General features: G+C 37.3%; 10 protein-coding genes and 1 long non-coding RNA gene across 15 annotated transcripts in view; 4 read left to right on the plus strand and 7 right to left on the minus strand.

Moving 5' to 3' along the window:
- The window catches only part of grk3 (G protein-coupled receptor kinase 3), a 57,485-nt gene extending 48,899 nt beyond the window's left edge, over positions 1-8,586 (minus strand). Inside the window, exon 1 of the mRNA XM_060896332.1 lies at positions 6,415-8,586. Coding sequence (XP_060752315.1) covers positions 6,415-6,527 — 113 coding nt within the window. The 5' untranslated portion in view covers positions 6,528-8,586. The remainder of the gene's footprint in view (positions 1-6,414) is intronic.
- Positions 8,587-12,387: 3,801 nt separating this feature from the next.
- Positions 12,388-14,020, minus strand: cryba4 (crystallin, beta A4). Its single transcript, XM_060896029.1, has 5 exons — positions 13,982-14,020; positions 13,745-13,863; positions 13,060-13,201; positions 12,720-12,862; positions 12,388-12,535 (listed from the first exon to the last, which is right to left on the minus strand). Exons 1-5 carry the CDS (start codon positions 14,018-14,020, stop codon positions 12,388-12,390), a joined length of 591 nt encoding a protein of 196 aa, XP_060752012.1.
- Positions 14,021-17,487: 3,467 nt separating this feature from the next.
- Positions 17,488-20,339, plus strand: crybb1 (crystallin, beta B1). Its single transcript, XM_060896028.1, has 5 exons — positions 17,488-17,586; positions 17,776-17,894; positions 18,043-18,175; positions 18,752-18,894; positions 20,115-20,339. Exons 1-5 carry the CDS (start codon positions 17,488-17,490, stop codon positions 20,290-20,292), a joined length of 672 nt encoding a protein of 223 aa, XP_060752011.1. The 3' UTR covers positions 20,293-20,339.
- LOC132863298 (uncharacterized) lies at positions 18,793-21,378 on the minus strand. The gene is made up of 3 exons (XR_009650106.1): positions 21,350-21,378; positions 20,491-20,795; positions 18,793-19,160 (listed from the first exon to the last, which is right to left on the minus strand). It is a non-coding gene; the product is annotated as an uncharacterized LOC132863298 (long non-coding RNA).
- acads (acyl-CoA dehydrogenase short chain) lies at positions 20,877-35,405 on the plus strand. The gene is made up of 10 exons (XM_060896030.1): positions 20,877-20,945; positions 25,692-25,855; positions 28,134-28,283; positions 29,241-29,352; positions 31,228-31,379; positions 31,808-31,978; positions 32,553-32,690; positions 34,071-34,166; positions 34,259-34,315; positions 34,396-35,405. The coding sequence occupies exons 1-10, from the start codon at positions 20,918-20,920 to the stop codon at positions 34,546-34,548; spliced, it is 1,221 nt and encodes a 406-aa protein (XP_060752013.1). The 5' UTR covers positions 20,877-20,917; the 3' UTR covers positions 34,549-35,405.
- A 5,462-nt stretch (positions 35,406-40,867) lies between these two features.
- cetn3 (centrin 3) lies at positions 40,868-45,230 on the plus strand. The gene is made up of 5 exons (XM_060896540.1): positions 40,868-41,037; positions 41,335-41,467; positions 41,878-41,992; positions 43,049-43,240; positions 44,783-45,230. The coding sequence occupies exons 1-5, from the start codon at positions 41,012-41,014 to the stop codon at positions 44,824-44,826; spliced, it is 510 nt and encodes a 169-aa protein (XP_060752523.1). The 5' UTR covers positions 40,868-41,011; the 3' UTR covers positions 44,827-45,230.
- Positions 45,231-47,635: 2,405 nt separating this feature from the next.
- On the minus strand, positions 47,636-61,663 carry hapln1b (hyaluronan and proteoglycan link protein 1b). 2 transcript variants are annotated; one of them, XM_060896292.1, is made up of 5 exons: positions 61,528-61,663; positions 55,417-55,541; positions 49,561-49,923; positions 48,933-49,235; positions 47,636-48,570 (listed from the first exon to the last, which is right to left on the minus strand). In XM_060896292.1, exons 2-5 carry the CDS (start codon positions 55,523-55,525, stop codon positions 48,281-48,283), a joined length of 1,065 nt encoding a protein of 354 aa, XP_060752275.1. In that variant the 5' UTR covers positions 55,526-55,541; positions 61,528-61,663; the 3' UTR covers positions 47,636-48,280. The 2 variants fall into 2 exon arrangements, with proteins under 2 accessions (XP_060752275.1, XP_060752274.1); XM_060896291.1 differs by lacking the exon at positions 61,528-61,663 and adding an exon at positions 56,038-56,206.
- Positions 61,664-74,751: 13,088 nt separating this feature from the next.
- xrcc4 (X-ray repair complementing defective repair in Chinese hamster cells 4) lies at positions 74,752-100,105 on the minus strand. Its single transcript, XM_060896294.1, has 8 exons — positions 99,949-100,105; positions 93,061-93,220; positions 92,777-92,967; positions 90,306-90,472; positions 88,119-88,268; positions 81,098-81,234; positions 77,940-78,078; positions 74,752-77,039 (listed from the first exon to the last, which is right to left on the minus strand). The coding sequence occupies exons 2-8, from the start codon at positions 93,197-93,199 to the stop codon at positions 76,937-76,939; spliced, it is 1,026 nt and encodes a 341-aa protein (XP_060752277.1). The 5' UTR covers positions 93,200-93,220; positions 99,949-100,105; the 3' UTR covers positions 74,752-76,936.
- On the plus strand, positions 100,031-109,165 carry tmem167a (transmembrane protein 167A). Its single transcript, XM_060896305.1, has 4 exons — positions 100,031-100,155; positions 108,287-108,396; positions 108,580-108,614; positions 108,710-109,165. Exons 1-4 carry the CDS (start codon positions 100,153-100,155, stop codon positions 108,778-108,780), a joined length of 219 nt encoding a protein of 72 aa, XP_060752288.1. The 5' UTR covers positions 100,031-100,152; the 3' UTR covers positions 108,781-109,165.
- A 7,676-nt stretch (positions 109,166-116,841) lies between these two features.
- Positions 116,842-131,172, minus strand: atg10 (ATG10 autophagy related 10 homolog (S. cerevisiae)). 4 transcript variants are annotated; one of them, XM_060896300.1, is made up of 7 exons: positions 131,033-131,172; positions 126,993-127,121; positions 126,774-126,884; positions 122,592-122,625; positions 122,378-122,475; positions 120,333-120,430; positions 116,856-117,159 (listed from the first exon to the last, which is right to left on the minus strand). In XM_060896300.1, the coding sequence occupies exons 1-7, from the start codon at positions 131,033-131,035 to the stop codon at positions 117,060-117,062; spliced, it is 573 nt and encodes a 190-aa protein (XP_060752283.1). In that variant the 5' UTR covers positions 131,036-131,172; the 3' UTR covers positions 116,856-117,059. The 4 variants fall into 4 exon arrangements, with proteins under 4 accessions (XP_060752284.1, XP_060752283.1, XP_060752282.1 ...); XM_060896298.1 differs by having other exon boundaries at positions 116,862-117,159; positions 122,592-122,718; XM_060896301.1 differs by lacking the exon at positions 120,333-120,430 and having other exon boundaries at positions 116,842-117,159; positions 122,592-122,718.
- Positions 131,173-137,150: 5,978 nt separating this feature from the next.
- zcchc9 (zinc finger, CCHC domain containing 9) overlaps positions 137,151-144,179 on the minus strand; it is a 7,394-nt gene continuing 365 nt past the window's right edge. The window contains exons 2-6 of the mRNA XM_060896296.1: positions 142,828-143,187; positions 142,453-142,597; positions 141,039-141,131; positions 138,337-138,405; positions 137,151-137,921 (exon numbers count right to left, since the gene is read on the minus strand). Of these exons, the coding sequence (XP_060752279.1) occupies positions 137,809-137,921; positions 138,337-138,405; positions 141,039-141,131; positions 142,453-142,597; positions 142,828-143,172 (765 nt within the window). The 5' untranslated portion in view covers positions 143,173-143,187 and the 3' untranslated portion in view covers positions 137,151-137,808. The remainder of the gene's footprint in view (positions 137,922-138,336; positions 138,406-141,038; positions 141,132-142,452; positions 142,598-142,827; positions 143,188-144,179) is intronic.

Genomic DNA, 144,179 nt, shown 5'->3' on the forward strand with positions numbered 1-144,179 from the left:
TAGCAAATATAGGATATATCCTTTTAAAAGCTTTCTGCATAACAAATCATTATACAGAAAAGTCAGAACTCAGTCTCTGTTAAATGCTCTGCCTATGTCTGGAAGCTCATCAGTGGCTGTTGAATAACATCCTCCTATTTTATTACAACGAGACAGAAATCTACTAGGGCAACAGGCAATAATAAGCCTTCTAATTCTGCAAACTTTTGGTCTATTAGAGGAAAAAATGTCTTTTCTGGATGGTACCACACAAACACCTGAAAGGTTGCTGAGGATGGTTTCACTACTGCACTATCCCACCCATGTGTCATACTATAGGTTTAAAGCAAAAAAAAAATATATATATATATATATATATTATATATATATATATATATAAATATAAACACTAAAATTAATCACAGCCCTGATGTACTGAAGATACATTAACTTTATATCAAACAGTTGTGTAGAGCTGAGTAATGATTCATAATACTAATATCTGGTATCACACAGAGTTTGGCTACCCTTCTAAATCTGATTTCTTTCTACTTTGTGACAACATCCATTGTGACAGGTGTTACAAATATAAATAAAACTGAACTGTCGGAAATGTGTTTTGCCATGTTCTTTATTTTGCAGTGGAGAGAACTGTGGGACATTTTACCAGACCAGTTTATTGAGTATATTGAGAATAACATTTTGGATTACCCTGGTCATGTGCAACGTATGTAAAATGCACCAACACATCATTCCAACATAAATGAAAACAAATATATAGCCAAGTTTACTCCTGGTTATAGTATTTGTTTCAAGGTCTGAAATCAAAGAGTTTTCATCATGTAACCCTAATTTATTGGGACCATCTTCAAGGTAAAATCAGACCCCTAATTCAGAATTATGAACATACTGGCTACAGATAGGAAATAGTTCTTCGAACAATCAATTCGCCACATCACTGTGAGGCATGCCCCTTTGCATTATTCTATTACACCAGTTTGCACAGGCTGGCACACGTGGCGTGTACTTCTCAGGGGCATGACTTCCTTCTGTGTTTTAATCCTCTGTGCATCATCATCTGGTCAGTCGAAAACCCATTTGTCACCATCAGAAGCAACTCTCATTCAATAGATCACAGCTGGTGGGTTACCTAACTGTTCACAGAGTGTTACCACCACAGCTCATAAAAGAACACTCATCTGCTCACAGCTACCCACTCCTCCCAGAATGCCTACTGGAAGTCATTCACTCATGGAGTATTTCCAGTAGAGAATCCCATTTCAGCTTCTTTGGACCTACAGTGGCCACAATGAAAAAGGAGTGTGAGAAGAGGAGAGATTTCCTGTGCCTACCTGGGAATCAGCCCCATACCAGATCTTGGCAGCAGTCTCTCAGGCTGTATCCTGTCAACCTCATGCCTACGTACATGGCCCAAATAAACCTTCACATTCTATGGGCATGTGAAGTCAGTCAATCCCAGTGCAACACAGCCATCCTCTCCAGCATATATTACTCGCTGGGAAAAAAGGAAGCTCCACATTTTGAGGCTCGACCTACAAATATGTTCTAGGGAAATATATGGAAGTTCTGAGAATGAATGCATAAATTATGTGCTTAGAGTCAACTGATTGTGCTGGCCTTTATGATGAACTCCAAAAAGCAGTTGGTGAACCCTACTTGACACGGGATGCCTCTGAACTCAGTCACATTCTGAGTATGCCTACCCTGCATACAGAATGCTTATATACAGTATAGCTTGTGCCAATCTCCCTTTTATGGGGTAGAGATGGTAAGATACAGCATTTGACGAAGAGATTTGTGTCTGATGGTAGCCACCCTATCAGGCAGTCTGTATATGAAGGTTGCTTTCACCAGAATGGATACAACATGCTCATCACCATGTCATTTTTTCAGACACCTACATGGCAGCCATGAGTCCATGGAGACATGCCTCTTTTCTGACAACAGGTGCACCAATGGGGTCAATAAATGAGGGGGACTATGCTCCTGCTATCTGCACACAAACTGACTTTGCAGAGCAGCTCACAGTTCCATTCATTAAGAAACACTCATATCCACAGCCCAGACTTACTGTAAAGAAGAAATCCAGATTACAGAGACTGGATTTTCCACACCAAAGAAAAGGCTTGCCTATTGGCAGTTTATAGACTATATGGAAATAGATCTCTTCAAAAGAGAACATGTGACCTCTGGTCTATTCCTTGAACAATTTAGAATGTATTAACAATCTATTAACATCTAAAAACAATTTAGATGGCGGTGGTAGTACATGTCTTCGTAAACCCTCTTGTAAGAGTCTCTATCAGTGGATCTGATAATCTGATACATTCTGCTATCCTGCCCCAAAGAGTGTAAGATGAGGGGCATACAATAATTCTGACAGCCCCTAAATGATCAAGAAAAAAGCCCTGTCTGACTGACAGAAATCTTCCAAATACTTTTCAGCCGCCCATGGCTCCTGCTGGTACGTAGATTCCGATCACAGACTCCTAGAGAAATATTTAACCCTGAGCCAGAAGGACTCAGGGCCTGGCCCATATGAGGTTTAATCAAATAGTTAGAATGCAAGAGCATCAATGAGTGTTAAGTTAGCAAACAACACATTCGTAGAATTCGGCACGGCTTTGGGCTCAGTTGCCTCCCACTCTCATGACCATTCCTATAGGGCAAACACCCTCTGATTTTTCGAATCTTGTTTCTTGACTCTGCCCCATATCTAGATCTTTGTTCACTGCATGGGATTTAACAATGATTCTGGAGGTATAATTACAACTTCCATTTGACCCACTGGATGAGTTATTAAAAGCATATACACCGAAAATGACATTACTGCTAGCACTGGCTACAGCAGTGATTTTGGGATATCCAATGACTGTCAGTAAACCTAAAGGACAAGAGTAGGTTTTATCTGAATCCTATGCTCCTCCGCAAAGTTATCAATACAGTACTGTTGTGGCAGCCAATTGCATCATGAGCCCAGGAACGGAAGGTTCTCTGCCCACTACACATGATGTGAATGTGTTGACAGGACAGCAGGGTTTAGAAAATCTGACCAACAGTTTGTCACAGGTTTACCCAAGTTGGGTGTAGCCTATTACTTCGTACTGAATTTTAGAAGTTATCACCTTAACTTATTCCCAAAATTGACTACAGCCTCCCATTGCCTAGTGCACTCATTCCACATGTGCAATGGCTATATCCCAGGATTGGTTTCAGTGAACATCAATTGAGAATATTTGCACTGCAATGATCATTGCTACATACCTTTGTGAGTTTTTTTTTTGAGAGTCTGATGCGAGAAAACCCACATTGCTGTATACAGTGTACATGCAAGCAGATCAGTCGGATTAGCTATGGTGCATCAGGGTTATGGCCGTAAATTAAACTGTTTCTACCCTATTTCAACTTATAGTGTCTGGTAGGGTTAAAAATGCAACTGAGGCATACTATGGTGTAAACATTACAGCATGCCCTGTAATGTTTACACCATAGTATGCCTCAGTTGCAGGATGCATCATGATTGAACAATTGCAGGACATCAACAAAAATACTAAACACCATACTTATTTACAGATATTTAGCTGTTCTTTGGTTCCTTTTTGCATTTCACCTTTTAAATGCTCTGTGTGTGTAATATATATACACACACACACACAGGGAAGAGGTAAAGGAGAGGGGCTGATGGCAGATGCAGAGCAAGGGGAGTGCAGCATAGAACGAACGAAAAAAAATTAAAAGCAACAAGGCAGATGACAATCGCCCACACTTTTCATTACACCATGTGCAGCTTGATCGTGCAAAGTATGCGAAGTAGACGTCATGTCCATGTCTCCTTGCACTTGTTTCGTAAATATCATACAAATATCTGCTTTGACCATCAGATCACAATAAACATGCATCATCACCGACTATAATCACAATGTTCATTATTTCAGCATAAATTATTTTAAGATTCACTCCTAAACAGAGACATCAGAAATGTTCAGGAGGTTTTAATAGTCAGTTCAAATCAATGCATGCACTGCTACAAGACAGCTCTCCATTACCACCCAAAATAGAATAAACTGCTTTAAATGTAATCATATGACAGCAATTAGCAAATTGCCATGCAACCAATCAGAAGATGAAAGAATCTAAAAGGTCTTATCAGTTTTGTTGGTCAGTTTTAGCATGCAATTTAATATTGCTGAATACATCGTTGATATTTAGTATTTCACCAAGACTAAAACATGTTTGGGATATCTGCCTGATTCCACCAATATAGTGCAAGCTTTTTTTTCATTTGGGACTGTTTAGATTAAGACTTTAAACAAACCAGGAATCTACCAGTGTTTAGAAAAAGGCATGGTGCCAAATATCGCAATCACATGGTACCTCAGCAGCACCATCAAAGAGATTGGTCAAATTATTACATCACCTATGTTTATACTGTATGTACACTCTAATGCCATCAAAAACAATACATGATCAGGAAGAGGATGTGTTAAGTGATGGTCATAACTTGTATTTTTTATTTCTGATAAAAATATTTTTAGACCCCTTGCTTTAGGCAGGCTCGAGGCTCAATTGAATGAAGCATAAATGCAAATACTTATGCTCCATTCAGAACAAGTTCAATTTAATAAACAGCATTTTTTAGCATTGTTTTATTCAAAAGCTGGTATGAAGACACATTCCATTAATCAACTTCAATGGCCACACTGCATGCATCTTTCACCAGAACAGGCAATCACAAGTCTCTTTATATGCACACATACACCCATTTATATATACCCATACCAAATATTAGGGTCAAAACTATACTATATGTTGAACTGTTCATTTAATGCAATCCTCTCAATTAGTTCAGTATCAAAAAAATATATTTGGCAAACTGCATTATATTCATTATTAAGATACTGCTATTATTACATAATGTAAAAAAAACAAACAAACAAACAAAAAAAAAAATTGACTTACCTCAGAATTGGAAAGTAAGAGCTCAAAATTAAGTTGCCTATGGCAATTTGAGCCATGTCTCCATGTTTGTCTTTTGTTAGCAACAAGCTAGTTGTGATTAGTGAAATAGTTTCCTCCTCAAATCAATTACCTCTATATTCAGTGGTATGGAATAAACAATGTATGTCTGTTTACTGAATTAAAGCAAATACGTGTATACAGACAGCATAAATGAATGCCACAACTATTTGAACACACTACAGAAAAAAGGTTTAAAATTTAATGTTTGAGCCATATATTCTATCAAAATATTTGCTCTGATTGTCGAGAGATCAGTCAGTGTAGAGTCTATACAGAATCTGTATAGAATTTCAATTTTTTACTAAAAGACCCCTGCACATTTTTTAATTAGTAAACGTAAAAAATAATAATTCAAGTTCACCATCCAAGTTAAATCTGCTTGTACTTGTGTTCACAAACACAATTCCACCCTTCATATAAAATATTTTATAACTAGCAAAATGAATGACCAGTCAATAAAACATTTGTAAAAAGCCTGCCTTGCTTCAAATACAAACTATAATTTTCAAATTGGGGTTGTTCACAACTTTGTCTACTGTAATGAACTGCAAGCCTTGTATGCATATGGTGGTTGAATTGAATGATTCTCCACTATAGTATTCAGTTGAAGTGACATTTTAACCACTTCCTTTTTAAAAGCACATCAGTTCTAAAAAAGAATGCTGTTCTCATGTTCGCTTCAATACACCTTGAAGCAACAGTAATTTTAATGCAGTATTGATGCAAGGATATTGGTGGCTCAGTGATAGAGGACATGGGCTACAGTTAAAGCCTGAAAACCTTCTCCTATCAAGTATTATGGCTGCATTCTGATAAACATTTCTAAACTGAGATGCACACATTTTAAAGGCTGACCAAGCTATACACATGCATAACAACGGTTTTCTGGGACGTTTTTAAACTTTTTAAAAGGAGTATAAAAAGGGGTAGCTACATACATACACATACTAATAGATAGATAGATAGATAGATAGATAGATAGATAGATAGATCTAAATGATCAAGTTATATGAATAACTACTGGAAAAAAAGGCCACCACTGTTCATTTCCACCATTTCCCTGTTGGCCAATAAAGAGGAACCTTACACACATGTGCTTAAGTGTGCACAAAAACTAACGGACTTAGCAAATATGAATGATGGTTTATGATGATACTCTGGTGACCTGTTTCAGGCTTTGACTCCTTATCCATTGCATGGATTAGACCGTCGGCCTGGCAACCAATTGCCTAATGTAAGCTAACAGGTTGAATGAGCTGCTTATTGTGCTGTGATCCTGAGATTAACGATGCCACCTGACAAGTCAGAAACCACGCTGACACAAACAGCTAAAAAGTAAGAAAAAAGAAGTAGATGTGAGCCACTGCACGTAAATGTCTATCTGATTTCCGTTACCTGGGTTCAGGGAGAATGATCTTCTTGCTTGCTCGGGCCGCTGGAGTCGACTTGCTCTTCTCCATCGCCATCAAATAGCTGACATCGGCGAGAACTGCCTCTAGATCCGCCATCTTCAACCGTGGCTCAATCGAATCGATGTAGAAACAGCCGCGGGAATGACACAGGGACAAAGAGATCACGAAAGACAGCAGGGTAATCAACACAAAGCCAACAGCACGGTGACAGTGCGGGAGTCCCGGGCGACCATCGATCAAGCCCTTCCGTTTTTTTCGTTTCGATTTGCCGAGGTTCAAAATACAGGCATTGTAACAAATAACACAAGATTCATGCAAAAAGGGGTTTCTACTGCGGGCGGCAATGTTGATTAGCGCTGGGTTTCTAAGGATAAAAACTGCAGCGTGAACGCAAGTGCAAATAACCCTCAACCTTACAGTAATATTTTTATGAAATTTTCCCCCTCGGCCTCCCACCACTTGCAGTGAGCGTATTACGAGAACCCACCTGCTGGTTAAGACTGTCAAAATCGAGCCAAGTAGGCAAACGTAAATTCACACATAAATCCTGTTAGCTGGCTAATCCAGCTAGCTCGGGGTAAGAAGCCGTAAACCACGCTGCTGTGATCTAGAACGTGCGACTGGCTTTACATTAAATTAAACAGAATGCGTAAAATAACGCACAATTTAAAACAGCAACTATAAGACCCGTATCTGTATATTTAAATCCCGTGTTTATCGTTCAACTAACATAACTAACCAGCATTTAAAAAGGAGTTACAAAAAAAACATGAAAATGGGCGACGGCTGTTAGCTAGCTAACGTTATTCTGTTAGAATTCCGAATGAATCGAAATAGATATTTGTCCAGCTAAACGACGCATTTATTAAACACACTTCTCTTCCTCCCACAGCACCTTTCGGGCGAAGAAGGAACAAATGGTCGATTTCTACGGGTTTTACCGACCAGACCTTGTTGACAAGATAAAAATAATGGCTATCGACGAGGTGGTTAACACGTTAGCTCACTACATCCGGCTCAGTTGGCTAGTTGTTTATCTTGTTATCTTTCACGGCTGAGGCTTTAACTATATATATTTATATAATTTAACTAAAGCACTTGATAGCAGTTCCACTATCAAAGCGGCTATCGCTCCTCCATTTTTACTTGACCACAGAGAAAGGTGCCGTCAGATGTAACAACTGAATTTATTCCGTTCTACAAAACAACGTAATCTTACAGGATGTCGAGCGAATAGTTCTGAATATGCAGCGTCAAATTGTAGATAGAAGTTTTACGGCCCCAACATTTTCGCCATTATTCAAGTCTACCACATAGGAATCAGGAGCAACAGACTAACGAATCTATTTCGGGCTTAAAGCTACACAGTGGGAAACTAATTAAGTTTTATATGATTACTTTTCGACTGACTACCTGGCGGAGTGAGGGGGCGCTCGAAAAATGGTTAGCTCGACGTTAGCTTGATGTGACTGTCACGGACTATTAATACTACAAAGTAAAACTTCTATACGCTACAGTTGGCTTCCAAACTGTTAGGTGTCATTAATGTAAAACAGACCTACAGCGGTTAAAATGAAAGACAGAATGGGTCTGGCTTTGGCGAACAAACCTTACAAACCACAAAGCTAACTCTTGCGGAACTTCATTTTCATGGCTAACTCACTTAGCTGGTTATCCAGAAACCGATAACAGCCACTTAGCTCGCTAGACAGTTAGCTACACTAAATATTCATGTCGTCGCTGTTTCAAGAGCAAAACCTCAGTGCTTAAAAAAAACCCTGAAACTGAAAAACATCCAGCTTTCTGTAAGTTCGTTACAAAGTAAAGAGACTCTTGGTGTTCTTGCTTCTCATCTTTAAGTCCCGACTCAGCTGTTAGCGCAACGCATCCGCATTGAGCTGCTGAAAAAGGCTTCAAACTCGCGGCCGTCCGGCATAGTTCACAATGTCTCAAACCACCCAAAGCTTTTCAAAAGGTCTGAATATACTCTTGTTTTGTTTTTGTTTTTTTTTAAATGCCCCCGATATCTTCGTTCCGAGGAAACTATATAAATACTTTGCTGAATATTTATTTGCTAGGTTATCCGACCAACCGCAGCTCGCCGTCAAGTAGATTTTCTCCTGTTGCAGCAGAAGCTGTTCAGGAGCTGCACTTCCTCTAAGTGTCAAAGCGCCACAAAAAACACGGACTGGATCACAGCGCAAGTGGAGTGTGAATTAGTCTAATGCACATGAGTGAACCTACTGTATAAGTAATAAGTCGTGCCTCAGAACGAAATCTCCCACAGCTACCCAAGTTATATATTAAACTACACAATGTACTATTTAGATCTACAGTGATTCAAAAATCGACTCAAATATATCAAGTAAAAATATACTTGTACTGTTTACAACTTTTTGCATAGTTGTTAAGAATTCTGTTTTACGTCAATTTATTTAGTTTTTATTTTATTACTTTTGAACGAACTAAAGCGTCTAACTTTGTTCATGGTCGGTATTTTGGTGCCCTCTGATGGTCCATTTGCACCAATGCACGGTGTTAACAAACCATCTATCTATCTATCTATCTGTCTGTCTGTCTGTCTGTCTATCCATCTATCCATCTATCCATCCATCCATCCATGCATGCATCCATGCATCCATGCATCCATGTATGTACTAGGACCACACAACATAGTAACTTTGGATGGCTTTTCTGTATCTTCATGTGCAGCAGTCTTTCATTTGAGGCTCATGTAGATATTATCACTAGTGTAGCCTTCTTTCATCTCATAAATATTGCTAAGAAAATATTTGTTATCTCTAGGCTTGGATTACTGTCTGGGTGTTCCAGTAGGTGCAAAAGAAAGTTCTAGTTAGGCCAGAATCAAGCAGCTGTCATAACTAGAACCAGTAGATATGGACAGAACCAGTAGATACCAGTAGTGACTGGATGCTTTTCAGGAAGCCCTAATGTTTATGAAAATTTCTGGCTTTCCCTTTTGTTATTCTGTGATAGCCTGTATTGCCCTGCACTTTGTCTTTAACCATTACATGAGCACAAGCATACCTAATATTCTCTCTCTCTCTCTCTCTCTCTCTCTCTCTCTCTCTCTCTCTCTCTCTCTCTCTCTCTCTCTCTCTCCTCTCTCTGTTTCTGTTGAGCTACACATGCTGCTCCTACAGCTGAGGATGGCCCACAGTATCAGCAGGTATAGGTCTGTTGTGGAAAGACCCTCTTAGGGACTATTAACAGTATGTTAATCTGTTTTGCAGAAATTTTGCCATTGCATCTGGTAGCAAGCAGCATGCTGTCCTGTGCATTCAAGCAATCTTTGTACATTTAAGCCTTGGAGAAGATCTGTCTTTTTACAAAACAAATAAATAACAGCTTCAAGAGCCTCAGTGAAGATCCAATAAAGATCCACCTTTTACATTGCTCAGCTAAGCAATATGAGGGCATCATCATGAAAAGACAGTAACAAAACGTGTTTAAGTACGAGAAATTCTGCACAGCAAACAGGAGCCTATGCTCAAGAAGAAAATATCAGTTTAAAGACAGTCAACCCAAAATCTGCTTCAGATTTAACAGCTGAACTCTAACAGCTCTAACTCTAGAAAGTCATGCAAAAGCAGCAAACTTTCATCAGCAAGTATAGCAGTATATATAGCAGTTGTCATAGCAAAGGCAAAATCTGAAGCAGATCATGCAAAACTAGCTTTTGCTAAAAAGAAACTGATGAATTAAGAAACAGTCTGAGTTAGAGGCAAGTTTGCATATTCTGCAAAGCAAGAAAGCTGCTGCAGCTACAGTAGTACAAGAGGCAATATATGAAGTAGCAGATAAGCTGGAAAATGCTGAGCATCTGGTAGAGCTTCAAGTCTTTGGGCAGCAACTTAGATCACTCACTCACTCTACCGCTTATCTGAACTACCTCGGGTCACGGGGAGCCTGTGCCTATCTCAGGCGTCATCGGGCATCAAGGCAGGATACACCCTGGACGGAGTCAACTTAGATCAATCGACAAAAAAGTGACTACATCTAAAAAACACTCACAAGTGTACTCTGTACAAACCTAAAAATACCACCTCATTAAATAATTCAGATCAGATAACAGAATTCCTTGAAATCCCAAGAGCTGAAGCACCAAATCTAAATGTACAGACTTGTATTCAAAGAACTTGTAAAGAAAGGTGACACAAAAAGTCATGAGAAAAGAAGCCAAGCAATTCTACCCAACATGAACATACCTCATATTAAGTCTGAGAAACAGTATTCAGCTGAGCTTCAAGCAGTACATGACATCACAAGGTATCTCATTCAAACGGAAATGGTCAGTTCAGGTCTCTAAACATTTCATGATTGACCTGAAAACTATTGGTCATGTAAGGGCTCTTTTCTGAGCACTACGAGAGACTTAAGCTTGTAATGAAGAGCTGGATTTAATAATTGAATGACTTGAACATTTAATGTCTACACATTTAATGAGAATGTGTGCAGATATGCAGTCAGTCCCCTAGCTGGACTGCAGATATCATGGCTAAGGCACAATAAATGTTACAGGGCTCCTGAAGTTATTGAACATGCCTTGTTGAAAAAGCTGGAAGAATTCCCCAGCTAAACAATAAGTACAATGCTTAACTTTGGGAGTTGAATATAGTGAATATAGTATAATGTTATTTATGTTTGTACTTTTGAGAGTCACAAATAGCTGGAACCAAATTCCTTGTGTGTGTCAACAACATTTGGCCAATAAATCTGATTCTGATTCTGATTCTGATTCAGGACTAAACCAATAGGGGAGCGCATCACATTTCACAGAGAAAATAAGATATGGTGCTATGGCTCCATTCAACATGTAGCCAGAGATGGCAAAGCACAGATAAAGTTTCTTTGTAAGAGAATGTAAGAGTGAGAGACACATTGCCTCTTTTCATCCAGACCCACCTCATATCTTCAAGTGTTAAAATGTGTGTCTAAAATGTGTGTTAATTGCAATGTAATTGTGTGCTATAATGAGCCCTTCTCATGACTGCCTCACCCGCCGCCCCCCCCCCCCCCACACACACACACACACACCCAACAAGAACCCGACTTTTTTCTAAAACAGATTCTTCCCATCAAATTAGTCATACAGAATCTTCCCTTTAAAATAAAAGGCCTTAATGAATACAAAATATATCATTAATATAAACATATCAAAAACATAGAATGTTCTTACATTTCACTCTTACAATTTGGGAATGGCTTAACATAAAGAAGATAAAGAAGTTGTATATATCAGAAACTATTGCATAGTAAAAAAATTCTAATGTTAATTGATTACAGTGAAATGTAGGTCGGCTTAATTCTACCTAATCTACCTAATACTGTTTGAAATCTAGTGTTTAAATCTCTATTTAGATTAAATAGAATAAATGTGATTCTAAACATGTTTTACAATTAATTAATGTTTTTTTTAATCTTTGGATAGTCCCAATATAAATACACACACATGGTAAAAGCTTTATACATGTCTTCATTAATAAAATAAGCTTTTTGAATTAAAAAGAATTTGGATAGTCATTCTTAACCTTGATTTAACCAACAAGGTTCTGTGCAAATAGATTTGGTTTGGTTTTAGTTTTCAAGATTCCAGATTTTATTTGTCACATACACAGTTATACACAGTATACAAGTTCTAACTTAATTAGTTATATATATATATATATATAGATAATGTAGCTTGGCAATGCTTTTTTCTTCATTGTATTAGTACATTATTTAGGTTATAAGTAACTAATACCATGAAATCCAAGATTAAAACATTTCATAACGTGGCTGAGTGTTATATGTTGAGTTGTGTTTGAGCACTTGACAGAAAACAACAGTCTGAGGTCTGAAGTCTGAGCTCTAAGAAAGACATTTTATTTCAGCACAGATTAATAGGGAGTAAAGTTTTTTTTTTTGTGGGGTTGGCTGGCAGAGAATGATCAGGTTACTGCTGGATGCGGCGGATGGACTGGATCTGAGGAGTCTGACAATGGGACCCAAACTCCCTGAAATGTTTGTACTCGCCTGCATGGCGGTCACATTCCATGATGTACTGATATCCACGGTAGCCAGGGTACTGGTAACACACAAACCTATCACATGAAAATAAAAATATAAGTCAAAACAAAATGCTAATCAAATTAAATATATATAGCACCACCAAAAATAAAATAAAAGAATATTACTACAAATGCATCATTTGTAGAAAAAAAGCATTATTTGTGGGCAAATAATGGAAACACAAAGTCATATTTTAGAAGATGGTATGATGCTTACGCTCCAGAGTGGATGCGCATGGAGGCTACTTCATTGTGGCACCAGCCCATTGCCTGCAATGAGGGGTAGTCATCATTCAGCTCCCCCTTGCGTCCCAGGTAGTTCTCCCTCTCATAGATTGTCATCCTGCTCTCCCTGTGGTTCTGTAAAAATTCATTGGAAGAAATAAATATTTATGATGAGATTTCTTACCCTTTCTGAGCTCAGATTTGATTTTAAAGGTTAATTGCATCCTTGGGATAGCTACATTTTCAAAAAATAAAATCACATTTTTTTATTGTGTGAGATTGAATCTGTACATATTTTAGATTGCAATGCAATGAAAACTTCAAAAACTTACAATGCAAGAGATTGGCCTGAAGGAGGTCATCCTCTCAATATGGTAAGCGTTGCTTCCTCCAAAAGCATCACATTGAGGGTACTCACCACGCTCAAGCACAAACTGCTGGCCTTGAAAAGAGGGGTGCTCATATCCCACCCACCTATGGAGGGTTATGCAAAATAAGCACTGGATCAATAATGGAGGACAGTGGATAAATTGCAAAATAATTTGAAGTTGGTTGAAGGGCTTAAACAGTAGGTGACCCACCAGTTTTACCCAGTCTTACACAAAATCTAGCTACATAAATCAGATAACCAGGAATCTAGCCAGCCCATGCAATAGCTTAAATAATTATAAACTAAAATTTTCTAACTGAATAACTTTATGACTTTCCTAAAGTGGAATATTAAGGTCATTTGTCAAACTTTGCAAACATCATCTTCATATGAGCCATATAATCCATATAATCTCCATATAATCAAATTATTATTATAAACCTTTCAAATGCAATACAATACAGATAAAATAAAACATCTAATTTGTGTATCTGATTTGAGTACATATTGTCATAATTCATGGTCATAATTCATGGCTTATATATATATATATATATATATATATATATATATATATATATATATATATATATATATATATATATATACACAATAACTAAGTGACCATGTATAACTCGTGCACTTACGCTCCACTTTCTACCCTTAGAGAGCGGACACTCTCAAAGCCAAAATCCATAACATTCCAACATTCAGCGGTAAACTCATGATGGCGACCCTGGAAACACTCCTCATCATATACAATAATCTAAAAGACAGAGGTTAGGCACTTCATCAGGCATGAACAAAAAAATTCCTACAACTAAAGAATTTGTTTATTTTACACAAAAAAAACCTTAAAATATCTATGAAATCAGTAAGCATACCTTCCAGTGGCCAGAAAACTTGGTACAATGATGATTCATCTTGTCTATAAAAAAAAAAAAAGACATGCAATTTAAGGGAACTATTGTTTTTTTGTTTTTTTTAAATTGATCGTTCTAAAGAAAAACATAGATATTAATGGCTCAATAGCATACAAAAACATGTTTACAACAATGTCACTCCCTCATCTATAATTATTTTTCCACTGCTCCCTGTTTGGGGTCACCACAGCAGATAACGTGGTCCCCATATTAGATTTGCCAGAGGTTTTACTCCAGTTGCCCTTCCTGATGCAATCATCCCATTTTATCCGGGCTTGGAACGGGCATTGGGAGTTAACTCTTCAGTGGCTGGGTTAGTGCCCTGCCTGGGAATCAAACCCAGGCCTCTGGACCTCCAGGAGACCCTCCCTCATCTATAATAAATGCTTTCAATATAAACTTTCAACTGTGTAACCAAATAAATTAGGCCTCAAGACACCAAATTCATATGCCAGTCATATTATTCAATAAAAGAAATTTATAAACACATAAATTTTGCTTATAAAATCTAGCAGAATTGTTCAAAAGCAAATATATGAACAAGAATTACATGTAAGTCTGAAAGCACTATGATGATACATTTGGTGTTGGAGTCTATAGACACGACATGCTTACTGCTTAAGCCTTCCCTATCCTTTAGCACTTGGCATGGACGATGGTGAGGACAGAAATTTACACGAGCAACAGGGAGAAGATTTGAAGGGAGAGCAGAAAGGAACTCACCTCGTTTCAATTAAGCTCAGGAAGTCCTGATGAGAGAGTGAAACCTGGCACAGACCGGCATCCTTTTAAAGCCTCCCCTGGCAAAGGGCCGAGCCAGAAGCCCCAACTCAGCACCCGTGGGCTGGGCTGCCATTGTGCTGCTAACAAAGGCGAGGATAAATCTAGAGTGGCAGAACTGCAAATGTTACATTACTTCTGGTTGCTCCACAGATAGGGAGTTGAAGGTATAGTTCTCTCACATGTGATCTTTAATCTGCAGCCAGCACTACAAGTTACTCTTGTATTGTAGACATACTTTAGAAATAAAAACATTTGGATCATGGAGCTCACTGAACGACTTTCATAAAACCTTGTTCACTGTGAAAATAACATTCTGTAAAATATTGTCATTTTCAGAGCAATCAATACTAGCACACAATGAATGACTGTTTGGGATTATTTTGGTGCCAAAACAAAGACAATACCACAAAGTGCTTGAAAATGTATTTTAATCACGTTTAAACTCAGTACTATCAGTTTTACAGGCTAGGCTTGACACATGTTTATCAGAACAGACAAGAAAGAATGTCCAAGCCAAATCGAAGGATATCACAGTCATAGACAAGGTCATAGATGGGATAATAAACAAATAGTATAACACAGTCAGCACAGGGTTGAGCATGCCTCGATATATTCAGAATATATCAATAATCTTCTAGAAGTAATCTTTAGAGTCATGTACAGATACAGTTAGAGAGGACTTTTATTGGTACCATGTAAGCAGTTGTACAAGTATCAGTGTAAAAATAGCTGATAAATATTAGCTAGCTAAAAAAAAAATGACATGAAAAACAATTGTTATGAGCAACTGAGCCTTACAGTTTGTATGTGTTTGTATCACAGTTTTTGATGACCACAGACACCACAAAAATAAAATCAACATGCATACCTTCCAGTGGCCAAAATAACTTGGTATAATGGTGATTCATTTTGTCTTTAGCAAAAGGAGATGCAATTTTAAATTTTATTTGTTGCATACGCAATCGTGTACAGTACGACATGTAGTGCAATGCATTTTATGACTGTCCTTGTTATATAATTAGTCAGTTATATATTAGTCAGAATGTTATAAAAATGCAAAAAAAAGAAATAGAAATAGAAAGAAATAGAAATTTTCTATCATCCTATTAAAAATGTATCTCCTCATATAGCCTCAGGGTGCACATAAATGGGAAAGAGCACTAGAATGCACTATGAGGAGTGGGGTTCTGTTCAGGTTCTGTTTCCCTGGATCCTATTTAGTGTTTCTGTATTTTTTGTTGCTAGTTTAATTCCTAGAATTGTTCCATATCTGTTTTGCAATTTTATTTATTGCATAATTGGGTCTATTCTGTTCCCATGGAGGCAATATCCCCTGACATTGTTATTATTTTGTTTAAATGTCTTATGTTCTTATTTAATACTGCTCTTCAGAAGATACATAAGTTAATTATTTTCCAGAACATAGAACAATAACATTTTACACAGAACATTCTGTTAAAAAGTTTATACCCCCTAGCTCTTCATTTATCATGTTGCAGTTTTGAGCATCGGTGAATGTTTGCAGCTTTTGTAATAGTTGTGTCCAAGTCCCTCAGTTGTCTTTAGTATGGAACAGATGGATCTCAAAACCATATAGCCTCTGAATGTTCAGATTTTCCTTAAGAACTGTGGCCTGCTGAGGACAAACAAGGGACTCATAAAGAACGATCCCAAAACAATCACTGATTATCCATGTAATATCACACAATATTATTGAGGGGATGTAACCTTCTGAACTGGTTCATTTGTGTAAACTCAGTTATTATTTTGTCTTGTGAATTATGTAGTGTTTTCATCATTTTTCATTGTCATTGTTATATTTGATACATGTGTTAAATAACATTTTTCTTCAATCAACAACAAAAAGAGCTCACGTGTAATTAATGTCTAAAAAATAGAATTGACTTCTCTAAACTGTATTAAGGTGTAAAGCTAAACAAAATAGTAATTACAATGTGATTAAAAATTCCTATACCGTAAAATACTGAAACCTAGTGTGTGTGTGTGTGTGTGTGTGTGTGTGTGTGTGTGTGTGTGTGTGTGTAACACGAACATTACGTTCACTGCTGAGTAAATGACAGTAATAAGTTGATTTGGTCTGTATAGGATAATATCTCAATGAAATTAAAATATGTCAACACATCACAGGCTCTGAGTAAAATTCAAGAGAACACGTGGAGGATTATCATTACCAGTTATCCTATACATGAGATTTGACCTATACATTCTTCACATTCAAATGCAGTCTGTGCCATGCAGCACCATTATAAAGAGCAAAGTGACACTGTCAGGGTTTTCCATTGACACTACAGACAATTGGAAGCTTTCTGTGCAATAGGATAATCTCATAGCTTTAGAACTAAGAAACTCTGATGACAGGGATATTTCTATTATTAGCCAAACCCCTCCATGCTCCACTTGCCAGGGTATAAAAGGTGGGGTACTAGATGGAGTGAACAGCACGGGCCAGCCTTCCCTACACGGTACAGCTGTACTCAAGCAGGTAAGAAGCCAATAATTGCAGATATATACAAAATGGATGTAGTGAATGGGGATTTCATGTGGATCATGTGGATTTCACATCCTTCACTGTCAACCTACTATGGATATTTGGAATATATCCACAAAGTACTGTGAAATTTCCCTTCCGCTCTTTCCCACAGTCTCTCTCGAACCCCATCAGCATGTCTCAGACTAAGTCTGCCCCCAGCCAGGGAACCCCTTCCACTCCTGCATCTAGCAAGGCCACAAAGACTGGAGACACTGGAATGGGCAACTACAGAGTGAGTTTTCTTCTTCCAAACAAAATTTTACAGCGAATTATTTAAAGAAGCATATAAAATCACAAAATTACTCAAAGCAATAATCAAAATGTTTTAAAATGTTTCATATGTTTTAAACATTTACATATGGTAAAACATGCATATGAAATACATGCATTTTAAACTAACACTTTACACTTTTTCCTCCAGATGATGCTGTTTGACCAGGAGAATTTCCAGGGCAGAATGATGGAGATCCACAATGAGTGCATGAACATCTGTGACCAAGGATTTAATAGAGTACGCAGTATCATTGTCGAGTGTGGCCCGTAAGTGTCTCAATAAAAGTCTGAGTATAAAAAATATATTATATTATAAATACTACAATATTGTATAAAAATGTGATAAATGGTTAGAACAACCTCTTCACCAAACCTGTGCCTGGCTCATCATCTGCTTTTCTATCTGTCTGTTTAGCTTTGTTGGCTTTGAGCAGACTAACTTCCGTGGGGAAATGTTTATCCTGGAGAAGGGTGAGTATCCTCGCTGGGATACCTGGTCCAACAGCTACCGTAGTGACTGTATCATGTCCTTCAGGCCCATACGCATGGTGAGTACAGCAACTTTCTCATCAAGACAGATCAGAAAATGTGTCCAAAAGTATGTTAAAAAAGTAAAAGTATGTTATGTGCATGCCTAACCACCACATTTATATGACTTATATGGTCGAAACCTTGGTCAGCAATGTGTTCCAATTCATGCCAAATGTCAAATGTCCCAAATGTTCACTGAGGTTGATTTAAGGGCTCTGTGCATGTCACTCCACTTCCTCCATACCAAACTCATCAAACCAGGTCCTTACTGACCTTGATTTGTGCAGAGTAACACAGTAACATAGGAATGGGCCTTCCCTTTCAAAATTTAAAAACAAAACAAAAAAAAAATTACGAAGTGACTTGTGGCAAAAGCAGCATTCTATGACAGTGTCATGTTTTTCAGTATGGCTCACTCCTTTGCTTTCCTTTGCAAAGGTTGTGTATTGAGAATGTATGGTTATGTACTTGATTTTATTTAACTGTTAGAAATGGGTCTAACTCAAACACCTGAACTCAAGAATTGGGAGACCACATATTGTATGATTCATTAATTTATTTATTTTTTTAACTATTTTAATACTACTACACAGGACCCCATGGAGCACAAGATCTGTCTGTATGAGATGACCGATTTCCAGGGCAACAAGATGGAGATCCATGAGGATGATGTCCCCACTCTGTGGGCACATGGTTTCTGTGACAGAGTGGGCAGTGTGAGAGTTCCTGGTGGGGCGTAAGTATTAAATCATTACCTATTCATTATTTATCTTTAGTAACCACTTTATCATGGGTAGTGGGGTATGCAGGACCTAGCTTGGAAAGCCTGGGTGCAAAGAGGGAGACTTCACCCCAAATGGCATAATACACACACATGACACCTAGGAGTAATTTAGCATTGCCAGTATAACCAAATGGTGTATGGAAACCAGAGAATCTTAAGAAAAACCACACAAACATGGGGAAAACAATGGAAACTCAGGATCCAACCAGATCCAGAACCTGAAAGACAGAAATGTACCCAGTAAGCCATCTTTCCACCTCGGTAGTTATTAGTCATTAATTCCAACTAATAATGCAATGTGGAATACAATTCAGCGATTTGGATTGTCTTCTCAACTCTGAGTTCCTCTATGTGGAGCAAGTGATATCAAATCAATATGGCTGCACACAGCACTGGCAACAAACAAAGCTGCACGTCTCACCTTTATTTCATTGACTCTGTATAAACAAGCAAATGAATATAGATAAATTTTAGATCAATTAACATATAGACATATAGATATAACTTGTTAAACCTATAACATTGCCTATACTGATCATGGTTTTGAGGAGTTAAATACATATGAGTCACCATTAGCTGGATTGTTGCTATTAAAGCATGAATAGGAAGGCATTCATGTTTTTCTCACTTTGCAGCTCACAGAGATTGAAAATTACTTCATTAATAAGCACCAATTTCAAGTAACACAAATCAAATCAACACAGCTCTGCATAGTACTGGCAGTAAAGTAATACTTCTTACATTTAAATGAGTTATAATTTACATACATATATTTGCTTTAGGTCACATATGACTCGTACAATAGTTCTGGCTGCATCATATGTTACTGCATTGGTTCTAATATGTTATTTTATCTAAACTAACAGCTCATTTACAATTATGTGTATGGGGGATATAATAAACAGATTAAGAAAATCACTTATCACCCCCATCCAGGCATGGTTTGATTTTGTATAACAATATGACCTACAATACATTATTCCTCACATAGAGAATTATTACTATTTCTACATTTTTTAACCAGACCATTGATGTAACATTAAGTAACTGTTGCAATAAGATTTGTTACATCTTATTGTGTAAAAACACATTATTGAATTTTTTTTTCTAAAATAATGATGTAAAGTCTGTGATTATGACTTCTTTAACTTTAACTCTTTCCTTAATTCTAGTTGGGTGGGATACCAGTACCCAGGCTACAGAGGCTACCAGTATCTATTTGAGTGTGGAGACTACAGACACTATAATGAGTTTTGTGCCTTCCAACCTCAGATTCAGTCCATTCGGCGTGTGAGGGACATGAAGTATCACCAGCGTGGTAGCTTCATCATGACTGCTGCTAAACAATGAACCAGGGCTTCTGTGAAGTAAAGCCCTCCTATGGTGCTTTTTATCCCCTATTCCTGTCCTTGCTCTGATTCTCACTTGAGATTGATATAAATTGTACCAGATAACTGAATGACTTCTTATGATGCAAATAATAAACATTTAAGAAAATTACCTTTCTAATCAGAGTTGTTGTTTCTTTCTTGTGAAGTTTTACTGTACCTTGTAGTAGTTTATCATTAGTTAGTTTCATTATGGGGGGCACGGTGGCTTAGTGGTTAGCCCGTTCGCCTCACACCTCCAGGGTTGGGGGTTCGATTCCCGCCTCCGCCTTGTGTGTGTGGAGTTTGCATGTTCTCCCCGTGCCTCGGGGGTTTCCTCCGGGTACTCCGGTTTCCTCCCCTAGTCCAAAGACATGCATGGTAGGTTGATTGGCATCTCTGGAAAATTGTCCGTAGTGTGTGACTGCGTGAGTGAATGAGAGTGTGTGTGCCCTGTGATGGGTTGGCACTCCGTCCCGATGACGCCTGAGAGAGGTCAGTGAGTTATTTATTAGTTTAGTAAGATGGACACGCAGTAAACAATATGTCCACTAGGTGGCAGGGAAACTTGTTGTAACAGTGTTGAATCAGCGACGAAGAACAAAAAGATGGCAGCACTTTTTAAAGCTCGGAAAGGTCAGTAAATAAACATGTTTGTTTTGCGTTATATGTATATTTGATATATGTGAGCTCTTTTACAGTTAGTCCGTGATTAGATTTATCTGTCTGCACGACATGTCATCTATAGTTTACACAGTGGTGCTGCAAAATGATCCCTATTTGTAATTATTTATTTAGTTTTATCTGGTTATTTTTTTAAAGAAACTCCTTTGTCAGCTAGTTAAGGTGGCTGTTGTTGATCCTTGACGTGTTGTAAACATGCTTTAGTTTTTCTTTAACACATTTTGCAATATGTATTAATTGCAATATGCCAGCAGTAATGTTATGAAATACCAAGTCAGATTTGTAATAAAGCGAATTCTATTTGGTGAATGTAATTATTCAGTATATTAAGAATCTCTACTCAGTACGTAACAGACCTGGGATTCCTGGACGTTGTCCTGCTAAATCACGCGCTAACAATAAACACACTTTTATAACCTTTCACCTACTTTTTTTTTTTAGTGGCTGACGTTTATTTTACTTTTACACATTAACCAAAAAAAATCTAATTAAAAAAATCTGTTTCAAATGACACTCCACGAGCACCATGTGTCACCAGGGGTAGTGTTTAGATTGTGAGTCTATTTTAGGTAAAGAGTTGTGTGTTAAATTACATGTGGATGTGCTGGACTATCTGAGATGATATGAAAGAGAAACCTGGAGAGGAACCAGACTCAAAAGGGAACCCATCTACTACATCACAGAGATTATAGTAATGTCCTTTCTGCAACCGTATATAGTCTTATAGCTTCGAGCTTTTGTGCAGCTTATAAATATAAGCATAAGCACGATTTCTGATTTTACCAAAACAGTCTATGCCTATGAACCTTCCAGATCTGCTTCTTTACTGAAGAAAATCTATTCACATAAAGCTTGCCTCTGCCCCCTGATGTAGCCTTTATTACTTTAGGTACTAAAAAACGCACCTAGATTGAACAGATTATAAAAATAAAAATAAAAAGGTACAGGTACTGTGTCATGAGACCAATTAGTGCTTTATGTCAGTAGTAATATTTTCAAAATTTAAAATTTTGTAAGATCAAAATTTTATATTGGTTTCAATAGCTTTTCTAAGATAAAAAAACATCAGCAGGGAGACACAACCCTGATAAGAGACCAGTAGCAGGTCATCTGCCACTTTAACCAATGCTGTATCTGTGCTATGATCAGGTTAAATTCTTGATAAATCCTGACTGATAAACTGAATCCTGAATGTTATTCATATGTAGGTATGAGGTAGCTGTGTAGGTAGGTTAAGGTAATTTTTTAATCAGGGGTTTGATAACTGTTTAAAATGTATGATGTACTATAGTTTTAAATATTTAGGGACATAGTCAGTACTAAGGGAAGAACTGATTACATTTAGAAGCAGTTTGGTTCGGTTGCTACTGGTATTATATGTATAAAGAAGTATGTAGGTAAGGGATCTAGTTTGAAGACCATTAAATCTGTCTCTTGAAGGGGTGGGATCAATCAAGTGATGATCAGATATAATAATATTGTCAATTACAGGATTAGTGATTCATGTTCTCAATTTTGATATTGAAATAATTCATGAAGTCCTTGCTGCTGTATATCAATGGTGTGCGTTTTTTTCTGTGTGGTTTAATTTTGTTACAGTATTAAATAAAAATATTGGATTATTTATCTTCAGCTAGGGTGGAGAGATGCTGATCTTGCAGCACTAAGAGATTTTCTGTAGCCCATGAGGCTGTCCGTCTATGCTACTTATAATAGTACCTATTTAGTTAAGGTGGGTGTGTGATCATTATACCAGGGTGCTAGTATTTTTTTTTTAATGACTATGGTGTTTTGACTCAAAGAAATCAGATCAAGTGAGAGATAAAATCGGATCGAACTCACAACCTTCCGATTGGTAGCCCAACACCTTAACCACTAGGCTACCACATGTCTATTTACGCCACTTTGAGGGCACTAATGCCAGAGTTGTGGGTTACTAAATTTGCCTAAGACATCCAGACTTTCCCTTACAGACACTACACTGCTCTCACTATCGCTGACCCTCTCTAGCATCGGGATGCCTTCTCCATCGGCGAGCTAACTAAAATACACTTATTACATTTAAAATTACTGCTAAAGATGGAGGAGGAATTACTGAACATCCTGCAGCTAATACACTAATGCACTGAATATGTGCTGTATATTAAAAGATCTGAAGCAGAGGAAATCTGCTTAAAATATTGATTTCCAAAAAGATTATACATGACAGGAAAGTGAAACAAAAATGTGCAAAATAATTACTGAAAATTATAGAAAATTAAATGGTACAATTTAAACACAGATTAGAAAACATGAACTATATAAAATCTTTTAAGCTACATTTAAAAATTGAAAATATAACTGCAAGTGGCCCATGCACCTTTAGCAAAACTCGCTTCCACTGGCTAGTTGATGTCGTCACATATTAAAAAAAAAAGATGCAGGCAGCCATGTTTTTGAAGTAACCCAGTAGAAATTAATATTCATTTCCAAAATATGTGTGTTGTAGCCAAGTGGTTAGGGTGTTGGGCTACCAATCAGAAGGTTGTGAGTTTGATCCCAGATCCACCAAGCTGCAACTGTTGGGCCCCTGAGCAAGGCCCTTAAACCTCAATTGCTCAGTTGTATAAAAAAATGAGATAATGTAAGTCGCTCTGCATAAGGGTGTCTGCCAAATGCTGTAAATGTACAAAATACCTAAGAGCTTATTGCTATCCCCTTGTTGATGTCCTTAACCCATAACATCCACTTGTCGATGATCTCTTCATAACACTGGCCTGAAAATGCCTTTGAGGTTTACTGTGGCTCGAGTTAGCTCTGTTGCACTTGAATTGATTATGTGTAGGTTTTTGCAGATTCTGACCATGTTTTTAAAAAACTTGAATAATACCCTCTGCTGAGTAATTCAACAAATATTTCTGTGAACAGGGGTCAATGTTTTTTAAATTTTGGGCATATACAAAAGTGCAATTGTATCGTTTACTATAGGGTCACTTCCTGAAAATACCTTTCAAGATTCATAACTATAAGTCAGTGGTATCCCTGTCAGATCCCTGTTTAAATCTCAGATTAGCACATAGATACACTATACTGAATTTCAACTCAATAGAATTTGTGTTTCCTGCAAAATAATTCTCTGACTTTAGCTCTATCCCTACACATGACTATGCCCCAAACTTTGCACATAATCTTTGAATGTAACTGTATTAATCCCTGTATGGGAAATTCAAATTGACAAGGCGGCACAAGTAAAAGGTGCAGTATCAATGAAAATCAAGAAAGTACTATAAAGTTGTTTTTTTTAATTATGCGATAAATAAAAATAATAGAAATAATAGAAACAATACAATAATTCTCTAAAAATAGGTTCTTATCATAACCTCACAAAATCACAAAGCAAAATAAATATGAAGATCTGAGTCATAGACTTGCCTTGTTTGAACAGCAGAGGTCCCAATCTACACAACAGAGTTAATATAGAGCTCATGCTGAGCCTGATATCTCCATAACACAATGACCAACACACAGTTTAAATTATATGTTTAAACAACCAAGTTATAATAGTTAAAAAGAGCTTTCAGCCGAGACCAGATCTAAGAGAGTAGTTTCAGAACCAGGGAATTTTAGCTGAATTGAAAGCATTTGGTTAAAAACATGCCTCAAGTGCTGCTACTGAGCTTATGCGTCTGAGCTTATGGTTTTCCCTGGGTCAGATTGGAAATTTGCTAATTGTTTTGGGGAAATGTATACATTTATTTATTTATTTTTATTGTAAAAATATGGTAACTCACCAATTTTTTATTTATTTAGGTTTGTACTGACATTACATAGGTTAGGAGTTCAATTAGGTCAGGCTCCTGCATCATTGGATTAAAAACCTGCACCCACATTTCCACCTTTGTGGAAAACCAAGGTCCCAAGGAAGACATTTAGGTAGATATGGGACATAAGTCTTAACTTGTAGCTTAATAAGTACTGACTTGGTCAGATCAATTTTGTTCATGCATGCATTGTATGTTCTTGCTTTTAAGGTGTCAATCATGTGTCAAAAGTATGTTTTAAACACTGTGTGTGTGTGTGTCTGTGTGTGTGTGTGTGTGACTCTCTCTGCTGATAGACTAGAGAAGTAAGTCATAGACATTTATCGGTCCTTAGTGACTGTTGGTACTGTTTTAATTCATTATAACACAACAGTGGATAGTAGCACACGATGTTAGGAACAAGATAGCCGACTACTGTTAGCCATAACTCTAATGTTGATGGTTTCTGCCTCAAAATCAGTATAATCAGATTTAAGTCAATGTCTGTATATTAACTGATCATAAGCCAATATTTCTGTAAATGTTGATTTGACATCACTCCTTAAATTGGGAACAGGTGATAATTAGAAGGGATGATTCATCAATGTTTTACTACACATAATCTCATCTGTAGTATATCATACCAACATCATACCATTTTGGTTTCTAGCAATTGAACATTTTATTAATGGAAGATGAAAATGGAGGAGTGCTGTATTAGGTACAGTAGCTGCTGCCAATATGATATTTAATTTTTATGTGTATCTAAATGTATTATAACTTATTTTTTCTTTCTTTTTTTACTTTAACTTTTTATTTGTTTTTATTACTTTTTATGTTTACACTGTTATTTTTTCCTCACAAAATGTCAAGTTTCCTCTGTAATTAATGCAGAAATCGTGTCTTATGTATGTTTCAGCCCTGTGCAGGGCTGTGAGATGTAGCACTCGTTGCTTTACTCAGCTTGCAGAATTACCTGAACTCCATCAAATTCTGAGACAGACATGTCAGGAATATGCAACAAAAGAACTTGCACCGATTGCTGCACAGCTTGACAAAAATCATTCTTTTCCAACTAAGCAGGTAAGTAACATGCAGCTGCAGACTTTTTTCTTCTTGTTGTTAAAAAAATGCAAAACATCATGTCAGGAAAGAAAGCAATTTCTATAACCATAGTCATCATGGAAAGTAAAAGCTTTATCTGTGTAAATAATGGGGTGGAGGGTATAATTGGACAAGAACAGTTGATACAGTATATACAGTTGTGCCACATAATTTATGCAATTTGCATATTGCCCGATAATCTATATACAGTAAATATAAAAAGTCTAAACAACCCTGTTAATATGCTAGGTTTTTATGTCAATCATATCAGAACTTTTCCACCATTATTGTGAAACTATATACAGCCTATATATTGAAATAAAAAAAACACTAAGAATCATTTTAGGGAGGGAAAAAATTAAAATTACAAAATTTTCAGAATAAAGCAATCAAAATTAAAAGTATATTAAATACTAATTAGTATATACCTGCCATCAATTAAGGTAACTAACCCCAAGTAAAGTACAGCTTTTTGGTAACATCCATTTGGAAAAGCCATGTCAACAAAGAGCTTTCATTTTTCATAGTTCAGGGTTCCTTGTTGAAAAATATCAATCATGAGAAGGTTATAAAAAATGTTGTACCTGAACCGGAACACTGTAAAGGTAATAATCAGCAATGGGGAAAATATGGCACAACAGTGATATTACTAAGAACAGGACGACCCCTGAAATTGATTTGAAGACCAGGAGAAAACTGGTCAGGGAGGCAGCCAAAAGGCCAACAGCAACGTTAAAAGAAGTGCAGCATTTGGGAAGTACCGGTTGCTCTCTGCATGTGACAACAATCCCCACTTTTTTAACCAACTGGGCCTTTAATTTTTAGACACCAAAACCCTTCCATTTTAGGTGTGTAGACTTTTTATATCTACTGCATATATATACTTCTCAAAATAATTAAGCGAACACTTAATTATCACAGTATAAACCTAGTCAGGTTAACTTCAGAGATATTGATCTGTCCAGTTAGGAAACTTAAATCCTTGTGAATTAGTTTCACTCGACAATGACAACAGGTGCACTGGAAAGGCAAAAGCAAGACAGCCCCAAAAAGGTAATAGTTTTGCAGATGGGGCCTCAGACACTTTATTTTTTATTTGTTTTTCTATGGTCCTTGTTATTACTTGTATCTGTTCCTTAGTACGTGGAACACTGCCAGAGCCCTACAAAATAGCCACAAGTAGGCTAACTATGTGCATGTTTCTAACCAAACTGTCAGAAGCAGACTCCATGAGACTAATATGAGGGCCCGGTATCCTTTAGTGGGACCTGTTCTCACATCCCAGCCCCATGCAGCTTAATTGCCATTTCCAGAGAACACCAGAATTGGCAGGGCTGCTTTTGGCACACTGTTCTCTAAACTGATAATAACAGGTTCACACTGAGCACGTGTGACTGAGGTAAAAGAGTCTGGAGATGACATGGGATATGTTATGCTGCCTGCAACATCATTCAGTATGACTGGTTTGATGGTAGGTCAGTTATAGTCTGGAGAGGAATATCTTTGGAGGGTTACACAGAACTCCACATGAAAATCAACGGTACCCTTACTGCTGTTTGTTAACGGAATGAAATCCTCAGAGACATTGTTAGATGTTACGCTAATGCAATGGATCCTGTGTTCCTCCTGGTCTATGACAATGCTCGGCCTCATGTGCCCAGAGTTTGTAGGCTGTTTCTGGATGATGAAGGCATTAATGCCATTGACTAGCCCTCATTATCCCCAGACCTGAATCCAATTAAGATTCTTTGTGGCATTATGTATTGAAGCAACCCGAAGCTGCCAGCCGATGCCCTGATCCAGGTCTGAGAGGATGATCAAACAGGACGCAATTCACAATCTCCTCAGTAGTATGCCCAAACATTGTCAGGAGTGCATACATGTAAAGGGGGCCATGTGAACTACTGACTAACATTTTGAGTTGTCCTGATGAAATTTATGCAAGTTGAACCAGACTGTAATTAAAATTTTCTATTTAGATTTTTGGTGTGATTTTGATTCGGGTCCTCAGTGGGTTGATGATTTTGGTTTCCACTGACCATTGTCATATCATTCTGAATGAATTATACAATGTGAATAAGATTTAATATTTCATTCATCGAGATCCATTGTATGATTTAAAAGTTCCCTTCTTTTTGAGCAAGTTTTCCTCTTCTTGCTTACAAATAGTGATATTATTGGCAAAGCAAATCTGTCTGTATTTCTGCATGTTATCCTGTCTACTTAAATTGTTAAATAGTTATTGCTTGGTTTACAGATTCAGGAACTTGGAGCAATGGGTGTAATGGCCATGGAGGTACCAGAGAACCTTGGGGGAGCTGGAATGGATTATTTGGCCTATAGCCTGGCTGTTGAAGAGATAAGCAGAGGTTGTGCATCTACTGGGGTTATCATCAGTGTCAATAATGTGAGTCAGTCTTAAGTTTGGAAACCATTCGCTTCATGTCAGGGTGTTAAAATATGTTTTGTAAATTAGGTTATACATACAGTCATGTAAAATAATTCGGACACCCTATTAAATATAAGTTCCTTATTAGGAAATGTCAATGCATCAATTTCTGATCTTGTTTTAATTTGTACCTTAATTTGTTTAATTTGTAAAAAAAAAAAAAAAAAAAATCACCTTTGACTTAAACAAAGGAAATCAATAACTGAATGAAATGTTAGTACATCCGATGCCATAATAGCTAGAATTTCCCACTTTGGCCGAAATAACTTCAATGAGCTGTTTTCTTGTTTCTTGAAATAAATTTTATAAATTTTAACTTCTATTTGAAGTTATTATACCCAATTTAACACCATAGAGGTGTTGAGTTTGAGATGAAGCTGCAATTTGTAATTCTGTGGTTAAAATTGTTTATTGTTTTTCCCACTCTGCACATTGAACATACAGAGGTGGGAAATGACATTTTTTTACAACTTGCAAATTACCACTTATAAGACACCATGAAAGAAATGCCTGGCTTCTTGTCCGAGGGGTTTGTACACTGCTTATAATTAAGCAAAGAATAAATAAATAAAACATTGGCTGAGGGATGTGTAGGGTTACAAATGCATATATAATCTTAATATTAATCTCTATTATTTTAAATAATATACTGTGATGTTTAAATGAGCACTGGAAACATCTGCAATTAGTAAAAATTGAGTTTGGGCTTGCTTTCACCATTTTTACATGCCGTCCTCTCTTGTCCTTGTCTCTTATGTATTATGATATACAATATGAAATATGCATGGTAATATTTTCTGAAATGTGTCAAATACATTTGAATACATGCTTGTGCTCCAAATGTGTTACATTACATATAAGAACCATAAATGACATAATAGAACCAGCTTTAATTGAATTTTAATTGCATTTCAGTCATTATATTTGGGCCCTATTCTGAAGTTTGGCACAGAAGAGCAAAAGAAGCAGTGGATATCTCCCTTTACCACTGGGGAAAAAGTAGGCTGCTTTGCTTTGAGTGAGCCAGGTACACATTTTTGTCTTTCCATGTGTTACGAAAACATCCATTAACAGATAACCTCTTTTACATATCTTTTTGTGCTCATTTTCTGCATTGATGTTCATGACAAGTACTCTTGCCTTGATGGTCTTGATATCATAAATGAGTAGGTGACTTTGTGTGGCACTCATTCCCATCCTTTTGCCATGTGCTTCTTTGCAGTAGGTGAACTGGTTACTTCTAGCTAGGTGTGAATGATTGTGAGATTTTCTGCAATTCAACTTTCATAAGGATTGCCTATGTTAGCATTTTGGAATGTAACTATTTCATTACCTTGACTAGGTACTGATTGATGAAACATTTGCATCAGTGAGGGGGAAAAAAACAAATCTGCAATTCAACACACATTGCAGACAGCTTTATCATCTTTTTTGGCCCTTTTATGTTCGTCAATTAGTTGACCACACACAAATTAGTTTCTAATTTCTGCTAATTTTTCAGTGTCACATATATCCCCCTCGCTATGGCACGCCTCCATAATGTTCAATCTTGTTCACCACCTGATGCTACAGACCTTTTTTTTGTTGCTCTCTCTTGCTTTTGCTTTTCTGTGTTTTGGATCATGCCTGCCATTGTTGTTTGCTTATCACCCAATCTCTGCCTGCTTCTTGTACTGATTTTTCTATCTGACTATTATTATTATTTCTGGCTGTGCCATATAGCTGGTCCTAAACGTCCTGATCATAACTTAAAAAAATAAAGCAGTCTCATTTTATGTCCAATTGCGTCAAATGCTTTGTAAGACTATCCCAACCACTTCACCGTGGACACCATTGCGTACCTTCACCACACCACACTGAACCACCTGGACAGCAGAAATGTGTCTCTGTGTCACTGGATCTCCAACTCCGTCAGACAGACCACAAGCAGTTCGAGTGGGCAAACATGTCTCAGCCCCACTCATACTGATCACTGGAGCCCCGAAGGTTGTGTATTGAGCACCCTGCTGTACCCTCATGACTTCAGCTCCACCAACATCAAGTTTATTGACGACAGAAAAAAAAGGCTTTTAGCGCCATTGTTCCTATGTGCCTCAAGACAACCAAAATCATACCAATACCAAACAATTCAACAGTGTCTTGCCTCAGTGACTATTGTCCCTGATTGAGAAGCTGAGACTGTTGGGCCTGAACACCTCTCTCTGCGGTTGGATCCCGGACTTCATGAGTCAGCATACAGAGAGGAGGTGCAACAGCTAACTGCCTGGTGTAAAGCGAACAACCTGTTTCTGAATGTTGATAAAACTAGAGAGATGCTTGTTGACTTCAGAAGAGCACAGAGTGACCACTCTCCCTTATTTGCCCTGCTCAAAAAATATTAATCAAGAATTTGGAGATATTAACAGTCACAGGCTAGATGCAGTTAGTGCAAGCAATGATATGAGGCCAAATATAAAGTGTTATATACTTAAAACTGTTCCTATACTTTTGCTTTCCTAAAATTTGGGTGGTCTGACCAACACTAAATTGAAATTCATCCAGTACTAATAGGTAATGCGCTTGTATATTATTCTCTCCCTTTTACACAAGTTGAACAATAACAAACAGACATATACAGACAATATATGTATATACATATATATACATATATACAATATACAGACAAGTATATTATGTGCATTGTGGAAAAGAAGACTTTATTTCAGTGTATGTGGGATATTCCTAAGATCCCAAATTTTTGAGAAATGTCATTTTATTCATTGTTAAACTTTGCCAACACAGTACATTTTTGTATATGTTTACTTTATGCTATACATAGCATCCTTCACTGAAAAAAGGTAGAACCCCAGACTATACCATATCCCTAATTACATCATTAGATGTATTTTATTTGTTTTGAAAGGCAATGGGAGTGATGCAGGTGCAGCCTCCACACAGGCACATCAGGATGGAAATGAATGGGTACTGAATGGCACCAAAGCCTGGATCACCAATTGCTGGGACGCATCTGCTGCAATTGTCTTTGCCACAACAAATAAAAGCTTAAAACATAAGGTACTGTACATCATGTCTCACTGTGCTCAGATCACCTAAATTTTTTTACTCAAACAATTATTTAATCTTAAGTCTTTTCAAAGGTAGGTCATTTTGAATTGAACTATACAGCCAAGAGGATTGTTTCAAAGTTGTTAAATAGTAAAATGCAAAATAAATAACACCCTATAATTCAGTAACATTTACCACTTTTAGCAGTAATAACTTGAGGCAAACATTTGAATCTTCTTTTACAAAATTGATTAATTTCACTGTGATGTACATTCTTTTTCCCATGACTGTATACTGGATGAACAGCAGTTAGATACTGCTAGATATGGAGTGATTAGTGTTAATTCTTTAAATTCTTTTCATTTCAAATACAAATTTAATTTATGTAGTTTACATTTATATGTCAAAGTAGATATTCTTTTTCTCTATATTCTCAGGGAATCAGTGCCTTCCTGGTACCTATGCCTCATCCAGGCCTATTTCTTGGTAAGAAAGAGGATAAACTTGGAATCAGAGCATCATCTACAGCAAACCTGATACTGGAGGACTGCCGTGTCCCACTGACAAACTTATTGGGTCAACCTGGCATGGGCTTCAAGATTGCCATGGTGAGACTTAGCTTACTAGCACAGTTTGTAATATTTATCCCATGGGTGTTTAAATTACTGTGGTAATTTAGAGTTAGTGGCTTAAGAAGAAAATACAAGCCTAATCAAAACATTCCAGAGTCAATATGTGCAGAATGAAAAAGGATTAATTCATCCATATATGAATGAGAAGATGAGCATCTAATTGGAGTCCATGTTGCCATTATACAGTATTGCTGAGTGTATAATTAATTGATAATTACAAGTTCAATCACTGAAAATGTGGTTTAAATTTAGTTTACAATCTTGATTCAACCTTTTGAATTTTTGTAATGCTCTGAATAGACCGTTAGTAATGCTTTATGTTAACTGCGCACATAATTTTGCAACAAGATACTAAACCGAGGTTATGAAATTGTAGTGTGTGCAGGATATACTCTGTTTCATCACACTTTTAATTCTTTCGTTTTGGATTGTTGATTTATTAAAATAATGCCAATGTTTTGGTTTATTTGATGTGTGGCCTATAAAGAAAAAATATTGTTTAAAACTTTAATCTATAAAAAATTTAATCTATAATCTGTTTGTTTAACAGCAAACGCTGGACAGCGGGCGAATTGGTATTGCATCTCAGGCTCTTGGTATTGCACAAGCAGCGATCGACTGTGCAGCTGGTTATGCTCAGAAGCGGATAGCCTTTGGAGCACCAATTGCAAAGTTGCAGGCAATACAGGTTCAGTACACAAATGCCAAGTTTATTTATGAATATGTCAGAAGATGGCTTATGGGGCTTAATCCAATACTAACCAACTTAGAAGCATGATACTGCTGCATCACCCTTAATGGATTGAAAAGGAACCTGTTCCTACATGTGCTGTGCAGAGTGATTACTTTTGCTACATGAAATTTATGTACTGAAAAGTAAACTAGTTTAAGAAAGGTATTAAACTGCAAAGATTACCACCACTAAATTACATTTTTTATTGATGTCATACCAGCATTCATATTGTTCATTTTTCTGTAAGCATTGTATTGTTTATTTCATTTTTAGATAATAATTTCTTCCTAAAACCCCAATAAAATCCTATTGGATTTTATTTTTAGTGGATAAATTGCATATCTTTTTTCTCTTTATAGATATTTTATATAGATTAAAAAAATCTAATTAGCCAATAATGTGGCAAAATTACTGTGCAAATCATGCATATATAGAGGTCAAGATCATTAGTTAATGTTCCCATCAGACATCAGAATGAAAAAAGTGTATTACTTGGATCATGGCATAGATTTTGGTCCCAGAAGGGCTTGTTTAAATATTTCAAAAACTGCTGATCTCCTGGATATTAAACACACAATAGTCTCTAGAGTTTATACAGAATGGTGTTGATAAGGCCAGAGTAAAATAGCTCAATCGGTCATCCAGGATGTTGCGTATTCAATGTTTATAACGGTTGTGAGCAGAAAAGAAGTCAGCATACACAAAACTTGGAGGATTGGTTTTAAGAGCAGAAGACCATATCAGGTTTCACACCTGTCAGCCAAGAGCAAGAATCTAAGGCTATCATGGTCAGATGCTCACGTATTTTTTTTATCTTCAAAATTCAGTAAGCCTTTTCTTATGATAGCGATATATAGACATCTCTTGGATGACTGGAATGGAACTCAGTGTGGTGCTGTTGTAGCTTTTGTGTGTAAAATTCCCAAGACACCAGTGGTTTACGAAATACCTTTCCAGCCTTTCTGATACCAACATTAATGGTCACTGATACCAACAATCAAAGTCACATTTGATGTTTGTTGTGAACATTACCTGAAAATCTTAACTTGTATCTGCAGTTTGTACATTGCACTACTGCCATGTGATTGGCTGATAGGATAACTGCATGAATGTGTGGGTGTAGAGGTGTTCCTAATGTAATGGACAGTGAGTGTATATTAATGTACACAGAGTATGCACATGGAGTATATATGGACTTACTGATATAATATGACTGTTACTAAGTGTTACAAAAGGTGAATTTTCATTTTGAGAGCTCAGAGATGTTTTTGAAATTTATAGTTAGGACATGCAACACTATACTGTACTTGATTTTGACAGTAATCTCTCCTTCAGTTTAAGTTGGCAGACATGTCTGTAGCTATAGAAAGTGCTCGTCTTCTCACCTGGAAAGCTGCACTTTTACGAGATGGAAAGAAACTGTATTCTAAGGCTAGTCTTTTTTCCTTTTACTTATATTTCATGGTCAACAGTATATAGAGAGTGATCTGAGAGACTCACTTCCGTCTGCCCTTTCATTACAGGAAGCTGCTATGGCCAAGCTGGCTGCATCTGAAGCAGCAACATTTGTTTCTCATCAGGTAAGATACTGAACAACTCCACATTTCAAATAGTTAATAGAAAATGAAGTGTCTAACCTTTTTGTGTTTTCCATATGAAGGCCATTCAGGTGCTGGGAGGAATGGGTTATGTAACAGACATGCCTGCTGAGAGACACTACAGAGATGCCCGCATCACTGAAATCTATGAGGGGACCAGTGAAATTCAGAGACTTGTCATTGCAAACCAGATTTTAAAGGAATATCAACAGTAGAGCTGTATGACATGCAGCAAATGCATGTCAGCACACCAAATCATCAACATTCTGAATGACTTTTATCATGGCAGTGAGTGCCTGGAGATGATACCATTGTCAAAAACATTCTAATTTCTGATATTTTAAAATGTTTGCCAATGCTGTAATTCTTGGCTATTTAAAGTTGACTTTTCAATGTCAGAAGAGCACTGTAAAGATACATTTTTAATTCTGCAAGAGAGTAGCACGTGTCTTTGCTGCTAGTTTTTGCTCATTTCACTGCATTTTTTTGAGAAATATCTAACGATTGAGGAACGATTGATGATTCTTATAAATCAAAGAATTACTTACATACTTAGCTTAAAATATTTGTATGTATTTTGTCTGCAGGTTTTGTTATTGCATCAGTAAATTATTAGGTTTAATAAATTAAACAATTAGAAGTTTCAATAAAAGAAGAGTATATTCTTTAGATTTATTTTAAATTGGATGTGTTCACATTTAAGAGATATATAATATTTTTTCATCTCTTAAACCAACAGCTGAGGTCTGATTGAGTACCACTGCTCAGAGTTAAAACAGCCTCACAATATGAAAAGTCTAGGCATGTTTGAACTACTTTTGCTTTTTATACACATCACCTAAATTCACTGAAATTAACATGTTGATGCATAGCTCGAATAACATCTGACAGCCTTAACATACAGAAATATTCAAGCCTTCTTAAAGCTATAAACATATAGAAAACATTGTCTAGTTTTTAGACAATAGGAAGTAGGCTGAGTAGAACACTGTTCTGTACAATAGTTTACACTTTCCAGGGATAAACCTTTTTGGTGCAGACTTTTTTGGTGTGAAATTTCTTGGGCTCAAGACACATTGAAGATTAAAAACTTTCCCAGTTCTTAAAAAGCCTGCCATCCAAATTATTTTATTTTTATTTTTTACAAATATTAATGACTATAAGGAAATACTGGATTGAACAGTGTGACCCATTTAGGAGATTTTGCCATTTTGCTGGGTTATTTAATCATCATCTTCTACTTTCAGCTTTTCCTGTTAGGGGTCGCCACAGCGAATCATCTGTTTCCACTCTATCCTCAGCATCGTCTACACTTGCACCATACCTTCATGTCCTCTTTTGACACATCCATATATCTCTTCTTTGTCTCTTGACCTCTTACCTGGCAGCTCCATCTCCAGCATCCTTCTACCAATATAACACTCCTCCTTATTTCCCTCTTCTGTACATGTCCAAATCATCTCAATCTAGTCTCTCTGACCTTGTCCCCAAAACGGCCAACCTAAGCTGTCCCTCTAATGTGCTCGTTCCTAATCCTGTCCATCCTTGTCATTCCTAAAGAGAACCTCACCATCTTCATCTCTGCTACCTCCATTTCTGCCTCATGTCTTTTCCTCACTGCTACAGTCTCCTGACACTTTTCTCCACCAACTCCAACCTGCCTGCACTCACCTCTTCACTTCTTTTCCACACTGGAAAAGAAGTGCAACATTGCACTGGACAGTTGACACCAAAAAATTGGTGCACCATACTCCTGCACCTTGACCTCAGCCCCCTGTAACCTCACTCTTCTACTTCCATTCCTCTCATTCATACACATGTATTCTGCCTTACTACAACTGACTTTCATTCCTATTCTTTCTGGAGCAGACCTCCACCTTTCCAGGTGTTTCTCCAACTGCTCTCTACTCTCACAACACATCACAATGTTATCCGCAAACATCATTGTCAATGGAGATTCCTGTCTGACTTCATCTGTCAACCTGTCCATCACCATAGCAAAAAAGAAAGGACTCAAAGTCGATTCTTGATGCAGCCCCACCTCCACCTTGAACTCCTCTGTCTGACCTACAGCACATCCCACTGCTGTCATACTCTTGCATACTTCTCTGCCACTCCTGACACCCTCATACAAATCTGTCATACGCTTTCTCTAAAACCACAAAGACACAGTGCAGCTCCTTCTGACCATTTCTGTACTTCTCCATTAACATTCCCAGAGCAAAAATTGTATCAGTAATGCTCTTTATGGGCAGGAAGCCATACTGCTGCTCAAAAATATCCACTTCCTTTCTTAACCTTTCTTCCACTACTCTTTCCCATAGCTTGATTGTGTGACTCATCTACGGTTATACCTCTGTAGTTGCTAGAACTCGAGTGAAGTATCAAGTCAAGAGTCAAGTCAAGAAGCTTTTATTGTCATTTCAACCATATATAGCTGTTGCAGCACAGTGAAATGAGACAACGTTTCTCGAGGACCAGGGTGCTACATAAAACAAAGACAGGGCTAAGGACTTAGACAGGACAAGACAGACAAGACATTGCAGGACAAAAGACAGTGCAAACAAAAAATTACAAGACAAAACAAAAAAGACAATACACAAAAGACAATAAACAGAAACAGCGCTGACCAGTGTAAATACTGTATGTTCAACAATATTGCGTGCAGTAATACTATAATGAACACAGTTTCACAAAAGTATTCAGGATGGGGGAGGGAGATGTGCCTTTCTCAGCCTTCGTAAGAAGTAGAGACGCTGCTGGGTTTTCTTGGTGATGGAGCTGGTGTTGAGTGACCAGGTGAAGTTCTCCGCTAGATGAACACAAGGTGCTCTTAACGATCTCTACAGATTATCCGTCGATGTTCAGTGGAGAGTGGTCGCTCTGTGCTCTTCTAAAGTCAACAACCATCTCTTTAGTTTTATCAACATTCAGAGACAGGTTGTTGGCTCTACACCAGGTAGTTAGCTGTTGCACCTCCTCCCTGTATGCTGACTCGTCGTTCTTGCTGAGGAGACCCACCACGGTCGTGTCATCGGCGAACTTGATATTGTTTGATCTGTGCATTGATACAGTCACAGTTGTTACACAGTCGCATTGCTACACAGTCGTGAGTCAGCAAGGTGAACAGCAGTGGACTTAGCATGCAGCCCTGAGGGGCTCCAGTGCTCAGTGTGGTGGTGCTGTTCCCGATTTGGACTGACTGAGGTCTCCCAGTCAGGAAGTCCAGGATCCAGTTGCAGAGGGAGGTTGGCAGACATGGACCCCCTACGCGAACTGTAGGGGGTTCAGAGAGGGTGGTAACTGGGTCTTGATGTGCCTCATGACGAGCCTCTCGAAGTAGACTTCATTGGGATGGGGACAATGGTGGTTGTCTTTAGGCACGTAGAAACAACGGCGCTGATCAGGGAAATGTTGAAGATGTCAGTAAATACATACGCTAGCTGTTCTGCACATTCCCTGAGCACCCTGACAGGAATGTTGTCTGGACCAGCAGCCTTCCGTGGATTAACTCTGCGTAGAGTTCTCCTCATGTCGGCCGTGGATAGACAGAGTACCTGGTCGTTGGGGGGAGGGATGGTCTTTGCCGCTACGTCATTTTGCACCTCAAACCGACCATAGAAGTCGTTCAGCGCATCTGGGAGAGAGGCATCGATAGCAGGTGAAGCTGTCTTGTAGTTTGTGATCGCCTGTATGCCCTGCCACATGCACCGGGTGTCTCCGCTGTCTTGGAAGTGGCTGTGGATTGTCTGGGCGTGTGCGCGCTTTGCCTCTCTGATGACTGTTCTAAAGGCTAGGTCTCTAGTCTTCTGCAGCACACGCACGTTAGCAGTCACCCACGGTTTCTGATTGGAGCGTGTAGTGATGGTCTTCGAGAACATCACGCCATCAATGCACTTGCCGATGTAGCTGGTCACTGATGCCGTGTACTCCTCCTAGTTAATGGTGTTGCCGTTGATTGCAGCCTCCCTGAAGATGTCCTGAAGAGCAGAGGTGGCTCCTGCTGGTCATGATTTTACCTGCTTCAGAACCGGTTTAGAGCGTCTGAAGAGTGGTCTGTATGCTGGAATTAGCACAATAGAGATGTGGTCTGAATAGCCGAGGTGGGGTGGTGCTCTGCACGATACTCGCTGGAAATGTTTGTGTAAACAAGATCCACCGTGTTTTCCCGTCTTGTCGCAAAGTCCACATGCTGATGGAATTTACGGAGCACTGACTTGAGATTTGCATGATTGAAATCTCCGGGCGATGATAAACAGTCCGTCAGGGTGAACATCTTTGCAATTTCCTGCTATACAATATTCACCTCTTCCCTCATTCATCAGCTCCTCAAAATACTCCTTCTATCTCCTCTGCACACTCTCCTCACCTGTTAGCACCTTTCCATCTCCACCTTTAATCACCCTTATGTGTTTTGCATCCTACACCTCTTTATCTCTCTGTCTCGCTAACCTGTAATAAGTCCTTCTCACCTTCCCTCTTATCTAACCTGGCATCAGTGTTGTATAAAGTACTAGAAAGCAATAATTGAGTAAAAGTATCGTACTAGAAAAAGACTTTGGTAGAAGTGAAAGTTACCTTTTAGAATATTACTCAAGTAAAAGTCAAAGTATCCGATATATACTGTACTTAAGTATCAAAAGTAATTTTCTGATATTTAATGTACTTAAGTATTTGAAGAAAAAGTCAAATTTCAGTGATTTTCGGTAGGCATAAGAGACACTTCATCCGGTAGGAAGAATCTTTCATTCCAATGTACAGAAACATTTCTTGCAAATACGGCCACAGGTGTATATCATTGGGGTGGTCGTTTACGATAACGGGAGATCCTCCAGTAGGTGCTTCCATGGCGGATTCAGTTGTGCTTCCTCCTCCTTTGCAGTGGCGGAACTTGAGTTTTATACATGGGGTGGCCAAGGCAACTTTAGGGGGTCCACAGACTATGACACAAATTACCCTAACAAGGAGCATGGATGAATCCCATAATTGCTCATTAGAGGTAGAATATATCTCTCATAATCTATTTTATAATTTATAATATATGATGTTATAATTTTATCTTGTGTATGTCACACATAAATCAACACCTAATTACATTTTTATGTAAAGCCTAAACTGATGAAACCATCTATAACAAGCTAAACTTAAATTCTGAACTGGACATGTGACTGACTAACTGACTGCCTGGTGGGCTCTCAAACCTGTTGGTGGTTCTTGTGAGTTCTGACCTCACAAGAACCATCAGGCAGGAAGCATCAGGCAGGAAGCTGCTCTGGGGTACTGTAGTGATGCAGGGGCTGGGGGCTGGGCTGGGGTCTGCTTGCACCTGATCTGTATGTGTTTGCTTCTTTAAAAAGAAGTCTGATATCTCTGCCTTTCTTTTAATTTTTTTATTGACCCTATGTAAAAATATGACACACGGATATAATACATTTAAGCATCAAATACAGATTTATTTTTTAATTCAAACTCAACTTTAACTACAAATCCCACTATAATAATTGCTCTTTAAAATCAACTGTCAGCATAAATGACTACTTTAATCATCTTTATTATCGCTAACAGGCTGTCTGCAGTAATCTTTTGAGTAACATTACCAGATACATAGTTTAATAACAACATTAAACACCGACAGCTGTAAAACGAGTTACCTCATATTAGCTAAACAGTTAAAGACTTACATACAGACACTGCACTGTATACGTGTATAACTAGCACAAATGTTAACGTAATGTATATTATGGCTAAACTGGGGAACAAACCGATCTCTCTTGTCTGATTAATCTGTTAATAGCGTCTAACGTCAATTTATATAGCGACGTAACTTTCGAAATATTTTTCTGGAAAACTAAATCCTGTTGTTTAATCTCAAAACTTACATGATGTGGTATCATGTGATATCTAGTGTAAAGCACAGGCCCCGACTGCTGAAGGACTTTGAGGTTTCTCTGTAACATTATCTACACAGATGATCTGCAAGGTTAAACTGATAAGGAGTGTGATGATCTTTCATTTATATGAAATGTATTTGTTAGCAAATTACAGTGGTGCAAGAACAACAAATGCTTCTGGACATGACATTCAAACGTGTGTCTTCTAGCCTCCAGAATGTTTACTTTTGGAAGCAGGAAAACTGATTTGGACTGTTAGTTGCGCCACGCGCTAATAAACGTTATTGCTATGGCAACTAGTAGTAGTAGTTGAAGAAGAAGAAGGGACGCCTAAGACTGAAATATAAAAAACGTCACAGTTGTTTCCATTTCCGACCATCGAACGTGCCGAGGTGGCAAACTACGTCAATACAACTTGCAAATCAGTACTGCTTGCTATGGTGTAGTTAGTCATTTTAAACAAATTGTAGTAACGTCATTTACCAGCTCTGCACGATCGCAAAGTGGATAAAGACATGTTTATTTGTTCCGTTGAGCACAGTTGAAAAGACCAGCCCGCGTTGCGGTGCCTCTTGGTGGCTTTTACCAGATGTAGTCGGGAAATTACAAGTTGCAACTTCATCTCGAACGCAGCACTGCAAGTTGCACCTTCGCCTCGAAAACAGAAAGATATATAGGCTAAGATACGTTTCACTGTAAATACACAGGCAGGACATAAGATTATCTGTGTTTTGATTTTTTTTATTATTATTGTTATTTATTTGTTTATTTTTTGGATTCGCTGCAAATGGTCAAAATGAGCCTGTCGTTAAGGTAAATCTAGTTTCCTAGCTAGCTAAAGCAGCAGCGCTGTAGCTCGTCACTCATTCATTTAGCCAGATAGCATACTTATAGATAAAAGTGTTCAACTGTCTTATAGAGATCTGTTGTAAGCTTAAAGGCTATTTTCTGTGCTCTTAATGATATTATAATAAACTAAAAAGGAAGGCTAAATACACACAGATGCTAATAAGACCCAAAAAAACGTCAAAACGTATCTAGCTTCAACTTTAACATCAAACAAATTTCTTGGTGGAAAAATGAATATTAAGTTTTTTTCGCTGACTTTAGGGCGGATGTGTCTGCTGACAAGAATAAAAAAAAGAGGAGAGAACTAACCGATGAACAGAAAGATGAGATTAAAGAAGCATTTGAACTCTTTGACACCGACAAGGATAAAGAACTAGACTATCATGAACTAAAGGTAATAATTTCAAGCTTTTATTACAAACTAATCGAACAGATTAATGTTCACTAGTAATTACGTGTGAATGCTTGGGGGGGGGGGGGGGGGTATTGTTTGTACGTTCTGTGTTTTGCTTCCTCAGACCTGGATCTTTTGGAACTTGCTTGTCAGCTCTTATTATGTGCTTGTTTCATTCATTGTATTTACTACAAGATTATTGTATCATCTACACCACTTTCCATTATTTTCTAAAACAGTCATTTCAGAGCTATATAATAAAGTAAGCAAATATAGAAATATTATGGTAATTTAGTCTCTCACTCACACACACACACACACACACACACACACACACACACACACACTCGCTGTCTCTCGCTCTAATTCACACACGTACTGGCTGACTTGCTGTGTTTGACATTGTGTAGGTGGCCATGAGAGCGCTTGGTTTTGAGGTGAAGAAAGTTGATGTTATGTCTATCTTAAAAGACTTCGACCGAGGAGGCAGTGGAAAAATAACTTATGACATTTTCAAAGAAGTTGGTAGGTGACTCTAAAACTTCATCTGGGCTTATAATGATTTCCTCTTTAAATATATTTGTGTTTTTTGATGGAAATTTGAAAATGATTATAGATACGGCTGCAACTGCTTAAAAAAATATGGAATTTCAGTCAAACAATTTACATTGCTTAAAAAACAATAGACATGTAGTGCCATGGCATGTAAAACTTAACTTTCTTTCTTTCTTTTTTCTTTCGTTATTTCATTCTTTGATGAAAGTGTTTGGAGCTGCTTCATCTCATTTCACTGCACCTTTATTTCACATAAATCTCTTTATGGCAAGAACCTAAAAACCTAATTAATTAAGACTTACAGCAGACTTACAGACTTACTGCTCTATTAAGACTTAGACATGGCATTTATACTTGCCATAAAGAGATTTATGATTCAGAGGTTTAAACATATCAGAATGCACAAAACATCAAACCAGCAGGTAGATGAGCTACAACTGCAAAAGACCACATCAGGGTCCACTCCTGTTAACAAAGCATGAATGGTTGCTTAAATTAAGAAAGTTGAAACAGGCAAAGGTTGCATTAATTCTGATGAACGCAAAAATAATTGACTGATAGAAATAATTACAAACTGAATAAGAGAACTTGTACATCTCTCTACTGCTATTCAACACAGAAAACATGCATGTGTAGTTTATAGAAATTTCTAAGTAATATTTTATTAGGCTAAAAGTTAATCCTAACTTCACTTTTGCAGACATCTTTAACCTGACAGTCTAAAAGCTAATGCTTTTTAACACTTTCAGCATTTTTCATGTGTATAAAATGCATTACATGTTTGTCACAAGCATAGAGGGATACAGTAAGAAATAAGTAAAGCCTTCAGGACAGAGGATTTTCTTGGTAAAAGATGACAAGCTGAATTGTTTTTGTCTTATTAAAATTTACAAATAATCCTTTACAATCAAACTAAGGTTGACAGCAGAGTGATATAAATATTTTACTTATTACTTAGACTGTCAGATTATTTGGATGTGTGTATTTTGTCTTGTGAGAAGTGTAGTGACTCTTTCACTTCTCTAGTGACTGACAGGATTTTGGATCGGGACCCAAAAGAAGAAGTTCTGAAGGCATTTAAACTGTTTGATGATGATGACTCTGGAAAGATCAGCCTGAAAAACCTGCGGCGTGTGGCCAGAGAGCTAGGAGAAGACATGAGTGATGAAGAGCTGAGGGCTATGATTGATGAGTTTGACACTGATGGAGATGGAGAGAGTAAGTACATGAGATGGACGACCATTATACAATTTTATATTTCTTAGGGGAAAACAAATCCTGTTCGTGGCTTTCCATGCATTTTTACCAAGAATGTTGAGCTGTAGTTCCTCTTTAAGCGGTATTCTGACAGTCTAGCTGTATATGTGTTCACTATCACTCACTGTCCAAAATTTTATGATTAATAAGAAATAATTATGTTGCAACAAAATGTACCTATCTCTTCTTGAGGGTTCTTTTGGACCCCTGCCTTGTTTGGTATAGACCTATTGAGCATTAAACTTTAACTGTTAACATCTAGATTTTAGTTAGTTACACCTTTAGTTAGATATGTTTGGACATATGAACGTCTCACCCATACTCAAATTGATGGCAGCTAACAAAACCCTTGTCTGAGGTGTGAGACCAGGGTTCAGTTTGTTACTTGTCAAAACACAGTTTTATGATGGTCTGCCATAAAATGACGTGTTTTTCACTGTTAAAGTTTTTTCAAGTCAAGAAGCTTTAATTATCATTTCAACTATATACTGTATAGTTGACGCAGTACACAGTTCAAAAGGACCATGGTGCAACAAAAAAATACATAAAGCTACATAAAACAAGACAAACAACAACATACAGCTAAGGACTTACGCCCTAGCCACATAAAGTGCAACATGTACAACCTAGTGCAACAGTGCATGACAAGAACAGTACAAACAGACAATACAAGACAAATACAAAGAATAGCACTCACCGGTGTGTATAATGTATTATAAAACTTATGTAGTAGCAGCAGTTAAATCAGGTATTGAATTGTGTTGTACAAAACAGCAATGTAGTGTGAAAAACAGCAATTGAGTGATTGAGTGAATTGTACAGTCCAGAGTAGTTCACACAGTTGGGTGTGAGTGTGTGTTTGGTATATTTTGATATTTGGCTTTTTAGCTAATAACTTGGGAACATTTTGTGGTAGCCAGTACTACAGATTTAGTCCACAGAGCTACAGATTTACAACAGCTCACCACAGAGAACAATGTATACAAAATACTATTCAGCACACTGTACAACTCTGTGCAGAACAAAATGAATGTGGATTAATGTGCATTAGACATGTTTATTTTTCTGTAAATAGAATAAATAAAGAATAAAGAACATTAATCTATATTCTATATATTTTTTAAGCTCTAACTCTTGCTTGAGCAACATACCTCTATGAGAACCAATATGAAATGACTATCAGTACACAAACCATCAAATTCTTGACCTAGTAATTTGTTGTGTTTTAAAGAATTTGCAATGAAGTCTAAATAAAGTAACTAAACTTAAAAAAATAAAATCCTGTTGCAAACCTGAAGCCAGTAGTCTAGGTGTAAAAACAGTCGCAATTATTTTACTCTGAAGTATTTTCAGCTGATGTAATAGTGATACAAGAATTCATTATTATTAATTATCAAGCATTATTACTCCTAGCCACTATCTTCCCCATTTACCAAATTATTTGTTTATTGTTCTTGTACTTTGTATCTAATTTTTCTTTCTAATGTTTTTTTTTTCTTTCAGTTAGTCAAGAGGAGTTTGTCTCAATTATGACCGGAGACTCCTGAGTTTACAGCATGGTCAAGTCTTACCAAATATCCTGTAGCATATGGACAACAGCCATGATATGGCTTGATGTTTAGAAAAGACAATTCCAAATATAATCACTAGTGTGTACAACCATATAAAGCTTTATTTGACTGCTTCAGTGAGGTACTAGATTACTCTTTCACAAGGTATTAATATTGTAATACTCAATGTTCTAAATGTTAAATATAGTTAAGCATTGTATTGTGATATGACTACTACTACTGACCGTCCATTAATCAATCAGTTACCGTGAACAATAACTTGATTTATTCTGTATAAAATGATAATTTCTGTAGTTTGGTGCATTACTGTTAAAGTTAAATAACTCTCATGCATGTACATATTTTACATACTTATAAACCAGATGTTGTATGCAGTTCTACAGAGTTTTGTTCTTTATGTTCAAACTTTACATCACTCCAACACACTTATAAATGTTGTATGTTCAATAGGTGTAAAAGTAGAAGATGTAAAACTGTGTGGCAGCAATGCGATCCACACTATTCCTCTTAGTAAGTTGTGATCAAAAGATAAATATTGATAAATTTCAGTTTTCATTTCCTTTCCGTTTCAATGCTAAACAAATTGGAATGTGCCACCTTTTTAATCATACATTTTTGTGATATATGAAAAATGTGAAAAAAATATGGATTGGATATTATTGGCAGGTGTTACATATTTTTTCATATTGTTCACAATGTTTTATACTGGCCAAGTAAATAAACAAACAACGCAAATGAGAAAGCATTTCACCTGAAGAAGAGAAAAAGGGAGAAACCTTTGATTACAAAGAAGTTGTAATACAATCCTGGAAAAATACTACTTAATCAGCAAATATTAATATTATTATTATTATTATTGAGCTTGACGTTTGTAGTGTGAATGTGTCTGTGTATCCTAGCCGGCAACAAAGGACCTTTTTATTGACTGTACTTGTTCTAAAGTTGCTGCCTTGGTTGCATAGTTTTATTTGTGTCACGTTTATTTAATTGATTGATAGTTTATTTATTTATCATTAGAATGTGTCTATTAGAAAAAGAATAAATAATAATAAGTAAAGTACATCAGTATTTGAGAAAAGAATGTTCTTGTACATGTAACACTTAGTGGATGAGTATGTAGTGTTTGATAGCAATGGGTATGAAAGATCTCCTGTATCAATCTTGGTTACACCATGTCTGGATCACTCTGGAGTTGAAAGCTCTGCCGCATAATTAAGATATTCATACTTATCCAGATTGTTTTCCAGCTTTCTTTATCGTTTGTTTAGTCTGCCAGCATCTTCTGCTTTGATGCAACTGCCACAAACGATACGTAAACGATGGCACAAACTGACTAGCAGAACATGCATAGCATCCTGATACTTCAGGACACAGAAGGAGCTAAGATTCCTTAAAAAAAACAGTGCTCTGCATCAGCAAGAATAAATATATATAATTTTTTTTTTTTTTTGAACATTGAGGTGGAGTAGACAGCATTGACAGCTGGAGACCCTGTGTTCAACTGCTCATTAATTAATTCAATTCAATTCAATTTATTTTTATAGTGATTTTAACAATTCACATTATCTCAAAGCAGCATTACATAAGCATAGAAACAGAGGAAAAAATAAAAGTTTAAAAATAAGTATTAATATGTATGGATTGTATGGATTAATATGTATCTAACAATTATCCCTAATGAGCAAGGCAGAGGCGACGGTGGCAAGGAAAATCTCCTTGAGATGATATGAGGAAGAAACCTTGACAGGAACCTACATATAGATCTCCATCTTTTTCATGTTTTTTCTTTCTTTGTTTACTCAGATCAAGCCTAATGCCTAATGCAATATAAATGCAGATAAAAGCCTAAATGAAATATCTTATGTTTTAAAAATACAGGACAGGAAAATATGCCTGAGACACACTACAGTTGCCTAAAACTTCAGTATCTCATTTTATATTTGAAATGTTTCAATATTCTCAAGAACAAATATTTAATTCCCCTCAAATATCAAAGGGTTTCACTTCCTCAATCTTTTATCAATACTATTGTCTCCGGTTTAAATACATAACAGCAAACTAAAAATTTATAGTTACTGTAAATATTTAAAATCAGCATGCTGAGAATGCCCTAATATCTTTTGTGCCATTGGATTTCAAATGTCATGTGAGTAACTTTAACATCTACATTTTGTCTGCTCTGCTGGAGATATGAACTTGTGCTCTTTTTTCTCCATATATTATAGTTCTTTTATTTTTATTTTTAATTGTGCAACTCAGTGAAAGTGTTGTTCCACTGACACAAACAGTGAAGTTGTTTTTAAGTTGAACCAACAATATTAACTGTTATATGAACCAACAGTGCATTTTTTGCACATTCCTTTGATCACACAGATAAAGCAAGTTCTTAAAAACTGTGTAAAATACACATGTAAATACTATATAAAAACATGCTACATAAATAAAATAAAATCCATGTCTAAATGACAGACTCTTTAATATCTTGAGGTAAAATTCTGCTTGCTGGTCACATAGAATGAGCCAATAAATAAATAGATCAGTGTAGTTTTTTTAATCCTAGTCTATGGACCACAATACTACAGTACTTGATGACAACAGTAAACATGTAATGGTCAATTTTATAAACATAGCATTTCAAAAAGATACACAACAATGAAACCATTATAGATTAGTATAATATTTCTGTCAAAACAATTACAAAACACTGCGAGTGTTTGGTTCTTCAGTATGACAGTATGCAGACTTTTATTTAGAATAAAGACTTTGAGTTTGACCACACATTAAATATATATATATATAAAAAAACAGCAACAAAACAAAAAAACATAAAACCTTTTAGCACCGTGTAAGGATGGTGAAAAAAATGTGTGAGAGAGAGAGAGAGATTAGATGAGATCAGTCAAAATAATGGCTAAATATTAGACTGATTTCATGTTTTATCATTCAATAAAAAATTATTTTACCCACCATTTCAATTATCTTTGAGTACAATACTACTGAATGACAATGTTCTTAAACGTATTTTTAAGCTTTCTGTCATATCACTACTGAGAGGCTATAGAGTAAATTGAGAGACTGAGAGGTTTAGTAAATTTTGTGTATCTGTATTTCATTATCCACTTACACTTTCTCATATATTGCTGCAGAATTCTTGTCTCTCCTAAAATGTAAATATCTACATAATATATGAGTAAATAACCTTTTCGTTTTACAAAAATATTTTTTGTATCCTTTTTAGAACATTTTTTATATTGGTGCTTTATGGAACAAACATGCTTCTGAGTTTTTATTATCATGTCTATCAACACCAAATACACAATGTCTTCTTAATCACCTTTATTATACAGTATGTGAAAAAGGTCACAGTTTTACTTATACTGAATCCTCTACACTTCCTTTGTGTATTAATTTTTTTTTTTTTTTGCTTGTCTCAGTTGTATCCTTTGAAACAGTAGACACCATAGAGTTTGTGTTTCTTGTCCGGGAAACCAGAGAAGCGCACTGCAGCTTCAGTGGGGCTACAGCGGCGACGTGGACGTGAGATGGGGTAGCGCACACTTCCGTCAGCTAGCCAGCCAACATCACAGCGATCGTAGCCCAGCAGCTTCCATGCTGCATACATTTGGCCTACCTTAGCAATCTGAGCTCCATCCTTTTGACATGCCAGAACTGCTTCATCATATGTCATCTTCAAAGAGGGCTTAAGATAGTAGAAACGACCTATAGATTTCAAGATAATGTACAAATATTCAGTGTTAAGATTTTAAGTTTTTGGTTCTTTACTTAAAAGCTTTGTTTTATGTCAAAATTACTTGGGATAGATAATGTGTATCTAAAGAAAAGTCTAATGTCTAGCTTCTTTTCGAAGCTAGACTTTGCAATGCAGGTTTGGTTTGGCATGACAATTATTAGGCTACTCCAGTTGAAAAGGCTAATAGTGTAAAACTGGCATAAATTTTAGCATAGGTAACATTTATCTCCAACTGAGAAAAACTGTATTATAATTTAATCAAGCAATGCATGTTTTTATCTTTCTTTTTAAGAAGTTAAAAAGTTAAAAACATACCATCATATATACAAACCTTTGTACATTGATGTGAAACAGAAGACATCATATCTGCTTTTTTCCTTGTCTTGCATTCCATAATTCCTTATGCCAGGGACAGTGTTCTTCCCTCCACATGGATCTCGAGGTTTGGTGATTGGGTATTGCACTGATCCATCACTAAGCCAGCCAGCATTGCACCAGTCTAGCCCTTCTCTCCAAGCATCATACAGCTGGTCAAAAGAGGCCACAATGGCATCCTGGTCTTGACAGGTTTTCTCAGCATCATGGAAGTTCATTTTATATCTGCCATTAGGTGAAAAATACGGGAAAACTACACCTGTGGAAAAATTTCCCAGTCAGTTCCTTTGCAAGACAGCCTTTCCAGTCACATATTATTAAGCAAATAATACCTGTTTACCACAATCTTAGGATTAGCCTGAACAATCTTAAATAATATCTGAATTTACCTAAACAGTTGCAGTGTACACAGATTAGAAATATCTTTGCAACAAAAAATATTTACACCTCCAAACTAATTACAGTAGCTTGATTCCCAACTACTAAGTGTACTGTAGTACTAACTGATTGTGAAATTAATTGTTAATATTTTTGCTAAAATATTGTTAAATGATTTTTTTAAATTAAATTTGGGACAATGTTACCTTGCAGATTGAGGGATACCACTACTGTGCCATCCTCCAGACCATCAATCACCTCACATTTGTATCTCCCATAGTCCTCCAGTGTTAATTCATTAATGACCAGTGATGCATCATTCTTACTGGCATCTTGTAGATGCACACGGCCATGAAATCTACCATAGCTCTTCTTATGGAAACCCATAGCTACAAAAACATCAATCTCTTTCAGATAATCTGATGTTAACTTAGTCCACTTTATCCTCATTTTGGGATTGGGGACACGTCCGGGGTTCCTTTGAAACATGCATGTTAGTGTTACATTGCCCCCCCGATGAGACACCACTTTGGCTTGTTCTGTTGTAACAGACAGTCCAGGCCCATTTTCTGAAAAACAGGGAGCATAAAAATCTTTAAGTTTTGAAAACAATGTAAAGCATTTACCATGTGTGGAAAGAGCATTTTTAGTTTTAGAGAACAGAGTACAAATGACCACATAACCAACATAGACATATAAAGGGACCCATCCTCCCAGTAATAAGATATGGTCAAATTACAACCCCCACACAAAATATCTGATATATTTTTGCTGCTGTTGTTGCACCCCATGTGACACTGAACAAAAAAGTTCCTAGGGTGGTCTGCCTCAACAGTCTACGAGCGCAATGTCAAAATGTTTGAGATGGAAAGAAGGTGGGCCTTACTATATGGTTGGAAGTGTGTTTTGGATTATTGTCTTGCTGCATGATAAAGATCCTCCCAATTAATTTGAATGTATTTCTTGATACCTCCATTTGTGGCTCATCTCTATATGTCGATAAAGGACAATCTGGCCTTCTGATTCTTACTGCTCAAGAGTGGTTTGCATCTCGTAATATGACCTCTATAAATCCTTTTTTGAAGTCTTAATCGAATGATGTATTGTGATACCTTTACCACTCTGGATTAGTGTTAATTTCGTCACCTATTTTTAATTTAGTCTTAGTCTTGTGCCAAATGTCCTTGTTAGTTTTAGTCATATTTAGTCATTCACATATCTTTTTTGTTAGTCAAGTTTTAGTCGACTAAAAGTCTCGTCATTTTAGTCTAGTTTTAGTCAAAAGAAAACTCAAGGTATCTTAGTCAAGTTTTAGTCGACTAAAAGTCTTTTAATTTTAGTCTAGTTTTAGTCAAAAAATTGTAGCTTGACCACATCTGTAATCTAAAGTAAATTATCAACTTAATGCAAGTTATACATGGTATTGCACACACCATTATTGATGATATTTGGAGCAATATTACATGTAATTGTTAAACTTGATTCCCTTACATATACATTTGCTTTTAAGCCTAATTATTAATTTTGATTATGATGTGATTGTGACAGAGGGAGTGGGAAGAGGTTTCAGGTTGGGGGTGCTGAGTTTTTTCTGTCACCACTTTTGAATAAGAAACAATATCAAGGCTATAAAACTTGTCAAAACTCCGCGAATCACAAAAGTATCAGTGAGAAGTTGAGAACACTCGTTTAAACAGTGCATACACTCGGACTTGACTGCACATCACATTTTTACTTTATTGATGCTGCTTTTAATCGTAATGCAAAGACCGGTCATCGGGACATAAGCTGTCATGTACAATAAAAGAGCCTGTACAGCGACAGGAAATATAATTTAACACAAAAAGCCTGCCTAGACCAGGGGTGGACTTGCGCTCGGACGAAATCTTTCTACGCACACACTAAACAGCGCGAAGCCGCGAACTCGTTCTGAATATTTTAAAGGCGTAACAGCTGATGAAAAAGCAGAGACAATTGTAGACGAAAATGAAGAGAGATTTTATCTTAGTTTTTATTTTATACAAAACATTTTCATCTCGTCTTTTTTCGTCAACAATAATGCATGTTAATTTAGTCTTAGTCAGCGTTTTTGGACAGTGGTGCAGTCTTGTCATCGTCTCGTCTTAGTCATGAAAAAAAGGTTGTTGACGAACATATTTCGTCTCGTCTCGTCTGACGAAATTAACACTACTCTGGATGTTGTTGGTGATGACACTGGCTATAGTTTTGGGGATTTTCTTCCTGTTCAGTGTCTAATTTTCAGTTTAATTTTCACTGGCTTTTTTTTTTTTCAGAAAAATTCTGAAAATAAATTTCAGAAAAGTTTTCACGTGAAACTGAAAGCTAAAACCAAGAGTAGAGTTTCAGTGCTCTCTTCTCATATTTATTTAGATCTTTAATCCAAATGTCTCCAGCCTACAGCATTAACAAATTTCTAATAGTTTCACATTTGCCCAACTGCTCAAAGTGGCTGCTGCCTGTGATGCTGGAGCAGTTTGTTTCCTGACTACCGCAGGCAGCTCTAAAGAACCACTTGGCAGCCCTCTCTTCTCCTGCTCTCTTGTTCTTCCTTCTCGTCTTCGATCTCTGCCTGTCCCTGTACGATGGTACTGGAATCTCAGATGGTATTAAGCAGTATGTGTGTGGATGGGTCCTGTAGCACTGTAACATGGTGTGAGTGGTGTGCAGCATTGGCTGTGGAGGTGCTGCTCAGGAAGTCATGGAAGATTGAGAGGGCCCTTCCCTTTGGATTTCCCTTTGGAGCAGATGTGGAATGAAACTCTTAGGTGAAAGTAACTGGTGGTCAGGGGTGTATATATATGCCACTCCTGAGTTTCCTGAGTTTCCTGAGTTACTTTATCAATCCTGATGTTCTACACCTGGTTAGAGTCTCATCACCCGGTGTTCACCCTGCCAGGGATTGATCTGCATGGTCAGGATGGAGCTGCCCGGAGACTGTCATGCCTTTTTTGAACCAACGTTGTCAGTCAGCGGTATGGTCTGGTCTTTATCAGCAATCAGGTCTGTGCTGAGTTTGTGATGAACCATTAGTTCCTCAGGAGCTCTCGGTTTCACTATTATAAGCTGTTGTAGAAAGAATATTATTTACATTATTTCCTGTCTAGTGTCACCCAAATGAGGATGGGTTCCCTTCTGAGCCTGGTTCCTCTAAAATGTTTCTTCCTCATATCATCTCAGGGCCATCACCTTCGGCTTGTTCGTTAGGGATAGGGATGTAATGAGATACCTAGAAGCAAATTATTGGGGATTAAACTATCCACTACTTTCTTTAATCAAATGCTTAATATTTAAGTTTGTAAGTTTGTTGTAAGTTTGTTATTATTTGCATAAAAATATGTGCCAATAAGTAGTAAGTATTTGTTGAGTTGGTCCAAGTCTGCCACCTTCCATCATCCCTGATCCAATCCAGAAAAGTGTCACAAAGACATAGAATACAACAGCGTTGATGGCAGAAACATTGTGAGAGCTGTGAAAACACCCTACACAACAGTCAGTGACATCACAAACTCCATAAGATATGTATATATAACAATCCACTATTCAAAGAAGACTTCGAGAGCAGAAATCTGGAGGCCATATCACAAGAAGTATCCACTCATTAAAAGTAAGAATTTGTACTGATAACTCATGGTAACTCATGGTGGTTGCAGCAGAATAAATTCAGAGGTCCACAATGACATTCTGTCTGCAACTTTACAGAAAGCTAGATCCAATATAATTGGAAGGAACTTCATCCTGCAACATACTACGAACATAACACAGGATTTCATCAGGGGAAAAAAGTGGAATACGTTAACCAACTTGAGAACGCGCTTCACCTTCTGAAGAGCAAAACAAAACAAAACAAAACAAAAAAGAGCAACTGAAAGCAGCTATGGCACACGCATAGAAAACCATTAAAAATAGAATTCAACAGTTTGGTGATGTCAGTGGATTGTTAACATGATGGGATAAAGAGTGTACTTTACTTTGACTATCTGTTCTTATACTTCTGCTCAGCTAACAATTTTGGGTGTAACCAAAGGTACAATGTTTTAAGTTTGCCTATTGAGCCACAAGAGCATTCCTAAGGTCAGCCAGTAGTGTCGGATGAGATGGCCTGGCATGCAGTCCAAAGTTACAATTCATCTCAGAGGTGTTCGGTGCGGTCGAGGTCAGGTATCTCTCCTGGCCACTGGAGTTTTTCCACACCAACTTTGGCAAAACATGTCTTCATGGACCTCACTATGAACAGGGAACCTCTTATGCTGAGACATGTTTGGGCCCCTTGTTAAGAAACAGTATCTAAAGCCACACTATGTGCGCTTCCAAATTGTGTCAACAGTTTGGGGTTTATCTTATGGCCCTTGAAAGGCTCACATATATACTGATGTGGCCTGAATAAACCCTTACTTTGACAACCCTGGTTTATATACTTTGGTACTTTCTAAAAAACTTCATGAAGAACATCTGCCTGTGGTCTGTTTTCATTTACTTCTATAAAATATATTTGTTGATTCTACCCACCACAATTATTTATCTGGTATTATTGAGGTTATTACGGTTATGAAAGTTATGGTGTTTCCACCATGTCAGCCAAGCAATGTAGCAGGTAAATGACTGATTTTAACTAAGGTTCTTTGTTAACTAGTAGGTATGTTCTATAATTCGTAATGATTCTATGGGCATTTTAAGCTGTCAAAACTGACGTGTGCTAAGAAAATATTGGAAAAAATGCATTGCAAAGTTTTAAAACCAGGCTGTGGCAGTACTCAATCTCAAGAGAGGCAATGTGGCCCTTTTGCTTAGCAATTATTTAACACTAAATAAACTTAAGAAATGGCAACTGCGAAAACATATTCTGACACCAGTCAATCAAACAAGGTAACTATTAATATTACATAAATTAATTAGTAATGGATTAAAGTTGTCGTGCAGAGCACATTTTCCTCTAATAACTGCAACACATTCATTCATTCATACATCTTCTACCGCTTATCCGAACTACCTCGGGTCATCTCAGGCGTCATTGGGAATCAAGGCAGGATACACCTTGGACGGAGTGCCAACCCATCGCAGGGCACACACACACACACACACTCATTCATTCACTCACGCAATCACACACTAGGGACAATTTTGCCAATCAACCTGCCATGCATGTCTTTGGACCAGGGGAGGAAACCGGAGTACCCGGAGGAAACCCCCGAGGCACGGGGAGAACATGCAAACTCCACACACACAAGGTGGAGGCGGGAATCTAACCCCGACCCTGGAGGTGTGAGGCGAACGTGCTAACCACTAAGCCACCGTGCCCCCCAACTGCAACACATTTCATGAAAAATAGGATGGTGGCAGATATAAAGAACTAAATATTTAATCTCATATAATCTTATGTCTTCTGAACGCAAAATCCAGATGACATTGTCTTTATTTAAAGTCTTCACCCAAATGCTTCAACCATGCAGAACACAATGTGTATGAAAATGAAACAAACTTTACATATAAACATAGTGCAGAACTTTCTGAGACATGTCTTGAGCACAGTAGCATTATTGAAGCACTGTCATTCCTCAACACAACAAAGCCTAAAGAGTATAGCAGACTTACCATCTTACACAATATACAGTCCTAGCTAATAGCAAGCTGCATGTACAGATATTGTCACATATACATCTATACATAGATAACAGATATGAATCTAATATGAATAAGAATTCAGATTATTTATAAATATGATGATTAAAAATATTTAATGTTTAATAAAACTTTTGCTTCCCTATGTCAGTTCATTTTATTCATCTTTGAGAAACGCTCTTTGTATCTTTTTAACATTCCAAACTCATTTAAGTCAAAGGTACATAGTCATTAAGTATGGCAAACATTGACCTTGTCCAGTGTGTGAGCTGCAGGATGTTTAGCAATTCTTCCTCTGTCATTAGACAGAGACTAATTTTACTTGTGATAAGTGTATGTTAGCTGTCTGACCAGTCTCTCAAGTGGGAATGTCCGCATCCATGTGCACTTCAAAATATATGGGAAATATTGATCATATGACCTACCTGGGATGTAAGTGGTCCTATAAGACTCGTAAACCTTGTCAAAGATCTCTGCATAGCACATGGAGAGGAAGGTGAGGAGAAATAGAGTGTTCATCTTGATAGATTGCATTAGTGCCGTTTCTTCACTACAAATAGACAGAACAGCATAGAGTTATTCCAGCAATTCCCGTTTTAACATAATATGAACACTGCAAGTCCAATAATTGACATTTTGGTTCTATGATTATTAAAGAAATTATTTTTTTCTGATCCTCCAGTATATTTCTATCTGCATTACTTCAAGGTAAACCACCAATTATTCTTGCAGTGCAGAGCATGTTTTCTCCTGCAACACTCATTTCATGCAAATCATAAATAGGATGGTGGCAGATATAAAGAACCAAATATATAATCTCATATAATCTTGTGTCTTCTGAATGCAAATTCCAGATGACATTGTCTTTAGTTAAAGTCTTCACCCAAATGCTTCAACCATGCAGAACACAGTGTGTATAAAAATGAAACAAACTTTACATATCAACACAGTGCAGAACTTTCCGAGACATGTCCTGAGCACAATAGCATTATTAGAGCACTGTCATTCGCCAGCACAACAAAGCCTAAAGAGGGTAGCAGACTTACCATCTTACATAATATACAGTCCTAGCTACAGTAATAGCAAGCTGCATGTACAGATATTGTCACATATACATCTGAGCTAGAAAGGTACAGACTCTGTACACGCTCTCTCTCTCTCTCGCTCTCTCTCTCTGTCTCTCTCTCTCTGCAGTAATTCTGCTTGATCCTTTTTTCCTCTTCATTCATTTCAGAGTGCTGACGCACTTGCAGAGTGTGCCAGGTAGTAGTTCTGCAGTCAGCAGAACAAAATTGTCCTCTCTCTGCAGAGCAGCCCCCACCAATTCACCCCAGACCAGGCTGCAAATAGTCATTAGGCATACCAGGAATCCACCAATGATAAGATTAGGGAGAACGAACACATGTCCTTTTCTACAGCAGAGATATTTCAGCATATACTGTCTAGATTATATAAATAAAACCATACAAAACCTCCAAAAAAGAATAAAATAAAAACAATTGAATAGAACAAATCTGAAATTCAATACAGAAATCATATCATAAAAACTTCATATCAAAACTTCAAGATGCTTTTTTTATAATCATATGAGCTTTATAATAATTAAATGAGAAGTAGGGTCACCTGCCTATATTATAAATAATATAAATTATTATATAAATAAACATTTTTACTTTATATAAAAATACTTTAATTTACTTTTATATTAAGAAATTATTAAGTCATTAGGAAATACATACAATTCTAATATTTAAGGTCCATTACCATTTGCAATTAAAACAATTCCTATGTACTAGATGAAAAATCTTAGACATTTATAGATCTAAATAAGATAACAGATATGAATAAAAAATCAGATTATTTATAAATATAATGATTATAAATATTTTTGGTTAATATTTTACGCTGTCGCTTTTTTTTTAACTTCCCTATCTCATTTTATTCATCTTTGAGAAACGCTCTTTGTATCTTTTTAATATTCCAAACTCATTTAAGTCAAAGGTTCATAGTCATTAGGTATGGCAAACATTGACCTTGTCCAGTGTGTGAGCTGCAGGATGTTTAGCAATTCTTCCTAAATCATTAGCATTCATTTTACTTGTGATAAGTGTATGTTAGTAAGCTGTCTGACCAGTCTCTCATTTGAAGATCACATAAATAATATCACAAACAATATAACTTTCCTCTCAGAAATATTGCTAAAATATAAGATGTCACTACATGATGCAGAAACACTAGTTCATGCATTTGTTACCTCTAGGTTGGATTACTGTAATGCTTTACTGACTGGATGTTCCAGTAGGAGCATAAACAAGCTCCAGTGAGTCCAGAACACAGCAGCTAGAGTCCTAACTCGAACCAAAAGATACAAACGTATTACTCCTATCTTATCCACACTACATTGGCCTTTCTTAGGTAAAGGAACAGATGTGGAGGGTTCAAGGCCACAGAGTGTTTGGTTAACTAGGATGTCTGAATGCTGTCGCCTTACCTCCTTTGCAAGTCGCTCAGGTTTGCAGACTGTGGACTGGTAGGATGCTTTACATCCCAGGAAGTCCTCAGGACTGTGTCAACTTCTGGCTCTCACTTTTAGTTATGCTGTTATAGCTAGTCTTGCCAGAGTCCCTGTCTGCACTTTGCGCATAATTTACATTGTACATCACATGATTACAATCATACCTAATATTTTTCTCTTTTTCTCACCTCTCTCTCTCACAGAGAACACATTAACTTAAGCTCTTGAGTAGAAGCTCTTTGTGAATTGTGCTGCTACCACATAATTGGCTGCATATTTGGATATATGGATAAGTGCATAAATAAGCAGGTGTACAGCAGTGGTCTCTTGGCCTGCCATTCTACAACTAGAAAGCTGACTTCATCTCAGGTATATCTTCCTATTATTCTCTCCACTTTTTGGCACTAACTGAGACCGGGATCACTCTACAAAATGTTTCCATCAGCTGCTCTTTTTTCTGCTTATGTGTTTACTCATGCTAAAGTAGTATCTGGAAGGGCTGGTTGTACAGTTGCTGTTGTCCAAGAGATTTTGTTTCAGACCTCTTTACCTCACATCTCATCTTTTGAATATCATCCACCTATACTGACCTCTCCATTCAACCTTTTCATCATTGTCATCTACCACTCTCCTGGTCCCCTATAAGACTTTCCACACTGTCCTTGGAGACTTCAACCTCCCCTTTGACAAGTTCAAGAATTCTTGCCTTCTCCCCTTTCTGCATTATTTCTCCCTGACATTCAACAACTGTGCTTACAAAAGGGGGAAAATGTCTTGAAACTGGTCTTCAGAAATCCCTCTCCAGCTACAGAATTCAATGGTACCCCACTCCACATCTGCAGATCACCACTTGGTATACTTCACCATCACCCACCATATCTGCCTATGTCAGCTATTAGTACCGCTCTTCCACTTACCAAAACATCCACTCTATCTCCCCTTTCTCTGTAGCTTCCTGGACCATATCATCCCTTCCTGACCCTGATTCCTTTTTCCTCCCTACTGCTGGAGTTATCCACAAACACTTTCCTTAGCCTTGGAACTCGTCTGCCCTCAGTTTTTTAAAATCAGAGAAATTTAGTACCCAAATCCTAGATACTAGCTGTGTTGCAGAACAACTGAGGAGAAGCAACAACAGCAAGGACGTCTGCTAAGACTATATTTTATAGGGAAAACAAGCAAGATCCTCACAAGCTCCACAGCAGGTGAAGGTGAAGGTTCAGGAGTGGCCATCACAGTCTCCTGACCTCAATGTCATTGAGCCACTTTGGGGAGATCTCAAATGTGCAGTTTGTGCAAGAAAATAAAAGATTTACAGGAACTTGAGGCATTTTGCCAAGAAAAATGGGCATGTGGTTTTGGATTTTGTTTTCCCTTAATAATAAAATCCTTAATATGAAAACTGCATGTTGTGTTTACTTGGACACCCTATGAAGGCCTGTATGGTTTTTTTCCCCCATATTTGGACATATCAATTTTAGCAATACTTAGAGATTCATGTATTATAAATGAACAATTACAATTTTAAAACAACAATTTTAAAACTTTCTGTTAAATGTAATTTAAAAAAATGCAATTTATGATTTATGGTGAGTTATAAATTAGGACATCCCCACATTTTTTTCATCATATTTGGTACAAATGATTATAACATTCTTACTCAGCATTTTGAAGGAAGCTTTCCCTATATAAAGCTCAGGCATTTACTTTGGTGTGCTCCTGACTGTTAAAGTAAGAATGAACGCCATGGTGAGATTGAAAGAGCCGTCTGAGACCTTAAGAAAAAAGATTGTAGCAGCTTATGAGTCTGGTAAGGGATTTATAAAGATCTCCAAAGAATTCAGCCATTCCACTATCTGGAAAATAGTCTACAAGTGGAGGACATTCAAAACAACTGCTAACATGCCCAGGTCTGGCAGTCCAAGCAAGTTCACCCTGAGAGCAGACTGCAAGATGCTATTAGAAGTCAGCAAAAACCCTAAAATGTCATCACAGGACCTACAGCAGGATCTTGCTACTGTTGATGTTAATGTGCATGCCTCTACAATCAAAAAGAGACTACACAAGTTTAACTTTCATGGAGGTGTTCAAGGAGGAAATCTTTGCTGTCTAAGAAAAACATGTAGGCCATGTAAGACCAGGACTTCTGGAATAATGTTCTTTGAACAGATGGGTCTAAAATGTAATTATTTGGACACCTGAATAGAGTACATGTTTGGCATAAACCAAATACAGCATTCCAGGAAAAGAACCTCATACCAACTGTGAAACATGGAGAGGTGGAAGTGTCCTGGTTTTGGAATGCTTTGCTGCAGCAGGACCTGGCCAGCTCACCATCATAGAATCCACCATGAATTCTACTGCGTATCAAAGGGTATTTGAGGAACATGCAAAACCAACTGTGAAAAAATTAAAGCTGAAGTGGAACTGGACCCTGCAACATGACAATGACCCAAAACATACCAGTAAATACACCAAGGACTGGCTGAAAACTAAGAAATGCTGTGGGGTAACTTGAAATGGTCTTTACATGCAAGAAACTTCTCAAACATCTCACAGCTGAAAGAAATCTATGGTGAGTAGTGGGGCAAATTTTCATGTCAGAGACTGGCTACAAGAAGCGTTTCACTGAAGTTATTTCAGACTTTCTCATTTAAAATGTGCACACGTTCACACACACTACATATATAACATCTATATAAAAATATGCAGAATAAGGTGATTGCAAATTTAAGCAGACATGAAAAGCAGATGAATGCAAATAAATTAAAATAAATTTAAAAAAAGGAGAATTAAAGAATATCTAAATATTGGTAAGAAGAGAAGAGCTTCTAGTAGTTTGTATGGTGTGAGTGTTGTGAGTATAGGCAAAGTATTTCAAAGCTGTGAAGCTTATAATCGTACTGAGTGATTATTATCTCCATCAGCTGGAATTCTATGATGGCACATGGGTAGAAACTGTATATAATATTGAAAAGGTTACGTTTTCCTGTTATGTACTTTGTTATTTTCCTGATATCTAAGCAAACTAAGGGAAGCATAAGGCTCAATGTTTCTTCAATGAAAAATCCATTCATAGATTTTTTTTCTTTACAAAGATCTTTACAAATGACAAAGAAAGTTCTGTTGGAAAAAGGACCTCCACCCTGTTCCTGTGTAAATGGGTTAGGTTCACACCAGAGTCCACCCATCCTGGATGTCAGTTAGAAGTCTGTAACGTCATCCTCGTACCACCTTAGCGCACACAAAGACCTCTCAGTATCACTGAATACTGCACAGCAAGAAATTACTTGCTTCAATGCTGTGTACATCCAGACTTCTAGTCAATGCTTCTTTCAGTGACTGTATGTAAATCACTTAAAAAATAAGTATTACTCCATAATAATAATAATAATAATAATAATAATAATAATAATAATAATAATAACAATAATAATAATAATAATAATAATAATAATATATAATAATTTTTTTTTTGCATGGCACAAGTCGCACTGCAATGTGACAGTCAACAGTTCTTCCGTCTTTTCTAGCCTTTCTAGTGTGTCTAAATTAAATATCACAATCTCTCACAAAGAAGAGGACATTAACCTCACTATATATCATTATTATTATTATTAGTAGTAGTAGTAGTAGTAGTAGTAGTAGTAGTAGTAGTAGTAGTAGTAGTGGTAGTAATAACACTATTATTATTAGTGTTTTATTTATTTTATTGACATTTTTCTCACTAGCACAGACCTGTTCTGCAGTTCTTACTTTCTCTCAGTTTTTAGCTCATGAGCCCTTGGGGTCCACAAACATGTTAGCTCTCCTAATTTAATTGCTGTTCTCTTTCAATTAAATTCTACTGATTAAACGACAGAACGACATTTTCCTCAGGCGATGTAAATAGTGAATTTAGCTTTTCTAAGCCTGTTGAAAAGTTGACAAACCGCGCTAGCTTTAAAAATGGCCTATATGCAAATCCGAGCAAATAAACAAAGAGGATGAAAGTGAGAAGCCGTATATATATATGTCTTACCTCGACAAACAGGGAACTTGCGTCTGCTGCTGTACAATTTCTGAAGCGTTTTGTTTTTTACTCTCGCCTACGTCACAAGGTAATGACTGAAAAAAGCACACATCGCATTGCGTAGACTACTTATAATAGACTTACCATTCATCCTTTTTTACATTTGCCTCCACCGGAGTTGAACAGACTCGTGACGGCTGATGACAAGTCGTATTCATGACGTCCAATCAGACCCTTGCCTGTCTGCACGAGGGGGCTCGAGGCTGTTGCATGGAAGCACGTTACATGGGCACCAGGTTGCAGTATGTAACCTTTTAAAATCTGGCCAGTTGTTTAATCAGCAGTTGCTTCAAATTATTTTGTTATCCCTTTGCCAGATTTTAATGATGTACATTAACAAAAGCCCATATTGTCCATCATTATTATGATTAGGAAGTATAACAGGAGCTTTGTTCGCTGAACATTTTGCCTTCAGGGGAAATGATAAGCTGGAGGACTAAGACTGAAATCCACTGAGTCAGGAAAACTAACTGTAGTACATACACATATACAGTACCATACTACACCTCTGAGACTTTGGTACATTTCAAACAAAAATGTTTTGAAAATGTATTAATGAAGGTTATAATATAAATAATAATAATTTATATTGTATGTAAAATCTTAAATGTTTAAGAATAAGCCAAACAAACTTTAATTTGAAAATAAATAATAATAATAATAATAATAATAATAATAATAATAATAATAATAATAATAATAATAAAACAGAAAATAGGATTATTTCATGTTCTTTCTCAAATGCTGGTCCAGTTTAAACTCAACATGTGCTGTTTAAGGGCATATGAGTACCAGTACTGTTCACAATAAGGCTGCACAAAGACTCCTTTTTGAGGATCTGAGCAAGCAGCACCGCTGGAGTAATCATAGAAAACGGGTGGGGGAGCAAGCACAAGCATGTGCTCTGAACGATTGCTTATGTGGTAGTTTTACTTGGAAGCACAGGGTGGAAGTTCTGCTATTAAAAAGCAGGCACTGTATGTTGACTACAAGGTTTGATTCATTTGAGAAAACTTGACATTCTTTACTTCCTACTTAAAAATAGCAATGAAAGAAGACAGATGTTAACCTCCAAAAAAACTAATTTTGACTTAAAAGTTAAGCTTAAAGGTTAGTAATTAAATAATAGTTAAATGAAAACTGTCATAGAAAGCAACCAAAATATCTGTGAAATTTCAATGGACAAAATTAATAGTTATGTGGGAAAGTAATCTGATTTGTAAACCATGTTTGCTTATTAAGATAACATTCTCTGTAGGCCTGTGCACATTTGGGATTTGTTCATTGTTTTTGGGAAAAGCAGTTAGCAGTGAGCTCTGCTTTTCACAACATATTCCTGTCTTGAGGGTCTGAAAATTTTTACCAAATGCTTATGTATTCATAGCATTTTCAATATATGTTTATATCCCTGTTCCTTATCAAGTTGAGGAGTTACGGTAAAGGGCATATCAAGAGATAAAAGGAAAAAGGCCCATGGCACATAGATAAACATTTATCTTTTTAACAATGGTAAGAAAACTTCCTAATGCTCTATCTCAATGTCCTCATGTTGGCATGGTGTCATCCACCCTGATAAACTTTAAAATAACCCAGTACACCATCCCCCTAATTGTATATCAGGCAGCTACAGCTGTGCACTTATGCATCCTTGTCAAAAGCATTTGTTTTTGTCCTGTCCCTGAACCACACAGTATCAAGCAGATCAAACTTCTTCTTAAGTGTCTCACATTATACCGAATGCATACACAATGACTTAAAATCTCAGAATCATTGCACAGTCCCAACTATATCACCTTTAGTTCTTGCAATCTGTTGTTTTTGGATCTAGTGTTGTTGATTTTTTTTTGGTGTCACAACACAAGTGATCACCAAAAAATAACTACTTCCAGGTTATCCCATGTGATCACTGTCTATCAGGTCACTGTGATTTTAGCTGTAGTAAGATATATTTGTTATTTTTTGGCAAGATACAGGCTGTGAGGACTGTCAAAAATAAGCAGAGGTACAGTATAAAGCAAATATTGCTCTATAGCTGTTTTTATACTCTGTAGCACCAAGACTCATATCATGATTGCTTTTATCCAAGTAGACCATTCACTGCAGACTGGTCTTGCAGGTGAAAGTGGAAGACCCTTTTGGAATTTGTGAGCAAAGTGTTTACAATGGTCAAGTTAAATCTTTTTTGGGAATTTTTGAGAGACACTGGACCTACTGAGTTGCAGCAAGAAAATTCTGAGCTGTGCTTCTTCCTAGGATGCTAATTGGGTATCAGTATTGCATTTGCTTCACATAATCTAGGATTAATAAATGGTTTAAAAACAAGAAACAAGATATGCCTACAAATGAAAAACAGTCATTGTTGAAGATGTTTATGTGACAGTTAAGGAAGAAGTCTTGGATGACTGTGCTTATAAGATTATGCTTCGTAAAGAACCCCAGCACAGGAAAATCTGGTGTATATTTTGCATTTTTTTAGTAGCTAAAATTTTCGTCTCATTAAATTCAACAGAGAAAAGAATAGTTGAGATGGTGAGAAGATGATCGTTACTTAAGTAACAATAGGAGCAAACATATATTGTGGATGCGCCACAGCCATTAAATCTAACTAAATAGTGAGAAATTTTTTTATTCATAATTTAAAATTTAATTGTTTGACTATTGCTGTTGTCTCAAGTGATTGTGTCACCAGCTATTGTTTTTCTTGTTCAACCTGTATGAGATGTGGGTTTCTCTGTATACCACAGGTATCTTTATTTTTCCGGACATTCCAAAAAGTTGTACCTGCCATACAGTACCTGATGTTTGTGCAATGCCATTGACTGATTTTTCCTCTTTTCTCAGCTTCAAATTAAAAATTTCTCCCAAAGACAACTCACTGAAGTTTATGATGGCTTATCCTTTTAACAACAAATGCAGTCTTCACAGGTGAAACTAAAGGTTAAACCCAAAAGTAGATGTTCAGAGCTATTCTTTTAACTCATGAGATCTCATCTCTTGATCTCAAACCCAAATGTCTTTACTCTGCAGCAAAACAAATGAATTGGCTTTGCCATTCCTGTAGTTTCAGGGGTGAAGCTTTGATTCAATTTCTTCATTTGTAATTCATGATTAAATTAATTCAGTTCTGATGACTGCCTTCACAACAGTTGATTTAATGCTATGAGTTTGAATAGGAGTTTTTGTAAGAGCAGGCTAACTATTAACTTACCTGCATTGCTTACATTAACCTTAAAAATTAAATTGGCCACATCGATACTATATTAACACCCTGATCAACAACTCACCATAATTATATTCACTGCTTATCATAAGTACTGCATTATCAGAACTGTCAGTCATCACATCATCTGTACTGAATATTACACACTACTGCTGCTGTATATTGTAGAAAAAGCATAATATTGCACAATATTGTTATTTGCACGCCCACACTTTATGTGCATAACTGATCGTTCATATTCTATATTCATATTTTATATATTTTATTCATTCTATATTCATATTTTATACTCATTCTGTCTATATTGTATCTCAACGTGTTCATTGTTTTCTTGTATAGTTTGTATAGTATAGTGTTATTTATGTCTGTACTTTTGAGAGTCACAAACTGCTGGAACCAAATTCCTTGTGTGTGTCAACACACTTGGCCAATAAACCTGATTCTGATTCTGATTCTGAACCTTAGTAGCTTGTTGGCTAGTTATGCTAATGTGGAGCCTAGCCATGTTATTTAACAAAAATATGAAAAAGTTAGTTATAATGTACAACTAGCTATCATACCAATGGACTACGATGTTTTGTTATGCTTGCAGATACAGTAGCTAATGTCAGTTAGTAGTTGTGTAACAATTAGCTGTCAAATACAATCCTGGCTATTAGTATTTTTAGTAGTTTTTTGTTTCGATGATCAAAATTCTAAACAAGGTGCCTGGATCTGATCTGTTTCTTTTTTTTTTTCATTTCTTCACATTGATTCAACCCAAAAATAATCAGTCCTATTTGTAGGAACATTAAAAATCTGGATGTTTCGTCTAGGAGTTGTTGTGTTAAATCTATTATGAACTCAGATTTACCCTAATTCAAGAGTTGCTCAAGAGCTCCTGGTTACACAACTCCAAATGACTGTATATGACTGTAGAAAGGATACTATTTATAATCACACTGTCCGGTAAATGCTGGTTTATAATCACACTCCCTAGTGTAAATAATGTTTTAGAATTACACTCTTCAGTATTACCCAAATGAGGATGGGAATTTAATGAGGTTTCCTCATTAGAGGTAAATATTAATATTAATTTAAATATAAGTCTAATATTAATATTAATAAAAAAAATTTTGTGTGTACTAGGAAGACATCCTCATTTTCTTCCACTCTCTGGAGGATCACATTCAACGCACCTTCTCATTGCTCCAGCGACTCCTCCAAAGCCATCTGTGTGTGAAGGCTAAGAAGTCTGAGTTCTGCATAAATGAAACCACCTATATGGGATTCATACTCTTGGCTGGGAGCATGCGGTTGGACACTGACTGAGTCGTGAAAGACTGCCCACTACCCACCACACACAAGCAGCTACACCATTTCCAACTTCTACAAGAGATTCATTCATGTACACTGTATACAGCTCCATCCCTGCCTCACCTCCACTCACAGTCCATTTTCCTGGATTTTTTAAAACAAGACATGTCTTCATCAAAGAGTGGAACCACTGGTTTTCAGGAGCTCTCGGTTGCACAACTGCAAACTGTTGTAGAAAGGAGATTATTAACATTGACTTTTACTGTCCAGTGTCACCCAAATAAGGATGGGTTCCCTTCTAAGCCTGGTTCCTCTCAAGGTTTCTTCCTCAAATAATCTCAGGGAGTTTTTCCTTGCCACCATCGCCACCGGCTTGCCTTTAAGAGGAGGATCTGCCAAGCCACTTTCAACCTGAAGACCCCTGCTGACTGCCTCTCAGGTCAAGTGTTCCTCCTGGATCTTCCTTTTCTCAGGCGCTCCAGTGGTGCCATAATTTATGTTTGATCTGTCACCCGGCCATTTCAGACCTGCAGCAATGTTTCTGGTGGGTTCCAGGGCTCCTACTGCTGGTTATCTTCATCCCTTGCCAGTTTCTCGCCAACCATGGATGCACATCTCCCTAAACTTTATTAGAGGTGTACCTCCTCAGCCAGAAGCACACCCATACTCACAACAGTTCTCCAAGATGGTTCTCACTGGTTCTCTAGGATGGTTCACTTTATGCCTCTACCTAAGTTATTGTCTGCCAAGGATAGTCTTGCTCCAGCAGGTTCTCCGGCTCCATGGGATTCCTTGCAACATAGTTTCAGACCGTGGCCCCCATATCACCTCTTTTGGCAACAAGTTCTGTCAGCTCTTGGGTGTCTCCCTCAACCTATCGCCTGGTTTTATCCCCAGTCCAATGGCCAAACCAAGCAGTTAAACCAGAAGCTCGTGACTAGCCTCCCCATTCTGTGTGCCGATAACCCTCCATTCTGGAAGACAGTGGCAGTGTGTATCAAACACCCTAGAGTGCTTTGGATCCACCCCATCTTTTTTCGATTCAAGCACATTTAAGCTTGCTCACTGGTCAGCTGTCAGCTCATGCTGTCAGCTCGCACTAATCATGCTTTCATGTCTGTGATGTCAGTTATGGGTGTGTGACATCAATTCCAGGTCAGTGATCATCTTGGGGAAGCACTACCAGGGCAGCCACCATTTTGTACCAGGTGGAATGTGTTCTTCACCAGTTGGATGATCCAAGATGGCAGCACGGCAGTAGCATGCAGCGGCCACTCCGGATACAATATGGTGCTGTTTGTGTTTTTTAGCCCGAATATTTGTGGTGTTTATGTATATAACTGCCAGAAGTTAGTACAATGCAGAAATCGTGTGACAACCAACCTGCATGATGACATGGCTCAGCGACAGAGTTCCGGATGCTGCCATTCAGCTAGATAGGCTCACCTCATTTCGTGCAGACAGAAATGCAGCTCTGTGTAGTAAGGCTCGTGGTGATGGTGTGTGTGTTCAACATGATGGTGTGTGTGTTCATCAACATGAAATGGTGCAAGAACTCTGTGCTTGTTTCTGGTTACTGCTCATCGTTAGTGGAGATTGTGACTATTAGATGATAGTCACAATGCTAAACGCGCTAATGCTAAAGCCACGATATGTGCACTCTATGAGGCTATTAGCGATCTGCAGAATGTTCACCCCGTCGGACTGTTTATCTTCGCCGGAAATTTCAATCATGCAAATCTCAAATCAGTGATCTCTAAATTTCATCAGTATGTGGACTACTCAACAAGAGGGGAAAACGCTGGATCTTGTTTACACAAACATTCCTGGCGTGTATCATGCAGGGCCCCGCCCCCACCTTGGCAACTCAGACCACATCTCTGTTATGCTAATTCCAACATACAGGCCACTCATCAGACGCTCTAAAGCAAGTGAAAACCTGGCAAGCAGGAGCCACCTCTGCTCTTCAGTACTACCTTCAGTGCACTGATTGGAACTTATTCAGGGAGGCTGCAACCAACGGCAACGCCGTCAACTTGGAGGAATACATGGCATAAGTGACCACCTACATTGGCAAGTACATTGATGATGTGACCTTCTCCAAGACCATAACCACACGCTCCAACCAGAAGCTGTGGATGATTGCTAAAGTGCTTGCACTGCTGAAGACTAGAGACCTAGCCTTCAGAACAGGGGACAGGGCAGCCCTAAGAACAGCAAGGGCCAAACTGTCCCGAGCCATCAGAGAAGCAAAGTGCACACATGCCCAGACAATTCACAGCCACTTCCATGACAGTATGGACACCCGGCGCATGTGGCAGGGCATACAGGCAATCAAAAACTACAAGACAGCTTCACCTGCCTGTAATAGCAATGCCTCCCTCCCAGATGTGCTGAAAGAATTCTACGCTCGGTTTGAGGTGCAGAACAACGTAGCGGCAAGGAAGACCATCCAACGATCAGGAACTCATGCAGCGTTACCCCAAGGAAGGCAGGTTGCTGAGGGAATGCACGGAACAGTTAGTGGATGTCTTCACTGACATCTTCAAACCTCATTTCCCTGAGCAGCGCTGTTGTTCCTGCATGCCTCAGGACATCCACCATTGTCCCTGTCCCAAAGAAGTCCACAGTGTCCTGCCACAATGAATATCGTCTCGTTGCACTCACACTCATTGTTATGAAGTGCTTCAAGAAACTCCTCATGTGGCACATCAAGACTCAGTTACCACCCTCACTGGACCCGTACAGTTTGTGTATCATCCAAACCGCTCCAAGGACGATGCCATTGCCATGGCCCTTCATTTAGCCCTTACCCATCTGGACAATAAAGACGCTTACGTATGAATGCTGTTCAGCATTAAACACAATCATCCCTCAGTACCTGATTGCGAAGCTGAGCCTGCTGGGACTCAACACATCCCTATGCAACTGGATCCTGGACTTCCTGACGGAGACCTCAGTCAGTCCGGATCAGGAACAGCATCTCCAGCACCACCACACTGAGCACTGGAGCCCCTCAGGGCTCAGCCCACTGCTGTTCACCTTGCTGACTCATGACTGTGCAGCAATGCACAGATCGAACCATATCATCAAGTTTGTCGAAGACACGACTGTGGTGGGTCTCATCAGCAAGAACGACAATTCAGCATACAGAGAGGAGGTGCAACAGCTAACCGTCTGATGTAGAGCCAACAACCTGTCTCTGAATGTTGATAAAACTAAAGAGATTGTTGTTGACTTCAGTAGAGCACAGAGCGACAACTATCCGCTGAACATTGACAGATAATCTGTAGAGATCGTCAAGAGCACCAAATTTCAAAGTTCATCCAGTGGAGAACTTCACCTGGTCACTCAACACCAGCTCCAAGAAAGCCCAGCAGCGTCCCTACTTCTTACGAAAAGCCCATCTCCCTCTGCCTATTCTGACCATGTTCTACAGAGGGTCCATTGAGAGCATTCTGAGCAGCTGCATCACTGTCTGGTTTAGGGACTGCACCATCACGGATCGCAAGACCCTGCAGCGGACAGTGAGGACAGCTGAGAAGATCATTGGAGTCTCTTTTCTGTTTTGCACACTGTTTTTGCTCTTTGCACATGCTGTCTCACATTTCAGTTGATTGCTGTTTTGCACAATACTTTACAATAATTTATGTAAGTGCTGCTATAATACTGTGTTATTCCAGTATTTCTGCACATGCAATATTGATTGAATATACAGTATTTACACTGGTCAACGCTGTTTTTGTTTTTTGTGTATTGTCTTTTGTGTAATGTCTTGTATTTTTTGTCCTGCACTGTCTTTTTGTCTTGTCTTGTTTGCACCAGGTTGCACAGATGCACATTACATGGCTAGGACTACTTACTAAGTCCTTAACACTGTCTTTGTTTTATGTAGCACCGTGATCCTGGAGAAATGTTGTCTCATTTCACTGTGTACTGCAACAGATATATATGGTTGAAAGGACAATAAAAGCTTCTTGACTTGACTTGACTTGACTTGAGATGGTCTTCTTAGTTTGCATTGCACTCCTGTTAAGTCATCTGGGATTCGTTCCTGTTTCTGTTCTGCCTGGATTGACTTTACCTGTTTTCGGTTCATGACTTTGTTTGCACTGTCACATTTCTGCCTGGTTTTGACTCTACCTGCTCACCTCCTGCATGCCTGGTTTGACCCTGCCTGTTTCTACACTTATTGTCTCTGCTTGCCCTACTGTACATTGCTCTGCCTGCTTCTGATTCACATTAATTGACCCTGAATTCTACCTGCCCTGTGTTGCTCTGTCTGCCTGTGATTTGGATTATTAGACTTTGTATGACTTTGATTTCTGTCTGCTCTGCATTGCCCTGTTTACCTGTGATTTGGATTATTTGACTGTTTGCTACATTGGCCTCTGCCTTCCCTGTACTGTGCCTGTGCCCATTAAAGACTTTGAACTTCTGTCTGTGTTCTGCATTTGGTTCCTCACCTGCCAGTTCTGACACAGAGTGCGCAATATGGAATCCATATTCAGAGTTTAATAAAGAATATACAGAGCAAACACTCCAAAGTGGTTATGGAAAGGGCAACAAAGAGGAAAAGTGGCCAGGGGCAGTTACCAGTATATAACATTTTATATAGTGCATCTCTCAGAGAGACAATGTTGTGCGTACATGCCTTTTTATTAACTTTTTTATAAACTGTTTTTTCCAAGAAAGATCAACTTTGGAATATTTGCACAAAAAGAAGGAAAGCATGCCAAATTAATATTCATAATGTGTTTCTCAGATACGGTAAGGATAAAAGCAGACCAAAACGCAGGGATAACAAGTAAAAAAACACACACTTTATTAACAAAAACAAAGAAACAGACAGGGAAAATAAATACACGATCACTAGAAACAAGAAACAGCAAACCATGAAACAAAAACCAACACACAAAAGACCAGGACTCAATCCCAAATCAGGCAATTAGGGAAAAGTCAAACATTGTATTTTATGTTAAAATTGAAACATGTTTTGCTTTGTCAAATGACAGATGTAGCAGAATACAAAAATCCAATAAGCCATTTGATGTTTAACAAAAGACTTTAGTTAAGTTATAAGTATTTATTTTTTGATTCTCATTCCCCAGATTCTGGCAAAAAGCTGTACAAATCAATTGTCATACAATGGTTTCAATACAATAATATTCATAAATCCAGATGTAAATATAATAAAAGGATCAGCTATATAAATCAATAACATTTGAGAGTATTTACCATTATTGGATGATAGATGCAAATGTAATCAATACTTCACAACAGAAATTATATTTGCTTGGATTTTATCTAAATGACAAGTTACTGCACATTCATCAAATGTCTTTGTGGCGTAAAGCAGTAGTTTGACACTGTCACTAGTTGGCACCTCTAGAGGGAGCTCTCTCTCTATTGAGGGAGTAGTTGAAACATTGAAACCTCCATTTGAATCAGTAAAAAATAAGTGAACTTCTTTGTTTATTTCATTACTTTCCTTTTCCTTTGTTTTATTTCATTACTTTCATTACACCCTATTTATACACATCTATTTTCTGCATAGTGTCTCCTTTTTAAGAAAAACAGTGAGGGGGAGCAATTGATCTTAGCGATACACCAATATAGGATTTTAATATCAGTAGATCAACTAAATTGTTACGTTGTTATGTTTGTTCACTAAATAAATACTAGGATACTTAGAAATATACTTAGAAATATACTTTAATGTCTTTTAAGTGCACAGATTAATTTTAATATTATTTTATTTACAATGTTTTTAAAATTGCCATTTTATGATAGTGTTTATTACCAAAATGTTGTAACAAAATTCATGAAACACAAAAACTATTACATAAGAGCTTCTGTTATAACTTTGAAATTTTATTTTCCATTTTGTTCCTTTCAGCATGCTTGTAAGCCTTTAAAATTGTTAACTTTAAATTGTTTTTACATTCAGCTTGTTTAACTGGTTTAATGTGTTGAGTACAGGATATTTAGTCATTCTTCCTGGCAATAGTCATTAGTACTTTTATTTGTGAGTATTTTAGTTCCCTGTCAGAGCAGATCTTTGATATCCAAACATTAGAGGGGATAGTGAGAGTGATAGCAGTGTAGTTTATATAGGGAAAAGTCTGTGTCAAAGCATTATGCATTAGACCAAACCACTACAGAGTGTATGAATGTACGTGATGGCGTTATATGGAGGCTTAATTAGAAACACACACATGCAAGGTAATTAAATGAGTTAGAGATTCACTGCCTGCCTGTTTTCATTGACATGGTGCCAGAAGTGGCCAGTACAGAGAAAACCATATGTTCAAGAATGCCATCAATTAAACTATCAGACAACTTTATATTTGACAAGGGGTATGACGTCCTGAGGATAGAAAGAGAATTCTCATTTTATATTGGGAGGTCCACTGTACATACTATTGTGAAATAAATTGGCATAGACATGGGACTTGGCACAGGAGCCAAGCGTTTTGACAATTAAAACAAGTGCTCATGACCTCACCAGTATTAGCATTTTATGAGATAATGCCAGCATTTATTTGGTAGTGCTCCTCCAACAACACAAGGATTGCTTGAAACCACAAGACTGCTCACAAACAGTGACCAGACAACTGTCTTGCATGGTTCTGGACATGCAAACATATCAACAGATATCTGAGTGGGATGGGGAATTCCAGACACAACAGGAACCATAAGGTCCATTTAATAAACTAATCTTTAGGTAAAACAATTGTGATAGCATTTACTGTAAGGTTGAGCTCTCACTGCAACACCAGGTTTCACGATATTGAGACTGTGTATGTTCCCTAAGCTAAATAAATATCTAGAAACACTCATCCCCGATTAGCATAAAATTAGATCATAGTGAACAGATCTCATTCTAACATTAACATTCAGATTAAATGTAGGCAATGTAGTCATCTGGTCAAGTAATCAGACACCATTATCTCATCTCATTTAAAATGTTTGTTTTAGACATAAAATATGCACTTTGTACTGTGTTAAACATACGTTTACATCTGCAACTGTAAGGAGGTTTATGAATAGTCTCCTGGTTCCTTCATCGATAATTAGATCGTTCTCTTTAGATATGCTAAATCAACATAGTATGGTATTAACTTCCACTGCTATGCTGATAACACACAGTTATGTATTTCAGCAAAGGCAGATGAAAGGCATCAGCTTTAAGAGATTGAAGAATGTGTAAAGGACAAAAGGACTGCTTAATTCTGACAAGACAGAAGTGCTTATAACTTAAACCACATGCAGCCAGAAGTAAGCTATCTGATTAAAGATCCAGAGTAACTCTGGATGGCCTTTCTCTTTTGTCAATAAAAGTAAAAGACCTTGGTGTGATTATTTACTCCAGTCTTTCATTTGAAACTCAGGTAGATTTCACTTTTTAACCGAATATTCTTTATTCTTTATTTATCATCCTAAGATAATAAATATAATGTCACTACAGTAATGCCTTACTGTCTTGATATTCCAGTAGGTGCACAAAACCCTGCAGTTATGGAACTGGCATAGAATGTTTTTTTGTGAACTGGATGTTTGATTGTTGGTCCATGACCTTTACACAAAGCTAGCAGCTTTATACTGTCATAGCTACTTTTGGGTCCCTGAGTTTCAGAGTCCCTGCTTGCACTCTGTGTACATTATACTTAAACAATATGCGCTCACAAGCATGCCTACTACCCTGTCTCTCTGTGACTCGGTTGAGTGCATCTCTCTCTCTCTCTCTCTCTCTGATGTTCCTGACCTCCTTTGTGTGTCCTTCTCTGCTTTCTTGGCCTGCATCCTAATGCCCTACCTCCGGTTGAAGTCTCATCACATGGAAGATGCTGGAAGGAGGTATATGAGACTGCTGTGGATAGTACCAATTGTAGACCATAGCAGTGGCTTTGAAGTTTATTGCAGTTTCCACGATTAGTTTCACCATCATTGCTGAAATTGATGCAGATCTTCTGCGGCAACCACAATTTTATGCACCCCGGCCCTATTTATCCCGGCGTCAGCACGCATTCCTTGCCAGATGGTCACTTTTGTCACTGTTTATCGACCTGGATTATTGCCTGACCAGTTTGGTTGTGCCTGCCTGTCAGTTTTGGATTATTGGACTGTGTTTAAGATTTCTGCCTGCTGTTTTTGAACTCTTCGTGACTGTTGCTGGGTTTTTACCTGCTATCTCATCACTGTTCATTCTTCCCTGTTTTCATTAAAGACTCTTAACTTGAACTCTTTTCTGCGTCCTGCATTTGGGGCCACAGCTGCCATTCCTGACAAATTATGCAGATGCGTATACTTATAAGTTGCTCAACAGCTCTTAATTATCCGATTCCACTTAACTATATACAGTCGTTGAAAGTAAATTATTAATAATCACACACTCCGGTGTCACCCAGATGAGTCTAGTTCATCTCAAGGTTTCTTTCTATTTTCATCTCAGCTAGTTCTTTGAAACAGTTGCCTCTGGCTTGCTCATTAGAGATAAATATAAATTTACTTTTCATTTTTATTCTAAATTTTTATGTTCCTATAGAGCTGCTTTGCAACAATGACAATTGTTAAGTGTTATAGAAATAAAACTGAACTGAATTTAATCATTCCACATTTGTGAGCATAATGTAGTTCACGTTGAAAGTGTTGAAAGTTTATTAAAAGTTTATTAAAAGTGGGTTAAAAGAAATGACAGGATTGTAGATAGACAGTTTTTTTTGATTGAGGGAAGTAGTTTTACATTCTTATGTAATCAGTTGGTAAGTTTGAGATTGATGTACTTTGAGTTACAGTTTCATAGTATGTTTTTGATACTTCATCAGCAAAGAAGAATAGTGGACATAAATCAAAACTTAATAATAAGGAATGCTGACTAGGAAGGATTGTGTCCAAACAATACAGAACTAATGTTGCAAAGAACTTTACAATGCCAACATCCATGTAAGAGTTGCAATTGCTAAACCATTAATCATACACACCAATGAAAAAAATGTGAAAAAGATGGTGTCATGATCATAAAACCTGGACAGCTGAAGAATGGAAATGGTCTAATAAATGATAATTTACATAATTCAAAGTAAGTGTACAACTTGGACTGTCTGGTTTCATCTGTCAAATATGGGTTGGATCTGTTTGCTTGGCCTGGTTGATGAACAGTAGGTCTTAGATTATGATTTCTTTGCATAGTGCTTTTCAGCTTCATTTCCAGACAAACTTAATCTAAAATGTGTTAGACATAATATATGCACTTTGCAACATTACTGCGTCAAATGAATGTTTATGTACTGCATAGAGGTGTAGAAGTATCTTAGATTTTCTAATGATCTTTAGATTGGATCACCATCTGACCCCACTGATCAGGTGACTAAATATTCAGAGTCAACATTCTACTACATTTTATATGTAGCTCCACTTTTACAGTAAAATAATTAGTGACCTTGCACCCTAGCACCCTGATATAACATTCACACATGCACATTAAAACAGATCACAACATTTTGTTGCACTTATGGTCAGATTGAAGCCATCTTTTGCTCAGGTTCTGTCTGAGGAGTCTTTGCAGGTATTGCTACTGTTCAAACCAAAATGCTAAACATTTAAACAATATGCTAAACAACCCAGGGCCTATTTTTGAGCATATTGCTTGAAAAAGGCATGCTCAATTCAAAATAAGTATATCTCAAAAACTACAAGATGTATTTGAATTATTCTTAAGAGTAAGAGAAGATTGAACAATTGAATAATTGCCATGCTTGGTGTTGGAATTATGTTTTGTTTATGTGGAAAACTTGTAGTCTTATAGCTGAGCTTCTTCCCATACTTCTGGTTTGCTGCATGTGTAGATACATTCAGGCTTTGTATGCTTAAGAAAGGACTTTGTTGCTGGTATGCAAATGCAAGCTCTGACATAAGAAACCCTATTCATTTGAAATAAGCAGGAGAATGCATATAATAATACAGACCTCCTGCATATTCTTATACAATTCCATCAAGAAATTTGAGTGTTTGTATTCTCATTCTGTAACAAGGAACAGATCTAATTATTTTTATCAAGTGTTCAATATTGTTCCAACCCTCAATCACTGAATAGTAATTTAGGCATGGAAACTTATCTATAATTACTTCAACTGCGTGTGGTACAAGCATAAATTTCTTGTGCAGAATTTGAATTTTAAAATTTAAACGACAAAAGGACATGAGTAAATATAGCTTAGTGCAGGTGAATTGTACATACAGCGCCCTTCAGAATTATTGGAACTGTTTAGGGGACCAACAAAATGCAAAGCTGACTATATAAAAGAAATAAATACAGAGGAAAAGTCCAAATTTCATCTAGGGTTACAGTATATTCAGCTTTGCCAGTCAGCAAAAAGAGTACATGAGAATTTAGACAAAAATCTAGAAAAATTGTGTCCAGGAGATAAAACCGGTAGATTTCGCTATAATTCTCTATGATGCCTATAAGAAATGACAGCAACACGTCCACCTCAGCCATGTGAGTAATACTAATAATATCTATGTGCATTGCACTATTTAAATAGTAATGGGCTATGCAATAAAATAAAACAATAAAGATTATTGAAATTACAATTAACAAAATATTATCAACTCAACTAACACATATACAGAAAAAAGAGGAAAGCACACACAAATGTATTGAATATTTGAAAAATAATGATAAAAACAAATACAAACACCTTTATTATGTTTTTTTTATGTCAAATAGGAATGCTAAAATGTCTGTTGTCGGATGTTTCACATCTAGGCTATATATGTAATGTCCTGCTTTAATCTACAAATTGATTTTTAAATAATGTGTCAGAAACATGAAGGAAATTAGATGTCATCAAACAGGTCATCAGGATCTGGACTTCCTTGTGTAGGCTGTTGAAATGGAACTTTACTCACTTCTGCTTTGGTTTCTTCAAGCACATCATTCCTATAATTAGAATTAATAAGTACAGTCACAATAATAATTTAATCAGGATTTTTAAGAACCTGCTTTTAACATTTGCCTTAATTCTTAATGACTTTTTTTTTTGATAAAAAACTTAGTCCAGCTGACTGTTCACGGGTGTAATCAGTTTATGTTAACAACGATGAGTTAATCATTCCACACCTGTTTATCCACATACGTAATATATGTGTAGTTTTAACATTAACATAAAAGACACTGAAATAATAAGTGAAGACTGGAAAAAATGTTTTGAAATCAAGTAACAAACGGCATAATTAAAATGCAGTGAAAATGACATTCAAATTAATAATTAATTCTACAATTTAAAAAATGTATAGAATATAATATAGAAAAGTGTTCAGACTGCACATAAAATAGTGCAGTCTCAACAAAAAAAAAAATACTAAACCTTTACAATTTATAAAAACAGGTATGTCTGATCAGAGCAGATATTTCATGTATTCATGTATTTCATGTTCATATTATATGTAATATATATCCACTGTATGATCAAAAGTAAATGTTTACCAGGATAAATTGTTTTCTTTGTTATGATTGATATCTGACTGACAGCACTACAAATAGCTGCAAATCTATGACCGCTAAATTGTTTAATGTCTTGGTTAGAGAGGGAGCTCATATTTAGTTAACTCAAAGATTTGGAAATGTGAAAAAAAAAAATGTACCCAAGAAATTTTCGTAATCTGCAAACGAACCTTTTATATACAGTCTAATTAGTACTACCCAAATTGGAAGGATCCTTTTGCATGCTTTTAAAATACATTCTTAAAATACAAAAAAACCCAGCAAAGCTAAAAGTTACGTATGTATGACAATCAGAAGTGCATTTTATATTCTAAGTTGCAAAAGTGAGGATATTACCTTAAGTTCTGTCTCTGTCCCAGAGCTGGTCTTTTTGTCTGAGATTTTGAGGGCTGAATGCCTCGTTGACGCCTTTTTCGGCTTGGGGCTACATCCGCAATGTCATTTAGACTGTCATCCATGGGGCTGTTTGCCAGCACTTTGAATAGAAGAATCAAGCATGTGTGAAATATAAATTTATTAAACTTCTTTTTTTTCATAGTTACCTAGCTACCTATTAGTAGTGCAAGCTCCACATAGGGAACCGACAATAGCAACCATACATGAAATACGTTTTTAGTTAGTTATGAAACAAAGAGGAAGGAGATGCTGAATCATAAACCAAGGGTCTACATCTGACACTTCCAATGCTTGCAAAACATATCTTTAACATATAACCCTTTTTTCTCCTCATTGTCTTTTTCTAGCCTAAGCTAAGCTCCTATATTATCTGTCATGTCTGCCTCTAGGGACATAAAAAATGTTTTTTCTTGCATGTTTTTACAAAGATCATATAACTTCGGATAAGCGGTAGAAGATGAATGAATGAATGAATGAATGAATATATATATATATATATATATATATATATATATATACACACATATATATACACATATATATATATATATATATATATATATACACACACACATACATATATATATATATATATATATATACACACACACACACACACACACACACACACACAGTGATGCCTCGAGATACGAGTTTAATTCGTTCCGTGACTTTGCTCGTATCTCAAAACAATTTTCCCTGTTTAAATGCATTGAAATCCCATCAATCCGTTCCAGCTCGCAAAATTCCACTCCAGTTGTTTTGTTTATGTGTTTTGAATATGAAAAATGTACAGTGCCTGTATTTATAAATGACAAATATTGTATAAAAACTTACAGTAGTAAAAGAGAATGTTAAAAAAATAAACTGGTTTTACTTTACGGAAGATGCGCATGGAGGTTGAGGGAGGAGTAAACAGGAGGAATTTTGTCTCGTACGTACACTTTCACCTTCGTTCACTTACTCGCTACTGTACACTCTTAATGCTACTTTATACTTAAATGGAACTTAACTAAACTTCACTAAAATTAACGAACTTAAATCAAGCATCACGTCAGTTCTGGCAGGCCACGTCGTCAAGCGTGCATCAGCTGTTAATCAGCTGTCCACGACGCGCACCAATCCGGTTACGACGACCATATAAATTCCAATTCATAGAGCCGCTCTAGCGCTTCGCTGCTGCTGCGATCTAAACTCCCTCCTCCAACCCCGACTCCACCACGCCGGAACCTGTGTTCCTTGTTCCAGTTTACGTCATAAATCTCCACATATTTTTCTCTCTCTCTCCCCAATTATTTAATTATTTATTTATCAATTCATTCATTTATTACTTTCCAAATCCGCGTAAGCGAGCATATCGAATACTATGCATGATTAGTGGTTCTGTTATACAGGGGTCTATTCTATTTTCGCTGCTTTCTCCGACTCTGTCCGTGCATGCGCACGGACGGGCGCGTGGATTCTTGCCCAGAACAGAACCATACCGCCAACACTAACTGTATGCATATCATCTAATAAATTTTCTTTTGACAAAGTGGTCCTGACAGAACTGAAATTCTCTTAACTTAACTGAACTTAATTGCTACAATTTCTGTTTTCTTTACATTAATTTTGCTTAATTTTCTTCATCGCTTTTCTCTTCACTTGTTTTTGCCTTTTTTGTCACTCTTTCCTCACTAACATCTGCCGGTCGTTTTAATAAAAACCTGTCCGGTCGGTATATCAGATGCGGTGTAGTCGCACAAGTTAAATTTTTTTAACAGATCCAACGCTTAAAACGGATCCGAAAATTACGGATCCGCAGATGGTCGGCACCTCACGCAGCGCCTTTGCGACTCTCCATAGGAAATTAATGACTTCCTGTTTATCGGCCGTCGTTTGACGTGTGCAGTGGAAAGGCGGCATTAACCGAGTGAGACGTGGGAAGCTGAGGCGGGGGAAACAGAGCACACGTGGTTGTTGGGATCTTTGTTTCGGCGGCGCGGCTCGGATGCTCGTATCTCAAAAATTTGCTCGTATCTCAAGCCAAAAATATGGTCGAATCACAGCTCGTATCTAAAAAAAATTCGTATGTCAGAGCACTCGTATCTCGAGGCATCACTGTATATATATGTCTGTCATGCTTGTGCATTTCCCTAAGCCAGGGGTCGGCAACCCACGACTCCCTGTAGATTTGGAAAATAAATATTAATTACATTTTTTTAGTTAGTTTTTTAAAAAATGTAATTCTAAATTCTAAGATTATGATGCTCTTGAAACATTAAAATAAACCGTGTTTCATTTTTTTGTCGCTCAAAATATATACGTCATAACTACCGACTTGCGAAATCTGCCGGCGTGAAATTGAAAATTTCATCCAATTCAGATCAAGATTTTCAACCCCAGGTAGGCAAACATGGATAAATGCAAGAAAAGAAAAAACGATATATGCAGTGTTATCTTCATTTTAGATGTCAAAAGGGTTTTGTGGCTCCCTGTGTTTTTTTTTCTGTGGGAAACAAGTACAAATGGCTCTTTGAGTGTTTAAGGTTGCCGACCCCTGCCCTAAGCTAAAACTTAGTTTAAGCACCTTTCGATTTTGTTACAGCATTCAATCTTATTTGGGTAAAAGTCAATCAGTTTGGCACATATTGACTTATCAATATTTTGCCATTCTTCCCCCCAAAAGCATGCCAACTCAGGACATGTCCTGTATACAGCCCTCTTCATGTCACCCCACAAATTTGTGACTGGATTTACAACTGTATTCTGGCTGGGCCATTCCAAACCTTGATCTTCTTTTGGTGAAGCAATTCTTTTTTTTTTTGATTTGTGGGTGTGCTTTGGAACATTGTCATGCTGGAAGGCGAAATTCCACTTTATCTTTAGTGTTTTTTCCTGTAAAATGGTTCTTAGTGTTTTTCACTTTAATATATTGGTTACAATTTCACATAAACATAGGAAAAAACTCTGACAGGATTTATCTTGGTTTAATTTTTTCTACACAACAAAAACCTGCCATTTAAATATGGGTGTGTAGAATTTTTTTTAACACCGAAGATAAACTGTAATGTAATGTAATATACTCATAATACTGATATAATGTAATGCTACTCAACCTTGATTGCTTGGTTTCAGATTCTGAGTTTTTGGATCCCCATCCTCTTCCTCATCTGTGGTGTTTCCATAGTCACTGTTTTCAAGTTTCTCATCTACATGCTCTTTTTCTCTATGACCGGCCTCCCCTTTCTTCCAGCTGGGAGGTGGAAAAAATGCATCATAGAAAGTGTACATTAGTGCACCATTTAAGTTGAGACTACAAAGTATTTCTCAAAATCTCTATGGATAAGGGTGTTGGTGAAATACTGTAAATGCACTTTATAGAGCTGGGTCAGACACAGTATTAAAGTAGAACACAGACCCCTGGACATTTTTAAAATACTTATATTAGCAAAATGCTAGTATTAGTAAATTTATATGCCTTTTTTGCATCCAGGATTGGATCACCATCTGACCCCACAGAACTTGATCAGGTTACTGACTATTTAGAGTCAGTGTTTAGCTACAACTAGATATTGTAGCTCTACTTAAATATAAAGTAATTAGAGAGAAAAAACTTGTACCCTGGTACAATGACAACACACACTTTAAAACAATCAGCTAGGAAATTAGAACGTAAATGGCGTCAAACTAAATTATCAGTATTTTGATTAGCATAAAAGGAAAGCCTTCATAACTACAAAAAATCTCTTCGTGCTGCTAGATCAGTGTATTTCTTCAGCCTTATTGAAGATATAAATAATACTAAATTCGTATTTAATACTGTTGCAAAATTAACTAGGAATAAAAATACTGTCGAAAAGCATACACCATCTATTTGTAGCAGTAATGACTTCATTAATTATTTCAATGGAAAAATTGATAACATCAGGCCGGAAATTTAGACCATTAATTTAATACCAAACAAATTGATAGATAATGCAGCAGATAATATTTCTGTTTTTGATCAGTATTTAGACCGTTTTAATCCCCTTCAAGAGACTGACTTATTTTCACTGATTTCTTATTCAAAATTATCAACCTGCATACTGGATCCCTTACCCACGTGTTTCTTTAAACAGATACTACCTGTAGCTACTGAACCCATTCTGAAGCTAAAAAAATCTTCCCTTATCACTGGCTATGTGCCGAAATCTTTTAAGCTAGCGGTTATCAAACCTTTGATGAAAAAACCTCGACCCAAAGCAGCTGTCGTGCTAGAAACGGTTGTAGCACAGCAGTTATGCTCATACCCACATAGGATTTATATTCAGGAATTTTATAAGTCTGGATTTAGGCCTCATCGTAGCATAGAGACAGCACTGGTTAAAGCTGTAAATGACCTGTTACTGGCCTCTGATAAGGGTTATGTCTCTTTGCTGGTGTTGCTTGAGCTGAGTGCAGCTTTTGATACCAGTGACCAATGCTATTTTACTTGATAGGCTAGAACATGTTGGTGTTAAAGGGACAGCCCTCTCTTGGCTCAGGTCTTATTTGACAGATCGCTATCAGTTTGTTTATCTAAATGGTGATTACTCTAAACAAACTAAGGTAATGTTCTGTAAGGTTATGTTTTTCGCCCATTGCTTTTCTCCCTATATATGCTACCCCTTGATGTCATTATCAATATGATGTCATTACATGATGCATAAACACTGGTCATAAATTTGTTACCTCTAGGTTGGATTATTGCTTTACTGTCTGGATATTCCAGTAGGAGCATAAATAAGCTCCAGTTAGTCCAGAACGCAGCAGCTGGAGTCCTAACTTGGGGGACGTGATGGTTCAGTGGTTAAGGCCTCGAGTTACTGACCAGAAGGTCGGGGTTCAAGCTCACAAGCTGCTGAGACATCAACATTGGGTCCTTAAGCAAGGCCCTTAACCTCACCTGCTCCAGGGGCGCCTTACTATGGCTGACCCTACGCTCCGACCCCAGGCTCATAATAACCTGGGATATGCGAAAACTTAAAAGCATTTCACTGCATGTCTGTTTATGTGACAAATAAAATTTGAATTTGAATTAACTAGAAGATATGAACACATCATTGATTCTAAAATACTATTACTAAACTATAAAGAACTTAATGCTTGTGTGCCACAGTACCCGAGTGAGCTTTTGTTTTTTTTATGATTTTTTGTTTTTTTATTTTTTTAAGGATATTTGGGAGTACCAAAGTACAAAAGGCCACAACAGGGGTCAGAGCTTTTTCTTACAAAGCCCCACAGTTATGGATCAGCCTTTCAATTAGTGTTTGGGACTCAGACACAGTCTCAGTCTCAGTGTTTATGTCCAGGCTAAAACACATTTGTTTAGTCTAGCTTATTATGAATAACTTTCCTTAGGTAAAGGAGCAGATCTGGAGGTTTTATCTCTCTCTCCCTCTCCTCTTCTTACGGAAGTACTTCATCAATCCAGACTAAATTGAATTGAAGTGAATTGAGTAAAAGCATTGACTAGTGTTGTTAAGAGCATAGCAGTCCATTAATATATGTTTAACAGTCAGTCCTGTTTTACAGAAATTACACTTCGGGGTTTTTAGTAGGAAAGTAAGTCTCGAATAACCAGTATGTGTATATGGTGTATATTGTCTGATTGTGTCTGGAAACGGGGGAAATGTCTTTTACTTACTGCAGAGTTAATTTGTAATGAATAGTACCATTCTGCCACTTTTTGGGAATGTACGAGTTTATTATTGGTTTAAGGTTTGATTTTGGGATTTGAGAATATGAGAGTTTCTCAAACTCTCTGCTGGGTTATTGCCATATAGCCCCATTTGGCTTGGTATACTGCAGAAAGGATGTTGAAATTTTGTGTCTGTAAGAAATACACTTTAATTGAATGCTGGTAATTATGGGATGATTAGTGTAAAGGGATTTGAGGGAAGGAGAGAAGATTTTGAGTCTGTGCAGATTAGAAAATGCCATATTTTAATGTGTCTATGGGCTCTATGTTTTGCAACAAAAAACACTAAAAGCAAAAGTAGTAAATTGAAAATTACAAATATATGATTTTTCTAGAAATTGATCATCCTGAGTTTAAGTTAAATGTTCCTGAGAAGAACTTTTTTTTTTAAATTAAAAGGCAATATATATATATATATATATATATATATATATATATATATATATATATATATATATATATATATATATAAACAAAACTATTACTAAAATATACTGATGAAAATGTTTTTTTAGGTGTAATGTCTATAATATTTAAAATCTGGATATCATTTGTTTTCATCCATTCTCATGAAGGCTGGATTTTATATAATAGCTGAATAATAGTTGGCTGAGATTTTATTTCTGTAGGTAAACATGTCTAGTATATGCTGTGTAATATTGTAATTATACAGTGGATATAAAAAGTCTACACATCCCTGTTAAAATGGCAGGTTTTTGTTGTGTAAAAAATCTAACTAAGATAAATCATATCGGAGCCTTTTTCAATGATTATGTGAAATTGCAACCAATATAATGTGGAAAACAAGAATCATTTTAGGTAAAAAAAATGTACACTAAACTTGGATGCATAAGTGTGCATAGCCTTTTATAATCAGGAACATGGCATTATTCAGAATCAGCCAATCACATTCAAACTCATGTTAAATACTAATTAAAGGTGGGGTCTCAGATTTTTGTCGACATTTGAATTCACCAAAACAAACACGCCCCTTAACCCAAATGGGTCCGATCTCTGTATTGATAGCTCCGCCCACACATATGTAACCTAGGCAAATAATGGAAAGAATGTGTCTTTATCATAGCTGAAGGGAAGAACAATACGATTGCAGATAAACATTCATTCATTCATTCATTCATTCATTCATCTTCTACCGCTTATCCGAACTACCTCGGGTCACGGGGAGCCTGTGCCTATCTCAGGCATCATCGGGCATCAAGGCAGGATACACCCTGGACGGAGTGCCAACCCATCGCAAGGCACACACACACTCTCATTCTCTCACGCAATCACACACTAGGGACAATTTTCCAGAGATGCCAATCAACCTACCATGTATGTCTTTGGACCATGCATGTCTTTGGGAGGAAACCGGAGTACCCGGAGGAAACCCCCAAGGCACGAGGAGAACATGCAAACTCCACACACACAAGGTGGAGGTGGGAATCGAACCCCGACCCTGGAGGTATGAGGCGAACGTGCTAACCACTAAGCCACCGTGCCCCCCTGCAGATAAACAAACAAGCAAAAATGACACACAAGCATAATCATGCAAAGGACGGCATATATTAGTTCTGTGAAACAAAGCAAAACCAACGTTACTCACCTATCGAGAAGGAAAAAAGCGACCTCTGCGTCTTAAAAGGTGCCCTTCCACACAAAACCGTTTTTACTTGTATTTTTTGATACGTGTTAGGTCCATATGTGTTTGTATTGTGTCGTGAATTTGAAAACGAACTGTTACCTCCCCGGTCAGTTCTAGCCACTTAAAAGAAATAAGGGGAGAAATCAGGTCAGTTGGAAAAGCTGGTCAGTCTGATGTCGTAATGATTGAGCTCATTACTATTCATGAGCTCTCCCACTTGAGACCACGCCCCCAGAATTCGTGTAGCTCAGTGAGTTTCCTATACAGCAAGGATGGCTGAACGTCAATGGGCTTGTGAAGAAGCCATTCTGCCGCAATTCAAGGTGATTGTAAACAAATTTCCTCTAGCCTAGGCTACTTATTTCGCTGGATGAATGAATAGTCATGCTTTCATATCCTAGCGGTTAGCCAATCGGAGCCAAGCAGCATAGCTCATTTGAATATTCATGAGAATTGGCGCAAATCGAGCTGAGTCTTCCTGCAGGCTTTCTATACTAGGGATGAGCGAGTACAGCATTATCTGTATCTGTATCTGTTAACCATATGAATTATCTGTATCTGTATCTGTACTCGGAGTGGGTGGGGCCTAACCCGGAAGTAGGCAGGGAATGGGCGGGGCTTTAACCGGTATGTTATTTTAAGCATGCAATTGATATGGGTTGATCAGAAATTGTTATATTTATTGCTGATTAGAAAAATATTTACAGGACAGCATCAGGATTGAGCTTCAGATCAATGGTTTTGATCACGATAGCAAACGAACTATATTACAGAACAAGTTTTGCAACAATGAAAACAAAACAATGCAGTGCAATTATGAAGTAAAATGTAATGAACAACATAACTTTCTTTTTTACCTTTTAATTTTTTTACGATCAGTGTGATTTTTTTTTATTTTTTTGGTTCTTTTTTATTTTTTTATTTCCACACCAGTTGTTTGTGTGTGTGTGTGTGTGTGTGTGTGTGAGAGTAGCTTAATAATTAATTTGTAATATTTATAACACTAGCTTACTACCTTTATGTTTTTATGAAATACAGCAAAAGCGTGTCAGACACTCAGTGTCTGGTTACTGGTTAGAGACAGCTGAAGGTTTAAAAAAGAAAAAATCTCCGACAGGCAGAGACGCAATGCGAGTCACATTCTACCAAGCAAGCACCACGTCTGAACGAACCCACGTTTACCAGAACTCTACTGGTTAGTAAGTACGTATTATTAACGTTACAACCCGAAGTAAAAAGCTGAAGAAACCCTAAACGTTAACGGAAAAGACCCGCGAACCCGAGTGACTGAGGGAGAGACAGAGAGCTGTTCTGTGTGTGACTGTGAGTGAGCAGAGCGAGACACAGCAACACAATACATCTGTATGTGTGTAGGGGAGGGGCGCTGTGACTAGCCTATCACAGAACGCTGACACAATCAGATACCCAATGATGATTTTCATTCAATCCGAGCACAGATATTGACTCGTATTACTCGTATAATACTCGTACTCGGCAGAAGTGCTTTATCCGTACCGGATACTCGTTTCAGCCGAGTATCCGGCTCATCTCTATTCTATACCACACTAGAATGGCTTGAAACAAGGTAACCAATGCATTTTTTCCACAAAAAAATGTTACAGAGTCCATGGTAAACTTCAGACATTACCACAAAAGTAATGAAATACATGTGGCAGGGCACCTTTAAATAAAGTTGGCCACATATTCACAGATTGGAATTTCCCGAGTCAATAACTCCTGAGCTAAACGCTGTTACTACACAAAACACGGTTGTAGCTGCGTCTCTACATTACTACGATAGAAAAGAGGTGTTATTTGTGTAGTAACAGCGTTTAGCTCAGGAGTTATTGACTCGGGAAACTCCAATCTGTGAATATGCGGCCAACTTCCCGCTCCTTCAGTTCTCTCCAGCGCTGGAAAGCTGATCCTATATTAACACGGTCCTACTTCTTGCCTTATCGTAAGCCTTTCTTCGCTTTCTTTCTTTGTTTTTATCCTCCATGTCAATGCTAAAACCGCTTTCTTCTAATGTCACACATGCGCACTGAACACTCTCTCCGCGCATATTGACAAGTCCTGCCCCTTTCTGCTCATTGGCTACACGTGTGTTTTGATTTTTGTTTTGATTTTTGATTATTATTCGGCCCGACTCATTTCTCAAAAATCAGAGACCCTGCATATAATATACATTCTATCAATTAAAGAGACTGTGATTGTGGTTAAACACAAATAAAGTACAGCTGTTCCTATAGGATCATTCTGATATCTTTTAGTAACATCCAACTGGAAAAGCTACCCAAGAGTTAACAAAAATTGTAACATTAAATATACCATGCATCACTGTAAAGACAATAATCAACATGTGGAAAAAATATGGATTTTGAAATATGAATATAAATAAAAAGAATTGCAACAATTTCTGGCAAGTTCTGGTTGCTCTACATGTGACAATCTACCAAATACTTCATGTCTGGGCTACAGGGGATGGTGGCAATACAAAAACTTGTATACCAAATATTTGGCAATACCAAAAAAAACCCCACCCAAGACTTTCATTTTGGTGCAAAACCTTAAGGCTTCTGAAATTCTAAAATGATTCTAGTTGTTTTTCACTTTCACAATAAAGGATGAAAGGTTTTGAAAGGATTTATCTTCTTTTTTTACATCACAAAAACATTGCAATTTTAACAGGGTTGTGCAGACAATATCCACTGTAATTCATAAGTGGATACACAAGAATTGTAAAAATAGGTCATCCAGTAGTTTTCTTTACCTGTGCTTTTTATCTTGTATAGTGTTCTCTAGCTGTTTTATCCTTTCCTGTAAAGTGCGGATCTTGGCCTTCTTCCCATTAAGGATCAGCACAAAGCGGTTGTATAGCTCGCTCTCCAAAGTCTCCTTTTCTTTGATATATCTCTCCATTCTACAGAAACAAAAATGTCAGTGACAGTCAAGTTTATATGAACAATAAAATAAATAAATAAACATCTAATCGTTAGAGCCCAAGATGTAAAATTAGTCATATTTATGCATCTCTAAAAACAGAACATCTAGAATCTAATGTTTTCAGTAATAGGTAATATAAGAAAAACCATCTACCCTTGATTGAGTTTAGAGCAATCTATGGGGTTAACAGTAAGCCTAGAATTTAGGGCTTATATGGTCATTATTAATATTTTGTAATTGGGGTGGCACTTAGGCACTTAATATATAGCTAATGAAACTAAGCAAGTAAATAAAATACTTTTCTTGATAAAGATACAATTTGTATAAATGTGTGGGGACCAACACAATATTAGGACAGGGATCCTGACTGGTCTGTGGCTGCGCAGCCCCATACTCAACAAACTGCGATGCACTGTGTATTCTGACACCTTTCCATCACAACCAGCATTAAAGTCTTCAGCAATTTGAGCTACAGTAGCTCATCTGTTGGATCAGATCACATGGGACAGTCTTTGCTTCACACATGCATCATCAACGTGCCTTGGCTGCCCATGGCCCTGTCGCCGGTTCACCACTGTACCTTCCTTGGACTGATCACTGACCGGGAACAAACCACAAAACCTGCAGATTTGGAAATGCTCTGAGCCTGCTATCAAAATTTGGCCCTTGTCAAACTCAAATAGGTGCCGTAATGAAGAGATAATCAGTATTATTCACTTCATCTGTCAATGGTCATAATGTATGCATACACACACAGATAATAAGATATTTATTTCTCTTTTATATTAATCATTTGGGTTTGAAACTAAAAGATTAATATAAGATGGTGAATCAGATTTATGGCTTTCATTTTCTGATATGTAGAACTGATGATAGCAGATGACATTAAAGTAAAGTAAATAGCACTTAATATTTGGCTGCATATCCATTGCTTGTAATGATAACATCCAGTCAGCAAAATGTTTCTTCAACATTCTTCTTTTGTACTACTTCTCCAAGCTTGTACTGCTTCTTCCAGGTGGCGTTCTCTCTTCAGTCTCCTATTTAGAAGTTAAATTCATGCTCACTGGGGTTAAGGTCTGGTGATTAATTTCCAATATTCCTGTGATGAAGTACTCTGTTGTGTTGGAAGTCTGCTTTGGGGTATTTTTTTCTTGCATGAGGTACTTTTTCCTAATTAGTTTTAAATTAAATGCATTTCTCTGAGAATTGGCAGACAATGTTTCTTTAGACTACTACGTTCATTCTGTTGCTACTGAAGGAATGAGTTACATCAACAATGATGAGTGGGCATGTTCCGGAAGCAACCATGTAAGCCCAAACCATGACACTACCATACTTGTATCAATGAGCCTGTATGTTCTGGTTTATGAGTAAATCCTTTCTTTCTCCACACTGTGTTTTTCCCTTTACTTAGTAGACATTTATCGTGGTTCCAGTATTTCGGTGCAGACTCCATACTACTTATTGCTGAGGAGTGATATGCAACTACTGGTATGAACTCTATATTTTTATATTTATGATTGTGATCTCTATAAATGATGGTACTTTCTGCACTGTGTGGTTGTTGGCGAGGTCACTGACTGTAATTTGGCTTTTAAAGCTCTTATAATGTTTGTAATCAAGTACAATTGTTTTCCTTTGCCACAACACTTGTGTTTTTTTTTCTTCAGGATATTTAAAATCATTGTATTGACTGTGCCAATATTTTCCCCTTTTCTCATTCAAAATGGCCTGCTTTTATCTCAATCTCTGGTCTTTGTGATAATTTGTCATTTTTAACAACAACTACAGTATTTAAAGTTGAAACCTAAACCAAGAAAATACATTCAGATTTACCAACTGTTTAATCAGTCAATTTAACAGAACATTTAAAAATCCAAAATTGCAAAAGTTACTTGGTTACAACACATCTAAATGTAAATATCAAAAGCAGAGTGATATTTAATAATAGCAAAATCAAACATAAAAAAAAGTCTTCAGTAAAAAGAGAACTACATATATTGTTATTTACTCTGCAGTGATGTGCTCCTGCTTATTCCTCAGTGTCTCGTTCTCCTGTTGCATGTGGTGTTTCTTGGCTTCCAGGCGAGCACTTCGCTCTAAGCCATAACTAATAAGTTCTTTTATGACTTTAATTGGCTCTTGCACAGGTAGCAGTTCCACCATGCCAAACCTGAACTGAGATATAAAAAAGGAAAGAAATGTAATGTTTTATAATTGCAGTGAAGCTCATAGTGGGGGCTTATTTTATGGTGATGTATTGCAGAGAAAATAGAGATACCAAATATGTTACTCTTTTAATTAGCTTGCCAATATAAGGTCTAAACAACTGCACAATTTCTTGTGGATCTTTTTGAGAGCAAATCTAGACTCTTTAGCATATGAAAAGAGTATTTTTTTTTTTTTTTTTACAGACAGTGAAGGAAAGACAATACTGCAATACTGCTTTTGCTGAATAATGCACTTAAGAGATAACTTACATTTTACTCTTATTTTATACACTGTACATTTTATGAATTTAAAAGAAAGGCATAAACCATTCCACAATTGGTCATAACAGTCATTAACTTTAAAAACCCAAGTAAGTGCTTGTCAAACAGAAGACAAAAGAAGAATGAGTGCAATAAGTTTGATCAATTTATATTTTACTGTCTTTTCATTAGATTTTTTAATGTACTTTAAAATTACATTAATAATTATGATATCTTTTTTTTATTTAAATTAAGCTATAAAATTACTGAGATCATCATATAGTCATGATAAAATCATATTTATACTTATACTACATACTATTCATATTTATATATACACTACAATTTGGGGTGAAACAGACAAAACCAGTAAATACGTTAGATGTTGAAATATTTGGAAAGTGTTGTGTTAGTTACTAAGAAATAGTAACTAGTTACCATTACTATTTACTTCATTCAAAAAGTAACTCAATTACTTTGTTGATTACTTACACCAAAAAGTAACGCGTTACTGTTAAAAGTAACTTTTTAGTTACTTTTTTAAAGAACGTTCTTTAATGTTCATTAAATGCCCTTTTATGTGTTATGGTCTATACAAACACAAAACTGTTTGTTGATCTATCCCTGGCTAAGAGTCCGGTTAAAATCTAGTCGCTGTTGTTTGGCTGGAGGGGCTTGACTCACTTCGAGTGTGTCCACCGACACAGGGTTAGCTTCTAGCTTTGTCGAGGCATGTAGTTTCTACCTCCAGATTGGAGTTGCTGTTTATCACAGTAGATAGGACTTTCGAACCAGAATGACACAGCTTACATTTGATTAAAATGTTTTTGTCTTTATGCTTAACTAAAGTGAAATAATGAGCATATTTCCACTTTGAGAAACTCGTCTTGATCTCGCCTTGACTCGACGTTACTGCCGCACAAACTTGAATAAATGGAAACACGCCCACAGTGCGGCGTCTTCGTGTTTACAGGTTGGCATCCACCAATCCTACAATGCTTCACTGCTGTAAACAGGTTAGGCTGTAGGCTACACTTCAGCCAAAATTAATTCATTTAAAAAAGTAATGGACAAACGCACCATATGGTAACGGTAACGGAGTTACTATATTTAAAAAGTAATGCGTTACATTATTAGTTACTGTCAAAAGTAACGTGTTACTGCCCAACACTGTATTTGGATTAATTTTGCAGCTTGTCAGCTAAAATGTTATTTTCTACTAAAATAAATGCCATTTTATTCAGAGTATAATTTTAGAAAAATTATTCAGTATGGCCTGAAATAATAACTAAATTGAAAATATATTTATCAAAAGGCACTAAGTATGACTAAATCAAAACTGTCAAAAAGCAATAAAATTGAGTGCCACAGTAATGATCAAACTTTCAATGTAAAATAAATGAATGTAAACCAAACTGATAAACATCTACATATACTATTAATAAATAAGACAATGCAATTCATGATATCGGCATGTGCACAATACAAGTTCTGTACAATCACCTTAAATTAGGCTTGAAATTTAATGCACAATGCTGACCAAATGGAAGACTTTCAAATCATCAACAATACTTTTGGTTGGAAAAGGAATATATGCAAACAAAATGGTGCTGGTGAAGTCAGCTGCTCTGACCATGCTTTTTTTTTAATTCTTTGCTTTTTCACTTATTTTCACTAAATGTCATTCAAAAGGCCTGACAAGGGCCACTCACTGAAAAGGGTCAACATTTCCTACTAAACTTTAAAAACTGCTTCAACCCTTAAAAATTGTCATAATATTGCAAAGGACAATATATTGGTAAATAACTTTGCAAATTGTATAGATTTCCACTTTAGTTATAAGCCTATTTGGTGTAAATTCTTGACACATAAGCACATTTCTAAGGACTGTAGAACTTGTACATCAGTACAACAAAACAGTGAAACAAAAATACTCAACAATAGAAATTCAACTCTAATCCCAAGAGAGTTAAAGGTGAATGATATCAGCAAACCATAACAAGCCACTCACCGACATGTTACTTTGAACTTTCTCATAGGATAGCTCCAAAATATGGCTTCCAGATTGCCCAGGGGCCAGATGAAAGCTGTAGCTCTGGTTTGCCTGCACCTCTCCAGTCAGTATCAGCTGCAGGTCATTAACATACCGCTCTCTTTGCATCTCCATCTCCTGGGCCTCCCTGCTGACATCCTCCTCTGAGACTAATGACAGAACAAAAATTATGGATGCACGTGTTTAATGTGAGGAATGACATCATGTTAAGAAATCATGTGATATTCAGTAAAATTATATACCTTCACCACTCCATGCAGAGACACCATCACAGAGAACAACAACAAAACCAGCTCCCAGGTCTTTGTCCCATTCTAACTTGAGGTAGAACGTGCAGTCAGGTTTAGATGCTATAGTTATTTCACATACATTGACCTTCATCACAAATGCAGATGCTCTATTCTAAAGAAAAAGAAGAAAAAAAAAAAAAAACAGTGATTGCAAAAAGAGAAAAAGAAGCCTTTATTATTCTTTAACATTTTCGAATGGCACCCCTGGAGCAGAGGGGGCTAAGAGCCATACACAAGGGCCCGACATTTGCAGCCTGACAATGCTGGGGCTTGAAGCCAGTATTAATCACTTGTGCTAAAGGCAAAATGATTACAACAAACACAAACACAGGCACATCACAACATTCTTAATTATGCAACCTTCTGGGTTGCATAATTTAAAAAAAAATAAAATAAAATAAAAAAAAAAAAAAAAAAAAAAGCATTCCTCCTGAAAGACATGATCTCTAATTTGTACAATCCACAGTTATCCCGTGTATCTCCAGGCTGTCCATTTTGGGCCATCCTCTGCAACTGTAGTTGGAGACTTCAACCAGAAGGTCAGGCAGGTCCAGAGAGGAAAAGTGGTTAGGAACAATGGTATCTCAGGAAAAGCATGTGAAACTCGACAGTGACACACAATTATAAAAACAGCTTTCTCGACACCATTTAGCTTACACCAATTCATCACATTCTCATAGAGCCTTTTCAGCCTTAAAGTGCATATGACACAGCCCATATAGATGATCTATACACTCTGTATTGGGAGAGGCATATACAAAACATACAGGCTTTGAGGGTCGCATGGCAAACCAGCAAAGTGCGCAATCGATTGGGCAACTGACTGAGTTACAGTGCCTCGACTTAGGTCATTTCAGCTGCATCCCTAAATTAAGAATGCTGCAGTTGTGGCCAGTATCAGACCAAAATTCTGTCCCAGGGGTTCTAAGACCCCAAAACTGATCATTGGCCCAATAGATTGAAAATAGATTGGGCAGAATTTAGGAAAGAAAAATATAAAGAAAAATAAGTTTGGTATGTACTTCTATTGCCCCTGATAACTGCTGTACTGCTGGGGTGTGCTCCCTCTGCAGCCTAAGAATAAACCTCTGTCCTTTTTACCTTTAAGATTGTCTGCTGGTTTTATTTGGAGACCAAAGAAAAGGAAAACTCCACTAATGTGTAGAATGGGTAGCCCGGGAGGCACGGTGGCTTAGTGGTTAGCACGTTCGCCTCACACCTCCAGGGTCGGGGTTCGATTCCCGCCTCCGACTTGTGTGTGTGGAGTTTGCATGTTCTCCCTGTGCCTCTGGGGTTTCCTCCGGGTACTCCGGTTTCCTCCCCCGGTCCAAAGACATGCATGGTAGGTTGATTGGCATCTCTGGAAAATTGTCCCTAGTGTGTGATTGCGTGAGTGAATGAGTGTGTGTGTGCCCTGCGATGGGTTGGCACTCCGTCCAGGGTGTATCCTGCCTTGATGCCCAATGACGCCTGAGATAGGCACAGGCCCCCCCGTGACCTGAGGTAGTTCGGATAAGCGGTAGAAAATGAATGAATGTAGAATGGGTCAGCCTGGGAGGAGAGGGCAGCAGAGGAGGTTAGTCTAGAGAAGGAAATTTAGCATGCTGCATGTGACATATTGCTTGAGATGGAAATAATCAGACACAGCCACTGCACCATCAGCAAGAAGGTTTTTTTGCCAACTTAAAGACAAACTTGAACAATGGATTATTGAACAAAGAACAGCCGGGAGAAACGTCTCTACAGTCACCATTCGACTAAAGGCAACAACGATAGCACAAGACATGAAGATTGCACACTTTCAAGGAGGTCCGTCTTGGTGCTTTCGTTTTATGAAAAGGCAACTGCCAGCAGATTACAAAGAAACGCTGGCCATCTTCCACACCTACTGCAGTAACATGATTACTCAAGATTACTTGACATCGCCGTGAACCATACTGTGGAGAAAAAGGGGACTAGCACGGTATCGATACGCACCACGGGGCATGAGAAGTCGGCTTTCACTGTTGTTCTTGGTTGCCATGGTAATCGACAGAAACTACCACCTATGGTCATTTTTAAGAGGATGACGCTGCCAAAAGAAAAAGTTTCCAGCCGGAGTCATCGTTAAGGCCAATCAAAAGGGTTGGATGGATGAGGAGAAAATGAGAGTATGATATGAGAAAAATGAGAAAATGCGCGCCCATCTCGCCTCTACTGTGAAAAACCAAGTGAAGCTAATGAATTCGGAGCTTGCCATCATTCCAGGAGGATTAACAAAAGAACTCCAACCGCTGGACATATGTGTAAATAGCGTGTTCAAAGTGAAGTTGCAAGCGGCGTGGGAGCGATGGATCACAGACGGCGAACACACCTTTACTAAGACTGGGAGGCAGCGCCGGGCGAGTTACGCCACCATATGTGAATGGACTGTGGATGCCTGGGCTAAGGTATCTGCTTTAACTGTCGTCTAAGCTTTCGCGAAAGCCGGCATCATTGCTAAACAGCCACCTGGCAGCAAGACTGACTACCACAATGATGAGAGGGAACCCAGCATGTTTGATGGCAAAATTGCCCAGCTGTTGAATTCCGACACAGATGAGCACTTTGATGGATTTGTGGGAGAAGATTGATTAAAAAAAATAATGTGTGTGTATTGTTAAATAGTAAAATAAAGTTCAACTAAACTCACTGTTTTGCTTCCGTTACCTTATTTTTGTAGACCGTATGTTTTAGCATGCGCCTTATAATACGGTGCGTCTTATGTATGGGTTAAGTACAGAAATAGACCCCGTAATTGAGACTGCGCCTGTTTTTAATTGAGACTGAGACTGTTTTAGCATGAGCCTTATAATCCGGTGCGCCTTATGGTGCAGAAAATACGGTATACTGTTTGTTGCCCTTGCACTCAAGATCAAAACCATCACAAAATATATATATATTAATCGGTGGGAGGAGCTTGTTATAGGGGTGATTGCTGTTAACCCACAGGATAAACTCATTATAGACTGAATAGTAATCATAGTAATAGTAATCAAATAGTAATCAAAATAGCGTTCTATTTAATGGCATTTTCTAATTATTTTATCTACAACAGCAACCGCCATTTCTTGTTACTTGTAAACCGGCTCAAATGATTTGTTTGCTGGGTGAATATCCAATGGGAAGCCTTGCATCAGCAACGTCATGCACAACTATACCGACGAGTCAAAAAGACATTTGTGATATCTATAACTTTAATCCTGCCTCGGCAAAACTCAATTATAGATATCTGCAATTGTCATTAAGAATGTGTGACGAGTTGAATATCGTTCTCAGTGACATCATTACAGATATCCGTAACTCACTTCTGACTATTCAAATCTGAATTCCAGATATCTCTAACTTTCATTGTGACTAGCTAAAACGGAATTATAGCTACTGTATCTCTAACTGTCATTTTGACTAGTCAGAATGCAGTTACAACTAGTTAAAAATATGTTCTTGATATCTATAATGTTAATTACAGATAGTCAATTTTAGCCATTAAATGTTAAAACGGCTTGACATAGATAGGCACTCCTGGTGCAGACAACCTGTAGATAAACACTGGAACCTCATACTTCACTGCCTCTACTCACAATCCACAGTTGAACTGTGCCCAGCACTGAATCCTTCAAGTTCATTGGCACCAAGGAATTTAAGTGGGAGAGGAACAGTGTCACCATCAGCAAAAAAGCACAAAAGATAATGTACTCTCTCTGTCAGCTAAGAAGAACCTGCCCAAGGAACTGCTGCAAATATCTAGTCCATATTATGCTCATTAGTTAATGTATGAAAACTCAACTGGACATAAACAGACTTCACATAGTAGTAGAGTCAGCAAAGAACATTGTCAGGACCAACCTGACCTCTCTCCAGGACATGTTCATGTCTTCTGTCAGGAACCTGTCTAAGAGAAATATAAAACCTCCTCACAACCTACCACAACCTACCTACCTGCCTGTTCAGACTCTGAAACTCTGGCAGGCACTTCAGAGTAATCAGTACAAGAAATTTCAGACACAAGAATAGCTTTCCCCCCCATATACTCTGCTGTTGGTCTTTAGTTTATGCTAGGTCTGAGGTAAAATGTTTTGGCTGGCATCTGGCATCTCATGGTACTGTTTGAATAAGACTTTATTCCACACTGGAGTGTTGTTGTGCTCCAGCTTGCTCCTAATGCTGCCAGCAAATTCCTGGCCCGCTGGCAAGCCCTGTTAATGGTCCTCAAGAAAATGGAACCAGTTAACTACCATCTACTGCAGCCTGGAATGTGCTAACAGCCAACTTTTCATATCAATTAGTTGAAATAATTGGTCAAGGTTTTTATTTCCAAAACCAAAAACGTTCGGTGAGTGGAGTATGAAACCATGTTCAGTGGTGTCAAAGGCTATACAAAAATCTAGAAACAGAATTAGAGCCCCTGAATCTACCCGATCAAAATGATCTAGAAGGTCACAATTATAGCAAATATTATTACTAATGTCTTGAATGTCATCAGTAAACAACATACAGATGTCATTATTAAAGCCTCATCAAATATCGTTTTTCATAAAAGGCACTTACAAAATACCTGAAGTTAGTTTAGTCATTGCATAAGGTGTTAATATTTATATTATATATATTATAGATGACAAGGACTTTCTTTTAAAATTCCTTTTTTCAAACCCAAAAATAATCTGTATTCTTCTTCACTCTAGAGCTTGAACAGACAAGTCATCAATGTTTAATTGTATTTTAGTTTCTATGCCATATCTACACTCTAGATTTGAAATTAAATAAGTCCCATTTAGAAACACAGTCTGACATCTTAGAGTTAAAAATATCGTTGGCTAAAATTTCTATATTTTTTGTGAAAATTGTATCTTTCAAGAAAGAGTTGTCAATATCCATAGATGTAGTTAGATTTGCAAACAGTTTGCAAGAACATCTCAATCAGCAGATGATCTGAGAAGAGAGCATAATGATTTGCAATATTTTTAAATACTTTGATGCATAAATCCATGTGTATTGTGCTGCTATTAAAGAAGTGCACTTAATCAACTAAAGGTTTTTTATATTGCATTTTTTGTGGTAATCAGTCCATTGAAGGATCAAGTAGTTGAAGTAAGAAGTTTGTGTTTATGAATAAATTACATTAGTCATTCTTCAGTCCGGATGTGCGTCTTGGCCGGAGACATGTTAAGAAGTGCACTTTTAAAAGATTATATATCTGAGCACAAAGCCCAAACCCAATTTAAAATCGAAGTTTGGGCTGTGAAAAAGCAGGAGATTGGTTGGACATATTAAATGAAGCTACCCCTTACTTTAACTCTAAACAAGAGTGGTAGACCTACTGATTCTGAACAAACTGGTAACTGTGTTTCAGAAATGAAATAGGATCTTCTGAGGATCAATGATGTCATTCATTTAGTTGGGTAGAAGAATAGACAGAGGACATGAGTTTGAAAAGTGTTGAGAACATAAAAAAGCCCTGTGTTGTGTTGGTCATAGCATAAGTCAAGTCAAGTCAAGAAGCTTTTATTGTCATTTCAACCATATATAGCTGTTGCAGTAAAGCAGTAATGAGACGCCGTTTCTCCAGGACCATAGTGCTACATAACACAAAGACAGAACTAAGGACTTAGTAAGTTAGTCCTAGATACATAAAGTGCATCTGTGCAACCTGGTGCAAACAGTGCAGGACAAGACAGACAAGACAGTGCAGGACAAAACACAGTGCAGGAAAAGAAATTACACAAAAACAGCACCGACCAGTGTATATACTGTATGATCAATCAATATTGCGTGTGCAGAAATACTGGAATGAACACAGTATTATAGCAGCAGTTACATGAGGTATTGTGCAAAACAGCAATCAACTGACATGTGAGTCAGCATGTGCAAAGAGCAAAACAGTGTGCAAAACAGCATGTAAACAGTTTGATGGATATATATTGGAAGAGTGTTTATTTGGTGTAGGTCTGTGCAGTCCATACAGTTGGGGTGTGTGTGTGTGTGTTTTGTGCTCAGTACAGTTCAGTTCAGTTATTGAAGAGTCTGATGGCTTGTGGAAAGAAACTGTTACACAGTCTGGTCGTGAGTTCCAGGCAGGAGGGTGAAGACGGCAGGGGGTGAAGAGTGTGTGTGAGGGGTGTGTGGTTATCCACAATGCTGTTGGCTTTGCGGATGCAGCGTGTGTGGTAAATGTCCATGATGGACAAGATAATCCGATACATGTGAATGTGTAAAAAATCTGATGCCTTTTTTATTTTAATTATTGTACCACTGAGACTTACTTCACATATGTAAAGTTTATATATGTAAACGTATATTAATACTCTTTCATGATCACTCTCTCAAAACTAAACAAAACTGAACATTTTTATTATTGGAAATAAACTTCTTGTGGCCCAGACATGCCGATTTTAATAAACCATCATACTAACACTTATGTCTTAAAAGCTTGACGTTTATAAATAAATGAAACAAGAACTTACTCATAGTATCTAAACAGACACTGGAACTTTAGCGACGGTGACGTCATATAACACGCGGTGTAGTTCGACTGTAGGTTTTTATTGGGGAAGGGACTGGATTAGAACACTACAAATTGACGAGGAGGTACTGTAAGGGTTGAGGGTGAGTTTTCTTTGCCTTTTTCCTGGTTATGAATTGGTAAAATGTTCAAAATTAAATAATTGCATAAAATAACCAACTGCATAAAAGTAATTCTCAGGAAATGCGGACATGCTACTTATGAATCAGCAACAATTTTGTTTGGGAACGAATCGTTTTGCATGTTTGTTAAATAAGCTTTAGATAAACTTTCTATGTTGAACATAAACAGTAATGACTTACCTGCCGAATGGCGACGTGATTCTAATTAATGTTACAATTAGCTGCTCCTGGAGTTTTGCATTGGGTCAAATGTAAATTTACTGCTTAAATAGCCACACTTAAATTGTGTCTTTTGTGAAATTCGTACGCGCCCAACGGGCACCTGTAGCTTCGTCATTTCCTCCGTACACAGGAAGTGTGAGGTGGCTGGGTAACGCTATCAAAATGGTAAGATGTTTGTTGTTTCTTTCTACTTAAAGTGTTAATAGGGACAATGTGTTTCCTTTACAACTCTTAAAGAACTAATTTAAATCATAGTTCAGTTAATATAGCTGATGGCAAAATAAACGAAACAGATAACTAGGTACCGTTAACGTTGACTTCCAGTTTTTAAATGCGTTTGTCAGCCCAGTTTGGCTAAATATATTACCAGTATAATACGTGTTATCATCAACACTTAAGTCAGGAATAATTTTCGCTGATGAATTATAAATTAGTTCGAATGTATCCCACTGAATTCTGTATCACAAAGCTTGTGTACGCGGCTTTAATGAGCGTATAAACGCGATATTAGTGCGACTGTAAACTACATCATTAGATATGGACATTAGATTTGCATTTTTTTAAAAATGAAATACACAGTGCTTGAAAAGAACTGAAATTAAGTTGAAATGGTGCTGGTTAAAAGTAAGGTTGGAGAAATGACTAAAACTATTGTTAATGGAGTGTGTTTATATTTCTGTTTGGTTCACAGGGTTCGGTAGATTTCGGGTGGGTTTTGATTTTCTGGTTATGGTACATATCCACATTTATATATTTATATATATTTATTTCTATATTCACACACTATTATAACTGATGTTTATAGTTTAGAAGTGCACACGTGTCAATGTTAGTAATCAGCGTTATTAGCTTAGCTTTTCTTGTTCACTTTAGGTAGTATATTACTACTGTTATGTTAGCTTTCTATTCATTTGTCGCTTGCTAGTCAGCAAAGTTTACCCTTATATGAAATGATTGATTTTTTACAATAATAATAATAACTAGAACGTATATTTCCTGAAGAAAATGTGAATGGTGCTTGCAAATCCCGGAGGCTAGTCGAGACGAGCATGTGACGTCATACTCTTGAAGTTTTCCGCATTGTGCTGAGTGTTTTGATATGTCACATGTCCATGTTGATTTTGCATATTTTGGGGGCGGGGCTGCGGCACAACCGGAAGGCCAGTCGGTACACCAATTTAAATCTTTGTTCAGAGTATCACCCTAAAGGAGCTGGCCGAGTTTAGTGTAGATAGTTCGAAAGCTTGCCGAGTTATAAACCTCCAAATTTATAATGGGAGTCTATGGGGAAAAAGGCCATTTTGAGACCCGGTACCGGAAGTACCGGTACTTGGATTGCTTATAAAAGTCAGAGCACACCTCTCCTCAATGAGCCGGTCGATTTGACACGTCATTCATGGGTCTAGGACAAAAGCTGAGGGACAAGTTACGCAACGAAGTTTTGTCCGGCACAATAGTAATAATGTTGCTTTGCAAGCACCATTAATAATGTGTTCATGTAATTGTTAAGGACTTGGGTACATTGTGTGCACAGTGTAACTAAAAGAAAAACGGTGACACAGGAAGGTGCATGTAATCTAATACAGACAACCAACACAGTGCTTTATTTAAGCATCGAGCTAACTTTTCTCCATTTATTTTGTATTGTGGTGTATACACACAACAGTAGAAGAATAAACTAGGAAGGGCGGAGTGTTCCTTTAAGGCATTGTTTTTGAATTTTTCTTAATGGTGCTATCATTACAACAATACATTATATCTCCTCTTGTCAGCAAAAGACAACTCAACATAACCACTTTATTCATATATATATATATATATAGCTATTAAAGATGTTAACCATTAAATTGCTCACTTTCTTTTTTTGATAGAAATGTAAATCTTGAATTTTTGTAGTATATTAATCTTTGTATAATATTAAACCTTTTGTATTATGTTCATGTTTAAAATTTTAATTCTTGTATTATGTTAATCATTGTACAAATCTTTTATGTATTATGTTTCTGGTCAAAAAACTTGAACACAGGAGACTGCATGCATAAGTCTTTTAGTTTGTCTTAGCCTTGTTGTTGTGCTGGTTGGCATGTATACTCTACATCAGCTTTAAGGAGCTGTCTTAACTTTTTTGTTTGCATCTTGGTATTTTGTCATTGCTTAAACTGTAAATCTTCTCCTTCCAATAATCTTTATTGAACATGCTTCTGGGGTTGACGACGACTAAACTGTATTCGGCAAGTAGTTAATTGAAAAGAATAGAATAGATCTTTATTTTCATTGTTTAAAACAATGAAAACCCGTTTAGCAGCTCTGCAATTAAGATATTGAAAAGCAAAGCATTGTTGGGGCACTGGAAAAATGGCTTAATATTTAACATTGTTTTTTGGGCATCCAAGCGCAAAGTGCTTTTAATGCTATTGAAATTGGAACTTCTGTGATAAAACGTGCTGGAGATTGAAACAGAATCAGCTAATTTTCTCACATGGTGCAGAATTGCCCCCACTACTCAGTAAATTAAGAGCACATGCACTGGCCCAATGGTGGCACTGTAGTGCAGCATTTTATCTTTTAGCCCTAAATCTTTTTGTAAATCCTACAACAAATTGTCTCCCTCTGATTCCTTAGGTTCTGCAAAAACGAATATTACTCTTGCTGAGTAGTCCTGCAATTATATTAAAAGAATAAAATCTATTAAATCATGCTGACATTTGTAAACAGTATAGCTTCCACAAGCCAATCAGTTATAGAGGGTGTTGACTAATTTACCCCAAAAATACCCAAAAAGCTGTAAGTCAAATTAAGTTAAGGTTGCATGCATTTGCAGGAGATATATATATATATGTATATATATACGACCCAAAACATTATCAGACTTTTTCACAAGTCCCAAAAGTAGACAAAGTGAACCCAATCAAAGCAGACACACACATTATACTTGCTATTTTTGTTATTCAGGAAAATGTTCCAATATTATATCTCTGTTAGAGGCAAAAGTATATGAACCTTAAGATTAGTATTTACTTTCAAGGTCAAATTCAAGTCTTCCTGATTACAATCAATGGGATGACAATCAGGTCTCTGTGAGTGCCTTTATGTTATTTAAAGAACAGAGATGTATCAAGTCTAATGTTCATGCTGCATGTTTGTGGAAGTGGTACATGCCAAAAACAAGGGAGATTTCTGAGGCCTTCAGAAAAAGGTATTGCTGCTCATCAGGCTGGATAGGGTTACAAAATCCTTTCTAAAGAGTTTGGTTCTGTACAAATGGAGGACATTTTAGACCAGTGCTATCCTCCCTAGGAGTGATCAACCAACAAAGATCACTCCAAAAACAAGACATGTAATAGTATATTGGGTCAGTAAGGAATACAGGGTAACTTCTAAGCAACTAAAGGCCTTTTTTACTTTGGCTAATGTTAATGTTCATGAGTCTGCCATCAGGTGAACACGGAACAACCTTGGTGTGCATGGCAGTGGGGCAAGGAGAGAGTCACTTCTTTCCAAAAAGAACATTGCTGCCCATGAAGTTTGCTGAAGATCATGCGGACAAGCCAGGGAATTATTGGAAAAATAATCTGTGGTTGAATAAGACCAAGATAAAACTTTTTGGTTTAATTCAATTCAATTTATTTAAAAATTCCCATTGTCTCAAAGCAGCTTTACACAAGCATGGAAACAGAAGAGAGAGAAAAAGAAATAAATATAGAAGCAGAAGAAAAAGAAGAAGAAAAAATAAGGATAAAAATAAAACAAAGTATAAAATTAATTTAAAAAAGATTAACTTAAATTTTAAGATTCTATCTATCTATCTATCTATCTATCTATCTATCTCCATCCCTAATGAGCAAGCCGGAGGTGACGGCGGCAAGGAAAAACTCCCTGAGATGATATGAAGAAGAAACCTTGAGAGGAACCAGACTCAGAAGGGAACCCATCCATATTTGGGTGACCCTCTACAGTAAATAATGTAAATATAAATAATGTAATTTCTACAACAGTTTATAATAGTAGAAATGAGAGCTCCTGAGAAACTAATGGGTCATCATAAACTCTGAGTTCAGCACAAACCTGATTGCTGATAAAGACCAGACCATACAGCTGACTGACACAACATTGGTTCAAAGAAGGCATGAGAGTCTCCGGGCGGCTCCATCCACAATAATCCCATGAGACACTGGCTGACCATGCAGATTATCCTGGCAAGTGCAAACCACCATGCGACGAGACTCCAACCAGCTGTAGATCAGGACTACATCAGATTACACTCCAACCAGCTGTAGAACATCAGGATTAAAGAAGTAGCTCCGTAAGAAGAGACGATCAGGCTATGAACACCAGGAACACCAGGACCTCGGGAGTGACCTATATAGCTCGACAGAGAGAGAAAAATTGTTTGGTATGACTGTAATCAGGTGATGGACAATGTAAATTATGTGCAAAGTGCAGACAGGGTCTAGTTATGCTGTCGCTAGAGACAGAAGGGCAGAAGGGCTTCCTGGGATGTAAAGGATCCCTCCACTGCTCTGTCTGCAAATCTGAGCAACTTCAGAGGGTGGTAAGCCGACAGCATCCAGACATCTCTGTTCTCCAAACACTCTATGCCCATGAACCACTTAAGATCTGCTCCTTTACCTAAGAAAAGTTACTCATAAAAAGCTAGACAAAACAAATGTGTTTTTAGCCTGGACTTAAATACTGAGACTATGGGGGTTTTTACACCTGGTTACTTCATGCGTTTTCTGTGATCGGATAGCTAAGTCCAGGTGTAAATGCCCTCCGAAATGTTTTCGAGACGGATATAAATCATGAGGTGGTCTGCGTCGCGTCAGAAATAAATATATTTTCCCATCAGTGCTGGCTCCGATCTTTCACCCAGGTGTCTCGTTTGGTCTTAAAATGCTGCCGCCAGCGAAAATGCAGCAAACAGTAAATGCTGTTTTTTTTTGTAGCAACCGCATACACCAAAGCATGTTACATGTCAATTACCCCGGAAATGAGGTAAAATATATTTGCATTTTGGGCGGGAGTAGAAATATCGGATTGATATCCGATTCGCCAAGACACATTTATGTGTCCTAATGTAAATGGAACAGTTTTAACAAATCAGATAGCTATCGGATCAGAGAAAACACATGAAGTGACCATGTGTAAAAAGGCCCTGTGTCTGAGTCCCGAACACTAATTGGAAGTCTGTTCCATAGCTGTGGGGCTCTGTGAGAAAAAAGCTCTGCCCCCTGCTGTAGCCTTTTGTACTTGAGATACTATCAAATATCCTGCACCTTTTGATTGAAGTAGGTGTGATTGATCATAAAAAAAAGGTACTGTGGTGTACTCAGGTACTGTGGTGCATGACCATTAAGTGCATTATAGGTTAATAATAGTATTTTATAATCTATGCAAAACTTGACTGGGAGCCAATGCAATGAGGATAAGATAGGGGTGATGTGTTCATATCTTCTGGTTCTAGTTAAGACTCTAGCTGCTGCGTTCTGAACATCCAGCCAGTAAAGCATTCCAATAATCCAACCTATAGGTAACAAATGCATGAACTAGTGTTTCTGCATTATGTAATGACATCATATTTCTGAGATGAAGGAAGGCTACCCTTGTGATATTAATATGTGAGCTTCAAATGAGAGACCGGTATCAATAATCACACCAAGGTCCTTTACTGATGCACATGATGTAATAGAATGACCATCCAGAGTAACTCTGTAATCAGAAAGATTACTTCTGGCTGTCTGTGGACCTAATAAAGGCACTTCTGTATGTCATTCACACAATCTTCAATCTTATTAAGCTGGTGACTCGCATCTGACTTATCTGAAACATATACAGTCAGGTCCCTAAATACTGGGACATCGACACAATTCTAACATTTTTGGCTCTATACACCACCACAATGGATTTGAAATGAACAAGTTGTGCTTTAACTGCAGACTGTCAGCTTCAATTTGAGGGCATTTACATCCAAATCAGGTGAACGGTGTAGGAATTACAACAATTTGCATATGTGCCTCCCACTTGTTAAGGGACCAAAAGTAATGGGACAGAATAATAATCATAAATCAAACTTTCACTTTTTTAATACTTGGTTGCAAATCCTTTACAGTCAATTACAGCCTGAAGTCTGGAACGCATAGACATCACCAGACGCTGGGTTTCTTCAGCAAGTAAAATGCATGCTCAATCGGATTCAGGTCATCTGATTGACTTGGCCCTTGCATAACATTCCACTTTTTTCCCTTAAAAAACTCTTTGGTTGCTTTTGCAGTATGCTTTGGGTCATTGCCCATCTGCACTGTGAAGCGCCGTCCAATGAGTTCTGAAGCATTTGGCTTAATATGAGCAAATAATATTGCCCGAAACACTTCAGAATTCATTCTGCTTTTGTCAGCAGTTACATCATCAATAAATACAAGAGAACCAGTTCCTTTGGCAGCCATACATGCCCACGCCATGACACTACCACTGATGATGTGGTATACTTAGGATCATGAGCAGTTCCTTTCCTTCTCCATACTCTTCTCTTCCCATCACTCTGGTACAAGTTGATCTTGGTCTCATCTGTCCATAGGATGTTGTTCCAGAACTGTGGAGGCTTCTTTAAATGTTGTTTGGCAAACTCTAATCTGGCCTTCCTCACCAGTGGTTTACATCTTGTGGTGAACCCTCTTTATTCACGCTGGTGAAGTCTTCTCTTGATTGTTGACTTTGACACACATACACCTACCTCCTGGAGAGAGTTCTTGATCTGGCCAACTGTTGTGAAGGGTGTTCTTCACCAGGGAAAGAATTCTTCGGTCATCCACCACAGTTGTTTTCCGTGGTCTTACAGGGTCTTTTGGTGTTGCTGAGCTCACCGGTGCGTTCCTTCTTTTTAAGAATGTTACAAACAGTTGTTTTGGCCATGCCTAATGTTTTTGCTATCTCTCTGATGGGTTTGTTTTGTTTTTCAGCCTAATGATGGCTTGCTTCACTGTTAGTGACAGCTCTTTGGATCTCATCTTGGAGAGTTGACAGCAACAGATTCCAAATGCAAATAGCACACTTGAAATGAACTCTGGACCTTTTATCTGCTCATTGTAATTGGTATAATGAGGGAATAACACACACCTGGCCATGGAATAGCGTTCCCATTACTTTTGGTCCCTTAACAAGTGGGAGGCACATATGCAAACTGTTGTAATTCCTACACCGTTCACCTGATTTGGATGTAAATGCCCTCAAATTAAAGCTGACAGTCTGCAGTTAAAGCACAACTTGTTCGTTTCATTTCAAATCCACTGTGGTGGTGTATAGAGCCGAAAATGTTAGAATTGTGTCGATGTACCAATATTTATGGACCTGACTGTAGCTTTGTGTCATCAGCATAACAAGCCAATACCATGTTTAGGAATAATTGCACAAGGAGAAGGCTTTATTTTAGAGACAGGAAAATACTGAATTCCACCATAAGAACCGTATACTGTCTGTGAAACATGGTGGTGGTAGCATAATGCTTTTGGCCTGTATTGCTGCATCTGGGCCAGGACAGTTTGTCCTCATTGATGGAACAGTGTATTTAGAATTATATTAGTGAATTCTAAAGGAAATTGGCAAGACATCTGTTCATGAACTCCATTTCAATAAAAAGTGGATCATACATAAAGACAATGAGCACAAGCACCCACGACTTGTGTATCTAAGAATGATAAAAGAGGAACAAAAAAAAATTATGTTTTGTAATGGCCTAAAGTCCTGATGCAAAAGAAAAATTGTGGAAGGACCTGATGCAAGCAGTTCATGTGAGGAAACCCAACAAAATCCCAGTGTTGAAGCATTTCTGTACTAAGGAATGAAATAAACTACTTCTAAGACATTGTGCAGGACTGATCAACAGTTACAGGACACTTTACTTGCAGTTATTGCTGCACAAGGGCTCACAACGGATAATGAAATCCAAGGTTCATATACTTTTGCAAGTCACATGTATGTAATGCTGGATCATTTTTCTCAATACTTGAACAAATTAGTATAATATTGTTGGCTCATTTGTTTGATTGCATTCCCTTTGTTCATTTTTAGGACTTAAAAGTGTTTTAGGACTTAAAAATCTGATTTATGAGAAGTATAGGAATTTCTAAAGGGTTCACAAACTTTCAAGGGACTGTGTGTGTGTGTGTGTGTGTGTGTGTGTGTGTGTGTGTATTCTTACTCTAAGGAAGCAAAATTATCATCTGAAAAAACTTACATAAACATGAACTTACATTTTAAACATATCAATTTAAAATCATCATGTTTCTCTTATTTCTTGCAGTCTGCTATATTCAATTTCCAGAGTTTACTCACCGTTATATTGCTGCTCATCTGCACCTGTGCATATATAAGAGCCCTAGCACCAAGTCTGCTTGATAAGAACAAAACTGGGTATGTATCTGAAGTCTTTAGTCCAAAGTTATCATCAATTGCTCAGTAAGCATGCTCAATTCTGTCAATATCTGTCTTGCAGATAATGTTTTAAATATTTTTGCCTTTTAAAACAGGTAGTTAATGTAGGGAGCAGCATTTGTTTGTTTCATTCTCTAACATAATCTAAAAAATTGTTCACAGGTTTCTTGGAATATTCTGGAAATGTGCAAGAATAGGTATGTTTTTTGCTGTATGCCAGAAAGAACATTGACTATGATAAATAAGAATTGTGATTCAACTGGATATTTTTCTATCTTCCATTATGTTTCAGGTGAACGGAAAAGTCCTTATGTGGCCTGTTGCTGTATCATCATGGCTTTTACCATTTTATTTTCAGTCTAAATAAAAAAGTCTCAACACCAGCATATTTGTAACTTGTCAGATGTTTTTAGGCTGACTGTCCTCTTTAGCACAGTATTTATGCAAACTGAAATAAAATGCATGTTTTCCTGCCACCATGTTTAAAAAAAAATGTACCTGATTGCTAATGTGGAATATGTGAACGTTTCTGCAGCTTTTCTGGTAAATGTGGTCTTGTTTGAATCATTTCAGCTGTTTACCAAACACAGTTATATCATTACAAAACCTACTCATCTGAACCTTTGTGAAGTGAAGAAGTAGTGTTGTTTGAAGGAATGATAACCTTTAAATGAGCCATTAAAACTGATTTATAGTAAGTTTAAAAGGCAATGCATGTGATGAATAAATAAATTGTTACCCTTCTCTAGCCTGCAGCTTTTAATATAAGACTTTCAAATGGGATCTCAGCCATAACCAAAAATACACTTACAATTCCTCTATGAAATCAGCTACAGCCTCTTTGAGAATTAAGAATGCTGTCACCTGCTCAAGTGTAAAGTGTAAAGGGCATGCACAGGGTTTTTAGGTGCAAGTATCAAGCCCAAAAGGTACATTTGTATGAATCCTAGTAAGCCACTGTTTCATTTAAACTGTAATCAGTAACTAACCAAATGTAGGAAGTAGTATTATTTTATACATACAGTCGTGGCCAAAAGTTTTGATTATGACAAAAATGTTAATTTTTACAAATAATACTGCCTGTTTTTATTCTGTCAATTTTCATATATTGACAACATGCCAGGGCAAATTGCAAAGATTGACTCTGCATAAACTTGTATGTAAAAAAAAATTAATTGTCAATAAAAGCTTTTGACACAAAAATGCTTGTAATTATAATATACCATAGTAACTGGAAAAAAAAGTTGAAAAAGACTGAAGCAGAAGACTGTGGTCTTCCTTGACCAAAACGACATTCCTTGCACATTCCTTGTCCTTTTGGTCAAATCTTAGTGAGTTGAGTCAAAATGTTACTCTGTAAGGGCTCAAACAGTGCTGCACAGCAACTCATTTGATCAAAGTTCTAATCAGCCAATTGTCCAGCACAGCAGTGCAGAAAATAATGCAGGATGGGACCAGCAGCTTTAGGTAATATTCACTAGAATATTAGAATTAGAAACTAAATTTTACCCTGGCACACCTGTTAGTGGCAGATGAGCTTGAAACAGGTTTCAGTATCTGCTGATTTCCTGGGATTTTCACATGCACTGACTTCAGTTACTGCCTATGATAGCTCAACCTTAACGGGTTCCCCAAGTTCAAGACAAAGGGTTCTCAATGCTGCAGACCATCACAGGTAAATTGGCCATTTGCACACATCTCGTATTGTACACATGTTGTGTGTGTGCATATATGCAATGTGTGTGCATTTGGATGTGTGCATTTGGATGAGGTCAATCCGACCTCAGGAGACTACAGAGGGTAGTCCGGACTGCCGACCCATTGGTACAACTTTCCCCTCTCTTCAAGTCCTGTACTTCTCCAGAGTGAGCAAAAGGGCAAAGTCAATCACTCTGGACCCCTCACATCCAGCACACTCACTCTTTGAACTGTTGCCATCTGGTCGACGCTACAGAGACCTGAGCACCAGAACAACCAGACATAGGAACAGTTTCTTCCCTCAAGTAATCCATCTGATGAACAATTAACAACAATTAATGGAACACTCAACACCTAATTGCACATTTCACACTTGCACATTTGTACATACATACATACATACATACATACATACATACATATTGTCTATACTGTTTACTGTTTACTTCAATTGCACATTTCCCACACTTGCAAATTTGTACATACAAATTGCCTATATTGTATATGTACAGTATATTTCAACTGCACATTTCACACCTGTAAATGTGTACATACAATTCCGTCTATACTGTATATGTCATTCTGTTACACTGTGGAGCTTTTGTCACTAAAACAAATTCCTCGCATGTGAAAACATGCCTGGCAATAAAGCTGATTCTGATTCTGATTCTGAATATGCAAGGTCCGAACAAACACAATAAGATTAATTCTGTGCTCACCAAAATAATCGTTGATAGATGGCAAATCCCTTGTCCACAGCATAAATGGCTGCCCACTGCTCCGGGTGTGTGTTCACAGTGTGTGTGTTCACTGCTGTGTGTGTGCACTTTGGATGGGTCAAATGCAGAGAACAAATTCTATGAGTATGGGTCACCATACTTAGCTGTATGTCACCTCACTTTAACAGAAAGAATGCAGAGCAAACTCCAGAAGACTATGAGTGCCCCTATAATAGATCTTATTGATATAACAAAATACGTACTGGCAGTTTGCTAACTATACTGATAGAAGGACTACAAATTAATCAAGCTGTGTGTATTTACATTTACATTTATGACTAAGTATTTTTATATATTTTTAAGTATTTTTATATATTTAGGAGACAATAGGAGTCTCAGCACAATATACACTTTTTTCTGTTCTCTTATTTTCTCTATTTCTCTTCAGAAATTCCTTTCACTTATCACCCGGATCCAGGAATTTTTCTATGTTCTGTTTTTTGTCTTTTGTATTTTCTCTCACTTGCTACTTAACTCTGCTCTTTTTTAGAGCAATGTCTTTAACAAGGACAATCACATGCAAACCCTAAAAACCCCAAAACTTTATCAATGTGCCTCAACAATGAGTGGATTCTCTCAGACTTCAGCTGCATGTGTCCCACAGGAACAACACTATTCTAAACAGTCTACCTGACCTAGACTCTAACTTTAACATTAGTAAAGGTACAATGAATCTCTCTGATAAGATTTGCCAAACTAAGGTACTTTGCTACACAAAGCCTATTCATGCTTAACAGATGCACCTAAACAATTTAAAATTTTAGGCAGTTGCTGATACTTAATCACTGTTTAGCATCACAGTTACCATTATTCCTCTTAAAGTGAAATGATCCTCTAATCTCTCTATCGAATTCCTATCGGCTGTCCTTTTTCTCCTTGACCAGCCTAACTTTACCTTTACTGCATAGATTTTAACCACTGCATTACTTATTATTATACTGGTTACTCATTTTTCTCAAAAAATATCCTTTTTCCTATTCACAGGTAAGGAGTTAACAAGACATGCAAAACAGATAACACCCTGACCGATGTTGGCTGCAAAACTGATCCAGTATAGGCCTCAACCTGTTCACTGTCCATATGCCTCCAATTACAAAAAATTATATAGTAATATTCTGCTTGTATTTCACTTATGTGTTGTATTCTGGATATTCTAACTAGATATTCATACTTTTTCCACTCTGTTAGTGGCAAAGTCAATAATGTATTCAAATAACAAATATGAATTCTTATTTTGTTTTTCATTCTGTTAAAAGCTCAGTAAGCTTATTTTTTAAACAACTTTTACAATTGCTTACTGTAAAATTAAAAATAACACACAGTTAGTGAAACCTCTATAAGCCCAGATCTGCACAACTATAAGCATAGTGTCACATCATCCATCATCCGCCAACCCTCATCCGAAAACTAACACTTCTGGGTCACTCAAATTTGTTCCTGTTTTTAGTGATTTAAACTGTGCTAAATCTAAGCTAGGTGACTAAGTATTGTCAGTTCATCTGCTCTATCAAACCTTTTCCATTGTTCTTTGCTGTAGTGTTTCTGTTTATGATTCTTTGCTCTGTTTTCTGGTTTTTGGTCTCCCTTGTTGCTTTTTCCCTTACTCAAAGGTTTTCCCTTTCTCTTACTCCTCTAGTCAGGCAGGATCCAGCAGGTTTTCAAATACCTAGTGGAAGGAAGGGACATCTCTGTCCAATTACTGCAGTGGAGTCAGGACGCAAGAACTGCGGCAGAATACACAGTTCAGTTCCGGACCCTCGTCATGCAAAGTGGGTGGAAGGACATGAGTCCCAGTCTACTGGCTGAATTACAAGGCAAGGATGCTTTTGCCTTATCATCTATCCCTATCCCTAATGAGCAAGTTGGAGGCGACAGTGGCAAGGAAAAACTCCCTAAGATGATATGAGGAAGAAACCTTGAGAGGAACCAGGATCAGAAGGGAACCCATCCTCATTTGGATGACACATGACAATAAATAATGTAAATTTAAATAATGTCCTTTCTAAACAGTTTATAGTTGTTAGCAAGAGTACCTGGGGAACTCATGGGTCAGCACAAGTTCACCATATACCCCACACTGATTCCTTCCTGCTAAAGTCATCAAATGATTGCTGAAAAAGACCAGGCAATACATCTGACTGCATCCACAGCAATCCCATGAGTCACTGGCTGACCATGCAGATCAATCCCTGGGAGGGTACGTCAGAATTGATGAAGAAGGTTCGGAAGAAGAAGCAATGAGAGAGAGAGGGGAAGGAGGTATTAGGTATGAATGTAATCATGTTACGGACAATGTACATTATGTACAAAGAGCAGACAGGGACTCCGGCCATACTAGCTATGACAGCATAAGTAAAAGGGAGTGCCACAAGGTGACACAGTCATGAGGGCTTCCTGGGACGTAACGCGTCCTACCACTCCACAGTCAGCAAACCTGAGCGACTTACGAGGGTGGTAAGTTGACAGCATCCAGACATCCCAGTTCACCAAACACTCCATGCACATGAGCCCTCCAGATCTACTTCTTTACTTAAGAAAAGCTATTCATAAAAAGCTAGACAAAACAAATGTGTTTTCAGCCTGCACTTAAACACTGAGACTGTGTCTGAGTCCCAAACACTAATAGGAAGGCTGTTCTTTAACTGTGGGGCTCTGTAAGAAAAAGTTCTGCCCCCTGCTGTAGCCTTTTGTACTTGAAGTACTACCAAATAACCTGCACCTTTTGATCAAAGTAGGTGTGACAGATCATATAAAACCAAAAGATAGGCCAGGTGCTCTGGCGTGAGACTATTAAGTTCTTTATAGGTTAGTAATAGTATTTTATAATCAAGGTCGAAATTTGACTGGGAGCCAATGCAATGTGGGTAAGATAGGGGTGATGTGTTCATATCTTTTGGTTCTAGTTAGGACTCTAGCTGCTACGTTCTGAACTAACTGGAGCTTGTTTATGCTCCTACTGGAACATCCAGACAGTAAAGCATTACAGTAATCCAACCTAGAGGTAACAAATTAATGAACTAGTTTTTCTGCATCATGTAATGACATCATATTTCTTATCTCAGCAGTATTTCTGAGATGAAAGAAGGCTAATTTTGTGATGTTATTATGTGAGCTTCAAATGAGAGACTGGTTTGAATAATCACACCAAGGTCTTTATAATCACACCTTTTCTGCTGCACATGATGAAATAGAGAGACCATCCATGACCATTCATACTTTTGGCTGCATGTAATAATAGTCAAAGCACTTTCTTCTTGTCAGAGTGAAGCAGAAGAAAGTTAGTAAGCATCCTCTGTCTTCAATCTTATTAAGCTGGTGTCTCACATCTGACTTAGATGTATAACAGTGGAAGCTAATACCATGTTTACGAATAATTGCACCAAGGGGTAGCATATATAGGGAGAAAAACAATGGGCCTAAAACAGAAATGTGCGGAACACCAAACATTGCCTTAATATATTTAGAGTTTTCACCATTTAGATCTACAAACTGATAGCAATTCATTCAAATAAGACTTGAGCCAGGAGAGGACTGTCCCTTTAACACTAAAAACATGTTCTAGCCTATCAAGTAAAATGAGGCCAGCCACAGGTCATTTATAACTTTAACCAGTGCTGTCTCTGTGCTATAATGAGGCAATCCTAAGTGATACATTTCATGAATATTATTTCTATGTAGGTATGAGCACAATTATTTCTAGGATCTTGGAAATAAAGGGGAGGTTTGATATTGGCCTATAGTTGGACAGGTGGAGTCGAGATCAGTTTTTTTAATCAGAGGTTTGATAACCGCTAGCTTAAAAGGTTTGAAAGCTCATCAGTTGAAACTCAATCTCGGGAAAACTGAAGTACTGATCATCCCAGGTGATTCATCACCAGGTCAGGATATTGCAATATCCCTGGACAACGATCTGATCTACTCTTAAGTCATAGTGCGCAACCTTGGGGTAGACTTGGACAATCAACTGTCCTTTTTCTTGCATATTGCTAATGTGACACACTCATGTCAGTTTCTTCTCTACAACATCAAAATTACTCAGGCATTTTTGTCCACACAGGCTGCCGACATACTTTTTCAGTCTCTTGTCATTGCAAGACTGGACTACTGAAACTCACTGCTGGCAGGTCTACCTATGAACCCAAATGATCCAAAGTGCAGCTGCACAACTTGTTTTCAACCGGCTCACATACCAACCCAATGCTACGCTCCTTCCACTGGCTTCTGGTAGCTGCACGCATCAGATTCAAAACACTGATGCTTGCCTACAAAGCCAAAAATGGACCAGCTCCCATTTAACTCAAAGCTCTTATCACTCCTCGCACTGCACTTCACTCACTCAGATCTACCAGCACTGCTTGAATAGTCCCACCATCTTTCAGGGTAAGAGGTAGGTAGGTATACAGAAAGACTCTTTACTGTTCTGGCACCAAGGTGGTGGAATGAACTTCCCCTAGATGTCCGAAAAGCTAAGTCACTAGCTATCTTCAAACAACAGGTTAACACCTATCTCTTCCTGAAATACTTAAACCAGCACTTCTCCCTCTTTGATGTATGTGATTAATTATAAAAAAGTAAAAATAAAAACAGTCAGGATGTTGTTGGAAATGTAGGTGTTTTATTTTTAATAATTGCAAAGTGGTGGCAGTGCAGTTGGAATGTGGTGCGTCGGTGCTGGGGTGCTGGGGTGCTGCGGAGCTGGAGCGGCAGCGTCAACCCTGGAGCGGCATTGGCTGGCATGCGGGTAAGGCATCACATCTTCCCATTGGGTCGGGGGTAAACAGAGGGATGGAGAGAGAACCACCATTAGTTTATCCCCATGAAAAGTAAAGCTTACCTCTCATAGACCTGGGCCAGCCTTCTCTAGTTCACCTACACCTGGAGTGTAAAGAGTTGGAAGCTGTTTTTGATTGGCTCCTTGGGGTTTGGCTTGCTTTCACTGCCCTCCCTTGCAGCCACTATCAGTGGCGCTGTCAATGGGGCTGAAGTGCCGCTGTTTCTTCAGAACCACAGGATATGTGAGGTGAATTTTTTGTTCAGCTTGCATGCAGAGTGTTAATCCAGTGTGAAGTATTTAACCTAGTGAACCAGTGTTAATGTATTCATGGATAGAGACTTAAAAGCACTGTTGTATGTTGCTTTGGATAAGGGTGCCAAATGAGGTAAATGTAATGTAATGTAATGAGTCTAAATTATCATTAAATGCAATACACACCTTTGATGCTTTGGCAGACTACATTGGATGAGGTAGAAAAATAGATAAACATAAGCAAGACAGGCTAGCAAATTTCATAACGAAGTGGATAGCTAGAAGTCTTAGCTATGGCAGTGGCAAAGAGCTTTAGTTTTATATTTAACTTGATTATATTCATGTTTAAGTTAAGAAATATTTTAACTGCTATTATATAAAGGGAATACTGCTGTAAAAAAAAGCACCTTATTTTAAGTGTTTAGAAACCAAATGCTTTTCACTTTTGTTCATATAACAGTAAATAAAAGTGCACAGTACACTTGACAAACAGCATTTGACAAACAAGCTAAAGTAAATAGTGCAGTAGCAGTTTTATGAATATCAGTTTGAGTAAGTTTATCAATTGATTTGTCTGTGCTGAGTGATTTCTTAAATGACCTGTTTTATCCAATTTAGTCAAAGCTGTTGGTTATTAATCAGCACCAAGGATAATGGAGACTACAGCAAGGGACAGAGATTCTTCCTTCATAGCCTCCCAATTAAGCGATAGCCTTCCCTTAGGACTCAGACATAGTCACACATATTCCAACATTTAAGATGAAAACCTGATTGTTTAGTCAGGCATTTCATTAGGTAAGGTCACACATCTGTTGGTTTCATATGTACAGAGACAAACTGGAATGTTTTGATGCTGCCAATGTAGTAAAAATTTTATTGTAATGTAACTTTAAAGAAAAAAAAAGAAATATAAAAAATAAAATATAAATAAGAACAAAACAAAAGAAAACACAAAAAATACAAATGATACAAAAGCAAATGTTCTGATTACTCAGTAAAAATGAGTAAATTCTTTGATACAAGGTTGTAGTCGTAGGATGTCCTAGGAGCTTTGTAGTGACTTTGTGCATGTCTTGTTTTTCTTTTCTCCACCATGTTTTCTCTCCACGCAGAAAACATATTAGAGTGAGGTTAATGAGTCAGTCAGGACCAGTCAATGCTGTGTGGTAGCTAAGAGGCACATCCAATCCCACCACAGGTCCTACCACACTCAACCATGTGGCAATGTAGTTTACTTTCCTGTAAAAACATAAAAACATGAAATGGGAAAAATATACACTAACAGTAGCCTTTTGGGGTTGTGAAGATGTTTCAGCACAGTCCTTATAGTACACCAGAAAAACAATTATAATTCTCTTAAAAAGACAATGTGCAATATGGCAAACATTGCAAAGCACCAGGATCAGGATTTATACAGTGCTGTGGAGGCAGAATTGTCATGGATGTACATCGTATGGTATCCAGTGGTAACAGATAGATTATTGTATTAAATGCAGTGTGTATGTATAGTCCAGTATGTATAAATGCAGTGTGTATGTATAGTCCAGTATGTATAAATGCAGTGTGTATGTATAGTCCAGTGTCGAACTGTTGAAGTTAAATTGAAGTGTTTGGCATACCATATTGTGGAAGTATGCTGTAGGGTATATTAGTTTTGACTGTTAATTAATCTGATAGCCTGAGGGAAAAAGCTATCCCTCAGTCGGCTAGTGCGGGATCGGATGCTGCGGGGACATCTTCCTAAGGGAAGCATAGAGAGCAGACTGTGGGACGGGTGGCTAGAGTCCTTGATGATCCTCCGGGCTTTCCTTATACACCGCCTGGTGTAGATGTCCTGGAGGGAGGAAAGCTCACGTCCAACAATGTGGCTGGCAGTTCGCACGACCCTTTTCAGAGCTTTACGGTTGCCAGCGGTGCTGTTTCCAAACCAGGCAGTGATGCAGCCCGTCAGGACGCTCTCTATAGTGCAGGTGTAGAATGTTCTGAGGATGCTGGGGCTCATTCCGAACTTCCTCAGCCGTCTCAGGAAGAAGAGGCGTTGATGTCCCTTTTTCAGCACTGTGTCAGTGTGTATGGTCCAGGTGAGATCCTCGCTCTGTAGGCCGTCTTCTCTGTAGGCCGTCTCATCGTTGTCGGTGATCAGGCCTATCACCGTTGTGTCGTCAGTGAATTTGACGATGACGTTGGAGCTGTGTGAGGCTGCACAGTCATGTGTGTACAGGGAGCTGTGTAGAAGTGGGCTGAGGACACAGCCCTGAGGAGCACAAGTGTTGAGGGTCAGCAGGGATGAAGTGTTGCTGCCCATTCTTACCACCTGACTTCGGCCTGTCAGGAAGTCCAGAATCCAGCTGCAAAGAGATCTGTTTTGTCCCAGAGTCCGGAGCTTCGCAACAAGTGTGGCAGGCACTATAGTGTTAAATGCTGAGCAAATTGTAGCGGATCCAGTGAGGCAGGCACACAGAGCAGATGTAATCTCAGATGAGTCTCTCAAAACACTTGCTGAAGATGGGTGCCTCCAGAGCAACGGGCCTCCAGTCATTTAGGCATGTGATTTTATTTTTCTTTGGTATGGGCACAATGGTGGATTTTTTGAAGCACGATGGAACCACAGACAAACTTATTGCTAACTTGTGGTTATACAATTTGCACAACTTTATAAATTATGCCAGTAAAATTTAAACGATTTTAGAGCATTGAGCCATGAGTGACTTAACTACCACCAGGTAGTTTGCTAATATTAGCTACTCCATCATGGTAATTAAAGCCATGTTAGCTTAGGTTGCTAATGTACCAACTAAAAAAATCTGGTAAACAACAGTCATCAATTACACTTAACACATTTCATACTAGAGTATTTCAGAATTTAAGGTCTGACTACTACACAAACAGAATATAAGTTTTGGTGTTTGAATGTTCAGAGTTCAGTCAAATTCCACTGAACTAAAGGTACTTTTATGAGCTTTGAGACTATGATACTGCAATCAAAAATGACCAGAGACTTTTTTTTCTTACACCATAAATTTGTTAAAAGATTACATTATGACTTCAATAGTGCTCAAAACTTTAAAGTTAAGGACTTGTAACCTGAACTGGAATTTGCCTGTCTTGACTTGGGATCATAAGAATTTGGTAAAGGTATGTATTTAGGCTTACATTTTAGCAACCAGTATAGATATGACTGGTGCCACTCTTTACTCCCATAACCTCCGGTAAGTGTTAAGCTTACTAACTTGTAGTGTTAGTTTGCAGTACCAGCGGCTGCATGTTCTCAAGCTAACTCAAGTGCTTTTTAAATCAAAATGTATAGATTTTTAGGTCTCTGCTTTTGATGACTTGCACCTATGCATCTATGAAGCACAGACAGCTTTCCCTCTGTGATTATGATGCTGGTATGGTTTTAATGCAGAACCAGCTTCACCGTGTCCCCAAGCCAGCTTCAGTACTGATTTTGTTATCAGATTTTTTGAATTTCTGAGAAGAAATGAATTTTGAGCTTTGCCGGGACAGTATTAATAGTTCTCAACTTATAAAGACTTGCTACTATGAAGAATAGAATCCTGTGAATATAATAATTTGTTGTTCTCCACTGTGATGAAAATCCTGAACAGAACAGCCAGGTTGTTCCTGAAGACCTCCTTAGCATCCCACACACACCTTGGGCCACCCATTCAAATGAAATAGAGCACACTCAGGTTACCCCATATGTCACTAAACTTCGTCCCCAGTCTATTGTAAACAGTATCCACTATACAGAGAGTGGAAAGAAATGATGGGTGACATCATCCAATCACTCCTTTCACTGGGAATTCCTGCACCATGTTTGTCTCCTTACAACATATTAGGTTTCCAGACAGGGTTGACTAAGTATCCTTTTAGGTCATGTATGGTGCTTTGGGTTCATCAGAATCCTCTCCATCTGCCTAATAGCCCCCTGAGATTGTATACATATTTGCTAGTATTTCATAATCTGTTTTAGGATATTTTATTTAATTGTACCAACTCTTTATGGTATATCAATACTTTGATATGCTATGTCCAGTATAAATTTAGTTTAGAAAAAAATTCACTTAAAATTTGTGTTTTATTTTCTACATTAAGATTTATAATGTCACAAAGTCACAAAGTTCACAATGAAGGCTAAATGTTGAAGTAAAAAAAGTTGCATGTTCAAATGCAAATGATTACACCTTATTTAAAAAAAAGATTTTTTTGTATACAAGTGAGCAGCTTTGACAAAAGAGCTAAGTAACAATGCTGAGCCAAAATAAAGTACTGTTAATTAAATATTATTTTAATGCATTAAATATGCAATATGAATTCTTGAGTTATATGTATCTCATTTTGTAAAATTTTGTAAAAAATAATTTCAGATAAAACAGTCATAACTAACACAGACAGTAGCAAAATATTACCTTTTTTTGGTATTTGCCATTTTCAAAATGGGTCTCATGAACTCTTCAGTGTGACAAGGATGGAGCATAAAGAAAGGCTGGCCTAGTAAAGGGTGTTCCTGCACAGACACACACACACACACACAGAGAGAGAGAGAGAGAGGGAGAGAGAGAGAGAGGGAGAGAGAGAGAGAGAGAGAGAGAGAGAGAGAGAGAGAGAGAGAGAATAATAATCACAATAATCGCTAAAATATATAGTATCTGTAGACCTACATGCTGATTTTGTAAAGAAAGAATCGATCAGTTTATAATTTTGATTGTAGGTTTATTTTAACAGTGAGAGACAGAATAACAACAAAAAAATAGAGAAAAATGCATTGCAAAAAAGTTATAAATTGATTTGCATTTTAATGAGTGAAATAAGTATTTGATCCCCTATCTTAAAGTGAGTGCTCCTAATCTCAGCTAGTTACCTGTATAAAAGACACCTGTCCACATAAGCAATCAATCAATCAATCAATCAGATTCCAAACTCTCCAACATGGGCAAGACCACGGATGTCAGGGACAAAATTGTAGACCTACACAAAGCTGGCATGGGCTACAAGACCATCTGAATGATTCAGAGGAGAACTGGTTGAAAGTGTTTTGGTCAGATGAGACCAAAAACGAGCTCTTTGGCATCAACTCAACGCACTGTTTTTAGAGGAAGAGGAATGCTGCTTATAACCCCAAGATCACCAACCCACCGTCAAACCCACTGAGGGGATTAAGGGGACAATACAACTTCACCACATCAAGAGGACTTCCTTCCCTCAGCCAGGGCACTGAAAATGGGTCGTGGATGGGAATATTCTAGTATGACAATGACCCAAAACACACGGACAAGGCAACAAAGGAGTGGCTCAAGAAGAGGAACATAAAGGTCCTGGAGTGACCTAGCCAGTCTCCAGACCTTAATCACATAGAAAATATGTGGAGTTAGCTGAAACTTCACCATGCCTTTTTCTGTGCTAAAATCAAGTCTAATGCTATAAATTTACAACAGTAATAACAGTTTTCTATTTCTGAACACCACTATTCAAAACCACTTTTTAAAATTTTAAAATAGCAATTCTAGAATAAGGAGGCTGTGCTCCAATCCATGAATCAAGTGTATCAAACAGCATCCAAAATTGTTAGTGGCTAGATTTATATCCTGATTAGCTTAATTATACATTTACAAATGTACAATTTGGAAAACAGAAACACAAATGAATCAGATGCAAAATCATGAGATAAGGATCAAACATAAAACCTTGTAAAAACATGTACTTCTAGTTTGGTTCAAATCTATATGACAAATCATGAATTATTTGAATAAACCACTCCACCATTAAAATTGATGAATAACATCTATATTCTAAATTATTAAGATAGGACAAAAATTCTAGGAAAAGTTCTCAGAAGTAAGTTTTGTATAATATGCAAAATGATCAAAAATGGATGGCGCTAAATGGTCCAAAATGCACATTACGGGGTTAAAGAGACAAGGCATGGGGGTCTATTACAACTTATTGTACAGGGTTAGGGTTGAGGGATTGTGCATCAAGTTAAGAGCCATGCTTCCAAGTTGTGTGACAATAGCTGATTTACAACCTTGTCAAAATGCTTGACTAAACTGATGGCAGCCAAGTTATTTCTAGTATCCAAATCATCATTATTATCATCATCATCATCATAATCATCATCAAACATCCACTTGCATATTATCATAGATATGCAGTATATCAAGCTTTTGGGAAAACCCAAAAAATAAGATGACTCTCTTCAGTGTTCTTAAAGGAGTTGGATTTATTTCAACCAACTGAACTGGATACCAAATTTTGTCTTAGTCCTGGCTGCCTAACAATGATCTAGCAACACATAAGCAACATAATCAGCTGTACAATATTTTATTCAGGAAATGCACTTTCAGTGAGGGAATGGTCTCCTCAGGCTATGGATATGTTCTTTTATGAAAACAAAGTACCAGAAGACATGGAAGCTTAATACAGTTAATGATATTAATGTACTGATGGCTGCTACCTGTTGAGTCAGTGTATCCCAAGGTCCTTGTAGTAGTCTTTGTCTGTAGTTTGGGTGAATATTTTTCCAAACCTCATCAAGGGACAATGGCTGTCCATCTGTACAATGGGAGAGAAAAGAGCAAATAAAAGCTAACCAGACAACTGTAAAAAATCCTATGCAGCTCCTACCCATTCCAAATAAATTAAATAATTTGCATGTGGTAACAATATACCTAATGTAGATGCTCTGAAGTAGAGTGTTGGCACCTGATGACCGAATGAGTATAAAACATGGTATTCATAGAGCATTAAAACTTGGCTTTCACATTCTTTATAAGCCCCAACTGCATCATCATCCAACTAGATAGAGAAAGAAAAAATAGATGAAAGCAGAAGAAAAATTTCATTTTAATTTTATTATTAATAATAAAATTGGTTGTGGGATATATTTTGGGTGTAGGTTGTGGGATATTTTTAGGCCTATAAGAATTTGTGAAATTGCAAAAGATCAGGTGGCATAAAAAAGTAGTTTTGAGCACCATTTCTATTATTGGATTAATATAGTAAGGTAACATGACAAGTAGGACAAATTGTTTTGGTGCATCTTTTAAGCATAAATAGGCTTTGTGTAGCTTGTAAACTAACAATAACATCCTTAGTTAGGTGTGTGGTAGCCTAGTGGTTAAGGTGTTGGGCTACTAATCGGAACTAAAGCTGCCACTGTTGGGTGCCTGAGCAAGGCCCTTAACCCTCAATTGCTCAGTTGTATAAAAAGAAATAAGATAATGTAAGTCGCTCTGGATAAGGGCATCTGCCAAATGATGTAAATGGTAAATGTAAATATAGTTTGGCAAATATGTTATGGAAATGTAAATTGCCCAAAGAAACAGCAGGTGAAGCGGTTTGACTCTGGGAATTCATGATGAAGTCAAATCGGATACCTCTATACAGTGATGCCTCGATATACGAGTGCTTTGACATACAAATTTTTTGAGATACGAGCTGTGATTCGACCAAATTTTTGCCTTGAGATACGAGCAAATTTTTGAGATACGAGCATCCGAGCCAAAACAAAGATCCCCAACAACCACGTGTTTCCCCTGCCTCAGCTTCCTGCGTCTCACTCGGTTAAAGCCGCCTTTCCACTGCACACGACAAACGACGGCCGATAAAAAGGAAGTCATTCATTTCCTATGGAGAGTCACAAAGCCGCTGCGTGAGGTGCCGACCATCTGCGGATCCGTAATTTTCGGATCCGTTTTAAGCGTTGGATCCGTTAAAAAATTTGAACTTGTGCGACTACACTGCATCTGATATGCCGACCGGACAGGTTTTTATTAAAATGACCGGCAGATGTTAGTGAGGAAAGAGTGACAAAAAAGGCAAAAACAAGTGAAGAGAAAAGCAATGAAGAAAATTAAGCAAAATTAATGTAAAGAAAACAGAAATTGTAGCAATTAAGTTCAGTTAAGAGAATTTCAGTTCTGTCAGGACCACTTTGTCAAAAGAGAATTTATTAGATGATATGCATACAGTTGGTGTTGGTGGTATGGTTCTGTTCTGGACAAAAATCTAGACTTTTCAGTGACTAGAAAATAGAATAAACCCCCGTATAACAGAACCACTAATATGCTCGATTACACATTTTTGGAAAGTAATAAATGAATGAATGGATAAATAAATAATTAAATAATTAGAGATAGAGGGAGAGAGAGAGAAAAATATGTGGAGATTTATGACGTAAACTGGAACAACGAACACAGGTTCCGGCGTGGTGGAGTCGGGGTTGGAGGAGGGAGTTTAGATCGCAGCAGCAGCGAAGCGCTAGAGCGGCTCTATGAATTGGAATTTAAATTGTTGGGTAATTTGGATGTAGTAACCGGATTGGTGCGCGTCGTGGACAGCTGATTAACAGCTGATGCACGCTTGACGACGTGGCCTGCCAGAACTAACGCGATGCTTGATTTAAGTTCGTTAATTTTAGTGAAGTTTAGTTAAGTTCCATTTAAGTATAAAGTAGCATTAAGAGTGTACAGTAGCGAGTAAGTGAACGAAAGCGAAAGTGTACGTACGAGACAAATTTCCTCCTGTTTACTCCTCCCTCAACCTCCATGAGCATCTTCCGTAAAATAAAACAAGTTTATTTTTTTAACATTCTCTTTTACTACTGTAAGTTTTTATACAATATTTGTCATTTATATATACAGGTACTGTACATTTTTCATATTCAAAACACAAACAAAACAACTGGAGTGGAATTTTGCGAGCTGGAACGGATTAATGGGATTTCAATTCATTTAAACGGGGAAAATTGTTTTGAGATACGAGCAATTTGAGATACGAGCAAAGTCACGGAACGAATTAAACTCGTATCTCGAGGCATTGTGAAATTGTGAAATCCATGAAAATCCTGCAAATTGAAGAAAAAAGATGCATCATACTGCTTATCCCACGTGTTTGTAAACTTGTGTAAACAAGCAGGGTGTATGTATGCACCTAGATGAAATTGGACTGACAACTTCACACCAAAGTTATGAGGAGACTTTTTGAAATCTAGCAATCACAATTTGGATCTTGGAAAAGGCCACTCAGATCCTTATGCTTGCCAATTTTTCAGCAAATCAACTTCAAGTACTGACTTTTCACTTGCTGCCTAATATATCCCATCACTTCTCAGGTGCAAATGTAACAAGATAATCAATATTATTCATTTCACCTGTCAGTAAATTTGATGTTATGGCTGATTAGTGTTTGTGTATGTTTCAGGACTTTCCAAATGGTTTTATTGATTATGTCCAATATTTGCCCAATGCCTTAGATTTTACCTACCCATAGATAGTTATATAATCTTTAGCTTATCCTTTTGAACAAAAATGCAGTCCTGATTGCAAAACTAGCCAGGCTAAAACTAACATTAGTTGTTCAGAGCTATTTATTTTAACAAGAAACATTTTAGTCACACATTACAATATATAAAAATTGAGTGGTCTGATGCAAATTGTGTTATGTTCTATGTCATTTAACACACCTTCACATAAATACAGAGGCTCATAGACAAGCCTTCTCTCCCCACAATCCTCTATCTGGTACAATTCCAAAGAAGAGTTACTGCAGCTATACATTGTATTGCAGCTCGGTGTGTAGTGAATTACAGGGCGTACTATTTTTTCCCACAAGGTTTTTGAATGCTGGGTAATTTTGTTGGGAAATGACTACATAATGAAATTCACAGTTTTTTGCTCTCATCTGAGATTTTTATTATTTTATAATGATGTACATGCCTACGATGTACATAATAAGTTTGCTTGGCATGCGTTGGATATTGGACGACTCAAACATTGGATGTTGGACGAGTTAAATCTGAGTTTGAGTTTCACCTTGAGTTTAAACCTTTGTGATGGGCACCAACCATGGGATTTTGTCCATGTGAGACCTATTCCATAAAGAAGCCAAGTCATTCCAACCACTAGTAGAAGCATCAGCAGAAAACAATGCCTTGCATACTAATTCAGCATCACAAGAAATACTTTATTTTCTGACTGTGACACATTGGCAGAATCTGCTACAGTTGCCATTAAAATGGTATAATGAATTTGTGTCTGTCTTTTAATGTAAAGTGTTTTGGGTTTTTTAATGCTTAGGAATTTATTGTTTTAAGCTTCCAATCTTGTTCCAAGGCTCTTAATAGTGTTTTCACTATATTTAGGAAATTATCACTGGTAATAATACACACAGAGCTCATATAGACTATATAGAATTATATACAGAATATATAGAAATTCAACCTATCAGTGAGAAAGTTTACCAGAACTACTCAGATAGTTTGTGCCTACATATATTGGTGGAAATGTGGCCACATCTATACACACAATTGTTTGTGTTTTCACATTTAGAAAAGATAAGGAAAAGCTTCTAATATTTTTTTATTATTATTATTTTTATGCAATATTCACTAGGGGTGTAACCTGTTAGGACAATAGGAATGGAGAATAAGTAAAATCTAGAAAAAAATCATATCACTAATGTATGAACAATTAATAAATATAAACTTAAAAGAGCCGGATCACAATATTATTACTTAATAAATATACTAAAAATGTCATATGGACATTGCTGAGAGCCAAGAGAGGCATCTTGACTTATCAAGCATCACACAGACATGTACACAATATTGCCAAAAGTCTGTGGATACCTGATCATTCAAATGTGCTTGAACATCCCATTATCACAGAAACCACTTTACTGTGAAGGCATTCTACAAGATTTTGGAGCAGAGAATTGTGCCCATTCAGCCACAATAGCATTAGAGAGGTCAGGTACTGATATTGGCAAGAAGGCCTGGTGTGGGGTTGATATTTTGGCTTCTGTAAGCTAAATGAACACAGAAACAAGCAGAACACAGAAATGACTTTTACCTCATCAGCTCCAGTCAGAGCATTGATCCCATCATCAGCTTTCTGGTTATGCAAAGACGACAATCTTCCAGGTATTATAGCAGTTTTTTTTATGTAGTCTTCTTCACCACCCTGAATCAGAGAAAGATTTTTGCATTAATCATACAATTTAAACAATGTCTTAAAAAATATATATATATATTTATAGTCTACTATTATAGATATATATCTTTACCACACCTTGACCTTTGCCCAACTCCATCCATCTTTGATGACAGCTGAGTGCTGTAGAAAAAGCTTGCAGCAGATATAGAAAGCCTTCTCATCTAAGTAATACTTAGAAATGATTGACTCTTCTCCACTTGACATCTGAAAGGGACACAATCCTTTGAGACATAGCCTTTTACCTTTTTTACCCAATGTAAATTATGAGAAAATCTATTCCAATTTATGCATATGGATGGGACATATATTGTGCAAATAAAATGTATACTTTGTCTTTTCTACATTATATCAAAATTCAAATTAAATAATACAAATCATTTTGAAAGTTACAGCATGACCATATTGAGTGTGCGTTTTTGCACAAATCTAGGTCAATAAAAACATGGTATGACAAGTTTGGTGTGGTGGAACTCCAGTGATCTTCACCGAGCTGTAACTTCAATCCCGCTGTAACTTCAATGAACGCTTTAAGTTGACTCGGAACAGCAATTGTGAGCTAGGCCTTCTTATTCAACATCAGAGTTTATGCTCTTTTAACTAAATTGTGACAAACACAGACATACTTTAAAACCTTCCCACTAGAATGAAGGCAGCTGTAGCTCCAAAGGGAGCATATTAATACCCATTAATACCAAAGACGTTCATAAAGGTGTCCACATACTTTTAATCATATAGTGGATTTATATTCAAAACAGCAAACTGTAAGGTCGATGATATACTTTTAACCAACAAGGTCAATGTTGATTTCTTCAAAACTAAATATCATTAAAATATATTTTATTTACTTTTGACAGTGTGAGTGACCATGTAGATCGCATATGCTGTACTTGGGGCTGAGGGCCAACATTTTGAGTAGCACTTTAAATTTGAGGGGTTTTCCCCTATCAGAGGTCAGAAATCTTTGGCATGTGACTTCCTACTGGGTAGTTAATGGACTGTATGACGTGTCTTTCCTGAGAAGCTGTCCTATGTGCCTACCAAATTTGCTGTATTTTGGTGAAGTTTGACGTGCATAACACAACCTACACCACTCCCATATCCAAGCTTTTCCAGAAACTAATGACACAGAATGTTACATAGCTCAGAGGCACACACTAGCCACTCCTTTAAGAACACAGATACACTTTTTCAGTTATCCAATCATGAAATCTGCATAAAATTTTGCAGATACATATCAAGAGCTACAGTTCAGCTCAGAGAAGAAATGTAATGTAATTGACTTTGATCATGGTTTAGTGCCAGATGGGCTGGTTTGTGTATTTCAGAAATAAAAAGATTACTTTTTTCCCCATTCTGATCTTTGATCTGATTATAAATGGAAGATCTTTACTCTTATCTTAGTGATTTGATGCACTGCACCAACCAGAGATATTTGTTAATGCAATTATATTTCAAGCAGTAATTTTAGTGTGGCCTGTAAGGACATATGGAGAATAAATATGTTGATGACTGTATATTCCAGATGTATCGTTCATTTATGATTTACTAAGCTGATTTACAGAATTCTATATTTTATGAATATATTTCCCATATATGAGAGTGTGGTCATGTCATCTACACTTCAGAAATGCTTGTTCAACCTATCTACTCTGCAATATTTGTGCATATATATTACACATTGCAAATATAAACAGTAAAATGCTGTTTATTTCATCTTAATTTAACATATGTTACAGGAAAGGATGCATAGGATAAAAGTACCAACAGAATACAGTGTGAACATAGCCCTCAGAGGGAGCCTATGTTTGCTAGAAAAAAGTCAAAAAATTTAATCCAAAAATACTGAGTGTTGTGTCAAGTAAAGTCATTCTCCTGTGCCTTTAACACCATTCGTCCAGCTCTACTAGGTGAGAATCTGACAGCATGGCAATGCAGGTGTAAGCTTCCGTTGTGTCCTGGATTGTTAACTACCTGATTGACAGAACACACTATGTATGCTTGCAGTACTGTGAGTCAGACAGAGTGGTTTGCAATACGGGAGCTCCACAGGGGACTGTTCTGTCTCCTTTCCTCTTCACCCTGTATACTGTAGACTTCAGCTACTGCACAGAGTACTGCCATCTTCAGAAATTTTCTGATGACTCGGCTATAATTGGTTGCATCAGCAATGGTGAGGAGATTGAGTACAGTCATATTGTGTGAGTGGAACCATCAACAGCTCAACGTGACAAAAAACAAAGAACCTAGTGGTCGACCTGAGGAGGACTAAGGCACCTATAATTCCTGTTTCCATACATGGGAACATGGTGAATGATTACAAATACTTGGGTAATCCAGGTGTCTAACAGGAGTTCTTTGGACATATGGATGATGCATATGTTTGGCGTAAGAAAGGAGGAGGAGAATACCATCCCAACGGTCAATCATGGCTGTGGTCACACCATGCTATAGGGATGCTTCTCTGCAAGTGGTTCAGGTAACCTTTTTAAGATAGACGGTATCATGAAAAAATTGGACTCTCAAATTTCTTGATGAAAGCCTGGTGGCTTTAGCACACAAACTCAACCTACCAGAAAATTGGACCTACCAGCAGAATAATGACCTGACGCATATGGCGCGAGTGGTCAAGAAAAGTTTCAGGGGCAACAACATAAATGTTCTGGAATGGCCAAGTCAGAGCCCTGACCTGAACCCAAATGAGAATTTGTGGAGAGAGATGAAGATCCAGGTCAGGGCTAGGAGGCCTTCCAATCTCCAAAAACTGAAGGCTTTTGCAAAGGAATAGTGGGGAAACGTTCCACAGGAGACCTGTAGAAATCTTGTAGAGACCTACAAGAAGCATTTGCAGGCTGTCATTAAGATCAATGGCTTTTCTATTGATTATAAGAACATTCATTCATTCATTTTCTACCGCTTATCCGAACTACCTCGGGTCACGGGGAGCCTGTGACTATCTCAGGCGTCATCGGGCATCAAGGCAGGATACACCCTGGACGGAGTGCCAACCCATCGCAGGGGATTATAAGAACATTGTAATATAAATGGTATGAATAATTCTGAACATTGTGATTTTAGAATAAAGCATAACAGCCCTAATTAATGTTGTAAATGACCTGTTACTGGCCTCTGATCATTAGAGCAGCTTTTAAAACCATTGACCATGCTATTCTACTTGATAGGCTAGAGCATGTTGTTGGTGTTAAGGGGACAGCCCTCTTCTGACTCAGGTCTTATTTGACTGATAATCATCTCCTGGTGTAATTATTCATAAACATGGTATTAGCCTCCACTGTTATGCTGATGACATGCAGTTTCAGCCAAGTCAGAAGATAGACCAGCTTATTAAGATTGAAGAATGTGTAAAGGAAATTAGACGGTAGATGCTTATTAACGTCCTCCTCCTTAACTCTGACAAGGACCACAGGCAGCTAGATGTAAGCTTTCTGGTTACAGAGTAACTCTAGATAGTATTTCTATTTCACCATGTGAAGCAGTAAAAGACCTGGGTGTGAATATTGACTCGAGTCTTTCATTTGAAGCTCATGTAGATAGTATCACAAGCATAGCCTTCTTTCCTCTCAGAAATATTGGTAAGATACAAAGCACATTGTCACTACATGATGCAGAATCACTAGTTAATGCTTTAGTTAACTCAAGGTTGAATTATTGTAATGATTTACTGTCTGGATGTTCCAGTGGGGGCCTTCTGACTCACTCACAGTGTCAGTGTTTAAGTCCAAGCTGAAAACACATTTGTTCAGTCTAGCCTTTTATAAATAGCTTTTCTTAGGTAAAGTAGCAGAGCTGGAAGTTTCATGAGCATAGAGTGTTCGGTGAACTGGGATGTTTGGATGTTGTCAGGGTGGCGTCGAGGAAACTTTTATTTTGTAACGTACTCACGGCACAGAACCGGCACACTGGACGAATGTATGTGAATTTCTGCACACAGTATAGAGTGGAACTTAATAGAGTACATTTTAGTTATGATTAATAATCCTCGCTTAATTGTGATGGCGAGGCCATTTCACACTCTGAACCTGTTTTCCTCGTATTTACTTCCAGTAAATACGAGCTACAGCCCGTAGGAAATTTACCAGAGTATATGTCTTACTTACCATGAATTTCTTCAAACAAAATTCTTGACAAAATAACTTTTAGAAATGCAATTCCGTTAAAATAACAGCGACAACTTGCGTCGGCTATTTACTTCGGCCACTGTACAATTTTGTTTACCTAACGGCATCCCATGTAGGTGTCTGCGCATAAACGGAAGTGCGAATAGCCCCAGACATGGGCATTCACTGAATTCCAGGGGTTTCGTTACCACGACGTAAAGTGGGCGTGTTTCCGGACGTCTTGGAAAAACGCCCTCTTTCAAAAAAACAAAACAAAACAGCATACTACGAAGGACAAAACAGTCATACAGGTAGATTTATTTTAGAAAACAAATAAACAACCAAAAACAACGGTTATGGTTAGGGTTAGGGTTAGATTATCAAATAGGCCACGCCTAACTCGATGACGCAATATCTGTCACGCTGTTCTGAAATCCCTGCCGTGTTTTTTATTGGCTTTAAAGAAACACAACATACGTCAGAGGCAAACTGAATAAACAAAAGTGAAATACACATAAACAAAAGCATACAAGTTAAAATAAATAAATAAGCAAATAAGTAAATAAATAAAGTTAAACAAAAATACGAAAATGCTTACAGATTGAAACACATTTACAGCTTTTTTATTTTTCAACATAACAAAGCATTTAAATATTGTTAAATTTCTGCTCTCAAAATGAAGAATAAGGCCTTATTTCCCCCAAAATGACAAAAATACAAAATTTAGAAGTAGCAAGTTAACAAAAAATATTCCCTGTGATAACATTTGACTAGGGTGTCTGCCAGAAATGTAAATGTAAATCACTAACAATCCTCATATTGGTTTGACATTCCTGCATCTACACTGTAAAAAATGTCTGTAAATTTAATGGTAAAATACTGTAGAAATGCTACAGTGTAAACCATATTTCACAAAATAGGCAATAACGGTAGAATTTACGGAACAAACCTGTAATTTCAGTCCTACCTGTAGGTAAAACCTTAAATGTAACAGTTAAAAACATATGAAAATATGGCTTATTCTAGAAAAATTACAATACACTGCATTACTTACCATAAAAAATAAAATGTATTTTGTCTAATATTATTCTTATTGAAAGTACATAAATATATTTGACCCCCTGTGCAATGTGGACTTAATACCACAATACAGAATACAGGACATAAACAATATTAACAAATGTGTGGTTAAATAATCTTTTTCTGTGTAAAGTTGACATATAAGGACTTCTATAAAGTAAAGATACAATTGTCTGCCTAAAACCCTCAAAAGTTGTCCACACTGACCTTTGTGACTTTGATTTTAAGAATTAAAATTTTGTTTTGCAGCAGTCAATTTTGATTGAAAAATATTTAGCAGTATTTTCGAATTTTAACACTTTCATCTCTTTCATTTCATTAAAATCAATGCTATTTTTTTGTCTCCACCCTCAGGAATTTATTTGAACGTAAAAATCAGTTCAGCAAGCATTTAAAAGATCAGTTAAGCATCAGCCAATCAAGATACATGTTGTGCCTTGGCTTAAGTGGACAAAGAATTTGATTGGTTAAATATACTGATGGGCACTGAACACATAGTAGCGTTTGCATTCCCACACCTGAAGTAAACAGCTGAACCCCAAGTGGAAAGATATTCTGTGAAATACATGTGTATGTGCCCATTGGTAAATGAGATTAAACCATTTTAGCCGTTCATGGTTTTAAACACGAGTCAAATAAACATAAACATAAACATAAACCCCTAAACATACGCGTAAACATACAGACAGCAAGTAGTCAGACTTGAAATCGATAAAAAGTTCCAGGATATGAAACACAATTTAGGTGTTTAACACAGTAGCAGAGTGTGTGTTTGTGTCGTTGAAATGTTTAACTGTCATAATAATCTGTTTTGTGGAATATATATAAAGGTATATTTTGTGAAAGTCTGTTCAGGGCAGTACTAATTAAACTGTAATTTGTATGATAGTCTTGCCATATATGTAAATACACAGTTATATACATGTACATAACAGATGTATAATGCATTCGAATTTATCCAGACTCTCCTGCTATTCTGTTGTTCCATTCATGCTCAGTGTGGACCGCAGGATTGTGAATGATGACATCACTAATTTCATCCATGCTGTTTGCCTGTCAACATTCACTACTCTACAGAACTGGCGTCAGCGCTTAAATTCTTGCAAAGGTATGTAAAGAGGGGGAGATTCACTTACTACATAGCATCATTTACAGAGTTGTCAATGTTTTTCTTTTCAAGGTGTTTTTCAATATCAAACCCAAGAACGGCACAAAAGTCGAGGAAAAGAAGACATTGTGTTGCTCATGGTAAGCTAATTTTCGTTGAAACAGGCCTGTCAATCAGTTTTGAATCCACGCTGTAACGGTTACTTTTCTGTCTGACTGGTGCGTGCAGGGCTGCATCGGTGTGTGCAACATTCGGGTCCACTCTCACTCTCTCTCACTCATTTTCTACCGCTTATCCGAACTACCTCGGGTCACGGGGAGCCTGTGCCTATCTCAGGCGTCATCGGGCATCAAGGCAGGATACACACTGGACGGAGTGCCAACCCATCGCAGGGCACACACACACACACTCTCACACTCACACACTCATACACTACGGACAATTTTCCAGAGATGGCAATCAACCTACCATGCATGTCTTTGGACCGGGGGAGGAAACCGGAGTACCTGGAGGAAACCCCCGAGGCATGGGGAGAACATGCAAACTCCACACACACAAGGTGGAGGCGGGAATCGAACCCCCAACCCTGGAGGTGTGAGGTGAACGTGCTAACCACTAAGCCACCGTGCCCCCCATTCGGGTCCAGTCGGGTTAAAAAAAATGCCAACCGGTCTGGTCAGACTCGGGTCTATTTTTTTCGGGTTTGTCTCGGGTCGGGTCTTTGTTAAAAAAATAAATAAATAAATTATGCACGTCTGGTTCGGGTAAAAAGTGATTCGGGTCACTTCGGGTCGGGTACATTTCTTTAGACCCGAGAAGACCTCTAGCCTGCAGACTATTTCCAAGTTTGTACTTATAACAGAAATGTTAATGAGTTGTGTTGTAACCAAAAGTTTAGAAATAATGATATACTATACTCTGTAAGCACGTATGTTGTGCCTCGTTCTGCTTTGAGTGTAAATGTTCATCTTGACCTTTACTTAACTTCTCAAACATAAGAACAGAAAAACAGTAATATGTTTTGTCTTTTTAAATGCTTGCCAGTCTTTATTAAAAATTCTTGTGACCACACTGATGTCTAAGACTAATGGATTTTGATGGTTTTGATAAGGTTTTCAAATTTAAGCTAATTATCAATTATTATAACAGAACTGTTATTTGTTTCTTAAAAGAATAATGTGAATGTGTATCAACTATACAATCAATTTCTTATTAATTTTTGTATAATTATAATTTTTGTATTATTTTTATAATACACTTCTCTTCTCTCTGGCATTAAAAAAACAGTCAATTTAAAATAATTAATAAAGGCAAAATCATTCACTAAATGATGCATGATTTTATTGTAATAAAGACTTAGAAGTTAATTAAGTACAATTCTATCTTTTTTAAAATGTCAAATATAATGATAAAAAATAAATGATAAAATGATAACCAAAACAAAACCTGTACATATAAATTGTGGGACCAAAACTGTTTTATTAATGTCTAAATAAGAACTTTTTGTGTTCAGTTATTGTGCTAAATCATGTGTTAATCTCACTTTTGATTGTCAATCATAGACATGTGCCTCAAACCCATATCTGTAGTCATTGAGAGCATCCTGAGCAGCTGCATCATGTCTCCGATCGCAAGACCCTGCTGTGGATAGTGAGGACAGCTGAGTTCATTGGAATCTCATTTCACTGTGTACAGTGTCAGGTATATATGGTTGAAATGACAATAAAGCTTCTTGACATCAAGATATACAGATAAAGGTGCTCTAATTCAAAGAGCAGAGGACACATCTTCATTAACCTGATCTACCTTCCTCTGTTGACAATGGTGGTAAGTTCTGAAATTGCCTGTCTGCCATAAGGAAAACCGATATTCTCTCAGCATTAACTACTCCTTTGATTTTCTGGCTGTAATTTAGACTGGATATCTACACAGAACATGCTGCTCTACTTATTCCTTCTACTTATATTGCTCTGCCTATGCCTTCTCTCGCTCACCACAAGAAGCAGGCAGGGGTGTTGGTACAGGTCTACTGTTGTCATAAATATGGTATTTCACACCTCTCCCTTTGTCTCATTTAACCCTCTTTTTTAAATTCGATGCAGTTTCAGTTACCTCTCCCTAAGAGATTCCTGGAACAAATAAACACACTCCTCAGTCCTTTAAGATCACTCTTCCTATCCTAACTAAACTTCCAACATCTCTCTTACTCATCATAACCTCTCCTAATTTTTCATCTCTTTCTGATCCCTACCATTGTACTCAGCCCCACACACACTCTCCTCTCTCTCGGCCCTCTGTCTACTAAACTCAGGAAGATATCTTGTCCTGCTCCTTGTGTATGTAAAGAAAGTTAGAAAATTGTGTTTGTTGGTGTGTGTGTGGAAAATAAGTAATTAAGCTAGCATGTATTTTCCCTGTTTATTTCATGTGTATATTTAAAAAAAAAAAAAAAAAAAAGGATCCTAGAGTTTTAATCCTAGAGTTTAAACCTAGTGAATCAGGAAACTCTTATCGGTCACATAAGAATTTTAAACATCTATGTTATTCTTGATTAACCCACACCTGTATAAACCAATAAGTGAACAAAACTCTTAACCTAAAAATGTCACCTTTAACCATACTCCTGTACAAACAAACAAAAGAACATTACCTTTAATGACATAAAAATATGAACCATTAAATATAAATATGGGGGCACGGTGGCTTAGTGGTTAGCACGTTCGCCTCACACCTCCAGGGTTGGGGGTTCGATTCCCGCCTCTGCCTTGTGTGTGTGGAGTTTGCATGTTCTCCCTGTGCCTCGGGGGTTTCCTCCGGGTACTCCGGTTTCCTCCCCCGGTCCAAAGACATGCATGGTAGGTTGACTGGTATCTCTGGAAAATTGTCCGTAGTGTGTGATTGTGTGAGTGAATGAGAGTGTGTGTGTGTGCCCTGCGATGGGTTGGCACTCCGTCCAGGGTGTATCCTGCCTTGATGCCCGTTGACGCCTGAGATAGGCACAGGCTCCCCGTAGAAGATGAGTGAGTGAGAAATATAAATATATGACAGTCTTCTAGGAAGACATGCAAAAGCTATATCTGAGACTGATCAATAAAATACAACATTAAGATGGCCCAAAGAACACAGGCATTGTAAAGTGGAAGGTTGGGTTAAAAATAATGTTTGTGGTGTGTAGAACACAATAAAGAACATTTGTGAGATGAGAAAAATAAAGAACAAAAAGTGAGAAGTGCTTGACTCCATCTGTTAAGCATGGGAAAGAATGGTCTGGAGTGCTTTGCTTGTGCTAAAGTGGGAAATTTAGACGTGGTAAAAGGGAACAAGGAAAATAACAGCAGAACAATGACCTAAAGCACAGGACTAAACTCTTTAGAGAAGAAACAGTCAGCTTGTATTCAATCACAGTTATAAACTGGCCTGCTTGATGACCTGGTTGGACCAGATGGATTGTTTGCCTGCTAGGCCAATCCAACTTATGGGAGGTGATGCATGAACAATGGGGTAAAATTTCCACAGATTAGCTCAAATTGACAGCTATGATGGCAACTGTCTACATGGCTATAATTGCTGCAAAGAGAAAATTCTTTGACAAAAGCAAACTATTTTTTAGGCAAAAAAACATTATTTCTAACTAAATCAATGCCCTGGTTATTTTCTATATATTTTTCAGCTTATTTGATAAGAATATGTTTTCAAAGAAAATGTGAAATTTTCTGGGTGACTCCAAAATTTTGACTGGTAGTGTATGTGTAAAATAAATCAAATGTATAATAGTACCACACAGGGTACCAGTGATAACTAAAGCAAAGAGAAGTGTAGAACGAAAGAAGTAGTCCAAAGCCAGATAGAGCTAGTAAACCTTTACCATTTCCTATTAATGTTTGTGCTTGAGATTTATTTGAAGACCATAAGGATTTCAAACGTGTAGGCATGTAATAGAAACAAATCTTTGTGCAAAAAAAAACAAAAAACTTGAGAGAGATTTTATAAAAATCATTCTGAATCAGTCATAGGGAGGATCATACATTTAATGAAGCCAAAAAACCTCTAGAAATGTTGTAAAAAAAGCCTTGTTAAAGAAGCAAAAATTTGACATATTTTATATACTAGTTTATAACATTATTTTTTATGATAAATTACAGCAAAATTCAACAATGGGTGGTTTAGAGAAAGGCATAGTTGCAGAGAGTGTGGGGGTGGAAGAAGGAGAGAGATTAGACTGATTGGCATTAATATCCATCTGCAAACTCTGTGACCACTGTAGTAAGACCTTTTCACTTGCATTCAGTGATCCAAACAGCAAATTCCAAAACAGCTGTGCAGTGCATTAAATCATGCAGATACAAATCAAGAGTGTCAGTTAATGTAAATAAACATTACAACGGTTTGTGTTTTTCAGAAAGTGCTCAGCTCCTAATTTTTTCACAGTCAACAATCTGACTGCCACTACATTATTGGCTGATTGGGTAACTGCATGAATGTGCAGAGGTACATGTATTCCCATTAAAGTGAATGGTAAGTACATTATAAATATATAATATATCCTCCCAAATGCTTTCATTTTATCTTGAAACAAAACAGACTGTGTTTAGTACACCACCACTCTGACTTTCTTGAGTGACACTTGTGCCACAGGAACACTGACGTCCTCATGATCCGCACTGATTCTGTTGGACAGGCGACCAACTGTGATGGATTTTGCTGCAAAGACAGAGAAAATTTAAAATACATACAATTTTGTTTCCAAATTTTAAAAACACAGAAATACACCAAACACAATTAAAACTAATTTATTGCCTATTATGTACTGTAAAACTTAAATAATATATATCATGAAGTGTTCTAATACAGTAGAAGGTGCTGGAACACAGTAAGTGAACATAAAGAAATTGAGTATTTGTGTATTACTGCAGTGTTAGCAATTAATACAAATTATCTATTAATTATTAGATTTGAAACTTCTTCGTAGACCTATTTCATCTTTTGACACCTTTAGTCCAATAGCAAAAGTGGGTTTTTTCCACATTACATAGACTCATAGCTGTTAATATTAATAATAATATTAGTTAAATAAAAAAAGTAAATTCCAAATATATTTAAGAGATGATTAACTAACATGAGGTTTGATGATCTGGGCAGTCCTTCTGGAAGTGTTCTACTGAGCCACAAATTCGACAAGAGCCACCTATGGAAAAAAAATAAATAAAAACATTAAAAAAAATAAAATAAATAATAATAATAATAATAATTCACAGTAATATGAACATTAAAGTCAATCTGCCCAGCCCAGTCTCCAGTTGCATCTTTACCGGGTTTTGGCACCAATCTAACTCAATCTAAAGGTTTGAGAAAGAGGAAACTGGATCCATGCATGTAATAACTTTTTATAACTTATATTACTGGACTAGGGGGCACGGTGGCTTAGTGGTTAGCATGTTCGCCTCACACCTCCAGGGTCGGGGTTCGATTCCCGCCTCCACCTTGTGTGTGTGGAGTTTGCATGTTCTCCCCGTGCCTCGGGGGTTTCCTCCGGGTACTCCGGTTTCCTCCCCCGGTCCAAAGACATGCATGGTAGGTTGATTGGCATCTCTGGAAAATTGTCCCTAGTGTGTGATTGCGTGAGTGAATGAGTGTGTGTGTGCCCTGCGATGGGTTGGCACTCCGTCCAGGGTGTATCCTGCCTTGATGCCCGATGACGCCTGAGATAGGCACAGGCTCCCCGTGACCCGAGGTAGTTCGGATAAGCGGTAGAAGATGAATGAATGAATGAATGAATATTACTGGACTATTTATTCTTGAGTTTTTTTATTGCATGTTTCCATTTTTAAATACACAAACACATAATTCACAGAAACAGTTCTGTGTCCTCAGCTCTCTCCCTTCAGCTGTTATCTCTCCCTCTATTCTAATACATTCCACAGTTTACTGTAACATTACTGTACAATCATTAATTCAATTCAGAATAGATCAGTAATCCCTACATCCCTCAGCTTCCAAAGGTTATTTCAAGTTTATTTGGGTTTAATCCCACCCCATCACAGAAAAATGGGTGTGTTGACTTTTTACATCCATTGTATATGCTCAACAAGACACTCATCTGTCACTTTAAAATATGTATTTCTGCATAATTATTTAAACAAGTCCTAAACGTAAACAAGGTGAACATCACAGAAACGAGCCAACAATATTAAACTTTATTTAGTTACTGAGAAAAATGATCCAGCATTACATATCTGTGACTTGCAAAAGTATGTGAACCTTTGCTTTGAGTACATGTTGTGAGCCCTAGTGCAGCAATAATAATAAAGAATAATCATTCTTTGGGAGACAGACTTGGGTGCTTGTGCTCATTGTCTTGGTGTATGACCCATTTTTTCTTGAGATTCAGTTCCTGGAAAGATGTCCTGCCATTTGCCTTTAGAATTAAACTGGTATAATTCTGAATTCATTGTTCAATCAATGATGACAAGCTAACTTGGACCAGATGCCTGGACTTATAAAAAGTTATAAAAGTTGACTTGTATAAAAGTAACAGGACTTTCTGAACTAAAGCTGAAAGACCTGTTCAATAAGTGTCACAAAATTCCAGGACTAAAAAAAACTTTCATTGTTTTGAGGTGATATCCACAAGGACTATAAGATGTTTCTTTACAGCTGCTTCACAAAAGTCGGAAGAACATGTAGTGATAAAATCTGGCCCAGTCCTTTGGAATAATGAATATGGTGCTTGTGTCTGTGATGACTACTGGTGGCTAGGCTTGGTTGAAAAACTGCTATTTTTGGACAATTGTTCCACCCAAAAAAACATTATTCTAGATGTTTACTGAGGACAAAGTGTGGGTTTGCAATAACAGAACAATATTGAGCCTTACATTTGAACTAAAAGTTCTCAGTCAAAAGAATGTAAAAAGTCAAAAGAATGTGCAAAATGTTTAGATATCCACATATTTTTTGTTCTAAGGAGCTAGGACCATCCTGAGCCAAGATATTGTGGTTTCCATAAAATGCATTAAACTTGTTTTGAAGCACCTGGAAACTTGTGGCCATTGAAACTACAATAAACTCCTTTAAATCCTTAAAGCCATCTGTCCATCAGCTTAAACCGGGTTAAATTGGGTTTGGCAAAATCTGAGGAGAAAAAAAAAAAAGGAAAAAAAAAAAAGGAGACAGCCAAGTCAAAGTCCTGGCCTCAAAAAAACGTTATGGCCGGATCTTACCAGAGCTATGCATAAACAAATGCCCTTAAACAACAGTGAAGAAACCAAAATTTCTCTAAAAATATGAAAGATTAATAAATTCCAACAGTAAAGGTTCTTCAAGTTATTGTTGTTAACTTTACTACATTACTGAATTATAAAGTGTAACTTCCTAATTTCTAAATATTGGTTAACCTTTTACAAAATGTCTGGTTCAAGCTATGGAAGGCTATGGTAAAACAAATAAAGACTCTATACAACTGTGGTGTAAAAAAAAGCATCTCAGGAGAACCTAGAGAAGGGAAGGATCCGCTAATAAACCCACACCACTTCATCTTATGTCCTAACAGTGTCATAAGTGTCATTGTCCAATGTCAAAACACATTGGACAATGCTTCACACTGTGGATGGACAATGACCAAACTCATAATTTGAAAGCAACCAAAGAAGTGTAATGTTCTGCAAAGACCAAAACAATTACCCGACCTGAATGCAATTGCACATTCATTTTATGAAGACCAAATACCAAAGACCAAATACCCCAAGATCAACGCAGTAAACCTGCATTAAGAGAATGAAGGAATAGGGAAAAAATGAGTTTGAAACTTTTTTAATAACGCACCTGCAGCATAAAGGCCTTTTGGATTATCCTGGCAAGATTTGGATAAGTGACCAGTCTTTCCACAAATGAAGCATTTGGCATATGGATAATCACCTGCAAAGACCCAAAATTTAAGTTAGTACACAGTGCATTGAAAGTCTTTCCCAAGGAAATAACAACAAACAAATTGCACTGTGCATTCCTCCATAACATAACACAGATTATTTGTTGGATCCTGCCCACTTAATAATGTCAAATGTCCATCTTAGTGAGTATTTACATAAAGTGCTTACATATTACACAAAGTTATATTTAAAACATTGTGCTTTGTGTAAGCTATTGTGCAATAAAATGATAACTTTGTAAATACAAACACACTGACTGAGCAGACATTTAGGTTAAACAATAAAAACTGTCTAAAAAGACTATTCCCACAATCAATCCCACTTATCCACCCCCTCCCCTTTCAGGCTCTGACTGCCAGAGAAATATGGATTCCAATGGTTTGCATTTTTTTGTTTGCATATATTTACTTTGGTAAATATATTTTATCGAATGGTATTAAAGTTTATTTTGCAAATATCAAAATGTGTTTATACAGTATCTAGCCAACCAGTAAACACTGACATTTATGAGGCTAGCTAGCTCAAGCTGTTATGCTCGTCTTCTATCCTCTCTGCAGCCAGTTTTCTGTTACAGAATTATAATACTCGTCAAAAGTTTGGCCATTACTATTTTAATGTTTTTGAAAGAAACACCACTCATCAAGACTGCATTTGTTCAAAAATATAGTACAAAACAGTTGACAGTGAAATATTATTGTGAAATATTATTACAATGGCTTTCTGATTTAATATGCTTTAAAATATAATGCATTTCTGTGATGCAAAGCTGAATTTTCATCAGCCCTGTCACATGGTTCAGAAATCATTCTAATATGCTGATTTCTCAAGTTTCAGAGTTGATGTGCTCCTCATAATCTTTTAACACCTGTTATTTTTTCAGGATTTTTTGCTTAATACAAGTTAAAATTTAAATTGTAATATTTCACAATACTATGTTGTTGTTTTTTTTTATCATGATCAAATAAATCAGTCTTAAATGAGCATAAGATACTTCTTTCAAAAACAAATTGTAATTTGTCCAAACGTTTGACTAAATTTTTATATACTAGGTTTTATATGATACAGCTTATATTACTTTAACCCAAATTTTGAATTAATTCCCATAAATTCCCGGTAAGTTTCCAACTTGGAATATTTCCAAAATTCCCCAGATGAAGTTCCCATGGAAGGTTTCTGTAAAGTTACTGGAAATTTTCTGCCCCTTTGCAACCCTATTCTGGATACAGATTCACAGTGTTTGGAAAATAAAACAATCATGAAACATGGAGGTGTGTTCCACAAGGGATACTCAGGAAATTGTACATTCTTACCCATTGCAGGGTCTACTTTAGCCCTGCACCTCTGGATGTCATGTTCTGTAGACCCACAACGAAAGCAGATCCCTCTACCCATTTCCTCATCAGCTTTTGGGCAGTCAGCCAATCCATGGCCAGGCTTCCTACAGTTAAAGCACACCTGCATACAAGAGGAAAAATGCATATATTTTTGGCCGTCACAAATATGGTTTGGCAATATAGCAAAGAAAAAAAAATCATATATGATATGCCAATAAATTACTAAAAACTGTTTTAAAAAAAGTTGTAAATACAGATCACGATACTCATTATCCAAAAGGTGTTATCATGATATATGGTCATATAACCCAGCCCAAATTTCAATCACCATAAATTCCTTATGCTACACACCATGTTGGTCTTTATAGCCTTCTGTCTCTTTATCCTCCGATTTTCTCTTCTTTTGTTATTTTTTAGAGAAATAGCTGCTACTTCTCTTATGTCCTGCTCCTCTGGGGCCATTCCTCGCCCTCCATTATGTAATGGTTGCCTTTTGTGTTTCATATATTCCATAAATCCATTCACATCATGTCTGTTTTTGTTAGCTCTTTTTCGATCAGGGTAACGAAGTGATGCATCTTCTTGCAAAAGGCTGCCTGAAGAGTTCCTTCTACCCGATATGCCTGCCCTTAATTGGCTCCATGATGCAGCATCCATTGTTTTGTGTTTACTGACATTTTTCGCCCAGCGTGTCATTTTTCCCCACACTGTCTGGGGAGAGAAACAAAGTATTTTAAGTTTTAGAACTGTAACAATTAATTAATAAATCATATCATATTGACTGATGCATAGTCACACACACAAAAAAAAAAACACTAAAATAAAGCAAGACAAATTGGGAGTCATATTTATTGGTGTACATACATATAATGGCAGGGATTTTAGTTGAGAAATAAAATTAACCCAAGATATATCATCAGAATTTTCCCCACAACTAATGTAAATCTACAATTTATAACATTTAAGTAAAATACAATAAGACATTTATTTAGGAGGAAAAAACAACCTAATTGCATGTGTGAGTACACCTGTAAATTAAAACCATTTTGAAGCACTTTGTTATTTCACCACTCAGTCTCTTGGGGTAAGAGTCAGTATAACACTGTATATCTTCAGTTGGTAATATCTAGATCCATTATATTCAGATAAGGGCTCTGTAGTGCTGTAAGATTCCTATTCCTCTTTTCATCTGCTAGCATACATCAGAAGGTTTGCACTAATATCAATAGATTGATCCTTGTGGTTTGTTTCAACTGACCACAGAAAATCACCAAAAGGTGGATGTTCACCAACAAACCTCAGCAAGAATTTGGGAGTGTTTTTCTGAATTTGCTGATGCCTTCAACTCCTTCTCTACTTTCTTTATAGCTGTATTTAAGCTCAACTGAATGTTTTGGACTAAAAAGATCCCCTTATAAAATCGCATATAATTGCTTGGTAAAAAAGGGCAAAAAGGTACTGGCTCTAAAGGTATGTATGCCCTTTTACCCACGATGGTGCCCCACCCAATTAAGTCACAATTAAGACACTAATTATAGAACATTGGATTTGGATTTTCCAAGCTGTATAAAATAATCACCGAGATTTGTGACCTCTTGTATGTAGGAGTAAAGCTTTTTATAACAATCACTGCATCATCATAAGATACGTTGAAATCTGTCTTTACGTGGGTCTGTTATGTTTGGTAGATCCCGTGGGTCTTG

The sequence above is a fragment of the Tachysurus vachellii genome, chromosome 20 (genome assembly GCF_030014155.1).
Source record: "Tachysurus vachellii isolate PV-2020 chromosome 20, HZAU_Pvac_v1, whole genome shotgun sequence".
In the NCBI taxonomy this organism is placed as follows: domain Eukaryota; kingdom Metazoa; phylum Chordata; class Actinopteri; order Siluriformes; family Bagridae; genus Tachysurus; species Tachysurus vachellii.

Bases quoted from the DNA above. Each gene is read 5' to 3' on its own strand.
- cryba4 (XM_060896029.1), bottom strand. From the start codon at position 14,020: ATGAATCATCATTGTACCAAGTTTTCTGGCCACTGGAAG. The intron at 13,202-13,744 runs GTAAGTGCACGA...AACCCTCCATAG, and splicing joins CTAAGGGTAGAAAGTGGAGC to GTGGGTGGGATATGAGCACC. The intron at 12,863-13,059 runs GTAAGTTTTTGA...GAATTTTTACAG, and splicing joins TCAGGCCAATCTCTTGCATT to AACCACAGGGAGAGCAGGAT.
- crybb1 (XM_060896028.1), top strand. From the start codon at position 17,488: ATGTCTCAGACTAAGTCTGCCCCCAGCCAGGGAACCCCTTCCACTCCT. The intron at 17,587-17,775 runs GTGAGTTTTCTT...TTTTTCCTCCAG, and splicing joins CTGGAATGGGCAACTACAGA to ATGATGCTGTTTGACCAGGA. The intron at 18,176-18,751 runs GTGAGTACAGCA...ACTACTACACAG, and splicing joins CCTTCAGGCCCATACGCATG to GACCCCATGGAGCACAAGAT.
- acads (XM_060896030.1), top strand. From the start codon at position 20,918: ATGGCAGCACTTTTTAAAGCTCGGAAAG. The intron at 28,284-29,240 runs GTGAGTCAGTCT...ATTGCATTTCAG, and splicing joins TTATCATCAGTGTCAATAAT to TCATTATATTTGGGCCCTAT. The intron at 31,979-32,552 runs GTGAGACTTAGC...TTTGTTTAACAG, and splicing joins TGGGCTTCAAGATTGCCATG to CAAACGCTGGACAGCGGGCG.
- cetn3 (XM_060896540.1), top strand. From the start codon at position 41,012: ATGGTCAAAATGAGCCTGTCGTTAAG. The intron at 41,993-43,048 runs GTAGGTGACTCT...TCACTTCTCTAG, and splicing joins TGACATTTTCAAAGAAGTTG to TGACTGACAGGATTTTGGAT. The intron at 43,241-44,782 runs GTAAGTACATGA...TTTTTCTTTCAG, and splicing joins CACTGATGGAGATGGAGAGA to TTAGTCAAGAGGAGTTTGTC.
- hapln1b (XM_060896291.1), bottom strand. From the start codon at position 56,084: ATGCAGCTTGCTATTACTGTAGCTAGGACTGTATATTATGTAAGATG. The intron at 49,924-55,416 runs GTAGGTCATATG...CCTGTTTTTCAG, and splicing joins TAGGACCACTTACATCCCAG to AAAATGGGCCTGGACTGTCT. The intron at 48,571-48,932 runs GTTTGTATATAT...TGAAATCTATAG, and splicing joins TTTCACATCAATGTACAAAG to GTCGTTTCTACTATCTTAAG.
- xrcc4 (XM_060896294.1), bottom strand. From the start codon at position 93,199: ATGAAGGTCAATGTATGTGAAATAACTATAGCATCTAAACCTGACTGC. The intron at 90,473-92,776 runs GTGAGTGGCTTG...TTTATATCTCAG, and splicing joins AAGTTCAAAGTAACATGTCG to TTCAGGTTTGGCATGGTGGA. The intron at 88,269-90,305 runs GTAAATAACAAT...TTGTTTCTGTAG, and splicing joins CAGGAGCACATCACTGCAGA to AATGGAGAGATATATCAAAG.
- tmem167a (XM_060896305.1), top strand. The intron at 108,397-108,579 runs GTATGTATCTGA...AATTGTTCACAG, and splicing joins CTTGATAAGAACAAAACTGG to GTTTCTTGGAATATTCTGGA. The intron at 108,615-108,709 runs GTATGTTTTTTG...ATTATGTTTCAG, and splicing joins CTGGAAATGTGCAAGAATAG to GTGAACGGAAAAGTCCTTAT.
- atg10 (XM_060896298.1), bottom strand. The intron at 126,885-126,992 runs GTGTGGTAAAGA...TCTCTGATTCAG, and splicing joins GGAGTTGGGCAAAGGTCAAG to GGTGGTGAAGAAGACTACAT. The intron at 122,719-126,773 runs GTAAAAGTCATT...TTCTCTATCTAG, and splicing joins CTCTGACTGGAGCTGATGAG to TTGGATGATGATGCAGTTGG.